Source organism: Anolis carolinensis, chromosome 1 (assembly GCF_035594765.1).
Source record: "Anolis carolinensis isolate JA03-04 chromosome 1, rAnoCar3.1.pri, whole genome shotgun sequence".
In the NCBI taxonomy this organism is placed as follows: Eukaryota; Metazoa; Chordata; class Lepidosauria; order Squamata; family Dactyloidae; genus Anolis; species Anolis carolinensis.
Window position 1 is genome coordinate 27,596,267 of NC_085841.1, and position 144,179 is coordinate 27,740,445.

Consider the following 144,179-nt stretch of genomic DNA (forward strand, 5'->3'; position numbering starts at 1 on the left):
TGCTTGCTCTTAGCAGTCCAAAGTCTCAGAAGAATCTAAAATGGAGTCTGAGCTCTGAGCAGTCTCAGATCAGATTATGTGGTCTGCAGCCCCTCCCACAACCTCTCAGGAAACATAGAGCAAAAAGAAGCTGCATACCAGAACATACATACAAAACAGTAAGCAAACAGAATAATAGATTAACAAATTACTAGAGGAGGCTTGAAGAAGGTTGTAATTTCCAGCTGTGTCCTCCTGGGATCAAAATGCTTACTGAGTGAATCTTCATTCTGATCTCCGTTCTAAGTCCAAGGGTGAAACCGAAGTGGAAATTCTGGTATCTTGAGACCATTATATGGAGGTAGGGAAAAGGAGAAGTTGGTAGTGCTGCACGGAAAGGGGTGTTTTCCTGTTTCCAAAGCCCAGGAGGGTACCTGAACCTCCAACGCTGTTTCGGATAACATAGATATTATTTTGCAAATGTTACACAAGTTCTAGGTCACTTTGACTTCACAAAGATCTGTTCCATGTTTTCAATCTAATCTGTTCACCTGCCAGTCCTATTAGGCTGGCACATAGTATCTGGTTCAAGCTTGCCTGTTGTATTTCACAACAGAGTAGATGCTTGCATCTGGATTTCCTAACTTACAGTCAAATGCTCTACTCTATATCACATTGCATAGCATTTCAAGTATGTCTAATCCCGCATGTACAGAGATCGCAATAGCTTTGTAAGCTGTGATTTAATTTTACTGTAATATAACATACAGTCCAGCAAAGGTTATTTATGACTCTGGCAGCAGGCAAAAGATTGGATTTAGAGAAGTGTCAACTTTATTTTTTCCTGATTTCAGCAGGAATTACAGCATAATTTTATGCACATCTGTTCAAAATCAAGTAACTCCACTGATTCCAAACTGAACAGAACTTACTTGTACACATAGGTGTAGCTCTTCCTCTTTCCTCCCTCATGCATATATCTCAGAATTGTGTACACAGTTTGTTAAAGCATGCAAAAGAACTTGGGAACAGTCCCTGACATCTCGAGGAACGACTGGAAAACACTAGTGTATGAAACCCAAAAAAGCAATTCCATTCATGATAAACCATAACACTCTCCAAACGTTCCCAGTTTATCAGAGACAATTCTGATGTAACTCTCGACCATCCCACCTTTTCAGATGCTATTAAAAATACCCCAGTTTCTCTCTTCCCCTCTCATTTCCCCCTTCAGCCTGGTTTATTTCAATTGATGCAAACAGAATTAAAAGTGCAAAAGTAGTCTGCACTCAATTCACCCAATGGAAGAAAAAGGGATGGAATATTATACCATATTTACTCGAATGTAATGTGCATCTTTTTTTTTGGCTAAATTGCTTAGCCAAAATGAAGGTGTGCATTGCATTCAATGGTACATTACAATTGTGCACCTAATTTCCCTCTGTCAGGCTGAGACTAGTGAACTCCCGAGCCCCGGTTTTTCCTTCTTCTCCTAGCTGGAGAAGAAAGAGAAAGTCCCCTCCCTTCCCAACCCCTGGCTTTTCCTTCTTCTCTCAGCTGAAAGGAAAGGAGAAAGCCCATTTCCCTTCCCAGTCAACTTCTCCGTTGTCAGCTGAGAGGCAAAAGAGAAGCAACACCCCTGTCCCACAAGCCGAGGCTGCAAGCAGAAAGGCATTGGCTTCTGCTTGCAACCCAGATGGAAAAAGATGCAAAATGGATGGAAATTCATTTTTTGGTCATGAGCACCTCAAAATTGAGGTGTGCATTACAATCGATAGTCCACTAGACTCAAGTAAATACTGGTATTTCCTTGTATGCATAGGCCAAAGCAAACTCCTTCAGTCTCTCCTAGTGTTGTGGCTGATAGAAGAGATAACACCAAGAATGACCCTTTGCTGAGGCCGAAAGGTACAGTTTTATTTTCAGCTGAGACTCTGGTGTGGAATTTCCCCCAAAAGTGTTGACATTCCTTTTTATACATTTTCAAACAAAGAAACATGTGCTAACATACATCTCATCATCAGTATGTCACTTCACATGTCTACATACATGGGCATAAATGTGCATGTCTCAGCATTTTGCTATCTAAACACTCTAACCAACCTGTATCAAGTTACAGATAACTAGGGCTCAGCTGATATCAGTCAGGGGCCTACTTTTGACCTGTCAGGGGAGAGAGACCAGGGACTATCCCGCACTGGAATGTATAGATAACAGGCCCCCCTTTTCCTCCCTGTCCTGCCAACTTGTGCATCCATAGAATCTAACACACACAGAGAGTGTTGTCGAAGGCTTTCATGGCCGGGATCACAGGGTTGTTGTATGTCCATACCTCACAACCTCTGAGGATGCTTGCCATAGATGTGGGCGAAACGTCAGGAGAGAATACTTCTGGAACATGGCCACACAGCCCGAAAGACATACAACAACACAGAGAGAGTCTGATTTTTCTACATTTCACTGCTTCTAATGTGTATACAATATATGTGAATATCTATATTTTCCAATACTTCCTCATCACTAGCTTGGACATTCTTCTTCTTTTGCCGTGTTAACCATAATCTGGTGTTGCTTGGCCATCCATGTCCCATTTTACATTTGTGAAATATTAAAAGGCACGGAACAGCCTTCTCTTCTGGGTGTATTAGACTCCAATTTCCACCATCTCCAGTCAGATTGCCACATAAAAGATTGAATCCTATTCCTATCAGCTATCTTGCAATCTGCACAGAGTCTCAATTTCCCTGGAAGTTGGATGTTGTGCTCATTTCCCTTATCTTTTAGACAGGCAGCTCACAGCCTGACAAAGCTACTGTTTGGAATGAACTTTTTCTCTACATTTGACAGCATGATGGAAGACCTGTTAGGCTAGCTGAGGAAGAAATAGGGAATTATTTTAAAATAAATGATACTTTCACATACTTACTTTATGTAATATGCCAAGGGATCTTAAAGCACCTTTGAGACTAACAAGGGAAGCAAGTAGTAGCATAAGCCCTCATACAGTTGGGATTTTTTTTTATGCATGAAGCCACTATTGTAGTTAAACTATCTTTGATAGAGGATACAAAGCAGCTTGGCATCCTTGATATTCCACTTCTCTTCAATCATGCAATTGTGTCAATGCAACACTTCATGGAAAAGATTTGGAAAAATGATGGGGAGAGGGGAAGGGGAGGAGAATCCCACTTCTAATATCACTTAGATGCAGAGATGACCCATCGCATCAAGGTAAGTGACAGCAACATTGCAAGATTGGTGGGTTTTACCTATCAATAGTTAGGAATAGAATAATCACAATGAGTAAATAGACCAGTAACAGGATGTGCACAGCTGCAGCATCTATTTCTTCAGATGCATGGAGCAACTTTATGTAGAAACCTGTTGCTTTTTTAAGGTATATGTTATTACACATTACTGTTCAAGACATGGGTATGAATAAACAGTTGGGGAATGTAGGAGATACTAGTGTATCACATAAGCAAAATAATTGGTATTTCCATGCTTCCATGCTAAGAAGTAGTCAACAAACAATCCCATCCCACCCTTGACATAAAGTGTAGAAGAAAAATAAAATCGGTTTAGGGGTGCTTTTGTTAAAACATATGGATTAGATATATTTACAAAGAACTGCAGACAGAAAAGTATAGCATGAAGAAACTCAGAAATAATAATAACTGATGCAAGAAGAAACACTGTGTGGCTTGAACAACAAGCAGGAAATGCATTAACACAATGGCCCAATTAGCCAGTGTGGTAATTCATGGTGTCGCTGTCACAAACCTCCTCCTTCACCAAACTATACCGTAATATTGTAACTAAAATCCTGGAATCTTTTAAGTATGCGTACTTTCTGCTGTGCCTGAATTCTGTGATTGTGCGTACGTGCATCTGCATGCACACATGTATGTGTACTTGTGCTGCCTGCAGACCACAACCCTTTCAACAACAGAAGCAACAGTACAGCATAGCCAGCCTGCAAAAGAGCTGGGAAAGCAAAAGGGAAAATCCAGAAATTCAGAATGCATGGGAAGTGCAAACAAAGTGGTGGATAAGTTTAGAAATTTCAAAGGTTGCAAACAATATTCACTTTGAACCTACATCCCTGGTAGATTGTCTGCCAGTTAAATGATAGTGACTCTGGCACGAGGATGGATCCCCAATTTTCTTCTTAAACTTGGATAAAAACCAGGATTTTAATCCCTATTTTGGCTGTGAATCTCCATAGTGGTTCAACTAGATTTTAAGGGGAATGTATACACTCTAAGATTAACATGTTTTCCATGCAGCAGCAGGAAATGTGTCTCTCAGCAATCAGAAATGCAAATTAAGTCCACATTTACCTTTACAAAACAAAGCACAACTGCACACAGGAGAGGAAAAGTAAGTACTATGGCCTATAGCCATACATCTGTCATCTCAAAGCCTCCTTCTCTCACATGCATACTTTAGGAAGCCACATATTGTTGGCACACAGCAGGGGAAATGCAAGTTGCTGCTGCTGGAGTCAAAAGTCATTTTACCTGCAAGGGAAGGTGTTGAATGTATGACAGGGAGTGAAAGAGAAAGTGCAGAGAGAATCTAAGGGGGAGGCATTTTTCATATTTGTTGTCAAAGCAAAGGAAGTGAAGTGGAGAAACATTCTGTGTAAATGTGTGGAAAAGAAGGGGAGTGATTCCTGGAAGGGAAGAGCTGAGGGAGCACATCAGAGCACATGTAAGAGTGGTTGTGGCAGGATTTCACTGCAATGAAGGTGGGAATGATGGAGCTCTCCCTTGCTAGCCTGCAGTGAGTTAAAGGAAAAGTTTGTTTTTTTGTCAGGAGTGATTTGAGAAACTGCAAGTCGCTTCTGTTGTGAGAGAATTGGCCGTCTGCAAGGACATTGCCCAGGGGATGCCCGGATGTTTGATGTTTTTACTTTTTTCCCATTTTTTATTAATTAATTTTTATTTACATACATTAACAACTTACAGTGAAACAGAACACAAAACAACGAACATTTTACAAACACATAACCCCACCACCAAGGCCTGAACAAGTATCATTTCCTTTACCAAAAGATTTATAAGTCAACCATTAAGCAAATGTCATATCCAAAATTCCTGACCAACAAGGTTGTATTGTTTTCCTTTTTCATTTTCTAGAACATGTTTAATAAAAACTGACCAGTATAAATCAAAATCAGATCTATTAGTTTCCCCCCTGAATATTCTCATTTCCATTGATAATTTATCATTTAAGGCTACATTCTATACCTCCCCATAACATGCTTCCAGTGTGAGATTGGTTACTATCTTCCAATTCCTTGCAATTATAAGTCTTGCCACTGTGAGTGAAATAATCACCAATTCTTTCTTTTCCATTCTAAATTCAACTTTGTGGCGTCCATTAATAATGCTAACCTAGCATCCGGGGTGATGTTTAATCCTATAATGTTACCGATTTCTATAAATATGTTGTTCCAAAAACTCTTCAACTGGGGGCATAAATGAAAATATATCCCTTTAGGCATGTCACATCTCCAGCAGAGATTACTTTGTTTCTTATCCAACAACAACAACACACTTTATTTATATACCGCTCTATCTCCCATGGGGATTCAGAACGGTTTACACATAGTAAAACATTCAATACACATATATCATACAAGATACAACAAACCAGTATAACAGCAAATAACTTAAACATAATTAAAATTCCAACGATTTAAAAACAATGTAAAAACATTAATAAAAGCAATTGCAGATTACTCCATTGGGTGATTTTACAACCAATTGGTATAATATCTAGATTGGACAAGATGGCAGTATGGGCCAGAGTAGGACTCATGTAGCAAAAATAAACATAAACTAAAAAGAGAGAAGCTTCAAAGCAAAGTTACTGAAATAAGTTTTAGAATAAGATTTGATGGAAGGTTATGCGAATTCAGAGGTGGCTTGGGAAAAGAAGCCGTTTCAATTAGTTTTACATTGACTGAAAATAGTTCTACCTGTTTCTACAGTTATTGAGATGCTGAATTGCTATGCTTATTGATTGTTTTATTGTTGTCAGATTCTACAGCTGTTTTAAAGTATTTTGATATGTCCTGGCTGTTAGCCATGCATTGTGAATTTCATTTTGCATGCTTTCTGCTTGAGGGCATGTTCATATAGAGGCAGTCTTAAAAAAACAAAATTATTTTAAAACATCATGCAGAGGAAACGATGTGTGAATCTACATTGCAGAATTAATACAATTTGACACCACTTTAACTGCCATGGCTCAATGCTATGGACTTCTGAGAATTTGTAAAAGTCTTCCAAAACTACATCTCCAATCATTAATTTTAGAGTGTAGAATTCTACAGTGTAGATGCACTGAATGAGATGTGACTTTTTAGAAAATAAATGTAAGAAGAATGCAGAAAAGAAGTACAATATTAGTGAGTCATATTCAGCACAGAACGGGCAGGAAAGAGAAATTTTAAATATGTATTAATATTTTGCATTATTATTATATATTGAGTTGCTGTGAGTTTTCCGGGCTGTATGGCCATGATCCAGAAGCATTATTTCCTGATGTTTCACCTGCATCTATGGCAGGCATCCTCAGAGGTTGTGAGGTCTGTTGGAAACAAGACTAGTGGGGTTTATATATCTGTGGAAGGTCCAGGGTGAGAGAAAGAACTCTTGTCTGCTTGAGGCAGGTGTGAATGCTTCAATTGGCCACCTTGATTAGCATTGAATAGCCCTTCAGCTTCAAGGTCTGGCTGCTTACTGCCTGGGGGAATCTTTTGTTGGGAGGTGTTAGCTGGCTCTGTTTGATTCATGTCTGGACTTCCTCTGTTTTCTGCATGGTGTTCTTTATTTACTGTCCTGAATGTTTCTGGAACATGGCCATACAGCCCGGAAAAGTTACAGTGACCCAGTGATTCTGGCCATGAGAGCCTTCAACAACACATTATATATTGTTACTTAGATCCATTCTGGACTTGTGTTCTGATTGAGAGTATTTATGTGTCCTTCTTTCCAGAGAACAGTCCTCTATTTGAAGTGCTCCAAAATCGAAGGCTACATAAAAGATCTGTAAGAAGGAGCCAAGGCCTTTGAAGTAATCTGTCAAGACAAAGCAGTTTCCCAGCCCCCACTCCTAGTGAGATGGATTGTTTCTCTATACAAATGATAATCATTTCTCATTTTGCCTCCACATATACAAGTCAGAACATGCAAAATGTATTCAAAGCTGCACCCTCTCTCCCTCTTTATAAAATTATGGGTTTCTTTGCTGTGAATTTGCAGAATGAGTGGAGTTTCTGCCTAGCAATGCTCTGTGCGTGTGTACCTTCAAGTCACCTGTCGATTTAGGAAAATGTGATCGAGGTGACCACCCTCCCCCCCCAGGACTTTGTAAAAGATAGTTCAAAAACCAAGACTTTATGTTCTATATTCCATATATTTATAGTAGAAGGTGATTGAGACTTTTTTACTGGAGTTTACTGTGGATTATCCCTGCACTCTGAGGCAAGAGATAACAACTTCATGAATTGTAAGATCATGCTGCTAAAACTCCACTTTTATGAATTTCCATATTGGGTTCCCCAGATGTTGTGAACTTCGTTCTTATCAAATGTTTTCAATTGTTTATATCATTCATGATTCCCCTTTATGCAATGTAACCCACCTTTATGGATTCTCCCTTATTTCCTCGAAATCTATCTATCTGCCTATATGTGTTTGTACTCTTTAGGATCCCCGGAAAATATGTATTTTTCCCAGCTGGGTTTATGTTCCAACTTTATTTTATTTTTCATTTTATTTCACATAATTGGCAAATCATGAAATCAAATGGGAAATATTTTGACCCCAACATGAACCCTAGCCCCTATGACCCAGGCCTCCCTTCCCAAAAACAAAAGGATAATCTGCTACAGCTTAACCCAATCTAATTCAGATTGCATGGACAATATAAGGCTGAGTCACCAAATTCGGAGTATAGTCCTAAAGGTGATTCAGCCCCCAGGGCAAACATTGTCATATCTCAGGAAATTCCAGGACGCCCCACGTTGAGCGCCCTGTGGAGCCTGTCAATTTTGGCTCATCAACACCCATCACCACTTCCCGTCTGACACCCCAAGGCATATCTAAAATCTGTGAATGTGACAGGACCCTGGACATCCTTGATGGGTGCCATTAATTCCTTTAGAAATCGGCCGGGCAAGGATTAATCTGATATTTCCTGTCCTGTCACTTCATTGTTTCAATAGCTCCCGCCTCCTCCTCTCTGATTGGCCCGAGTGGGGACAAAAAGCGGCTCCCCATTGGGCCAGCAGAGCGAGGCGGGAAACGAAAGCCCGCCTCGTTCAACCTCCCAGCCTATCCGCGATCAGATGGGCGGGGGAGCGGGGCGGGAAATTCAAAGGGCTGTCAGACCGAAACATTGTATAAATATGGCTTTATTTGAAACATATGATACGCTAGTAGACTGAATGATCACTACTAGTGTCCTTTTCAGCTGAATTGCTCAATAAAGACTCCTTGGCGGATTTTCCTTCATCTTTGGCGGACCTTCTTCATTTCGGCTCCAGGTTGTATTGCGGCTCATATTCTCCTTTTGGCTTCGCCAAGGTCCATTCCCTCAGGACCGGGTCGGGTCTCTCCTTAAGGGCCCGATCCCCTAAAACGCGGTCGACAACAGAAACCTTAAGAATTTCATAAGATTTTCTTAGGGAAGGAATTCTTAGAGGTAGCTTTGCCAATTCCTTCCTTTGAAATATAGCCTATAGTCTCCCATTCAAGTACTAACCATAACTAACTCTTCTCAGCTTCCATGATCAGACTAATCTAATGTTTTTGGAGTATTTAGGTGCTTTCTAGTTTGAAATTTCAATCAATGTGAATTGATGCTCTACATAATTACATCTAGGAGCCCCTGGCGGCACAGCGGATTAAACCACTGAGCTGCTGAACTTGCTGACTGAAAGGTCGGTGGTTCGAATCAGGGAAGCAGGGTGAGCTCCCACTGTTAGCCCCAGCTTCTGCCAATCTAGCAGAAGCTCTGGCAGGAAGGTAACAGCGCTCCATACAGTCATGTCTGCCACATGACCTTGGAGGGTCTACGGACAACGCTGGCTCTTTGGCTTAGAAATGGAGATGAGCACCAACCCCCAGAGTTGGACATGACTGGACTTAATGGCAAAGGAAAACCTTTACCTATAATTACATCTGGAGGCCATAGTGTTCTTGATTCTGATCCAGATGAGGCATCCAGAGATAGGTATGTTGTCTAAGGCTTCCTCCCAGACATCTTGTCCCAAGGAAAGCAGTATTTCAACATTCATATGCTTTGAAGTCTTGAATGTGAAATAAAAACGCTGCCAAGGAGCACAAATGCTTTCTGTGAGAATCCTTTTTATGAGAAGAGGTTTAGAATCTTTCCCCTGTTGTTAATGTGAACCATTTCTCTTTTTGTCTTCTGGAATTAGTGCTGAACCGACCAAAAAAAAGGTAGACAAAAGAAAAGACCAAAGGAGGCCAAAAATATTATGGGGAGAATTGATTCTGGCAAGAACGGAATGCACTAAAGATGTAATGTAAAGATGTTTTGGGGTTTTATGGGAACCCAGCCAGCCAGCCAGATGTATCCATGAGCTCAGGATGCATTAAAAAGGAAGGAGAGTGAAAAGGCTAAGTTTGCACAAACAGTTATTTCATTTTAAACAACATACTCCAACTCTCACGTAATGTCTTCTCCCTCATAATTCTACTTAGCCTGACATCACCACTTAAACTAACATAAAGGACTTGCTGAAGGCAAATTCTTATGGGGAGGCTAAGATGCCAACACTTTATCTACAGCCACTCCAGTCCTCTGAAATACCCACTGACCCAAGATGTGTCTGATCCTCCCAACTATCTTTTCAAGGGGGGGGGGGGCTTCCTCTCTTCCATCTGCTTTGATGGTTGAGTGGTTACTACATACTCTCCAACATCTCATAGATAAAAACCAGCATGTGTGTAGCTAAACAACATCACATTATGGTCAATATGGCAACGATTATGAAGCAGAACTCACAAACTAAGAGAAGCTGCAGTTTACTTTTGCCTAAGCCTACTGGGAAGGGCAAGATTCTTTCTTCTCTCTTCTCTTCTCCTGCTGAGTTGAATGCAAATTACTTTTGTATTTGAACTCAATTTGTAGCAACTGAAGTAAACTAAGGACAAGGGTGCAGAATAGAAGAAGAGGAGAGAAACTGGCATATTTGAAAAACAGCTCTATTTTGTATCAGGAACGACTTGAAAAACTGCAAGTCACATCTGGTGTAAGAGAATTGGCCATCTGCAAGGGCGTTGCCCAGGGGACGGCAGGATGTTTTAATGTTTTTACCATCCTTATGGGAGGCTTCTCTCATGTCCCTGCATTGGGAGCTGGAGCCATCAGAGGGAGCTCATCTGTACTCTCCCCGGATTCAAACCGGCAACCTTCAGGTCAGCAACCCAACCTTCAAATCAACAATCCTGCCAGCACAAGGGTTTAACGCTTTGCACCACTGGGAGCTCCTTTGAAAAGCAGCTGCAAAAGTCAGAGAGCAGATGATTAATCAAAGCTATCCCAGCTAAACTGAAATAGTTGGAGGATATATGTTGCTACTTCATGCCTGCTATATTTGTGTTGTTTCATTGTATTATGAATTATGTTTCTACTATACTATCAAGGCAAATTTGTAACAGATAAGAGTACCCAGATCAAGAAAACAATGTGAGAGAATTTGCTGAATATAAAGTGGCAAATTTCAGTATGTTACTTTACACTTCTTACCTCTTAAAATTGTATTATTGTATAACGATACTTACTAGACCTCTTAATTCTCATTGAAATCTAAGGAGATTTATATTGTGTTGGCTATAAACTTAATCATGGTTGGAGCAGAACCACTGAAATCAATGTGACAAATCATTACTAACTTTAGACCAATTTGTTTCAGTGGATCTTCCCTAAGTGTGATGAACTCTCAAATCAACTCCCTGAACAAGAGTATCAGTGTTTTACAAATAAAATGCTGGATCAGTTTTAAACCATTGTTAACTATAATGGTTAGTAAGTATAGTCAATCCTGCATATCCACTGAGTCTGTACCCACAGATTTAACCACCCATGACTTGAAAATATTTCCAAAGAAATTCTAAAAATTAAATCTTGATTTTGTCATTGTATACAAGGAGCACCTTGTTACTACTCCATTGTTTACTTGAAGATACACATACACATCACAAAAGAAAGTGAAAACTTCTGAGTTACGCAGAAGTCATTACAATAAGTGGGCAAGAAAAATACATGGAGAATGAAAGAGGATAAAAAATAGAAACCAAATATAGAGACCATGAGAGTTCTATCCAGAGACTGGGGCTGGATCTACACTGCAATATAACACAGTTAAGGTAAAGGTTTCCCCTTGACTGTGGGGATTGGTGCTCATCTCCATTTCTAAGCCAAAGAGCTGGCATTGTCCATAGACGCCAGCATGACTGCATGGAGCACCACTGCCTTCCTGCCGGAGCGCTAGCTATTGATTTACTCACATTTGCATGTTTTTGAACTGCTAGGTTGGCATAAGCTGGGGCTGACAACGGGAGCTCACCCCACTCTCCAGATTCGAACTGCAGATCTTTCAGTCAGCAAGTTCAGCAGTCAGTGGTTTAACCCGCTGCACCACCACAGGCTCTTGCATTATTTGGCAGTGTAGATTCAGCCTCAGTTTAAACTGCAGACCTCCGTCCTTATGGTTGGGACTTTTCTTCTTCCCCCAATGCTGATTTTTTTTTTTTAAAAAAAGTCATAATTACAGAGCAGAAATATATCTGAATATTAATGTATATCACATTAATTTTATAATGTTTATGATTATTTGTTTTTAGCTATGCTGTAACCTGCCTCGAAACACAAGGAAAGGCAGGTAAGAAATAAAATTATCATCATCATCACAAAGCTCCAGCAGCCGCTTTTTAGAGAGAAGCAACCTCAGGGAGGGAAAACAAATTGGAATGGAAAACCAGTATGGGAACTAATGCTTATGCTTTCTTCATCCACTGTTACATCTTTTTTCATGAAGTCCTTCCCTCAAAAACTGATGAGTGCAGAAAAGAAAAAAGTGTCTTGTAAAGGAACCAGGCAAAAGGAGAGAACAGAAAACAACTATACCTCTGTTGATACTACAATCAAGTTGGGCCTCAGTCATACCCACTTGGCATCAACATGTTGCCATCAACCCAAGGGAGATCCAAGTTAAATTTCACATTCAGTGATGAAATTTGATAATTTTGGGTCATTCCTCACTCCGCCTACCTCAGAAGGATTTCTGATGTTTGTATATGTGTAGGTCAAGAGCCATCCACGGAGACAGGCTAAAAGTGAAATAAAGAATTCCTTATCTTGGAAAGCAATCTTCTCTTTGTGCTTTTACACCCTTCCGCAAGCTGAGAGAGAGGGAGTCAACAACCCATTTTATTGCTAAGATCTTTCCCTTTATGGCAGCATAATATACATTGCAGGATCCCATTTTGTGGTAATAAAAGGAAGAAGGCTTTCTTGCTGTTTCATCTGGTCCCTGTCTTAAGGCATTTGTCTCAATTAGAAACCCTGTGAAGTAACACCATTTGGAATTTGGCTGAAGCTGGTACCATTTCATGCTCTGATCTTGAACACCTCTTTCCTTCTCTTTAGCTTTTTCCACTTGGGAAGAATATGATTGCCATAATCTGTCATCTGAATGGAGTAGTTGCATGGGAAAACATGGTGAAGGGAGTATTACCATACCCACAACAAATGTTGCTCCACTTTGCATTAGAAGAAGAAAGTACACTATAGCAAAAGAACTTCAACTTTCTTTCTCTATTAATATCAAATATATCATTCTCTGTCCAGATATGCTAAAGAACTAGATTTTCAGGGTGCCCAGAGGTACAACTAGGTTTGTTTTTACTCGGGGTGTATCTACATTGAAGAATTAATGCAGTTTGATACTACTTTAGCCTCCTTGGCTCAATGTTATGGAATCCTGGGAATGGTAGGTTTGCAAGATCTTCTGCCTTCTCTGCAAAAGTGTGCTGGTACCTCACCAAACTACAAAACCCAGGATTCTATATCATTGGGCAAAGAGGTGTCAAACTGCATTAATTCCACAGTATAGATGTAGCCCCAGTGTAGTAACTCATGGTGTCACCCTGACTGACCTCCTCCCATACCAGAACATATCACAACATTGTAGCTAAAGTATCAGAAAAAATGACCACAAAAATACTACAAAAATACCATCAGCCACAGAAACAATAGTGTGTGTCAAAGCCAACAAAATTGTATGAAACAAAGAGTCACTGTAATTGGGTAATAATGGCAGCTCTGATCAGAACATAGGCACATAAGAAGATTAAAAAGGTAAATTATCATAAACTTTAGGTATATTTCTAGACAGTCATTTTTGTGTCACCTCTCTGATTATGATACCTGGTGCAGGGTTGTTGTGTGTTTTCTGGGCTGTATGGCCATGTTACAGAAGTATTCTTTCCTGACGTTTCGCCCACATCTATGGCAGGCATCCTCAGATACCTCACAACCTCTGAGGATGCCTGCCATAGATGTGGGCGAAACGTCAGGAGAGAATACTTCTGCAACATGGCCATACAGCCCAGAAAACACACAACAACCCTGTGATTCCGGCCATGAAAGCCTTCGACAACACATACCTGGTGCAGTCTGCACCTCTCCATGCACACTCACCTCTTAAGACATGCTACAAATTGTAGCTTATCCTCACCTTTTCATAAGATTCTGTCCTGAATTCTAGCTGCTAGCTGTGCCCATCTCCAAAATGCATGCATACCTCATTTAACAGAACAATTGTGTTTCTGACTATTACTTCTTAGCAGAACATTTGGTAACAGAGGCAGAAATAATTTCTAAAAAAACAGAGATAAGTCCCTATACTACGAAAAGAGTACACATTTCAACACATTTCAGCAACCAAACCTAACAATATACCTTTGAGAAATGAAATAATCAGGTCAAGTATATCTTGCATGAGTAAACAAGAACTTTGTGAACCTTCTAGAGATCACTTGGGAGCTTCTTCCATAATGCATCCAGTGTTAAGATCTTTCTCTCTCCCCCCTCAATATATCCACTTTTCGTATGATTTCCATTTGATGGGAACATTTTTCAAAAAACATGTTTGTGGGGTAGGAAAAATCAATTTAATTTGCTTTCCTGTTTTGACTTTCTCCAAAGGCAGTGGCTGTCTGCCTCGCCTATTTCACACGGGCACACATGGCTATGGTAGGATCCCATTCGTAGCATTCAACCTTCTTCTGCCAGCAGGCATTTATGGAAAGATAATGGCCAAGTTTTGGGGAGGTTGTGGGTAGTATTGTAGGGGGAAGGACTGTGAGTTTTAAAGGCTATTTTAAGTGTATTTATTGTGGCGCAGGCTGGTAAACAGCTGCTGCAATAAATCACTCTGACCATGAGGTCATGAGTTCGAGGCCAGCCCGTGGCGGGATGAGCACCCGTCAATTAAAAATAAAATATAGCCCCTGCTCGTTGCTGACCTAGCAACCCGAAAGATAGTTGTATCTATCAAGTAGGAAATAAGGTACCACTTATAAAAGTGAGGAGGCAAATTTAACTAATTTACAATGTTGGAATGAGGAAGTGAGGAAGTGCTAACAGAGTGGATGATGAAGCAGCTGCTCCCCCCGGTGGCCAGAATCGAACATCCCCTCAGGAGAAGGTTAAATTGCCTCTGCGTCTGTCTGTCTGTTGTCTCAGTCTCGGTTCGATGTGTTTATGGGCATTGAATGTTTGCCCTATATGTACATAATGTGATCTGCCCTGAGTCCCCTTTGGGGTGAGAAGGACGGAATATAAATACTGTAAATAAATAAATAAATAAATAAATAAATATTTCAATCTGTTTTTACCATCTTGTACTATTTAATCATTTAAAAAATTTTACTGTGCTTTTTAAACTTGACTAAAGTGTGGGACTATTAGCCACCTTGAGTCCCCAAATGGAGAAAGGCAGGTTATAAATAAAATTATTTATTTTTTTATTATTATTATTATTATTAATTCATTCCCAAAGGAAGCTTTATTGCTGTGTTACTATTGGAACATGGGACTAAAAGTCTGTTTCTACAGTCTGCCTTCAGTTCTCAGTGTCGATATCTGTAAAACAAACTTCTATTTGAGGGTAAAAGAAAAGGGAATTTGGTTGAAAGAGGCTTTGTTAAAAAGGAGTTTCTTTGATACAGGCATTATTAACTAAGATACTTGGAGCCCCCAATGGCACAATGGGTTAAACCCTTGTGTGGCAGGAGTGATGACTTGAAGGTTGGGTTGCTGACCTGAAGGTTGCCAGTTCGAATCCAACCTGGGGAGAACATTTATGAGCTCCCTTTATCAGCTCCAGCTTCATGCAGGGACATGAGAGAAGCCTCCCACAAGGATGATAAAAACATCAAAATATCTGGGCATCTCCTGGGCAATGTCCTTGCAGACAGCCAATTCTCTTACACCAGATGTGACTTGCAGTTTATCAAGTCATTTCTGAAAAACAAAACAAAAAAAAAACAAAAAAAAAAACAACCTAAGGTACTGTATGTCTGTACTGATCCCATTTCCCCAAACATTTTCTATTCCAACCAACATTCTCAGTTTTCATTGGACACGTTTTCCCTTTTGTTTTTTTAAAAAAATCTTCCTGTTTTTGAGAATATTGCTCTCATACAACCACCCCAGCAAACATGCCAATAATTCCCTCTTGTCTTCCTGTGGCCCCCTCCCCAGTACACAAGTTTTCTTTTAAGAGTGGTGGATCTTGTTAAGAAGTAGGAACTTTACTTTTCAAAGAGGCACCAATGTTTGCCCATTTCAGCAAAACAAAAAACAAAAATCATATAGCCCTTTTTGGACAAATATCTTTGGGTGGTTTTCAGAGATCGCTAGCTACTGCAATCCAGATGTACTGGTCAGAATATAGGACAGCTTCATGTATCCATTTTATTGTTTATCTAAAGATCTCAGTTTAAAAACAACCAATTTTAAATAAACAACCATATGATGTTAAAAGGCTAAACACCTATTAAACAATATAGCAAGTTAAAGGAAAATAGATTAGAGGTAATTAGAATACTAAAAAATTAAGATGAGTGAATCTGTGTCAAACCAGTTAGACTTTTGTAAAGAACTATGTCCCCATTTGATTTTGGAATGATCCTCCTTTGTGGAGAGAAAAAGTGGGGTATATATAAACATAATAATCATAATCATAAATATAAACATAACAACAACAACAACAACAACAACAACAACAACAACAACAACAGGCTAAATTGGACCTCTAGGAGTGCATGGCATAATTAATGTAGTTTGACACCATGTTAATTGTCATGACTCAAGGTGACTGAATCATGGAAGTTGTAGTTTGGTAAGACACCAGCACTCTGGCAGGGAAGAGGGGTTTTTTTATTGTGTCAGAAGCGAATTGAGACAAGTTGTTTTTGGTGTGAGAGAATCGGCAGTCTACAGAGACGTTGCCCATGAGAAGCACAGATGTGTTACCATCCTGCTGGGAGGCTTCTCTCATGACCCTGCATGGGAAGCTAGGGCTGACAGAAAGGAGCTCGTCAGCAGAGAAGACAGAGAAGAACAAAGGTCTTGTAAATGACATGACACCCCAGCATTGAACCATGGCAGCTTAAGTGATGTCAAACTGCATTAATATACAGTGCAGATGCACCCTAAGTGGAGGTCATAACAACAGAGATGATCCACTCCCATGTCTAATCAAGTGTGGACATTGTTCAGGATTTGAGAGTAGAGCAAAATTGGATGCTGGCAATAGGAAGTGAGACAAGTATGTGTCCCATTAGATGCTGAAAGCCTTTCATAGTTAAATAGCATTACAAGGAATAATCTAAAAAGACTGCAGCTCTATATTAGCATTCTGTCTCTTGTGACATCTGACCATATCACTCAGTTTAATTGATAAGTGGGAAGTAATGCACTTCTTCGTGTCTTCTAACAGTTTTTCTGCCAGTGCTGGAGGAAAAACGTCATTTGAATATTTTTGCTTCACTGAGAAGCAAAGCATATTCTAAATGTCATCTCACTTCAGTCTAATACTCATGGGACATTTCCACTCTTTACTGGACTGATGGCAACGTTGCCTTCTGCTACCAACACTGGAGGGAGCATGTATTTAAATTGAAATTCTCCTACCTGGAGCTTAAAGAATGGTCCTCCACAACTCCTTTGCAAAGAACTATATTCTTTTCCTCAAAGCATATACTGAAGGATGTGAGAGTATCTGTGCCTTCAACAATGCACCTGAAATATACATTTGATTCCAAGGGAAGTGTGCAATGCCTGAAGGAAAAGAGCATCCCTGCCAAGAATCAATTGAAGAGCTTCCTGCACAGGGAACCAAATAAGGGGAGGATTGCTGTGCTAGCCCCTATGATTTATGACTCACTCAAAAATCAGCTAAATGGAACTATCAAGATGAATAGCAGAACATAAAGTTAGAGATAGCTGGATGATCAGCGATCATGAAAAAGCAACTATGATTTACAGCTTTCTGAAAATGAGTGTTAATCTGTGTGGCATTTGTCCCTGAACGTACTAAATACATGAGGGTTACCTTGGGCAAAAGAGAGTGGGCTGAGTTATTGCTCATTAAGAAACAACACACTATGCACGAAAAGTTTTGAAAAGTTGAAATATTATCTTCCCATTAGCTAAGTGACATGAAGTAGGTGAAATTCGTGATCTGTTCAGATTCTGAGAAAATGAATGCAGACATTCTGAGAATGCTTTGGTCTGCTTTGGTCAGACCTCATCTGGAATACTATATCCAGTTTTGAACACCACAGTTCAGGAAAGATACTTTTTATAAATTGTGTCAGAAATGACTTGAGGCAAGTTGCTTCTGGTGTGAGAATTGGCCATCTACAGAGACGTTGCCCAGGGGACGCCCAGATCCTGCTGGGAGGCTTCTCTCATGTCCCCGCAAGCTAGAGATGACAGACAGGAGCTCACCCTGTCTAGCGGATTCGAACTGGCAACCTTCAGGTTAGCAACCCAACCTTCAGATCAGCAGTTCAGCCGGCACAAGGGTTTAACCCAGGAGTGCTACCTTAACTCCTATTGGAAAGATACTGAGGGCAACCAAAATGATGAAAGGTCAAGAAGCAGTTTCATGGAATACACTGCCTCAGAGTATGGGGGAGTCTCCTTCTCTAGAGATTTTTAGAGAGACTGGATGGCCACCTGTTGGGAGTGCTTAGATTGTTTATTCCTGCATGGCAGAATAGGATTGGGGTGGATGGCCTTTGGGATCCTTTTGAACTCAAACTCTATGATTCTAAATACAAAGCTGAACCAAGTTCTTAACCCCGGCTTGGGTCAGACCCACTGAGTCAACAATTTCTGCATCCATGTTAAATGGGTCTATTCTACTTGGGAGTTAAAACTTGGAAGCATGGAACATGAGCAACAGGAAACATGGAGCTAGAAATTCCTTAGAAATCCTTGACTTGGCAAGAGATGTATACTTAAACATCAACATTGGCCAGACTGGTGAAAAAGCCTTTTGGTCTTGCTAATATAGACAGAAAATCATGCCTTCTCCCCTGAGAAACTGATAAGACTTTTTAAGCTAACAAGCGTCTTGTCCTTCGCAAACTCTGTTGAGTAGCCCAATCTCCTATCTAACTGCTCATTAGACTGTGTACCTGGAGTCTCCTCCTCTGAGCTCATCTCTGACCTTGCTTCCATAGTGAACTGCCTCTCTGGAATGTGGCCTTCAGATTCAGACATAGACTGATCATTTTCAGGGCTTGAAAACTCCTGCTGACTTGCAGGCCCAAAATCCCCAATGTCATCAGGCTGGCTTGCAGGCCCAGAATCCCCAGTGTCATCAGGTGTAGGTATAATCAAAGGCTGAACTACAACAAGTGGACTTTTAAGTTCACAGATAAAAATGACTCTCACTATGACCTCTAGTGGACGTAATGCAATGAGGCATGAAGGTGACTGCATAAAGGATGACGTTTTGTGATCTGTGCTCCCTGTTTGGTACCACTGTGGTCTGGAGTAGGGTCTATTTTTGGACCAGAGAAGGATATGTAACATATTTGTAAGTGATGTAGTTTTCTTCAGTTTCACAAGACAGGAGACAAGCAATATTTTTCAAAGGGTGCAGGGCAAAGCTTAGAAAAGATAGTTGCGTGACTAAACCTCCCAGGATTCTTTCAGCCCACAAAATCAGTGGATTTGCTGGCTGCAGGGTTTTGGGAACTCTAAAGTAACTTTCCCAAGCTCTAGTCTGAAAAAGCTAAGACAATCCGGGTCTTGGCAATGCCTGAATAGAACTCCATAGAGGACTAGTCCTACCATTAGGTACATTATATATCCAAAGGGATGGAATACTTTGTTGCTATTGTTGTGCCTCTTCAAGCCATTTCTGACCCTAAGATGAAAATATCACAGGGTTTTCTGGAGAGAATTTGAATGTAGTATGTGCGCTTGCCTTAAGAAGGAGTGACTTGTCAAAGGTTTTGAGTAGGTTTCCATGGTAATTGGGGATTTGAACCTTGGCCTTTCAATGTCCTCGACCAACACCCAAACTGTTATGCCTTGCTGACTCTGGATGGAGCACATTTGAGCAAGAGGCCATCGACATTGTAGAAGTATAGCTTTTTGACACTACTTTAACTCCCATGGCTGCATCCTATGTAATCATAGGAGTTGTAGGCTGGCAAAGCACCAGCATTCTTCATCAAAGAATGATATTTTTTAAAAACTACAGGTCTCAGAATTTCCATAGCATTGAACCATGGCATTTAATGTCATATCAAACTGCTATTATTCTGCAGTGTGGATTTAGCCCAAGTTCCTAATTTACTGTGCAGGAACACTGTGCTGATACCGGCTGCTTTATCACTCTTGCTTTCAGTAAGAACATCTAAACAAACCACAGAGCTTTGTTCCGTGGATTGTTTATTGTGTTCTGAGAACACAAGCAATTCCCATTCTCTGGTTTATTTGTTTCCCAATCAATCAGAGAAGCAAACTAAAGACAAACCTTTCTCTGGTTCGGTGGCAAAGAAACAAACTAGAGATGGGTGGCTGTGCACATTCACACAATATGATCAACAAATCACAGAGAAGTGTGATTTGTTTAGCGGCTTTTTTCTTTAAATGGTGAGCACAGTGAAATGAATGTGTATGCCAGAAACTCTGGCTACTGTTTTTAAATTGCCTTCAGTCCTTAAAAACAAATTACTAGCATCTGTCTTCAGCCAATGCTGGACTATACTGCTATTCCATCTAACATCTAATTTCATGATTTCCCTCTAATCGCTTAGAAGAAGCTGTTTGAATCAGATTCATTTCCAGTAATGTACATTTTTCTGCTTGTGAAATCTTCTCCATACTAAAGAAACACAGAAAGTTTGAATGAGCAAAATAACATAACCAAATAGGTTAATAACAGTACACTTCAGCAAGAATAATACAAATCAGTCCATATATTTTACTTTTCCTATTACATATTAAACATCCCTTATCTGGAATTTCAACATCCAAAAATAAAAATTTACACATGGGTGGTTGAGTTGGTGACACCTCTGCTATCTCATGGTTCAATGTAATTTTGTATTATGTACAAAATTATTTTAAAATATTGTGTATAAAATTACATTCAGGCTCTGTGCAAGTTGCATATGAAAACACAAATGCTTAGATATCTCATTATGGACAAATATGTAACAGAGATATTTCAAAATCCAAAAAAAAAAAAAATCAAAGTGTCAAACACTTTTGGTTCCAAACATTTTGGATAAGGAATATTCAACCTGTATCTATTTTCATTGTGTGTATCAATACATTGTCCACAGTGGTATGGCATCACTTTGGTGAAGTTATCGTAGCTAAGATTTCAAGTCACAGCTATTGGATAATCAAACCCCGTAAGATTACTTTTACAGTATTTTTCCTGCATCCTACATCCTAGGTATGCAGGCTTCCCTTATATTATCCTGCTAATAACCCCTTGAGGGAGGCAAGGTTGAGGGTTACTGCCTGTCCAAGGACATCCAAAAAGATCAGATGCTAGTTCTTTGTCCAGCATTACCAAAATGGATCCCAAAGAGTGATTTATATTAATTCAGTGCCGACATAATAACAACAAACTGGGGGGGGAAACAAAGACTGATCTCAACATAAAACCCCAGTTTTATCAGGAAAAAGATATTATAATTGGCAGCAAGCAATGCTATGCTATCTGATGGTAAAGATGAAACAGGTGAAAGAAGAAGAAAAAAGCCTAAAGCTATCCAGAAAGAGCATGGAGATAAAGTTCAGAAATGATGCTACAAAGCCTGTAAGTAGAAAAACAAGACAGAAAGGAGACTGCTGAACTTTATTCTCTCCCCAGTGTGTGCCCTTTTAAATGAGGCTGAAGATATTGTCTGCTCCATGATATTTTTCAGGAGCACATTGAAAGAAAAGAAAGAGATGCTTGGGAAAATAATGAATGCCAAAGGATGTTCAGTACATGTGATAGGCAGAGGGAAAGTTCCAGTTCCCGTTCAGCCGGATGAACTATCTGCCTCATATGAATAAGGAAACACAGTGTGTACACAAACCCATCTGATTCCCAGATGCTTTAAACAAGCAGGAGGAAAGGTAGTGATCAAATGTTTCTGCTTCACAGCTTTTAAAAGCCCCTTCTAAGATTAATGTCTGCTGGTTGCTTTTTTTATATGACATTTTCTCAGTCTTCGTCATGCATGTATCTTCACATAAGCACTCAAAAAAGTTTTATTTAACATTGTCTCTTTCTCTTTTGTCAGCAGCTGTGCAAAGAATCTGGTGCTTCACTGACATCCCCTCTGCAAGTCACCAACTACTTTTCTTTAAATATTGAGAATTGGATTTCTCTGTTCAGTCTTATCATGGATAGAAAAAAAGCCTCTATTAATGCTATATTCACCAAACCACATGAGTCTGGATGTTGTTATTCTGGGCCTTTAAGTTCATTTTCATCCTATGGTGACCTGAGAGTCAGGGTGGGGAAGTGGTTTGAGTGCTTAACTACAACTCTAGAGACCAGGATCCAAATCCTCTCTTGCTTATGGAAGACCGTTGGGCAAATCACAATTTCTCGGCCTCAAACAAAGACTATGGCAAACCTCTTCTGAACAAGTCTTGCCAAGAAAATCATGTGATAGGTTTGCCATAGGACTTGTGCTTTACAAAAGAAAATTAATTTAGACAATCTAACCCAGGCATTGGCAAACTTTGGCGCTCCAGGTGTTTTGGATTTCAACTCCCACCATTCCTAACAGCCTCAGGCCCTTTCCTTTTCCCCCTCAGCCGAAAAGGAAGGGGCCTGAGGCTGTTAGGAATGATGGGAGTTGGAGTCCAAAACACCTGGATGGCCCAAGTTTGTCCATGCCTGGTATAATTTGTGGGATAGAAATTAGGCCTATTTATAATGGCAACTCCCAAGAACCCAGAAACTGCATTTCTCTGGCAGTTAGCGATCACCAGGAGAGTTACTAGTATGATTCTTACCCTATTTCGATTTTAAGATGTTATTGATTGTAACCCAAGACACACTTTAATTTCAATTCCAACAACAGAATACATAAGATGTACTCATGAGCCTCGCCTCATTTTTACAGGTGTTTACATGGAGGAAAAAAGTGCATCATGATCCACTTCATACTAGAGTTTGGATCCACTTTAGGGAGGGCCCTTTAAACAGCTCAGCCAGACAGGCCCTGGGTCTCACTAAACTACAAATCCCATAATTCTGCAGGAGGCAGAAGCCAGATTTAAAGTGGATAAATGTTGAAGTCTGATGAGACCTAAAGAACTTGAAGAAATATAGTAGAGTCTCACTTATCCAACATTCACTTATCCAACGTTCTGGATTACCAATGCAGTCTGCCTTTTAGTAGTCAATGTTTTCAATACATTGTGATGTTTTGGTGCTAAATTCGTAAATACAGTAATTACTACACAGCATTACTGCATATTGAACTACTTTTTCTGTCAGATTTGTTGTAAAACATGATGTTTTGGTGCTTATTTGTAAAATCATAATTTAATTTGATGTTTAATAGACTTTTCCTTAATTCCTCCTGACATATTCACTTATCTAATGTTCTGCTGGCCCATTTATGTTGGATAAGTGAGACTCTACTGTACATCTTCATCTTCATTATGGCACCAGCCCTACAATTAAGCAGACTGAGAAATAGGCAGATACCACAGCAGGATGGGAGCTGAAATCCAAAACCTGGAGGGCCGAAGTTTGCCCAGGCCTGTACTATGTAGAAAGACAGTAACTAAAAGCAAATGAAGACAAACTTAATGAAAGCCAGTTTTACTATATTATAAAAACAATATTATTTTTTCCTATGGGGCAGGTTGCTTGGGAGTTACGTTTAACTGAGAGCCTCCTGTACTAGTAGCAGTAATAATAATAATAATAATAATAATAATAATAATAGTAATGATAATGCAATTAAGGCGAAGATCGAAAAATCAGCTGATGACCCAAAATGCAGACTGTGCAAGGAAACCGATGAAACCATTGATCATATCCTCAGCTGCTGTAGGAAAATTGCACAGACAGACTACAAACAGAGGCACAACTATGTGGCCCAAATGATTCATTGGAACTTATGCCTCAAGTACCACCTCCCAGCAGTAAAGAACTGGTGGGATCACAAACCTGCAAAAGTATTGGAAAATGAGCATGCAAAGATACTGTGGGACTTCCGAATCCAGACTGACAAAGTTCTGGAACACAACACACCAGACATCACAGTTGTGGAGAAGAAAAAGGTTTGGATCATTGATGTTGCCATCCCAGGTGACAGTCGCATTGACGAAAAACAACAGGAAAAACTCAGCCGCTATCAGGACCTCAAGATTGAATTTCAAAGACTCTGGCAGAAACCAGTACAGGTGGTCCCGGTGGTGATGGGCACACTGGGTGCTGTGCCAAAAGATCTCAGCCGGCATTTGGAAACAATAGACATTGACAAAATTACGATCTGCCAACTGCAAAAGGCCACCCTACTGGGATCTGCGTGCATCATCTGAAAATACATCACACAGTCCTAGACACTTGGGAAGTGTTCGACTTGTGATTTTGTGATACGAAATCCAGCATATCTATCTTGTTTGCTATGTCATAATAAAATAATAATAGTAATGATAATAGTAATTATTATTATTTTATTTAAATACATTAGAACGAGCCAATACACCTCAGGGGTTGGGCGAGTTGGAGAGAACTGAGAAAGAGAAGCGAAGCAGGAGGGCGAGGGAAGAGAGAAGTCTCGTCTCGGGAGTCTCTCTGCGCGGCACGGGCTCCTCCGGGGGCCGGAAGGCGAGCGGGGCTGCTCCCAGGTGCGGCTGGCGGAGAAGTCGGAGGGAAGGCGGGGGAGGCGTGTCCCTTCCCTTCCCTTCCCCGCCGCCCCCGTCCTCCTTGCTCCTTTCCCCTTCCAGCCGCGGAGCCCAAAGCCAGAAGGGAGGCGCGGCGGCACGGCCGGGGAAAGGCAGCCTCGCCTCGTCTGGACGCCCAACTTTCCGGAGCCCCTTCCCCGGACCCTCCTGGAGCTCTGCCCCGCCTGGATCCCTCACTCGGCGCGGGAGGGCGGAGCGCTTTGAGGAGCGCCTCTCCTCTCCTCTGCCCTCCTCTCCTCTCCCAAGAAAGGCGCGTCTAGGGCGCAAGGATTGGCTCGGCGCGGCTCTCCTCTCCGGGGCCCGGGTGGCTCGGGTCTGGAACGGGACCCCGCCAAAGGCAGCCTCCCTTCCTCCGTCCCGCGTCCGGCTTGAATCCTTGTCAAGCGAGCAACGGGTTGGGCTGGATAGAAAGAAGGGACCGAGGAAAAGCGGAGAAGAGAAGAGAGCCAGGAGTCAGAGCGCTTGCTCTTTCCTCTCCCTGCCTTGCCCTTCTCTCCTTCCTCCCTCCTCTTCTCCGGGAATCGCCACGCCAGGCATTTTGCCCCGTCTTCGCCTGTGTTTCCTCCCTCAATCTCACCCACTCCGGAGCTGCTGGACTACAACTCCTTCTCCCTCCCACCCATCTCTCAGCCACGGAGGACGGGAGACACCCAGAAGTTGAGACGCGGTGGGGGAATCTCCTCCGTCTCGGCGTCTCGGGAGGCTTTGAAGCCTGAATGTGCTTTTTGGATTGGAGAGGGTTGGCTTGTCTGGCGCTTGGGGTCTCCTCCAACTCTGTGAGTCTCCTGGAAATATGCTTCCTTCTCGGGAGGTTTTGAAGCAGAGGCTGGGTACTGACAGCGCCTGGCAGGGAGCGGGACTGGATGGCCCTTGGCATGACTTCCATGTGTGAAATTCTCCTCTTCTCCTGGAATAGTGTGGTGGGGTCTCCTCTGGAGTTTTGTCAACAGAGGCTGGATGCCCCTCTGCCAGGAAGGCTTTGATTCCTGCATGGCAAGAGCTCTGACTGGATGGACCTTGGGGTCTCTTCCAAGTGTGTAATTCTCATCTAACCCTGGCCTTCAAGTGCAGTGAGGTTTCTGGAGTTTTGTCCACCGAGGCTGGGTGTCCTTTTTCCAGGAGGGCTTTGATTACTACATGGCAAGGGCTCGGACTGGATGGCCCTCGGGGATCTCTTAATCCTGGAATAGGTTGCCTTCAAGTGTGGTGAGGTCTCCTCTGGAGTTTTGTCAACAGAGGCTGGGTGCCCCCCTACCAGGAAGGCTTTGATTCCTTCATGGCAAGGGCTGGGACTGGATGGACCTTGTAGTCTCTTCCAAGTGTGTAATTCTCCTCTAACCCTGGAATAGGTTGCCTTCAAGTGTGGTGGAGTTTTGTCCACAGAGGCTGGGTGTCCTTCTGCCAGGAGGGCTTGGATTGCTCCATGGCAAGAGCTCGGATTGGATGGCACTTGGGGTTTCTCGCAAGTGTGTAATTCTCCTCCTGGAACAGGCTGCCTTCGAGTGAGGTGGAGTCTCCTCTGGAGTTTTGTCAGCAGAGGCGGAGTGTCCCCCTGCCAGGAGGGCTTTGATTCCGGACTGGGTGCCCTCGGGGTCTCTTCCCACTCTTGGACTCTGCCTCTCCTCTCCTCTCCTCCTGGGCGAGGCCAGAGCCTGGCAGAGTCTGCCCTGGGCGCTGCATGGCCAGGGCTGGGCGTGGGTGTCCCCGGGCGCCCCTCTCGGCGCTCTCCTTGCCCGGTGGTCCCATGCGCGCCCTCCCGGCCGAGCCATGACTTTTGCCCGGGCGCCTCCGTCGGTGGTGGTGCTGAACGTGGGCGGCACCCGCTACTTCTTGTCCCGGGAGGTGCTGAAGGACTTCCCCCTGCGGCGGGTGAGCCGCCTCCACGGCTGCCTCTCGGAGCAGGAGGCGCTGGAGGTGTGCGACGACTACGACCGGGAGCGCAACGAGTTCTTCTTCGACCGCCATGCCGAGGCCTTCGGCTTCATCATGCTCTACGTGCGGCACGGGCGGCTCCGCTTCGCGCCCCACATGTGCGAGCTCTCCTTCTACAACGAGATGCTCTACTGGGGCCTGGAGGGCGCCCACCTGGAGGACTGCTGCCAGCGCCGCCTCGACGACCGCATGTCCGACACGTACACCTTCTACTCGGCCGAGGAGCCGCTCCAGGCCGAGGGCTGGAACAGCAGCGGGAGCAGCAAAAGCAGCTGCCAGCACCAGCCTCCCCCTCCCGCGGGCGGGGAAAGCGACCCCCTCGGGCCCCCTCACCCCGGCCCCGCGGAGAAGAAGTGGCTGGAGAGGATGCGGAGGACGTTCGAGGAGCCCACCTCCTCCCTGGCCGCCCAAATCCTGGCCACCATCTCCATCCTCTTCGTGGTGGTCTCCATGGTGGTGCTGTGCGCCAGCACCATGCCCGAGTGGCGGGCGGCCGAGAACCGAAGCATGGAGGAGAACAGCAGGTACACAGCAGACTCACTCAGGGAGCCTTCAGGGTAGGAGGAAGCGATTAATACTTTCACCCCCGTCCCGTCCAAAGTGTGTCCGGTCTCAGTCTGTGTCCACCTCCACCACCACCGCCGGTGCTCCTTTCTCCGTCCATTCCCCGGTTGCTCCCCGTGCACTCCTTCCCCAGTAGATGTATCCCACATTTCAGAGGCATCCCCAGCCCAAAACGTACAAGGGAGGCGAGGGGGACCATGAGAACATGAGGTGCTTCCTTAAAACACACAGAGAATAAACCAGAAGGGCAATTGTTCTCCAGAACACTGTTTCTTAAACTGTGGGTCCCAACCCTAACTGGGATCCTCTTAAATCAGTAGTTCCCAACCTTTGGTTCTCCAGGTGTTTTGGACTCCAACTCCCAGAAATCTCAGTCATCTGATCATTGTTAGGAATTGTGGGAGCTGGAGTCCAAAACACCTGGAGGACTAAAGGTTAGGAACTACTGCCTTAAGTCAATGTTGGGCTCACCAAAAATTGGCAACAGTAAATCGGTTAGCAACAATGTGTGTGTAGTGTTATTTATTCAATTTATTTATTATTTACCATATTTATACCCCGCCTTTCTCAACCCCAAAGGGGACTCAAGGCAGCTTTGCATGTAGGCAACTATTCAGTGTAACAGCGGACTTTGCAGAAAATGCTTCAGCTGCACTTCAACTGCCTGTTTAGCAAACCTTGCAAATGCTGATTTCTTATCAGTAAATGTTTGGTTCTTATACCTATTTTATATACCTATATACACAAGGTCGCATAAAATTACTTCAGTGGAAAGGAGTCACCAGTGGAGAAAGTTTGGGAAGGGCTGTTCTACACTCTTCATTCATGTAAATATAGATGTAAATGAATATAGTTCCTGGTTGCTTGAGAGTTACTGTTAAAAAGAGGCCTAACTACTCCATAGAATACCATAAATTTTGTTCTGACTTGATATTAATATTGAAATACAGTAAATAAAGAAAAATAGACAAATTTAATTTAACAGTTTTACTGTGTTATAAAACCAGCCTTTTAATTTAAAGTATTATTTCTTCAGTTTTTTGCCAGTTCCTTGTGAGTTCTAGTTGCTTGAGTTCTGCTTAGCTGAGAGTCAATTGTATCATTTTAAAGAACCAGCAACAACTTTTTAGATGCCAGTGTTTTGGCTAATTTGGTATGAGGAGGAAAAACGGATATGCTGAGATCCCAGACTGTAGCAACTCCGGTTGCTCCTGGCACGAAGAAAAAAAGAAAAAAAAAGGATTCAACTTTCTAAAGACTAAAGCAATTCAAAGCCTGGAATATCCCCTCTTCCTTGCCCCACTATTGCACCCCTCAAGGCACACTTTCCTGAGTCTTAGGGCCCTTCCATACAGCCGTATATCCCAGAATATCAAGGCAGACAATCCACAATATCTGTTTTGAACTGAGTTATCTGAGTCCATGCTCCCATATAATCCAGTTCAATGTGGATTTTATACAGCTGTGTGGAAGGGCCTGATTTGAACTAAGTGTGTTTTCTGGATCCGAATAGCTATAGAACCATAACATACTTTTAGGTGGAGAGCTTTAAAGCATGTAGAAGCTGTGAAGATTGTAAAACTTATTTGAGCGATTGGAAGTGTATGCAAATATATAGTTTAAGCCAGTCAGTGAACTCAGGTTTTATTGACCCAAGCAGTGGATTCTCTGAACCAAGAAGCAGTAATAGATCACCACTTTGCCCACCAGGTTTTCTCCTTCCCTGACTCCTCAAAAATATGAATAAGCATCAGTAAAAAGATACTTTAAAACAGTGTTCAGAAGAGCCTTCAAGAGCCGATCAAGGATATGTTCAAAAGCAAACTGAGCAGGCAGTTGAATCAATCTGACAAAGGGATAGTGTCTTTTGAGGGAAGCAGATGGGTTTAAGGAGGACAGGACAGGCTGTGCCTCACATTTTGTGTGCCATAGCTCAACAGGGATGGGATTTTGTGCAAACTGCTACTAAGACCTCCTACCATTTATCACCCAATGGAGGCTCCTTGCTCTGCATAGTTATATGGCTTGTGCTGGATATACCTTAGATAAGTTTTAGGGATGATCAGTCATTTCAGCATGTATGGTAAGCAGGGCATTTTCCAGGCTGCATTGACAGTACATAGGAGGCATTGTTGAGAACTGGTTTAGAGTATACCCTCAGATTCGCTGTAAATGCAATGTGGCAGAACTGTGGAGGGCAGGGGAAAATAATTGCCAGCAGATAGTTGGTTGCTGGAAGACTTTCACATAGATTTTCAGGAAGATACATTTTAAAAATAATAATTGAGATATTATCTCTCCAGGAGTGTTGCCAACACTTGGCCTCCCAGGGCAGATGACAAGATCCTAAGGCTTAGTAGAGTCCATGTATGCTAAAATTCTCCATGTTGTTCAACTGGGTTTGTGAGATGCCATTTTCATTACCCACTGTGCCCTAGTGTTGTGCTCTAGCAAGCATTCCACAACACTGTCACAAATGTAAAAGGGCATCAAATGGAATTTTCCCATGCTTCTTCTTTCACAATAGTAGTCTAGAACTGTCTTTTAAAACGTGGGTTTATTTCGTTCCAACCCAGAAATCCACTGTGCAACTTCCAGTCACCACTTGCAGTTATAACTACAGTAGAGTCTCACTTATCCAAGCCTCGCTTATCCAAGCCTCTGGATAACCCAAGTCATTTTTGTAGTCAACGTTTTCAATATATCGTGATATTTTGGTGCTAAATTCGTAAATACAGTAATTACAACATAACATTACTGCGTATTGAACTACTTTTTCTGTCAAAATTTTTGTATAACATGATGTTTTGGTGCTTAATTTGTAAAATCATAACCTAATTTGATGTTTAATAGGCTTTTCCTTAATCTCTCCTTATTATCCAAGATATTTGCTTATCCAAGCTTCTGCCGGCCCGTTTAGCTTGGATAAGTGAGACTCTACTGTATTTCCAAACTGACTTCTTGATCTGAAGTGATGTTAGCCAGGAGAGTGGAGAAAGAATGGGCAGGAAAGAATATGGCTGCATCATTGACCATTTCATTTAAAGGACACTGGATTTCAGGACTGGAGCCTGTCAACATAGCTTAACACTTTGATTCTGATACATCTGGGCCATCTGTCTGAGCCATTTCCTAAGCCAGGCTTCCATCAACTAATCCCTTCTAGACAACTGTATTGCAGTTACCACCTTATTAGTCCACATAAATAATGGTCAAGGATGGTAGGAGTTGTCAGTCCATATATCTGGAGGGTACCAGATTCAGAAAGGCTGTTCTAAACAAACCTAGTGGTCTTTAATTAGAATGCTCATGGAAAGATCAAATAGATCAGGGGTCCCCAAACTAAGGCCCGGGGGCCGGATGCGGCCCATCGAAGCCATTTATCCGGCCCCCATGGCACAAGGGGTCTCTTCTTCTCTTCCAACCCTTATTATTATTATTATTATTATTATTATTATTATTATTATTATTATTATTATTATTATTATTAACATTGAGGCTGGATGGCCATCTGTCAGGGGTGCTTTGCTTGTGCTTTTGGTGCACAAAGGCAGAAGGGGATTGGACTAAATGGCCCTAGGCTTTTCCAACCCTCTTTATTATTATTATTATTATTATTATTATTATTATTATTATTATTATTATTATTACTAACATTGAGACTGGGTGGCCATCTGTCAGGGGTGCTTTGCTTGTGCTTTCGGTGCACAAAGGCAGGAGGGGATTGGACTCAATGGGCCAAAGGGTCTCTTCCAACCCTCTTTTTTACTGTTGTTGTTGTTATTATTATTGCTCGGTGGCCAACTATAGTCCGGCCCTCCAATGGTCTGAAGGATCGTGAACTGGCCCCCTGTTTTAAAAGTTTGGGGACCCCTGAAATAGATGATATAGACAAACTTCTATTAATGTAAGGATACGCAACATTAGGAGTGATGTAATTTTTTTTTCATTTTGAAGTAAATGTGACTCATTGAAAATCTGATTACCTTTGCTTGACCAGCAAAGGTATTATTTTAATTACAGATGTGTCTCCAACTAGGGAGAAAATAATGACAGATTTTTCTTGTTTCAAATTGTTTCCTATTATACTAGGAAACTGCTACTACTGTATATACAGGATATAAAATACTGTATACTCTTTGAGAGACAGCATGCTATATTGGTTTGAGTGTTGGAGACTAGAGTTCAGATTCCCATTTAGCCAAGGAAATATACTGGATGACCTTGGGCAAGTCACATTTTCTCAGCTTCAATGGAAGATACTGGCAACCCCCTCTGAATAAACCTTGCCAAGAAAACTCAGTGATAGTTCACCTCAGAGTTGCTACAAGTTATAAACAGCTTGAGGACTCACACACATAGCCTTTAAAAAAAAAGAAAAGAAAGAAACCTCTCTTACTTTTTGAATTTTGATCTTACTGCCTTTCAACATGGCTCTGGTTATTGTTCTGCTCTTGTTTCAGAATAAAAATTAAAAGGAGGCATGGGTTTGGGTTCAGCATGATACATTGGTACCTCTGAAGTGTGGTAGACTCCTTGCCAGTTTTCACGTTTTCCTTTCCATCTTGCCAGTTTCCTTTGTTTCAACCCTCCCTGTACTTGGAGACTTTGTGTGTCCCTGTATATAAGAACTACTTGATCTTAAATGATTATTCTACATCAACCAATATTATGTGGTAATTATAAAACTGTGAAGGTAATTACAATGGAAACTTTCTGAAGTCCTGCTGTATCAAAGTAATTTTTCAACAGCCAGTTTCATGTGATTAAAAAATTAAAAGGGGAGGTATTATTTTTGATGTGGTCACACTCTGACTTGGCTATAATCCACTTGGATAGAACATTGCTGAAAAAAGCTATGAAAAGACTGCAAATATTTTCCTCTGCCTTAAATTTGCAGTCTTTACCTTCAAGTGTGGTGTGGTGGTTTGAACTCTGGAGACCAGGGTTCGAATCTCTTGCTTGGCCATGAAACCCACTGAGTGATCCTGGACAAGTCATACTCTCCCAGCCTCAGAGGAAGGCAAGAGAAAACTTCCTCTGAGCAAATATTGCCAAGAAGCCCCTGGCATAGGTTTTAGGGCCACTATAGGCCAGAAACAACTTAAAGGCACAACAACAACAACAACAACAACAACAACAGATTAAATGACTAGCCCTGCTTAATCTAACAAAATTACTAAAATTATTCTGTAAAAAACAGAGTGTGTTAGACAACAAGGTATATTTCAAATTAAGGGACTTCTGACATTGTCAGTCAATATAATTTATGTCTAATAACATCAGTCAAATCCTAATCATATACTTTTATAGGTTCTCTAAACATTTTCCCTTGTTAGCATGATTCTAGATTTGTGCCATATAATTGTGCCATATACTGTCATTCTTAAAATTCCTGATAGAAAGTGGAAATATATTTTAAATCCACACATTTAGGTTTTGGCAAAACAATGTTAAAAATGGACAGGGCCTAGAGATGATATATTTTGTCGGATGTGATAAATGAAACTGAACACAAGTTCTGCAGATACAGGGGTTGTACTGTGAACAACGCTTTCTTACTGTGAGCTCTTCCATACTACACAATTATACCACTATCACTTCAACTGTTATGGTTCAATCCTATGAAATCTGGGATATGTAGCCTGGTGAGACAATAGAGATCTCTAGCTAATACTTTGAAATACACATCCATAGAGTGCAAATCTTAGGATTTTTTAAGATGGAATGATGACAATTTCGGCCCTTCCAAATGAGGTCTCGGGTAAACCTGAATTAACCCGAAGCAAACTGGGAATTCCCAGTTTACTCTGGATTAATTAGACACTTGGAAATATCTGGACCTTAATGTAAGGTCCAGATTTTTCCATGTGTGGGTTCTGTGGAGATTTTATTTATTTATTTATTTATTTATTTACGTCACTTCTATCCTGCCTTTCTCACCCGAGGGGACTCAAGGCGGCTTACACATCTGGCAGAATTCAATGCCAATAAACGATACCCCTGCTTTTGCAATCCCAGGAGTCAATCCCCCATAAATTTACCTGAGGGACCTGGCTGCATGCTCAGGCTTCTCCGTCCAGAGTTTCTGGTAATGATGTGTTGGGAAGTGGAGAAGAAGCAAAAAATCCCCCTCCCCCTCCCAACTTCCTGACGCATCATTTTGATGCACTAGGAGCTCAGGACAGAGGGGCCTGAGCATTTTGCCAGGCCCCTCAGATAAACTTAGGGAGAAATGGGGGATTGGGGGGGGGGCTGGATGCCTTCCTGGGTCAAGCTCTGATTGGAAGGGTATCTAGCCGCCACCCCCGGTAAGCCCAGGGTTTGAGGTGGAGGTGGGACCTGAATCCTGGAAGGAACTGGTATCTCAGTGCCTTCTGGGATTGAGTTATGTGTGGAAGGAGCCTTAAAGTGGATTCACACTGCTGTAAGTGTGCAGCATGAAAAGGGCCTAGAATCATAGTGTGACTGCACAGCATCATGTATTTAGAACAACCTTTGCCAACACAAGAAATCCACTTTTATGGGATATCTAATGAGTGATGATTCAGCTATCACATATGATGTAGCCTTATGGATAACAGGTTAAAAGTGGGAAATTCTTGGTGTAGCATTCTTCTGATATAACATGCAAAATGTTTGTTACCTGAATGGAACAATACAATTACATGTCTTTCAGTGAAAGGAGTTGTCTCTTTGCAATCATGTAGAGCAGGGGTCCTCAAACTAAGGCCCGGGGGCCGGATGCGGCCCTCCAAGGTCATTTACCTGGCCCCCGCTCTCAGTTTTGGACATAGGCTCGCCCAAAGTCAGAAATAACTTGAAGGCACACAACAACAGCAATCCTAATTAACTTGACTATCTCATTGGCCAGAAGCAGGCCCACACTTCCCATTGAAATCCTGGTAGGATTATGTAGGTTAAAATTGTTTTTATTGTTCTTTCATTTACTAATATTGTTCTATGGTAATAATATCATATATTGTGTACCTATATACATATAATATTGACAATATTATAATGTAATACAATATAATACTAATAATAATACAATATAATATTATTAATTATATATTAAATGTAATATTAATATTACAGTATGGTGGTATAGTACAATATAGTAATATATAATGCTAATATTGTGCTATGCTAATAATATAATATATTGTATGTACATACAACTTGTAAACTGCTCTGAGCCCTCTTCGGGATGAGAGTGGGTGGGGTATAAATGTAGTAAACAAACAAACAAACAAATAATTGCTGTTGGGGGTTTTTGCACTACAAATAAGACATGTGCAGTGTGCACAGGAATTTGTGCAGGTTTTTTTTCAAATGATAATTCGGCCCCTCAACAGTCTGAGGGACCATGAACCGGCCCTCCACTTAAAAAGTTTGAGGACCCCTGATGTAGAGTTTAATAATTAGACACCTGGAAAAATCAGGACGTTAATGTAAAGTCCGGATCTTTCCAGGTGTGGGCCCTGTGGGGATTGACCCCTGGGATTGATGTAGCCCTATGATTTGAAAGAAACTGAGCTAAAATTCTGGCCACATTTTAGTAATCCTTTGTTCTTCCATGTAGACATAATTTCCTTTTACTAACAGTTGTGTTTTACTTGATGAATGTCAAGATCAGTCACAGGAAATCACAAACAATTCTGCTTGTGTGAATTAAGTTCCTTCTGTTCATACAAATCTGCAGATTTCATTTACAAGCTATCAACAATCTGTTAATAACCCTGGACCGTTCCAGACAGGCCAAAATCCCAAGAGGAACTGGGATTTCAACTCCCTGTTTCTCTCAGGATTGAAGCCACACATAGGGCCCAAACCCAAGGATTTTACAAGGGGTGGCCACATGCCTAGAGATTGGCCCATGAGGGCATCTAGCCAGCCTCCAGCCTCACACTTTTCTTGTAAATGTGCTGCAGGAGCTTGGCTGTGCCCTCAGGCCTCTCAGAGAAAGCTTCTGATGTATAAAATGAACCCCGCCCCTCCCCTCTCCCAAGCTCATGACATGTCATTCTGATGCATCAGAAGCTGTCTCCGAGCAGGGGCTGGGAGAGGAAGGTGGGGGTGCCATCCAGCTTCTTCTGGCTCTTATCGCTCAAAGAACTGGATAGCAATGGGGATTGGCCTTCGGGATCACGAAAGGTGGTCCTCGGAATCAATCTCCACATGCCCAACACCTCAACAGATCCAGATCTTGCAGTAAGTCTTTTAGTGGAGGGGGGGGGGGGAGCAGGAAAGAGGAGGGAAAGTTTGGAAAGGGGAGGAGGGAAGGGCAGGAGGGAAGATCTCAGTGGAGCACATTTTGGATAATAATAATAATAATAATAATAACAACAACAACAACATTTTATTTATATTCCGCCCTTCTCCCTGAGGGGACTCAGAGAGGATTACAGTATATACAGTATATAACGACACAGGCAAACATTCAATGCCTTGTTACATGACATACAATGTTACACAAACACACAGGCAAAGGCAAAGGCTTCTCCTTTCATTTCCAACTCTGGAGACAGTGCTCACCTTCGGCTCTGGGGGAGGTGCTCTTTCTCCATTTCCAAGCCGAGGAGCCTGTGTCTGTAGAAACTTCCTGGTCATGTGGCCAACATGACTGCTTGGAGCGTCTCTTTGCCTTTTCCTGCCGAAGTGGTATCTATTGATCTACTCATATTTGCATGTTTTCAAACTCCTGGGTTGGCAGAAGCAAGAGCTAACAGCGGGAACTCACCCTGTCCTGTGGATTTGAACTGCCGACCTTCAGGTCAGCAGTTCAGCAGCGCAAGAGTTTAACCCATTGCACAACCTCTGCTTTAGAGAGACTCTCATGTAATACCAAGGGATGGCCATTCATTTAATGGAACTTTATGAAATGTTAGTATTTGTTTGAAAACTGATCAGTTATCACTAACTGAACGAAAGTGTGCAGCCAGTGTACCTTTTCAATAAGATAGTAAATAACTAGGTGGCTGTCTTGTTACACAAAACAAGTCTTCTCCAGATCAGGGTAGATTGGATACTGCCCACAAATGGGCATTTACCCATTTCTCATGTTTCCTTCATGTCTCCAAGCATCATTTTATTTCAAAGGGGCTTCAACCTCTTATGAACTTGGCAGTCCTACCTCAAGCAAATATGGTAAAAGGAAAGTGATATTTAGTAGTTTGCTCTCTGATGTGACCTGCATCATTTATTAGGATATTTGAATGACTTCCTCCGAAGCTGTTTTTGCAGCCCTTGACCTCTCGTGCATCCATGGGAAAGTGATGAATATCTTCTTAGAAGTCTCTGCGATCAGCAAACTCCTTTTAAATAGTGGTGGACTCCCCTGCAGAGTTTTACATCAAATAATACCTGTGGGTTTTTTCCCCAAATCCCAGAAACTTCCATCCTTTCCCTTGTCTTCTTTCTTGTTAATCCTTGCAGAGCTCCCGGAGCATCCCAAGATGCAACTCCACTGTAGAATTAATGCATTTACATGCCACTTTAACGGACATTGCTCAAAGTTATGGAATCATGGGATTTGTAGTTTGATGAGGCACCAACACTCTTTGGCAGAGAAGGCAAAATGCCTTGTAAAATTCCTACTCCCACGATTCCATTGCATTGAGGCATGGCAATGAAAGAAGTGTTAAACTACATTAATTCTACAGTGTAGAATAGACACAACCCAGGAGCACAAAATTGGCAGGCTGGGCCATAGAAGCTACTTATCTTAAAGTCAGGGTAGCATCCCTAGCTTGGTACTGGGATGCATGTTCTATGCATCCCTTTTGAGGATCAGTTTCTGTCACCTCTTATTGAAAGGATCGAGTCGTAGATCACAGAATCATTGAGTTGGAAGAAACCTTCTGTCATGTAGGAATATGCAACTAAGACCATCCTGCAACATGGTTGTCCAGCTTCCCTCTTGTTTAAAAATTCCAAAGAAAGAGGCTCCAACCATGCACCAAAGCAGTCTATTCCACAGCAGAATAGCTCTGTCCATGTTTTCGTTTCTGGAACAGCAAATAGAAAAATGTTCCTGTCTAACACCTTGGAGAGTCACTGGCAGTCACAGCTGGCCGAAATGGATGAATACTCTCACTTGCTGAAAGGCAATTTCCTTAGGTTCACAGTGCAATAAAAATGTGGGCCTCTAATTAAAACCTAGTTGCTGACCAAGGTGTCTTGCTCTTGTACAGAGATCTGTCATTGGGCTATGTTCATAAGCACTCAAGGGCTGTCTTGTAAATAAGTATAAATAGCCCTAAAGTTGACTCTTTGCTTACTCTCCCTTTATTTTGTGACATTCTTGCTTCCTCCTTGCCTGGATCTTGTTTTTTTCACTAGTATGCCTTGACACAAATGCCATAGCCTAGTAGTGGAACTTAGATTATTTATATCAAAGGTCCCAGATTCAGGTCTAGCACAGTCATTGAAAACTTGAAGAGGAAGGTCTGGATATGAACATATTAATTCAAAAGCCATAACTCAGTATAAGGCATACATCCATACTTTATGTGCAAAGCATAAAAATATTTCAACCAGTTATAGCTTGCGAGATATAGGAGGGTTCTTTTTTCTATTACATTATGTGTCTTTCTGAAAGCAAAAGTTACTTTCACTTTCATAGGAATAAGGGGCACAAGACCCCCCCAAAAGAAAACTGAAAAAAAATGTCTCTCAAAAGCTATTACTTCTATTTGAGAAAACACATATCTAGGAATCTCTCGTTCAGTGGTTCTCAACCTTTCTAATGCCACGACCCCCTAATACAGTTTCTCATGTTGTAGTGACCCCCAACCATGAAATTATTTTTGTTGCTACTTCATAACTGTAATTTTGCTACTGTCATGAATTGTAATGTAAATATCTGACATGCAGGATGTATTTTCATTCACTGGACCACATTTGGCACAAATTTCTGATACACCAAAATTTGAATATTGGTGGGGTTGGGTGGGTTGATTTTGTCATGTGGGAGTAGTAGTTGCTGGGATTTATAGTTCACCTACAATCAAAGAGCATTCTGAACTACACCAATGATGGAATTGAACCAAACTTGGCACACAGAACTCCCATGACTAACAGAAAATACTCAAAGGGTTTGGTGGGCATTGACTTTGAGTTTTGGAGTTGTGGTTCACCTACATACAGCCTTTTCTGCCAAAGGGGTTCCCAAGACCATCAGAAATATGTGTTTTCTGATAGTCTTTGATGACCCCTTTGACAACTCCCTTGCATCCTCCCCAGGGGTCTCGACCCCCAGGTTGAGAAATGCTGCTCTGGTTTCTTCCATTTGACACTATGGTCAACTTCATATGCAAAAGTGAATGAACATTCACCCTACAAATGTGAATGGCTGACAATATTACAAATTTATGATTAAAGTTCCTTTGACAGGAAGGATCATAGAGTATAATTGCTGTATATTTAATGGGAGGGGGCAGGATGCACTGCCTTATATCCCAGGATCTTATCCCAATTATATGCGTTTCCCAGATTATCTGGCAGTGTAGACTCATGTAATCCAGTTCAAAGAAGATAATCTGGTACCAGATCCTGGGATATATGGTAGTGTAGATCCAGCCATAATTTCAGACAATTATATGCAGTTGGTTACCCATTTGAAGGGCATGATCTAGGTAGTATTGCTGAAGTTTGGCTTTAGAGAGGGATCCTTAATAATTTGGATTTGTTCTTTTAGTTTTTGAGAAATTATAAAATATTAAAATATCAGAAAGATAAATCAAATAAGTTTTTAATTAAATTACACAATTGTTATTTTTTTAAATGTTCAGAACAGTATTATGCAGAATGCACATTGTCTTCAGAGTGGTAGACTTCATCTATACAGTGATTATATGGATCAGAACAAAGCTTTCCAACCATTTCATGTTGACAACACTCTTTTAAAGCTGGATTTACACTGCCATATAATGCAGTTTCAGAATGTAGATTAAGTGTATTCCAAAATTGCATTATATGGCAGTTTAGATCCAGCCTTAGATGTGCATCATTTTATGATACAATTAATTCAGTTTTACAGGCAAACCGGAGGTTAAACCAACCCTTTAAAAGAGATACACACATACATAAACTGTAATAACAAACTGTATGGAGATACAACATATTTCTTGAAAATCTTTAATTTATATTTTCAAAAAAATATGATCTGTAAGATATGCATGCATACACGGATTTGGCGGAAGGGGAATATACTAGTGTACTATACTAATTGCCATTTTTGCTGTGTAAAAATGCATTCAAGTTCGCATTGCTTATTTCACATAGCCTTAGAGGTTTCTCATTACGCTCACGCAACACACCTACACAATGCAGTCGACACACTAACAAGTAGTTGGAAAGCTCTGGATGCAGTGAATCCCACCTCCACCCACCCCCTGCAAATTATTTGTGAGATTGCTTGTGAAATCAAAAATTCAATACCAGGTAGAATTTCTTTAGATCTTACCTTCTTTCTCCTTCAATCATTCATATATATATATATATATATATATATATATATATATATATATATAAAACAAAACATTGTTACTAAGCAAACAGATCATGCATAGTGTAATAACATTTGCTGGCATTATTCATCAGAAAACAATTTAAACCATTTCCATAACCATAAATTCATCATGAGTTACTAAATAGCTCAGTTTGTTTTGCTGAATGGAAATGCTTGCTGTTCTGTTTCAAGAATTCAAGTATTTAATACACTTGTAGTACATTCTTACTAGTTTGCACAAGTACATAATAATAGCCTCTGGACTGAAGTCAGAATAGCAGACTGCCCAAGCTATGGCAGTAGCCAGCCATGGAAATAGTATTGTATGCTATACACATGCTTATCCAGATAAAGGGGGAGGAAACCTTCCTTCCTTATTATTCGTGGATGTAGCATATCTTGACTTCAGTTAGGCATTTGACAAGATCCCCCATCATCTTATAAAGTTTGCAGATGACACCAAATTAGGAGGGATAACTAATACTCCAGAGAACAGGGTCAGAATTTAAAATGACTTTAACAGATTAGAGAGCTGGGCCAAAACAAACAAAATGTATTTCAACTAGAAATGTAGGATAGTTCACTTAGGCAGAAAAAGTGAAATGGAAAGCTACAGAATGGGTGATGCCGGGCTTGACAACAGTCCATGTGAAAAAGATCTTGGAGTCTTCATGGACAACAAGTTGAACATGGGCCAACAGTGTGATGCAGCAGCTAAAAAAGCCAATGGGATTTTGGACTGCATAAATAGGAGTATAGTGTCTAGATTGAGGGAAGTCATGGTGCCTTTGTATTCTGCTTTGGTTAGACCTCACTTGGAATACTGTGTCCAATTCTTAGCAGCACAGTTTAAAAGAGATATTGGCAAGCTGGAAGGTGTCCAGAGGAGGGCAACGAAAATGATCAAAGGTCTGAAGACGATGCCCTTTGAGGAACAGCTTCAAGAGCTTGGTATGTTTAGCCTTCAGAAGAGAAGGCTGTGAGGAGACATGATGACCATGTTTAAATATCTGAAATGATGTCATAAGAAAGAGGGAGCAGGCTTGTTTTCTATTGCCCTGGAGATTAAGTCTTGGAGCAATGGGTTCAAATTACAGAAAAGGAGATTCCACCTGAGTATAAAAGCTGTTCAATAGTGGAACTATCTGCCTCAGAGTGTGGTGGAAGCTCCTCCTTTGTAGGCTTTTAAACAAAGGCTGGATGATGCTTTGATTGTACTTTTCCTACATGGCAGGGGTTGGACTTGAAGGCCTCTTTCAATTCAATTAGTCTATGATTCTATAATTCTGTTTACTTAATTGATATGCCACCTTTCTCCTGGAGTTGGACCCAAGGCAGCTCACACAAACATCAGCTAAAATCTGACAGTAAAATTTTAAGCACAATTAAAAATCATAACATACAAACAACTGTTCATAAACAGTATAAAATCATTAAAAAATGTTAAAAATAAATCAAAGCTCCTCAAGCTGCATGACAAATTACAGTAAGCTCTCCACTTTTGCAGCACTCGGGCCCCCAAGAATGTGAAACCATGAAATTAAAAATGGTATTTCCCCCCAGAAACCACCTTTCTAGGGATCCAATACATGGATCCAATGCTCCAATACAACTCAGCTGTTAACATCCTCTATTGAATCATGCTGGGGGAACCAAAAAATGTCCAGAGAAGTGTTTTCTCTAGGAATCTCTAGATACTCCAGCATGGCTCTATGGTTAATTTCTGGTGAAAATGGACGATAGAGTTCTGCCAGAGAAGCTTGAAATTCCTAGAGAGAATTATTAATAAAATTCACAAAAGTTAAATGTGCAAATGTGGAGTGCTGACTGAACATGTTAAATGCCTTCTTGAACAAAGAAGGTTTTTGTATGTTTTTCTGTGGCAGAGAGAATGCCTTAAAGTACCAAAAGTACAGATCTGGAAGAATAATATTGAACAGTTATAATTTAAAAGCACCAAAATATAGCAGTTTATCACCTCAGTTACAGGTGTACCTTTACTTTCTAAATTCTCCAAAGTAACTAAAGTTGTTATTTTATATTTCTTTTTTTAAAAATGTATTTTATTTTATATAAGGCTGTATTGTAGGTATAGCCTAGAATAGGTTTTAGGCTACACCTTCAGTACAAGTTTTGACAAAGATTAAAATGCCTTGTTTTGGGGTATTTCTGAAATATTTGAGATTGCTAATCCCCGTAACTCTGCCTTGAACACCATCTCAGATGCGCCCACACTGTAGAATTAATACAGTTTGATACCATTTTAACTGCCAGGGCTCAATGCTATGGAATCCAAGGAGTTGTAATTTTTACAAGGTCTTTAGCCTTCTCTGCCAAAGCATGCTGGTGCCTGACCAATGTACAAAGCCTAGGATTCCATTGTGCCATAGTAATTCAAGTGCTACGAAACTGTATTAATTCTATGTGCAGATGTACCCTTAGTGAGGCTACATTCATGGATTATGCTGCTTACTAATTGCTGCAGGCTGAGGTGCAATTAAAGTTGGCAAAGGTAAAGGTTTTCTCCTGACATTAAGTCTAGTTGTGTCTGACTCTGGGGGTTGGTTCTCATCTCCATTCCTAAGCCGAAGAGCTAGCATTGTCTGTAGACACCTCCAAGGTCATGTGGCTGGCATGACTGCATGGAGCATCGTTACCTTCCCACCGGAGCAATACCTATTGATTTACTCACATTTGCATGTTTTCGAATTGCTAGGTTGGCAGAAGCTGGGGCTAACAGTGGAAGCTTACTGCCGCTCCCCGGATTTGAACCACTGACCTTTTGATCAGCAAGTTCAGCAGCTCAGCGGTTTAACCCGCTGCGCCACCGGGGACTCCCAAAGTTGGCAAGCTTGCCTCTAATTGCACTTTTCATGATTTCACCCAGTATAAAACTGATGTTTTATAATAGCACAGACATGTCCTTTTGAAAACAGGATGGCGGTTACTCAAAATCTACATGCAAATTATATGCATAAAGTGTTTTCCCTTTTCCCTTCCTGCCCCCTCCCTCAAACAGAAGAGGTGTGTTCCAAGACTAAACCTTTCCCTTCTTAAACTTTTTGAAAATTAGGCACACACAATCCTTTAATGCCAATAAAACTGTCTTGTGCATGCTTCTGGATACTTTAGCTCTGTGTTTGTACATTAGCAGCTCATTACCATGTAGAACGCACTGTCCTTTCTTCACTCTAAACTCCATATGCCGGAACTGTGATCTTTAAGTTTGGCAGAACCACCACATATTGAGCATAGAGTCACTTGGTTCTTAAACTGCATCAAAGTCCAAACAGCAGCTGATCATTCATTATTTATGGATAATATGCTTTGTCTGTTCCAGAATGGATTTCTGTAAAGGTTTACCTGATCATATAGCATTCTTAAGAACACCAGTAAATAAGTCAAGAAGTGGTAGGACACCAGCATACCCAAACTGTATATATGTGTCCTTTTAACTGTTCTAGGCTACCAGCCAGTTTGGCAAATCCTAGTCTATAGCACTTTAAAACATTTATCTAAACTCCTTTAAATAGAGTCTGGTGGGTGGATAATGAAAACTGTAGGCATGCTTTTAGACATATGGATATGACTAGTCTTCTGCAATGCATATCTTTCACAATCCTCCTATATACAGATCAGAGATATGAGCAATATATCCTGTCATTTTCACTTCAGTCAGCCCTCCTTAACCAAAGATTCAACCATCCTTGGCTCCATTTTTTTAAAATCTGTGGACACAAGTTTACTACATTACTATATATCATGAACTCAAGTATCCACAGATTTTGGTATCCATGGTTGGTCCTGAAACCAAACCTTTGCAGATGCCAAGAACCCATGTACTTACAGTTCAACGAGAATGTAATCATGTTGATGTCAGTTTCAAGCCACAGTGTTTCAAGCTTTTTGCTTTGCATTAGTTATACTCCAGACAATTCAGATGAATTGAAACATTGTACAGCCAGCCTCACTGGGGTTAGGTGTGCAGAAACCCCATGAAAGTGAAACAGGATGTTCAGTTGCTGACATGTTAAGATGTGAAAGAAAAAGCTAAAGATGCATAACACAACACTAGGACAATCAAATGTAAAAAACATGAATAAGAGGAAATGAGAAAAAATAAAATAAAAATGAAAAGCAAGAACATAGCAATACTAGGAATTAGCTAAAATATGCAGGAATGTGATACTGTCAATCAAATATACACAGCATTTTATTGTGGAAATGACAATGTATTTATTTACAATATTTATATCCCACCTTTCTCAACCCCTGGGTGGACTCAAGGCGGCTTACCAACGGCACTACAACATAAAACCTACAACATAAAACATAAAAAGTTACATTAAAATTAAAATAAGCATACATAAAAACATATTTAAATACAATCCAATGTTAAGACACAGCATCCAAAAACAAGGTCTAAGGCCAATCTAGAATCAATTGCACGATTTCAAGTAAACATTTAAGGTTGGATCTACACTGCCCTATATCCCAGGATCTGATCTCAGATTATCTGTTAATCACAGATTATCCAGCAGTGTAGACTCATATAATCCAGCTCAAAGCAGATAATCTGGGATCAGATCCTGGAATATAGGGCAGTGTAGATCCAGCCTAAGAAAAAAAGGTATGGTAATGTGGCAAGATGCAGAAAAAGCAGTTCGGGGACTATAGTGATAAGTCTAATGGAATAATATTCATGCAAACCCATCAATATACCAACAACCCAGTTTTATAAGATGAACTGGATTATATGGCAGTGTAAACTCATATAACCCAGTTCAAAGCAGATAATGTGCATTATCTTCTTTGATCATCTATATTGTATGGCCAGAGTTAGAAGAGGAAGGAATCAAAAGATTATGTGCTCGTGTTCAGAAAGATATTGATCACACACCAACACAGGATATAGATTATTAGAATGCATAAATTGGAAACAGAACAGAACCAAACATCATTGAAGCATTTTGCATATGATAAAAAATGGAGCAGGGGAGTGACTTTGTAAGGCCAACTGTTTATCAATATACAAACAACTGTGCTTTGCCTCACACAAGTTTTTATTTTGTATATAATAATCAGGAGGAGTCAGGAACAGACACAAATATATGAACACAATTTCTTAAACATTTTCCTAATCATTGTAAAAGAAAATACTTGTTTTTCAAAATTTATTATTCCATGCCCACTCCCCTTCACCATTTAATTTTTTTCCAGGGGGGCAAGGCTGAAAGAAGAAAAAGGGGAGAACATTTCTTTTTGGATTTTTCCATCTTTTTTCTAGGCTTTCGCATCTTAAGCTAGGAGCCTTTCTTTGAATGAACTTGTCCTTTTGCATAATCATATGCTGTCTTCAGCTCACAGTGGTTCTCAACCTGTGGCCCCCAGATGTTTTTGGCCTTCAACTCCCAGAAATTCTAACAGCTGGTAAACTGATTGCTGGGAGCTGTAGGCCAAAAACATCTGGGAAACTCAGGTTGAGAACCACTGAGCTAGTGGCATGCTGTACTTTGGATTATTGTTCTCCAACTTGTTCCTTCTAGGGTCCCTGGATTATTACCTCCATCACCACTGACTTAATGGTGATGACCAGGACAGAGGAAAGTTGTAGCACAAACTGCTGAAGGGCACCAGGTTAGAGGAGTTTCATACAGACTGATCTGTGGAGAAAGAGCTTTGTCATGCTTTGCTACCATGACTTTCCGATTGGCTTTAAATATGATCTTAAAGTTGGATTCAGAAATAATTCAGAACCATGACTTGTGCTAATTATAGTTTGATCTTCATGGTTTTGTCATCTCGATCAGTTTTTTTGTGGACTCCTTTGAGAAAAATACACATAAAATGCACATGCGTGCACACACCTGCTTATTCTGCTTACAGTTTATTTATTTCACCTGCACACATATTTATTTTATTTTAAAAGGATTTTGAAAACTGAAGGTTTTTAAAGACAGAGGTTTTTTGAGGATTCTGTATTATTTTAATTACTTTAACTGATTGTGCATTCAAGTCATTTCCAGTTTATGGCAAATTTAAGGTTAAACTATTATGGAGTTTTCTGAGACTGCAAGAGTATGACTCACTCAACGTAACATAGGCCCCTTCTACACTGTTATATAATCCAGATTATCAAAGCAGATAATCACATTATCTGCATTGAACTGGATGATATGAGTCTACACTGCCATATAATCCAATTCAAAGCAGATAATCTGGATTTTATTTAGCAGTGTAGCTGGGGCCTTAAGTGGGTTTCTGTGACCAAGTGGGGAATCAAACTGATCTATGGAGTTGTAGACCAATGCTCACTCCAGTACACCACACTGCTTCTTACATTTTTAAACCATATATGTAAATTGTTTTTAAATTTTGTTACTGACTTAATTGGTAAGCTACCTTAAGTCTCAGGGATCTTTCACACTACACAATTATTGCATTATGATTCTGTTTTAACTGCAATTGCGACATATTATCAAAAGCTGGGGCTCATAGTTTGGTGACGTATTACAACTGTTTGGCTACGCAGTGGTTCTCAACCTGTGGGTCCTCAGATGTTTTTGGCCTTAAACTCCCAGAAATCCTAACAGCTGGTAAACTGGCCAGGATTTCTGGGAATTGTACACCAAAACACCTGGGGACCCACAGATGAGAACCACCGGACTAGCTAAATGCCCTTTCCTAAACTGTGAATCTCAAAATTTCACAGGGTGGAACCACAGTGGTTAAAATGGAAGAATGTGTTGTTTGCTACTTCAAGTCATTTCTAGCTGTGGCAACCCTAAAGAAAGCGTATCATGGGGTTTTCTTGGCAAGATATGTTTGGAGGTATTTGGAATAATAGTGTACACCCTGAGTCCCCTCAGGTGAGAAGGGTGGGGTATAAATAATTGAAATAAATAATTGTGCAGTGCATTGTACCCCACTTTGGGGGGAAAAGATAGAGTATAAATAAAGTAAATAATATTAATACTAATATTAGATTAGTTTTGAACAAAAGAATACAGTATTTTAGAATTGTGAGAAAAAAAATAAAAGTAATCGGAAGGAAATCAAAGAGGGAAAAATATTTTTTTTAACATTCATGGTTCTTAGAACCATGAAGAACTATGGTTTCAAATTACTTGTGCACTTCTCTTTCCTGGAAACCAAAGGCTAAGGACTTTATCGTACTGGCATTCAAACTCTGCTCGTCCCATTGCCTGTCTGCCTCCTTCCTGTGGTAAATCAATTTCTCACTATTGATGAGAAAATCCATCGATAGCCACAGATTGTGCCCTGTTTCCATCACTTAGGTGGTTTGATGAATCCATTCCACTTCTGTGCCAGCATATTGGCACTGAAGTGACATCAGGGAGTGGAATAACAGCTTTGTGCAAGAATATCCCTAACTTCCATCCCTGCATTCTAGCAGTTTCTTGAATGATTTGTTGCTGGTCCATGGATCCAGACATCACAGTAAATCACTGTTAGTATGAACTGGGGATTGAAAACCAGCTTCAAATTACAGTTTCAGCGAAAGCTACTAGTGTTGCCTCCCTTGCCTGAGGCATCCATCCAAACCCTTTGATGTGGATTGCAAAATACAGGTAGGCTCATAGGGCAAGCTGATCCTGTTACTTTTGAATAGCTGGAGAAAATGCTAGTCGCTGACTAGGTTTTTGCTTTCATAGCAGCTGTAGATATTGTAAGTGGGGCGGGGGGGAGGGGGTTACTGGTGATTTCTAGTGCTGTTTGAGGCAGAAATAAAAGCACTGTCTTGTACAAACTGGTGTTGACAAGTGTAATCACAAGCTGTCTTGTCTACTGTTTTTTCCCTTCATGTTTCTTGTCTTGTATACTATGTTTTATTCAGACATTTAGTGCATGATGAAGCAATCCTTTGGTTTTTCTATTTTTAGTGTTCAAATAAAGTTGCTTAAGATTTTCAGACAATACTAGGAGGGGAGACTGCAATTTGCAACTGAAGGATGTTTTGGCAGTGAAGAATGTAATTACTTTAAGTACAACGAACTCGCCTTATTAGTGAATTTTCAAGAATTCTAAAGCAGCCTAAATCAGTCTGCATGTAAAATAGGTTATTATGTTTGGGTCTTATCAGTCAGAGCAAAAAATTAAGCGAAATGATTGCTTCAAAGTAAGGGAAGGAGGCTGTGCCAGAAAGGTAGGTTTTAAAACAAGCTCCAAAGAGAATTGCATTAAAATAGCTTTCATTAAAAGGATGATAAATATCCTAAATTAGAGAGGTTTGTAGAGGAGAAAGAAATCAGCATTCATCTCAAGTGACACAAATTCAAAAGAAAATTGGATGGCAACATGCGCTGTAATATCTAGTTGCTGATTAGAACCAGCACTTGAGTAATATCACAGATTTTCCTAATTTACTCATAACCTGTGTCCTCTATAGCAGTTTGAAGTCAAATTTTCCTCTCCATCATCAGAGCCAGGCTTTGTGTATCTTTGTTATTGTTAACAGTCCAGCCAAGTTCGATTTATGGTGTCTCCATGAATGAAGGATTTCCATGTCATCTTATGATCAAGAGCCCTGCTGAAGTCTTGCAGATCTAGGGCAATAGCTTTCTTGATTGAGTCTGTAAAAGTCTTTCTCTTTTCTTGCTATATTCTAACATACCAAGAATTATTGTATTTTCTAGTCATGTCTTCTCATGATATGGCCAAAGTACAACAGTCTCAGTTTAGTCATCTTGGCTTCTAGGGAGAATTCAGCCTTGATTGCTCTAGGATCCATTTACTTGGGATTTTTTTGCTGCCCATGGTATGTGAATAACTTTTCTTTAGCACCACATTTCAAATTATTCTATTTTCTTCCTGTCAAGTAAATCCCACCAATGTCTTTTACTTCCAAATAATGGAACTATCATTCATAGTAAAACTAGTCTGCCTTTAAAAGTTATTCATTCATTATCAATATCAATCAAGTTTTCAACCCAGTGGAACATACTTTTCCAATTGTCCTGATTTGGCAGGGACAGTCTCAAATAATCCTATCTTCCCTCTTCTAAAATGTACTCAGTGTGCTTCCCCCTTGTGCTCAGTTCCAGATACAAACTTGAGTTCCAAGTGGAAACATAGTTTGTACTCAATTAACTCAGCAGCAGAGAGAGAGGAAAGAAGGTAACAGGCAGAATCTTGCTTTCCAGTAGGCTCAGGCAAAAGAAAACTGCTACAGCATCTTCTAACTTTGTGTTCTTCCTCATTAATGACATTTGCTGTCTTGATCACACTCATTTGTTGTTTGGGTGGGTGCCTTTGAAATGCTGGAGAGTATGGTGGCATCTCAGTCTATAGAGGCAGAGCAGTGATTCTCAAACTCTAATCCTGAAGATGCTTTTGGACTTCAACTTCCTGAATTCTCAGCTGTCTTGGCCAGTTGTTCAGATTCTGGAAGCTGAAGTCCACAACACCTGGAAGACCAAAGTTTAGGAAATACTGATGTAGAGAAACAAATGCTCTTTCTAGTTTTGTAGAGAATTCTAATGGAATTATGGAGATCACCCACTTCTGCTTTCAATGCTATGCATCACAAATATAGGAGCACTTGATGCATTTTCCTGGTGATTCAATTGCATCATCTTGGGAACAGGGGAGCAGAGACACTGAAATTCTTCTGCAACAAGAAATGAGAGGAGTGAGTGAGAATGCACAACAGAGTGAAGCAAACATGAAATATAGTTAGTAGGTCTCTTCCCCTTTTGCTTTAAGTTTGCCCCATATTGCAGATTGGTGTACTTTTTATGTTGATGGAACAAGTAGGGGTAGGACAGTATAGTAAATTGTAGGACAATCCACTATTATTTGAACACGGCCTTTGCTTTTATTATAGCCCTTGCAATGATGATTGAAAGCCCTGTTTGAGCAGAGCACTCCAGCATAGAACCATCACAGCTATTTTAAGGACTAAATTTCAAGAACTTTTCTGTCACCTGATAATAACTTTCTCTGGAACTGTGATTTAAGGCTGTAGTAACACGTCGTTCTGTTCTGTTCCGTTCAGTGATTTTACACACCTTGGGAGGAATGCTTGGGCTGTTTTACAGCTCCTGGTAATTATTCATCTGGGAAAGAATTTTACAGAGGTTCAGATGGAAAGTCCTCAAGGAGAATAAAACTGCTGTGTAATGGAATCCGAATGCAGGAGCACTGAAGTTAGTCCTACGTGTTTGCGTATAAATAGAAATACAACACTTGCTAAGACATGCAGTTTTATTTTGCACTTGACATGATCTTCTGCTTATTAGCTTTTGGGGGAAGCCTGATGTGTAATGGTTTGAGTGTTGAATTATTACTTTGGAGACCAGAGTTCAAATTCCTACTAAAAACTACTAAGTGACTTTGGGCAGGTCACACACCCTCAGCCCCAGAAAAGCCTGTGAAAACTCCACCTTAGGGTCACCAAAAGTCAAAAATATCTTTAAGGCACACAACAGTAACAAGCAAGAAAGAGGAAATCTGGACCTACCAATTGTCATACTCCAGAGCAGGAACCTTCTGACTGGGAACAGCACACCAGGTTGGTAAAATCAGCAAGCAGTTTATTGTATAATATATGCAGGCAAGGCAATAAAAATAGTAATAAAGTACCAATATTACATATAAGTCCATAATGCATGGCACATGAAAACAAGGAACCAAAACAGTAGAAACTCTCAGGCAAAAACTTAAACTTGATACATGGAACATGGAGCACTTGGAAATGAAACAACAAGGTTAAAAGACATTGATTCAACTGAGATACTAGTCTACCATGAATCATTATAAACCCTTTCCAGAAACCAAAATGGACAGAAAAGCATTCTTTCTCACTTTCCCACTAGATAGCTGGTTGTTATCTTTTCTTTGTTGTAAACATGCAGAGTGCCTGAGATTCTGAAGGTTTTGCCTGTATTTACTAAAACTTTGCTTTCTGTCCAAGGTTTCACTATTGTCAGCACCTGGCAAAGCAATCTCAGAATCACTTTCAAGCTATTGCTCTGTGAAAAGTGATGAAAGGTCTTTCCCAAAAATGTGACCTTGCTCAGGCCTCTCTTCTGAACTTAACATCATCCCCATTCCCATTATGCCTATCAATATGAACATCATTCCCATCATGAACATCAGACACAAACACAGGCTGGACAGGCTGACATACAACACCAATAGCCCTAGATGTCCTCTTTTCCTAGGATTTGGGGTAGATTACTAACTCATCTAAAATGTTCAAACAAATAGTCATATCTCCATATTAGTTGTTTTGAGATTTGTCAATTTGATTATTCACAGATTTGATTTGAAATGTTCTGTCAATGGGCAACTTCTCAGTGTGCTTTCAGGCAATTTCGAAACCCATGCCAAAGCAGGTTAAAAACCCTACTTTGGTGTAGATCCCATCATCACTCCCCCCCCCCAAATACCTGGGTTTTCCTGGGTGGTGATGGTATGCAGCCCCCTCCCGAAGCCCCCCAGTTTACCCCTAAAAATTCAGGAAAACTTACCTGGTTGCAATAGCTTTCCTCCTTGCACCCTCCTGGTGTGAGGAAATGATGCGTCAGGAGACCCGAGGAGGGGGGCGGGAAGGATGAAAATTGTTTAGCTGCCTCTGGGAAAAACAAGGCATGTCCCCATTTTTGTGCCTGTCTGGATGGGCCCTCATCCTGCTGGAGGACCTAGGGTTTTTAAAGAGAATGCCACTCAAGACATTCCTAGGTTCTCTAGGAAATTTCAGCCTCTAGTGGAAGTTGACTGTAGTATTATACTGGTCAACCTAGAAATTCCTAGAGATGTGTTCTCCCTGGTTTTAAAAGTAGCAATTTCTTTATTCAGTGTTTTTAACTTTCACAATGGACCTATGCCCCTAACTCTAGTGAATGTGGAGGGCTGTCTGTACATTCAAATAATTCCACATTCTGTTTACCAAGAGGAAATCCCTTTCCAGAAACATCACTGCAGAAAAAATGAGGCTTGAGTGAAACTTAATCTAGAACAGAAATAAGGTTCCAGTCCATTAGTATCCAGTTAAAGTCATGAGGAAATGTGTATCTATAAACCAGATTCAGAGAACTCTGTAGTTAGTTGGCATGTTTGTCTGTCTACTTCTTGTCTGAGTCTCTGTCATTGTAATAATGTCCAGTTTTTAAAATCTTAACAAACAAACAAAATTCTTGCAATTGAAGGTTTTTGCAGGGACTGAATTGCTTTGCTTATGTTTCTTTTGACAGGATAATTGAAGCAATCTGCATAGGCTGGTTCACTGCAGAGTGCATTGTGCGGTTCATCATCTCCAAAGATAAGTGTGAGTTTGTCAAGAGGCCTTTGAATGTCATTGACTTGATGGCGATCACTCCCTACTACATTTCTGTGCTTATGACAGTGTTTACAGGGGAGAATTCAGAGCTTCAGAGGGCTGGAGTCACCTTGAGGGTCCTGCGGATGATGAGGATTTTTTGGGTGATTAAACTTGCCCGGCACTTCATTGGTCTTCAGACGCTTGGCCTAACTTTAAAGCGATGTTATAGGGAGATGGTGATGCTCCTGGTCTTTGTTTGTGTGGCTATGGCAATCTTCAGTGCACTCGCCCAGCTCCTTGAACACGGGTTAAAAATTGGAAAACCCAACGAAGGTTACTCCAGCATCCCAGCTGCCTGCTGGTGGGTCATTATCTCAATGACTACGGTTGGATACGGCGACGTGTGTCCTGTTACAATACCCGGAAGGATTCTTGGAGGAATTTGTGTGGTCAGCGGGATTGTTTTGCTGGCTTTGCCGATAACATTTATTTATCACAGCTTTGTGCAATGTTATCATGAGCTCAAGTTCCGGTCTGCTAGGTACGGCAGGAGTATTTCAGTGGAATTCTTAAATTAATGAATAATACAATTGCAATTTGCAGTAGCACCTAATATAGTGACTGATCAATTGAGGGTGGGGAAATGCCTTTTGCCCTCTTCACCTTTTGTCCTCTCCACCTCAGGCATGGCCACTTGCTCCTTGCTCCATTGTAGCTGAAAATGACAAGTGTGGAAACAAAGATAAAAGTCTTAATTTTCCTGTTCTCGTCAATCTTTAATGTCTATACTCTGTGGGCATTTCAGGAGTTGCGCACTGTTCAAAGTGAAGTACATATGTTTGTTTTTCACTCCTTGATTTTTTTAACTGTTATTTTTAATTTCAAGTTTTTTTCTGGTAGTTCGCTTGCATTGGACACAAGTTTGTTAACCTAAAAGGCATATCCACTGAAATCAATGGCCATAAATGATTATGGTGGACCTTTGGTTTCTGCTGACATTTGGTTCCAGGACCTGCATGGATACTAACATCCATGGATGTCAAGTTCCATTATATATAATGATACATCAAAATGACAAAATTAAGGTTTGCTTATCTTATGAGCTGGTCATTGACCATAATAAAGTGAACTTGAAGGTTTGCTTTCTCCATTTTTTTTGAATATTTTCAAGCCAAGGGTGGCTGAATCTGTAGATGTAGAATCTATGAATATGGAGAGCAGATTGTACTAAGGTCAAACAACAGCCCTAAGGACTGAGAAGGCTAGATGATTGCATTGGCCTTCAGGAGACTTTCATGGGCTTAAATTGGTGGGGAGGATGACAAAATGTGGTATAAACGCACCCTATGCCCCTCAATGGACATTTTGGAGCATTTCACAGCAATTTGGAGAGAAGAAATTGTGGCTTCAAACATTGTTGAAATGTCATCAATGACGTATGCTGGATCAAAAAAGTTTATCCTTAGGGTCTACAAAAGCTGCCATTTTGCCCACACCTGATTTAAGCATAACCAACCCAGATCCAACCAAGTGACCACCATGTGCTTTCAGAGTGGCTAGATGGAATTTATTTAGTTTCAAATAGTGGCATTTTACATCTTATGAAGGAAAATAAAACTGCTCTTCCAGGATAAAAAAATGAATAATTCAGCTTGCTTTGACCACCTCATTGGGTATGCCAATAAATATTTCTGGAATACATCATTTGTCTGTAAATTGTGATTAATGGGATCTTTGCAAATGTCTTTAGGCAATGCTCTCTTTGGTGTAGAAAACATGGTTGTCCCTCCTCCTCCTCCTTTCCCAAATCAGGTGTAAATCATTCTGTCATGTTAGGACAGACATCAAACTAGACTTAACATCTGACTTAGGGAAAGGTATGCTATTTTGAAATGTTTAAAAGGGGAACAAACTGGTATTAGAACTGAAGGTGATATGAAACATGGCATTGTATGTGTTAATCCATGTTACTGAAATTTGGTGGGGTTCCTGAGAATCTTATCTCAGTGGCAGCAACAGTAACAGTATATAAACAAAGACATTCTGTTAGCCTTTACCAGAAATAATTCCCTGCAACAGATAGCCACAGAGAAATGTGAGATGCATTCTGAGGCACCTTCTTAACTATGACCAGTGCCAGCTCCCAGACCAACTAGGGAATGTTTCTCCCCCAAAATGATGGAGATGGGTCTGGCAAAATCCAACATGGCATCTCAGATACTTTTGTGAGCATACAACCTATGATACTCACCAGCACTGTCAGAATGGAGAGTTTTCTTGGTTAGAAGCCATTGCATTATAAATGCTTGAGTCATTGGCTAAAATAACCTTCCTATATATTTTTTTGTATTTGCATATAACATACTGGTAGATATCTAGTTCTGAGTCTTCTTATTCCCAGTGGAATTGAATTATTGCTACATGCAGTGCTGATCCTCCCTCCCCCCATGACACCATTGCATCAGTACAGTGGAGGATATAATCTCAGTGAAAGCCAAGTAAATCTGTATTAACAAAAGTGGGGTCAACAGAGTCCCTGGATTCCAGATTTACAGCCAAGATGAGAATCAGTCCTTATTTATTTGTGTCAACATATTTTTTCTGATGGGCCTAGGGTTTGGTTTTCTTTTGTGTGCTTTCCCACACACACTTGAAGCTGGATAAATCTCACTGATATGATAAATCCTCTTTCCTGTGTTTGGGATTAGCAACAAATATACCATATGTATTGTGGCATACAGCTACTGTTCAATGGTGAGTCAAGTGTCAAATCATAATGGCCAAGATCCTGTCTGCCAGTTTGACTGTGTTGGCAGAAGAGAAGGTTGGATGGTAGCAGAGGAAAAAGGGCAATGCAGCATGGGATGAACCACAGCAAAACTCATCTTTGTCAGGAAGTAAGATTGCCACATCAGCTTCTGGACTGCTTGAGGGATAGTGCAGCAAATTTCCATGCTGATATAGATGGCTTTTGGTACTGGTATGTGGGTTGAAAAAGTGATTCAACACCACAGTAAGAGAGACACCACTAGTGTAAGTTGACACCAAATTTCCAGTCATTCATCACTTTGGCTGCACATGTAATATATTGCCTGCAATTCCATGTTGCAAGCTAAATTCCATGACTTAATGTTATTTTTTTGTTCTACAGTAGGTGCTTCACATTTGGAGGTAAGACGTACAAGACTCCTGCAAATGTGTAAAAATTATGAATGAAAAACCATGGTTGATTTTTTTACCTAAGAGAACAACTCTCTAGAAATCTCTTTCACCAGGAGTTGATCATAAAATCATGCTGGAGGACCTTCAAATGTCTAGAGAAGTGTTTGTCCTGGGAATCTATAGGTCCTTCTGTGCAATTCTATAGTTGCAATGATGATCATACCGGGGGCTCTAGAGATTCCTAGCCAGAACATATTATTGAATCCATTAATAATTAGATTAGCAAAAAGTTAAACTCACAAATGTGGAAGGCTGACTGTATTCACAATCACATTACAATAGCCAGAGTGATGCTGAAGACAATTAAAAGCAAGTTCCAAATCCTGTCTTGCCATCAAAACAGAGTGGGCAAGTTTCTCTCCCTCAGCCTAACCTCTCTCACACAAGGTGATTCGTCCATAGTTATTAGAGAATAAAATGGAATATATACTCAGCCTTAAACTCCCTGGAGTAAATATATGTGTACTATACGTAAACAGATTTCTGTAAAACTTATTGATATTTGTAGTCTCACAGGACTCTGTTCTTTTTGCTATTGCAAAATTACTCTCTTGGAGATTTCCATGGGGAAATCATGTACGTCTGCAAGTCGAGGTACAGAATAATTTTCCAAAAATATTATGCAGAGCAGAGCAGCAAATCAATGGTGAAAATTAGCAAGCCAGAAATGTTGTTGTCTACTTTTTTTAAAAATTACCAAAATCTCTTTCCAGTTTTTAATCCTGTAACAAAATCTGCCTATATCTCCTTTGATTACTCTATAACCTTGATCATGAAACATTTCTTTTTTTAAAATGGAAAATCTTTGGATTATTTTGAAACTTAGTGCCAGCTGTCTTTTGTAAAACTGGCAATTCTGCAGATGATTTGAATATCTCAGTACAATGGGATTTGTTATCTGTGTCTGATAAAGAACCAGAATGAAGGATGCAATTCTAAACTGATGTACCTTAATATAACTAATTGATTGAACAAAAGGAAATAAAACATAGCTGTATGGTATGGAAAAGGGGCTCTCTAGCTGAATGTAAGCTGTACTATGTAAAAAAAATAGTATGTACTCTCTTGTAAATGTAGGACAAAATAAAAGAATGATTGTTCTTATATATTATTTCTCAATGATACTATTGATATGATATGGGAAAGTAGCCCTATAGATCTATGCTGTTAAACATTGACAATACTTGTAAACCTGACAGTTTTCTGTTTTATCGAATTCTTAAAATCTGCCATAAATGTGAACTTTATAAAAGAAACCATGGTATTTTTTAAAATCACGAATGAGCATTTCTTACTGCTTTTACTAAATTCAATTTAACAGCTCTTAAAAATGTGGTGATTTGTTTAGAATCTGGGAACCATTTTATTTTTGGAAAATAGATTGGTGATGATCACTGTGGAAGGCATCCTCTTGGAGACCTTGGAGGGTGACATCTGCTTCTTCAAAGGGGGGAGGGGTCCCTAAATTCTTCTAAGGATGTGGGGCATTTTCACTGTGTTTGGGGTTTTAAAAATTGGTGGAAAATATGGTAGAAATGCCCCTTATGCTATCTAGTACAGACTAATGGTTCACAATCTTTAAGAGACCATGGACCACTGAGGCAAAACTTGGATACATCATGGATCATCAAGATCAATCAACCCCTCTCCCCACAGAATGCCCACTGCTCCTTCCCCTTCCCTTCCCCTTCCTCTTGCCCTTCCCCTCCTCATGAGGAGCCAGTGATGGAGCTTCCCTCAGCCCTCACCTTCATTGACCTGCTAGCGTTGGATGCCTCCTCATCCTTGCAATCCAGCCTGTGAAAAGGGCTTACTTCCTTGCTTCAAAAGCAAGTAAGGAATGAAGGATCCAATGCCATCATTCCTGCTCCCTCCTATTGTCCAGCATTGGACCCTTCCTTCCTTACCTGCTCTTGAGGAGGCTGCTGTCAGAGCCCCCTTTGCAATCTCCTTGCAACCCAGCTCCTTGCTGCCTAGGCCTGAAAACGGGGCTCTGGCAGCAGCAGCTTCAATCCTAGGCAAGGAAGGAAGGATCTAACACTGCCCTTTGCCCGGTGTTGGATCCTTCCTTCTATACAGGCCCAGGTGGATGGATTGCAAGGAGGACACTCCAAATGGGGCTCTGGCAGGAGCCGCCTCAAGATCAGGTAAGGAAGGAACAGTTCAATGCTGCTGATGGGAATGGAGCCATTGGATCCTTTCTTTCTTGCCTGGGATTGAGAAAGCTGCTGCTGATGATACTGCCAGAGCCCCATTTGCAGGCCCAGGTAACAGGGAGGGGTGGCTGGGTTGAAAGAAGGAAATTGCGAACGGGGATTCAGCAGAGAAACCTCCTTTAGTTGGGTCAATAGCTCTGTTTGGGATGAAGGAGGAGAGGAGGGCAAGCAGGAGAAGAAGGGTGAGTGTGTGTGGTGGGGGATTGTGCGGGGGGGGGGGGGGGGAGACAACTTCCTCAACAGCTATGCTGCATCAACTCAATTTTCTGTGAAAGATCCCCATGGACTGCTTTTCTGTTTTTTTGTGGACCATCTGTGGTCCACAGACCACTGGTTGGGAACCACTGCTTTTGAACATATGAGGGTCAATTATTTTGAAACATTTTGCAAAAAATAAATAAATGTTTTTACGTCTAAGGGGATGTAGGGGGTGACTGGAGTGTCATGAGAGCCACAAAACGGTCTATAGTGTCACATGCAGCCCACCCTTATATTGATGTTGGTCACTGTAATCTTCTATAACCTTCTTCCATCATCACATCCACACCAGTTATAGCAGGAGATGCTCTCTGTTTGTGCAAATTAGTCATCACTTTCTTATTTATGGAATATTAAGAATGCCCTGGGAAGTGCAGAGATTCTGTGATTCCAAACAATTACAGATATAAACTTCTGTGACATAATACCTTTGTGTATTGATTTATATTGAACATCATTTGGAATAAGTGGATGAATAAGCCTGATATTTGAAAAGAAATTACCCATACATGCTTTACATAATGAATGGATAGAAATCGATTGGTTATTTTCACACACATGACGTTTTGACTAGGTTTTAGCAACATTGGTTGGAGCTTGATTGTAGACCCAAACACTGGAAAACACTAGGTTGCCTATGCATTAGATAGAGCATTGTGCTTTATAATAAAAAATCAAGAGAATCAAGACTCACAACTGTCATACAGTTGGGGTTTTTTCTGGATGAAGAAAATGAAGTAATACATGGCATGCTTGGATTTTATAAATCAACTTCTTAATGTAGATTAATTAATTTGCATGACAATCTCAAGCAAACATACTAGGCTTTCAGACCCATAAAATGCAGCCAGACCTACTTTAAGTAAAGATACGACCTCACCACATAGGCCAGGCAAAGTGTCCCACTTCGCTGCCAGTCAGAGGGGGCAGTGGGGTGAATCTGTCACCCTGCAGACCACTTCCTTGCAGCAATGCTTCCTACACCACACATGGGAAGTGTCGCCCTCCCAGCGAGGACCCATGTTGGCTCCATTGAAACCAGGACATCACAGACAGGCTCTTGTGTTATGGGGAAAAGGTAGTTTCCACCCCAATTGGGGGTGGGGACGCCGCTGGAAGTCACACGATGTCATGTGATGGCTGGCATGGGGTTCCGTTCCTAAAACAAGATTATGAAGAGGAAATGAGGCAAATTTAAATGCACCTGGAAGGATACAAACAGCATGCCCTTTCTTACACTTAAAAAAAGATGTCGGAAGCTTATTATTTCCTCTCTTGATATTTTTTTACAGAAGTATTTGCTGTTATTTTGCATCATTGTATATCAGTTTGATATATATTTATTGTAGTTGTAGTTACTTTACTTTTAGCGAGTGTATGTATTTTTCTCCTCAAATATTGTTTTGTACTATAAAAACTTGCTTTTTAATAAATATTTTTTTAAAGGAATTGTCAAATCATACTTTTAGAAAGGGACAAAAATGACAAACAGAGACTGCAGTCAAGAAATTAAAAGAAGGCTAAAACTTGTAAGCATAGCTGTGAAGAAACTAGATAGTTCAAGATACATAATACTGAAGTTAGGATTGACCATACCTTCATATTTCCAATTTCTTTGTATAGTTGTAAAAGTGGAAGAGTGAAGAAAACCAATAGGAAGAAAATCAACTCATCTGAAATGTGCTGGAGAAGAATTCTATGGATACTTTGGATTGCTAATAAGACACACAAATGGATCCTACAGTAAATAAAGTCTTTTCTCTTCCTAGAAGCCAAGATGACTAAACTGAGACTGTCGTACTTTGGTCATATCATATCATGAAAAGGTATGTTTGGTAAGGTGAAAGGCAGCAAGAAAAGAAAAAGACCACATTCCAGATAATATAACAACAACAACTACTACTACTACTACTTTATTTTTCCATCACGCCTCCGCAGGGATTCAGGGCGGCTAACACAGGGCTAAGTCAGAAAACAAATAAAACACAGTAAAACACAGTAAAAAAAATCGCTTCTCGGCCTTTTGGCTAAGATCAAGTGTAGTATCTGTTCTTATCAGTTTAATATCTGATACGTCCTCTATTTGAGGACTATATATTAAATGGATTTTTAGGCCTGGGAGATGGAATATGGGCTTGTTTAAATTTTATTTTATTTTATTTAGGACCGGGCTGTGGCGCAGGCTGGAAAGCAAGCCAGCTGCAACAAATCAACAAATCACTCTGACCAAGAGGTCATGAGTTCGAGGCCAGCCCGGTGCCTGCGTCTTGTCTCTGTCTCTGTTCTGTGTCATGGCATTGAATGTTTGCCTTTATGTGTGCAATGTGATCCGCCCTGAGTCCCCTTTGGGGTGAGAAGGGCGGAATATAAATGCTGTAAATAAATAATAAATAAACAGATAGAAAAACATCTCCAAGTAAATAAAACACATTAAAATAACGATGGAGGGACTTGGGCTGCCATATGAAGATGGCAGATGTTCAGTTATTTTAAACTTACTTTGTCTAACTCTCTTTTATTGCAGAATAATTTCAGTAATCCTACTGGATTAAGCAGGACTACTCATTGAATCTATTGTTGTTTGTTTTAACATAGTTTTTGAACTATAGTGGCCCTAAATGAGCCTATCACAGGGTTTTCTTGGCAAACTTTGTTAGGAGTAGGTTGTCTCTTGCTGTCTTCTGAGACTTAGGAAGAGTGCCTTGTCCAAGATCATCTAGAGGGTTTCGTGGCCAATCTCCAGAGTCTAAGGGCCCTTCCACAGAGGCCCATAACTCATGATGGGTCATAGGTTTACCTGAGGCATTCAAATTAATCAGTTTACTCCGGATTAATTTGACACCTGGACAGATCCAGACCTTAATTCAAGGTTCAGATGTTTCCAGGTGTGAGCCTGTGGAGATTGACTCCCGGGATGACATTCCAAAATCCTTGGGGTAAATCCCCATTGCCATCCTGGTTCTTCTCAGAGTTTCCTCTGTCCAACATTGCAGCCTTTTACAGAGATTTAAATGCCCTTCTCCAAACCTGTTATCCTTCAGATCTTTTGGGACTACCATTTCTGTCACCCCCAGTTAACATGACTAACATAACCTAAAGATCCAGAATTCATCCCAATTTTCCAAAAAGACATACCAGTAAAAGAACATGATTTCTAGCTATCATAATGTAATAATCTCCAGAACTTTTAAATGGCTTCCATCTTTTCAAATTGATATACACTTCTTGCTTCACTGGAAAATCCTATGTAATTTTATTTTGTTACACCCACAACTGAATATGCCATTCTTTTAATGGATATGCTGTCGTTCTTTCTTGCTGTTAGGCATGAACAGAGACGTGCTGCTAATATCATATTTAAAAAGTAATCTTCATTAGGTACTGTATCTTTCGGGCAAGCTAACAAATACATTGTGGGATCTAAAGAAACACTGGGTTGCATAATCTTACTAATATTAAAAGTAATTTCCTGTCAAAGTCTCTCTGCCTCAGAAGAAATCCACCAAGAGTGTATAAAAACTACTCTTCCCTTCTTACATTTCCAGCTAATATCCTCAACAATTATCATTAATCTGAGATACTTTTGAAAGAGTCACATGCAACAAAGTTTTTTTTAAAGACGGTTGCCATCTGAAAACCCCATGAAGTCCATGAGTGCATGAATAATCATCTAAATTATGGAATATAAAACAAGATAGCTTCTACCAGAGGCTACGGAGTGAGACTGTCCAGATGTTTTAGACTTCAACTCCCATCAGTCCTAACTAGTTAACAATAGTCAGAGGTGCTAGTAGTTCCAAACCTCTAAAAGGCTTTTAGTTTTGGAAAGTTTAGTAGTTTAATACCACTACAACTGTCATTATATTAACTCTACAGCGTAGATAATTCTGAAGACCAGGATGTGAATCGCCACTTAGTCAAAAAACACCACAAGTGATTTACATGTGGAAAATCACTTATGACAGTGGTTCTCAACCTGTGGGTCCCCAGATGTTTTGGCCTTCAACTCCCAGACATCCTAACAGATGGTAAAACTGGCTGGGATTTCTGGGAGTTGTAGGCCAAAACATCTGGGGACCTATAGGTTGAGAACCACTGACTTATAATCTCTTTTTCCAAGCAAGCAAGAAAATGGCACAAGAGCAGAAATTCTTAGCTCAATCACTGGGCACAAATAATTAATACTTAAAATTAATTGTAGAACATCAATGGGGCATTATTATGTAAAGGTTTTCCCCGACATTAAGTTCAGTTGTGCCTGACTCTGGGGACTGGTGCTCATCTCCATTTCTAAGCTGAAGAGCCAGCATTGTCTGTAGACACCTCCAAGATCATGTGGTCGGCATGACTGCATGGAGCACCATTACCTTCCCATCAGAGCAGTATCTATTGATCTGCTCACATTTGCATGTTTTTGAACTGTTACCCTGTTTCCCCGAAAATAAGATATCCTCTGAAAATAAGACCTAGTAGAGGTTTTGCTAAATTGCTAAATATAAGGCCTCCAAAAGTAAGACCTAGCAAAGTTTTTGTTTGGAAGCATGTCTGCCAAACAGAACACCAGAGCATGCAGGATTGGTAAATGTACGTACCATAGAGTGTTGTATATGGAAATATTTGTAGTAACAAGAAATTCTTGATAGAAATTCACAGTTTGCCTGGTTATGCTAATTTGTGATGACAACTACTGTACAGTATATAATATATATTCATTTTTTTTTGTTCATCAATAAATGTGATTTCTTCTTCATGGAAAAATAAGACATCCCCTGAAAATAAGACCTAGCGCATCTTTGGGAGCAAAAATTAATATAAGACACTGTCTTATTTTCGGGGAAACATGGTAGGTTGACAGAAGCTGAGGCTAACAGCAAGAGCTTGCCCCACTCCCCAGATTCGAACCACCAACCTTTTGGTTAGCAAGTTCAACAGCTCAGCGGTTTAATCCGCTGCACCACCAGGGGCTCCTGGGGCATTATTAGGTGAATGCAAACCTCCCCCCCCCACACACACACATCCACATTCAAACAGCATATGTAACAATCTGCAACTATGCTTATTATCCGAGGCTCATTGAGATTTCTTGATTGAGAAGAAAATAACTTAATGGATAATGATTTAGTACAGAAATGATCTTTTCTTGGCTGGCAGAAATCTGAAGTCACACACAAGAATATTATTGTGAAAAGAGGGTCCAGCCACCAGCAAGTAATTTGATCTAAATGGGGAAATTGCTTTGTGGAAATTTTTGAAATCTCAGCAAGACGCTTAAGATGCAGACATTTGGGAATGAATATCCCGCTACTACGGTGGTTATTTATTTTGCCAATGCAGGTGGAAAGAAACAGCTGACAAAGAGCTCAGGCAATTGAACAGATGCTAAAAGGAAAATGGTGCAGACTTGTGTTAGAGGTCATTACGCAAAGAAAATGCTAACAATGTTGTTATAGATTTTTAGAGACAGGACTATAGCTTAGAATTTAGAGAATACCATTATTTTTATTCTCTGAGACACAAAGAAAGTGCTTGAAGTGGGACTTTGAGACCTCTTTGTGAAAAAATTTGCATCTGGAAAAAATAGGATTTTGTACAAAAATCAAAATACTTTTGTCAAAACACATTTTTTTAAAGAACAAGTTGCACAAAAGCTTGTTAGAATGTTTTCCAGTGTAGAAAAATGAAATTATTCATCCTTATGTGAAAGAATGAAACAAAACAATGATTTACATCCCTGCTATAGGTCTGTGGCACTTTTTTTGCCCTTCTTTGCGAAGTTCCATTATTTTATTTATTTATTTAAATATCTAATATCTCATACAGGACTGGAATGGGGAGTCTGGTTTGTGGCTATAAAGGTAAGAAAGAATACTATATATCAGTTATATAAATATATTCATTTTCTAAACCAGAAATGAACAGAGCTTTCCACTATTTTCCCTAAAGGAACCCCAGTTTCCATCAACTGCAGCCAGTTCAAAAACATGCCTGGTGGAAGGTCTAGAGGCAAAAGAAACTGCAGAAACAAAAAAAATACAGTATCAGATTTTTTTTCCTCCAGTTTGGTGGGAGGGAGACAAACCATTGATGACAAAGTACTCATATTCTGACAATACAACAAGCATTCAGGCAGCTTGTATTAACTCGATGCTCTTAATCAAATCAAACACATGTGCATTAGCAGATCATGACTTCTCATTTGTTTATTATCTGCAGAGTATTCTTTCTGGACATTCTTTTCTTTTGTTGATAGTAATGAATTTTGGGTGGAAAATAACACATTTTTTTTTCAAGGCAGGCCAATATAAAGCCACGTGGACACATTTGTTCATGCAAAAATATGCCTCTCATTTCTCTGCATCTTTTTCATCACCATCCATCATTTTGGAAGGTAACACAATATTTTACATAATGCTTTCAGTAGATTTCAAGGCTAGGAGAACTTTGTGGCTCGCATACAGATTTAACTGATACAAAGCAGTCCACCTTCACGGGGATACAGAGACTTCAGAAGCGGTAAAGCAGGTTCCACTCGATTCCATGTTAGACTTCACTGGGATCCCTATTCGTAACCAATAAACCCAATCTCCTGTGTTATTTGTATTAGCCTTATTTCTGAGTTACTTCAATATTGGATTCTAATTCTGACCAGTTGAGTTGTCAAATGTAACCAGTCAATGTCAATATATTAGCTATGAGAAACAGCTAACAGTACATCTACACTATTGAATTAGCACAGTTTGGCACCACTTTAACTGCCACAGAATCATGGGAATTGTAGTTTTACAAGATCTTTGTGAAAGAGTGCTGGTGATTCACTGAATGACAGCTCCCATGATTATATAACATTCAGTCATGGCAGTTAAAGTGGTGTGAAACTACATTCATTCGAAAGTGGTGATGCACCCTGAGAGGCAAGTGATTACCTAAAGGCCAGCTAGTATAGAGAACACCTTCTCTCTCACTCACTGCTCTTAAACAGTTGTGTGTGTGTGTGTGTGTGTGTAATGCTTGTAGATCTACAATGGATTCCCCAGAGATCTATCAGTAGATCTGAACTAACCTTCTTTCACAGTTCTAAACAATCTTGCACGAGAATTTGGAGCATTATGAACAATAACAATATTCTGAATAGATCAGTTTAAATTTTGAGAAGAAGCAATGCATACTGTGGTTATGAGAATATTACTTGCCGTTTCTGAGGGGAAAAAAAATCAAGCTTTTTCAATATGAATTCACATTGAGTATCCCTTATTTAAAATGCTTGGGACCAGGAGTTTTTTGCACTTTGGACTTTTTCAGATTTTGAAATCTATATACATAATGAGATATCTTGGAGATGGGAAAGTCTAAACTGAAATTCATTTAGAATCATCTTGGAAGAGACCACATGGGCCATGTACTTGTAGTCCAACCCCCTGCCATGCAGAAAAAGCACCAAGTGCCCATGACAGAAGGCCATTCAGCCTCTGTTTAAAAGCCTCCAAGAAAGGAGCTTCCACCACACTCAGAGGCAGAGAGTTCCACTGTTGATCAGCCCGTACGATCAGGAAGTTGTTCCTAATGTTCAGGTGGAATCTCCTTTCCTGTCATTTGAATGCATTGCTCCGAGTCCTAGTTTCCAGGGCAGCAGAAAACAAGCCTGCTCCCTCTTCCTTATGACACCCTTTCACATACTTATACATGGCTATCATGTCTCCTCTCAACCTTCTTTTCTACAGGCTAAACATACCCAGTTGTTTAAGATGCCCTTCATATGACTTGGTCTCCAGACCTTTGATCCTTTTAATTGCCCTCCTCTGGACACTTTCCAGCTTGTCAATGTCTCTTTTAAACTGTGATGCCCAAAATTTACATGTCATATACACCATGAACCTGAAGGAAAATGTATGCAAACTGTTCTTTTAATATTTTTTTGCACAAAACAAACATCAGGAAGCATGTTTGCACAGCTCAGGCCTTGCCTATCTCTGTAATCACATCTCCCCTACGAACTGAACTGGCGCAGGCCTTAAGATCTGCCAGGGAGGCCCTCCTTTCGCTCCCACCGCCATCCCAAGTGCAGCATCCCTAGAGAAATCAGACAAGCCGCTACTTTGCCCACTTTTCGCAAGGAACTGAAAACCTGGTGGTTCCGGCAGGTCTTTGAACAAGATTAGTTTCAGTGTTCAACAAAGCTGACCCTGCTCTGCACACTACACACCTCTTGGCCCTATGATATGCTATTGTATAAGTTTTTATCTATCCAACATAAACGGGCTGGCAGAATGTTGGATAAGCGAAAATGTTGGATAATAAGGAGGGGTTAAGAAAAAGCCTATTAAACATCAAATTACAGTATGATTTTACAAATTAAGCACCAAAACATTATGTTTTCCAACAAATTGACAGAAAAAGCAGTTCAATACACGGTAACGTTGTGTAGTAATTACTTACAAATTTAGCACCAAAACATCGCAGGGTATTGAAAACATTGATTTAAAAACATTGGCTACTAACAAATTGACTACAAATAAAGATGGAATTGCATAAAATGAATTTACAGTGACAATATTTTCGGAAATTAAATCCCTAAAAAGTTCAATCCTTGCTGCCTAGAGAAACAGCTGTGGAGGCAAACTGTGTTGGATAATCCAGAATGTTGGATAAGTGAAGGTTGGATAAGTGATACTCTACTGTATGTCCATTTTAACTGAACTGATTTAACCTTGTTATATGTTGTTTTATTATGTTTGCTGTGTTCAAGTTATTGTATGATGTTTCTGACAATTGACTTTTTGCACACATGTTGGAAATTGCCCTGAGTCTTCTCGAGGAGATAGAGAGAGGTATATTAATATTTATTATTATTATTATTATTATTATTATTATTATTATTATTATTATTATTATTATTATTATGTTATCACTATCTCATCCACCCATGTGGAAAATTTGGGATTTTGGATTAAATAATTTTAGATGAGGGATGCTCAGGTTATATAATCATAAATCACTACTACCATCATTTTTTAAAATTATGCTCTTATGCATCTGCACACCTTCTTTCCCAGGATACATTGTAGGATATTCAGAACTTTTCAGGACATGAAGCCTTATTGTCACCAGGTGTTGTGCTATGAGTTTGGCTTTCTTGACAACAACCATTCAACTAATAAATGAGATAATTAAGCTTTTAATTTAAAAAAATATTAGTATCCCTCGGTGTGTGAGATCTCTCTTCCTTTTCTTGGGAACCTGACACTCTTACCCAATTGACTAGTGGGAGCATCATAGAAACAGCAGGTTGACAGATTTGAATACAGAGAGTGGAACAAAAAGCTGTGAGCTTTGTGTAGATATCTGGGAACATCAAAGCTACTTGGAAATCTCTAGTGCTCAGTAAGACAGGTGGTTATGTGTTTTGCCGATGCAGAAAGGAAAGAAACAGCTGACAAAGAGCTCAGGGAATCCCAAACGTGTGCTGCAAACCTTGCATGATAATGTCCTGTGCCAAATGGATTAATAGTCTCACTAGTTCAAGTTTAATAGGTTTATTGCATCATCCAAAAGCCATGCCAAAAAGCTTTAAAATATACAGAACATTCACAAGATAAAAAGTACAAAATTCAGTAGCCATTTATTACAAGCTCATATAACATTTCAAGTTATAGACAAATTTCTAAACATGAAAATCAAGCCAACACTTTGAGTCTCCAAGGCAATTTGTGGCAATTTTATCTAACCTTCTCTTTCGGATCTTTTTGCAGCCAAAACAAAAAAGGTTATTTTATGTGTTACATAATCATTGGATTCCCTAAAAAAAAAAAAATGAACTAAGACCAATAGTCTGCTTTTTGTATAAATCAATTGTGTGTGTTCCTATTTGGCCTAAGATGTAAAGTTTACTTTAATGGGCAAGATGGGCTACTATTGAGATCCTTCGACCAACCATTTTATGGAGGCATCTGAAATAGCTTCCAGAACATGACTGCTTTAAGGTCATGGCTCAGGGAGAGATAAGATCCTGTGTGATCATTTATTAGCTCGAAGATAATCATTCTTAGAACAGCTATAATGGATGCAGCTCAGTTTCTCTCTTTTTAAACATTCATGATATGTTTTAAATTGCACCAAGGGGTGAAAAATGAATAGTGATTTCCTGATGTTAGTGACAACTATAAGGCACTGTAGTGTAGCCTAGCCAACAGTCTATTCCCCCTTCAGTCTCATATTTTATTCAGCAGTTTTAAAATGTTGCTTCAAATCAATCATCCAAAATATTAAAGCATTATTTTCAAGAGAGTATTTCTCAGGGTGAAACAACACTGTAGAATTAATGCAGTTTGACACTGCGTTAACTGCCATCGTGCAATACTAGGGGATTGTGGAAGTTGTGATTTCACAAGGTCTTAGCCTTGTTTTTCAAAAAGTGCTGGTTCCAAATAGTGCTTCTCTTCCAAACAGTGTAGATGCATTCTCAGTCTTACATAGTAGTTGAAAGTTAGGTTTGGGGACCACAGCTCTCAGAATCCAGCAGCCAGGGGATCTGGACATTTTAGACTCCAAAAATAACATTTTCATATTATATTTGTAAATTGGACACTTCCCTTTGTGCATGCTGCATAGATGAAAACCTATTTCTGGGATCCCACAAGATAGCTTTATTGAAACATTGATGATGTATGCAATACTTGCCTTTCCTATATTATATTATAGTATATTATTATTATTATTATTATTATTACCCACCTCTCCTCATTGCTCAAGGTGGGTTACAACATAGTTAAAACACATAACCATTGTCAATTTTCTGTAAAATACACATATTAAAATGTATATCTATAAAATTAAAATACACAAAACAAAGACTAATACACAGGTCATGAGTTTTAAATTCATGATTAAAATTGGCTGGTTAGGCCTGCTGAAAGAGAGAGTCTTTGGATGGGTTTTAAATTCTGACAGTTCATTTTGCTGTTGGAGCTCTTCCGGCAGGTTGTTCCACAGTCATGGGGCAGCTGATGAAAAGGTGACTGGGTGATGGTCACCAGGCATGTTCTGGCAGGCTGGAGTAGCTGCCCCTCAGAGGACCTAAGAGTTCAGGTGGCCGGGCTGTGGCGCAGGCTGTTGAGCAGCCTGCTGCAATAAATCGCTCTGACCATGAGGTCATGAGTTCGAGGCCAGCCTGTGGCGGGGTGAGCACCTGTCAATTAAAAATAAAAAATAGCCCCTGCTCGTTGCTGACTTAGCAACCCGAAAGATAGTTGCATCTATCAAGTAGGAAATAAGGTACCACTTATAAAAGTGGGGAGGCAAGTTTAACTAATTTACGACTTGGAATGAGGAAGTGCCGTCAGAGTGGATGATGAAGCAGCTGCTCCCTCCTGTGGCCAGAATCAAACATCCCATCAGGAGAAGGTTAAATTGCCTCTGCGTCTGTCTGTCTGTCTGTCCCTGTCTTTGTCTGATGTGTTTATGGGCATTGAATGTTTGCCCTATGTGTGTATAATGTGATCCGCCCTGAGTCCCCTTCAGGGTGAGAAGGTTGGAATATAAATACTGCAAATAAATAAATAAATAAATAAATAAATAAATAAATAAATAAATAATACAGGAGAAGGCGATCCTGTAGGTAACTGTGATGACTCATGGGCCTTGTAGTCCTGCTCAGGGCATTGTGATGCCTGATGAAGAAGAAAACTTGGGTTTTTTACCATCCCAGTCAGAACTGGAATCTTCTCAGCCAGATCTTTCCCAGGCAGATCTGGGAACCTTGCACCTGCAAGAAAGTTGTGTCCCAGAAGTATGTCAAACAAACCCTGAGCCTACATCTCCTGTGTTCTCTCGCCATGAATTTTGTAAACAACAGAGAGGTTTGGAAGCAGCCTCGCGCAGGAGTGCTAGAATAGCAGCTAAGAATTCAGCCAATTAAGCCTGCTTTTCGTGAGAATCTTTAAGGAGTCAAACATCTGGCCTCAGAGTTTAGCTTTCGTTTCTGGTTCCCAGAGAACTGCTTCGGCGGGAAAGTTAGACTCTATATAGGTGTTTTACCCGCGGAGTAACTTCGCGGAGTCAATTCGTCAGCCTCCGGAGCGAGTTGTGTCTGGACAGCGCGCTCCGTTTCAAGCCTCGTTCCTGCTCAAGCCTTGTCCTGGGTTTCAGCCTTCGCTCCTGTTTCCCAGCCTTTGTTTACCTACGGACCTTGCCTTGTTTCCCAGGACTAAACCTTGCCTTGTTTCACGGATTTTATCAAGTTATTCCACGGACCTTGTTCTTGTTCCTTGCTACCTTGTTCCACGATTCAAGCCTTGTTTCAAGTATCAAGTTATTTCCTAGCCTTGCTCAAGTTCATGGACTAAAGGACCTTGTCATCTCCCCTCACTTTGCTTGGCAAAGTGAGTGTTTCGGTTATTGGATTACAACTTTGGACCTTAATATTCCATATTGGACATTGCCTTTTTGGACTAATTCTGACCTTTCCTGAAAGGTCTAATTCTGGACTATTTTCTACACTTGTTTTTATTAACTTTATATATTCCTTCAATAAAGATATTAGATAGATTCTGGCCTCTGTGTATGGTTATTGGTGCCTTTGCTGTCTGGGTCTTGACAGTAACCTGGACCCAACCTATGTAGAACTTTAAAGGTAAAAAGCAACATGTGTATTTTGGCAGCAGTGGAGTGACTTTAGTATATGTGTAATATGTTCACTCCTGGATGTTCCTGTAACCAATCTGGCTGGCATATTTTAAACAAACTGGAGTTTCCAAATTTGGTACAAAAGTAGCCCAATGTAAAGTGCATTGCAAAAGTCCAACGTTGAGTTTACCAGCGCATGCACTACAGTCTTTAGGTCCTTCAAATTTAGGAAGGCAAGCAGCTGGCATGTCAGCCGAAGCTGGTAGTAAGCACTCCTCACTGTCACATCTACCTGGGCTGACATCTGGAGAGACGTATCCAGGATCACTCCCAAGTTGCGAACACAGCCTTTCAAGGGGAGTGCAACTGGTTGACATACCCCCACTTCCAGATTAGGACATCTCTGTTTTGTCTGGATTCAGTTTCAATTTGTTTTTTCCTTTCTAGCCCATTACCTCATCCAGGCATTCATTCAGAGGAGACACACTATCCTTAGCTGAGGCCGTTTTTGAAGGCATGGAAGAATATATTTGATTATCATTGGCATAATGATAACACCCCCATCCCATGCCTATGGATGCTCTCTCCCAGCAGTTTCATGTAAATATTTAAAAGCATTGGGGATAGAATGGCACCTTGCGGGATGCCATATAACAACTCCTTTTTTTGAGGAGCAGCTTTCACCAAGTACCACCATCTGGAACCTGTCAGAGAGATACAACCAGAACCACTGCAGCACATGCCCCTGATTCCCAGACCCCCCAGGTGTTTCAAAAGGATCCTATGGTCAATGGTATCAAAAGCTGCTGACATATATGATTTAAATAACATCCTACTGGCAAATACCCTCTAGGTAGTTTACAACAATATATTCAATAAGATATACAATAATGCAATCATAAATCTAACAGACCATAAAATAGCAATCATAACAAATAAATCAACTGCTTCCAATATTGAAATTTTAAAATCTGACACTGGCAATAAACTTGAGAATAAGAAGAACAAACTGTAAATTAACTGCCAGACAGAAGAGAAATAGCAGGATGTCTAAATAAATATAATGAGAATACCAAGCAAATCTCCTTAGGGCAGTTGTTCAACAGATGGGGTTCTCTATGGAGAAAGCTCTGAATCTGATGGGCAAGGTCACAGAATCATAGAGTTGGAAGCGACTGTAAGGGCCATCCAGTTCGACCCCCTGCCATACAGGAACAGGCAAGTTGAAAAATAAGTGTAAGGTATGGAAAAGCATTCCTGACTACTGCAGAAATCTGGACCTCCAGACTCAAATCCAGGAGACTCCCAAACTGAAAATCTACATTTTCAAGAGGAATGTAACTCTATTAGTCCCTATTTCCTGGTCTGCCTTCCAAATGATCAGGAGTAGCTCTGCTTCTATTTGTTTGCCCATATCCAGTTCATGACTGGTGCCAAGCACTGATCTAGAAGACGAACAGAGATATGTTCCTACAGGGAAAAGGAAGAGGAGGAGAAGGAACTAAGGTGGTGGTGGTGGTCGAGTTGGAGGTGGAGGAGAACAATTCAACATGTTTCAGCAAGGTTTCTATTCAAAACTAACAAGGTGAACCAGAGGCGGTCCAACCATAAGGCGAAATAGGCATTTCCCTGTGGAACGCGGAATCCGTCTTCCGGCCATGGCGTTGCCAACCAAGTTTACTGGTGAAGCTTCTAAGGTTCATGTTTTCCGTCGCCAATGTCAAGCTTACCTAGAGGCCCGTGCTGCCGAGTTTCCCCAAGAAGACATCAAAGTGGCGTGGGTTTACAGTCTTCTAGACGGGCCAGCGGCCAACTGGGCGACGGCACTGTTCGACCAAGCCTCTCCACACCTAAGATCAGCGCAACGCTTCTTGGACCACCTTAAGGAGACTTGGGGAATCGAGGACAATTTGGAGGCAGCCGGTCACAAACTCCGCCGCCTCTTCCAAGGAGACAGACCCATGTCTCAGTACATAGCCGAGTTCCGAGTGCTGGCCCACAACACCGGCTGGAATGATGTAGCCCTCAGAGGACAATTCCGGGAGGGTCTCAACATCGAAATGCTGGAGGAAATCTCCAAGGTGGATCCTCCCCAGACCCTCGAAGCACTCATTGATCAATATTTACGGGCTGAAGTCATGATTGCCAACAGGAAACAGTGGGTTCGAGGCCAGAGCGGTAGAGCTGGGGCAAAACCCCCCGCTCCCGCCAGCGTTCAGCCACGTCCAGTGTGGAGACCCCCACCACCAACCCCATACCCCAGAGGAAGCGAGGAGGTGCCGATGCAGTTGGGCAACGTGCGTCCCAGACTGGATGCCGCCGAGAAGGCCCGTCGTCAACGCTTAAACCTCTGTTGGTACTGCGGGAACGGGGGCCACTTCGCCAGAGAGTGCCCAGCCAAAGGGAAGCCCGCCGCCCGTCTTGCGGCGGCGTCCTCCACGGAGACGAAGGCGTCCGAGGCGGCTGGCACACAGCCGGCGGGGGAAGCCAACGACCGGGCGTAGAGAGGCTCGCCAACCCGGTCAAAAAACCCATTCAAGAGCCGCCAACCGGGGTCCTGTTCCTTCTAGTAGTCACCTTATGGTCAGCAAAAAAGGGACCCGTCATGATCCACGCCATGATAGACTCCGGAGCCACCAACAATTTCATTGATAGAGAGTATGCCGACTCTCTGGGATTACAATATCATGACTTCAAGAATGCCCGTGTGGTGCAAGCCATAGACGGCCGTCCCCTCAAGACGGGCCCCGTAAGCCAGTGGTCGGAACCCACCAGGATGTGGATAAGAGAACATATGGAAGAGATTTCCTTCTTTGTTACTGAGGTTCCCCATTTCCCTGTGATTTTGGGGATTCCATGGCTGACACTTCACGACCCAAGCATCTCCTGGTCCAACAGGGAGCTGCAGTTCGCTTCAAAGTACTGCCAAAACCATTGCCTCGTAGCCAAGGTCTGCCATACCACAGACACCGAGCCCATTATCACCTTGCCAAAGAAGTACTCCGAGTATTGGGATGTATTCAATGAAAAAGAAGCCGAGAGACTACCCCCACATAGACCTTATGACTGTGCCATTGACTTGGTGGAGGGGGCCCCGATCCCGCGAGGGCATCTCTACTCCCTGACTGAACCGGAGCAAGAAGCTCTCAGGGAGTTCATAGAGACAAACCTTCGCAAGGGATTCATCAGACCCTCTCAATCCCCAGCCGCCTCCCCGGTGATGTTTGTGAAAAAGAAGTCAGGAGACTTACGCTTGGTGGTGGACTATAGAGCATTGAACAATATCACAAAGCGAAACAGCTATCCCCTGCCTTTAATCTCGGACCTTCTAGACCGACTCCGAGGAGCCAAGGTCTACACCAAGCTGGATCTTCGGGGGGCTTATAATCTAGTTCGCATCAGAGAAGGGGACGAGTGGAAGACCGCCTTCCAGACTAAATTCGGATTATTTGAGTCCCGAGTTATGAATTATGGATTATGCGGAGCTCCCGCAACGTTCCAGCATTTTGTCAATGACATCTTTCAGGATTATCTAGATCGGTTCTTGATAATCTACCTCGACGATTTTTTGGTGTTTTCTAGATCACAATCAGAGCATGAGAACCACGTCAAAATGGTGTTACAACGATTGCGGGATCATGGGCTCTATGCCAAGCTGGAAAAATGCGCTTTTGATCTACAAGAGGTAGATTTCCTGGGGTACCGCATCTCGCCTCTAGGGCTCTCCATGGACCCGGCAAAGGTTTCAGCAGTATTGGAATGGCGGGCGCCAACCAACAAGAAAGAGGTGCAGCGTTTCTTGGGGTTCGCGAACTATTACCGCAAGTTCATTCCAGATTTTGCCCGCTGGTCTGACCCAATCACCAGCTGCATCCGTGGGAAACAGCCCTTCCGCTGGACAGATCAAGCAGAGAAAGGGTTCCAGCAACTAAAGAAATTATTCACGTCCCAGCCAATTCTTCAGCACCCAGATCCTGAAACCCTTTTTGTTGTGCAAGCAGACGCCTCTGATGTGGCAATTGGGGCTGTACTCCTACAACCGGTGGGAGATCACCTTCATCCTTGTGCCTTTTACTCCCGTCAACTAACAGCACCAGAGAGAAATTACACCATCTGGGAAAAGGAACTATTGGCCATAAAGGCAGCCTTTGAAACTTGGAGACATTGGCTAGAAGGGGCCAAATTTCCCATTGAAGTCCATACTGATCATCGGAATCTAGAGCATCTAAGAACTGCCCGCAAACTAAATCAGAGGCAACAACGTTGGGCTTTATTCTTTGAACGTTTTAACTTCCAGATTCATTATGTAACCCCAGCTCAAACCAAGCAAGCGGACGCCCTGTCACGTAAACCGGAATACGCTGCAGGACGCAAGGAGACCTTTGAATCCCAACTATTACAACCAGAGAACTTTGCCACGCTCACAGTGGGGAACACCAAATCCACTTTCATTGATTCAACTTCTCCTACTCTTGGACCCCTCTGTGCTCAAGAAATCAGGGCTAGTCAGCAAGCAGATGCCTGGGCGCAGGACCAACTCCGTCAAGGACTGCAATTTCCCTTCTCACTTAAGGATGGACTGCTTTGCTATAGAAATCATGTTTATATCCCACCAGGGCAGGGCAGGGAAAAAGCACTTCGTCTGTGCCATGACTGCAAGCCAGCAGGGCATTTCGGACTATTTAAAACCATGCATTTGATCCTAAGAGATTTCTGGTGGCCCAAGATCCGCAAGGATGTGGAAAAATATGTCAACACCTGCCCAGTATGCCAGCGCTCCAAGACAAGACGGGAGAAGCCCTCAGGGCTTCTGCATCCCCTTCCTACTCCATCTCGCCCATGGGAAATAATCTCTGCGGATTTCATCACTGACCTACCACCTTCCTGTGGATTCACCACGATCCTAGTGGTGGTGGACCTTTTCACCAAGTTAGCCCATTTCATTCCCTGTGAAGGCCTTCCCACGGCCAAAGAGACTGCAGATCTATTCCTCCAACATGTTTTCAGATTACATGGATTACCCAAGAGTTTGGTCTCAGACCGCGGATCCCAATTTACCTCTCGTTTCTGGAAGGCACTACAAAAACTATTGGGCATAGACTCTCGTTTATCTTCAGCTCATCATCCCCAAACAGATGGGCAAACGGAGCGCACCAATGCCACTTTGGAACAGTACCTTCGCTGTTATGTAAACTACCAACAGGACAATTGGGCTTCTCTATTACCACTGTCAGAGTTTGCCTACAACAATGGAGTTCAAGCTTCTACAAAAGAAACGCCGTTCTTTGCAAACTACGGCTTCCATCCACGTTTCTTTCCCCCTGTCATTGAAACTTCAGAAGTCCCCGCAGCAGAGGATTGGCTGCAGGAACTCACAGCGGTGCAACAACTTTTGCTCCAACAACTAGACCAAGCCAAGGAGGACTATAAACGTCACGTGGACAAACATCGCCAACCGGGCCCCGAAATCAAGGTAGGAGATCGGGTTTTTCTGTCCACCCGCTTTTTGCCCTCCCATCGCCCTTGCCGGAAGTTAGATGCCCGTTTCATTGGCCCCTATCCAGTGGTGGCGCAATTAAACCCCGTGACTTTCAAACTTCAACTTCCGCGTTCAATGCGCATTCACCCAGTGTTTCACCGCTCCCTGCTCCTTCCGGCGGATGGTGTGCGTCCTGATACAGACCAACCGGCCCCCCCTCCTGTTTTGATGAATGGGGAGGAGGAGTTCGAGGTTGAGGACATTTTGGATTCTCGCTTTCACCGCCGCCGCCTGCAATATCTCATTGACTGGGTGGGTTTTGGCCCTGAGGAACGCTCTTGGGAAGACGCCTCCACAGTCCATGCTCCTGATCTAACCCGTCGCTTTCATCAGACCTATCCCGCCAAGCCGCGACCTCGCGCCTCGGGGAGAGAGTCCCAGTTTGGGAGGGGGCTTGAGGAGGGGGATAGTGTGATGACTCATGGGCCTTGTAGTCCTGCTCAGGGCATTGTGATGCCTGATGAAGAAGAAAACTTGGGTTTTTTACCATCCCAGTCAGAACTGGAATCTTCTCAGCCAGATCTTTCCCAGGCAGATCTGGGAACCTTGCACCTGCAAGAAAGTTGTGTCCCAGAAGTATGTCAAACAAACCCTGAGCCTACATCTCCTGTGTTCTCTCGCCATGAATTTTGTAAACAACAGAGAGGTTTGGAAGCAGCCTCGCGCAGGAGTGCTAGAATAGCAGCTAAGAATTCAGCCAATTAAGCCTGCTTTTCGTGAGAATCTTTAAGGAGTCAAACATCTGGCCTCAGAGTTTAGCTTTCGTTTCTGGTTCCCAGAGAACTGCTTCGGCGGGAAAGTTAGACTCTATATAGGTGTTTTACCCGCGGAGTAACTTCGCGGAGTCAATTCGTCAGCCTCCGGAGCGAGTTGTGTCTGGACAGCGCGCTCCGTTTCAAGCCTCGTTCCTGCTCAAGCCTTGTCCTGGGTTTCAGCCTTCGCTCCTGTTTCCCAGCCTTTGTTTACCTACGGACCTTGCCTTGTTTCCCAGGACTAAACCTTGCCTTGTTTCACGGATTTTATCAAGTTATTCCACGGACCTTGTTCTTGTTCCTTGCTACCTTGTTCCACGATTCAAGCCTTGTTTCAAGTATCAAGTTATTTCCTAGCCTTGCTCAAGTTCATGGACTAAAGGACCTTGTCATCTCCCCTCACTTTGCTTGGCAAAGTGAGTGTTTCGGTTATTGGATTACAACTTTGGACCTTAATATTCCATATTGGACATTGCCTTTTTGGACTAATTCTGACCTTTCCTGAAAGGTCTAATTCTGGACTATTTTCTACACTTGTTTTTATTAACTTTATATATTCCTTCAATAAAGATATTAGATAGATTCTGGCCTCTGTGTATGGTTATTGGTGCCTTTGCTGTCTGGGTCTTGACAGTAACCTGGACCCAACCTATGTAGAACTTTAAAGGTAAAAAGCAACATGTGTATTTTGGCAGCAGTGGAGTGACTTTAGTATATGTGTAATATGTTCACTCCTGGATGTTCCTGTAACCAATCTGGCTGGCATATTTTAAACAAACTGGAGTTTCCAAATTTGGTACAAAAGTAGCCCAATGTAAAGTGCATTGCAAAAGTCCAACGTTGAGTTTACCAGCGCATGCACTACAGTCTTTAGGTCCTTCAAATTTAGGAAGGCAAGCAGCTGGCATGTCAGCCGAAGCTGGTAGTAAGCACTCCTCACTGTCACATCTACCTGGGCTGACATCTGGAGAGACGTATCCAGGATCACTCCCAAGTTGCGAACACAGCCTTTCAAGGGGAGTGCAACTGGTTGACATACCCCCACTTCCAGATTAGGACATCTCTGTTTTGTCTGGATTCAGTTTCAATTTGTTTTTTCCTTTCTAGCCCATTACCTCATCCAGGCATTCATTCAGAGGAGACACACTATCCTTAGCTGAGGCCGTTTTTGAAGGCATGGAAGAATATATTTGATTATCATTGGCATAATGATAACACCCCCATCCCATGCCTATGGATGCTCTCTCCCAGCAGTTTCATGTAAATATTTAAAAGCATTGGGGATAGAATGGCACCTTGCGGGATGCCATATAACAACTCCTTTTTTTGAGGAGCAGCTTTCACCAAGTACCACCATCTGGAACCTGTCAGAGAGATACAACCAGAACCACTGCAGCACATGCCCCTGATTCCCAGACCCCCCAGGTGTTTCAAAAGGATCCTATGGTCAATGGTATCAAAAGCTGCTGACATATATGATTTAAATAACATCCTACTGGCAAATACCCTCTAGGTAGTTTACAACAATATATTCAATAAGATATACAATAATGCAATCATAAATCTAACAGACCATAAAATAGCAATCATAACAAATAAATCAACTGCTTCCAATATTGAAATTTTAAAATCTGACACTGGCAATAAACTTGAGAATAAGAAGAACAAACTGTAAATTAACTGCCAGACAGAAGAGAAATAGCAGGATGTCTAAATAAATATAATGAGAATACCAAGCAAATCTCCTTAGGGCAGTTGTTCAACAGATGGGGTTCTCTATGGAGAAAGCTCTGAATCTGATGGGCAAGGTCACAGAATCATAGAGTTGGAAGCGACTGTAAGGGCCATCCAGTTCGACCCCCTGCCATACAGGAACAGGCAAGTTGAAAAATAAGTGTAAGGTATGGAAAAGCATTCCTGACTACTGCAGAAATCTGGACCTCCAGACTCAAATCCAGGAGACTCCCAAACTGAAAATCTACATTTTCAAGAGGAATGTAACTCTATTAGTCCCTATTTCCTGGTCTGCCTTCCAAATGATCAGGAGTAGCTCTGCTTCTATTTGTTTGCCCATATCCAGTTCATGACTGGTGCCAAGCACTGATCTAGAAGACGAACAGAGATATGTTCCTACAGGGAAAAGGAAGAGGAGGAGAAGGAACTAAGGTGGTGGTGGTGGTCGAGTTGGAGGTGGAGGAGAACAATTCAACATGTTTCAGCAAGGTTTCTATTCAAAACTAACAAGGTGAACCAGAGGCGGTCCAACCATAAGGCGAAATAGGCATTTCCCTGTGGCGCCATCGTCCCGGGGGCACCATCGTCCTGGGAGGAGGGCACCACTCTCCACCTCCTTCTCTTTCGGGCCTTCCAGCGGCCGCGCTGGGCCTTCCGGCCAGCGCAGACCCACCTTCGCACCACGCAAGCCCACCTTTGGGGCCTTCAGAGATTGTGAGGTCTGTAGGAACTTGGAAGCTAGGTATGTGGGGTTTATATATCTGTAGAAGGTCCAGGGTTGGAGAAAGAACTTTTCTTTGAAGCAGGTGTGAATGTTGTAATTAATCACCTTGATTAGCATTTAATGGCCCTGTGGCTTCAAGGCCTGGCTTCTTCTTGCCTGGGAGAATCTTTTTTTGGGAGGAGTTAGCTGTCCCTGATTGTTTACTGTCTGGATTTCTTCTGTTTTCAGAGTGTTGTTCTTTATTTATTGTCCTGATTTTAGAGGTTTTTTTTTAATACTGAGGGCTATCTGGGTTATCTAAGTCCACACTGCCCTATATCCCTGTTCAATGTTTAGTGCTAAATTTGCAAATATAGTAATTCCTACATAACATTACCATGTATTGAACTGCTTTTTCTATTGATTTGTTGTAAAACATGATGTTTTGGTGCTTAATTTTTAAAATCATAATGTAATTTGATGTTTTATAGGCTTTTCCTTTATACTTCCTTATTATCCAACATTTTCGCTTATCCAACGCTTTTATTTTTCAGTGATTGGTTTGGGGGGGGGGGGGCGCCAAAATTCTGTTCGCCTACACTTGAAAAATACCTAGGGCCGGCTCTGAGGTGAACACGTGAAAAGGGGGACAAACAGCTCAGGTAATCTTTGCATAAATAAGCAGTTTAGCAAAGTAATTTCAGCCTTGAAGATACTACTTGAAGGCTTCTTCAACAATTCAACCAGGTAAGGGTTTTTCTGTTACCAGCTTCTACTTTTTTCATGACTTACATTTTGCTAACAAACATATTAGCAAAATATGTGGTGCGGTGGAGCCTCCGGTGCACAGTGGGTTAAACCGTTGAACTGCTGAACTTTCTGATTGAAAGGTTGGTGGTTTGAATCTGGGGAATGGAGTGAGCTCCAGTTGTTAGCCCCAGCCTTTGCCAACCTAGAAGTTCAAAAACATGCACATGTGAGTAGATCAATAGGTACTGCTCTAACGGGAAGGTAATGTCGCTCCGTGTAGTCATGCTGGCCACATGACCTTGGAGGTCTCTACGGACAATTCTGGCTCTTCCACTTAGAAATGGAGTTGAGTACCAGTCCCCAGAGTTGGAAACGACTACACTTAATGCCAGGGGAAAACCTTTACCTAACAAAGATATAAGATTTTTAAAAAACGTCTTGGGGGGAACTGGTAAAAGCAGATTCATCTGCTTTCCCTTTTTCTCTTTGTTTTGCTGTTCATGTCCGCTCACTAAAAGATTCTTGAGGAAACTGCTGTTTACTTTACCTGTTGTAGCTGAATCCTATTGTGTACTGCATACTGTTGCAATTTGATGCCAAAAGTCTGTGTTTCTTAGATGCTCCAATATGGGAAATCCAGAAATATAATATAGTCCTTCTTACTTAGAATGAAACTTTCTTAAATTGTCTGTTAAGCATCTGAGTACTTTTGGCACTTGACAGACACACACAGGATCAGGGTTGTTGTGTGTTTTCCGGGCTTTATGGCCATGTTCCAGAAGTTTCTTTCCTGACATTTCGCCCACGTCTATAGCAGGCATCCTCAGAGGTTGTGAGGTATATATATTTATATTTGTATTTATGGGGTGGGGCGGGGGGGGGGGGGTCCTGGAAGCAAATCCCAGCAAATACCAAGGGCCCATTGGAGTGCTAAAACTTTATAGTGTGAATGGATCTCTATTTCCCTGCCTTCTGCGAGAAGGCACACATAGTTCTTATTAGAAGTCTGGAGTAAATACTTGCAGAGGGTTTTTCAAACCAAGAGCTGCCCAGTTCTGTCTTACACTATAGGCTATATTCACCCTTCACGTTTAGCCTCACATATCTGTTCCTTCCATGTTTCTGAATGATATCTGTAAGCCTTTTGTCTTCTTCATAACTCTCCCCCCCCCATCCTTTTCTATGTTGTCTTTGTTTTAATGAATGTGTGCTAGAGACCACGTAAAACATACCAATTGAGCTCCGAATAGAGGAAAAACAATTTGATCCTGTCCCATAATATTTCCATTGATACAACCAACTGTAGAATTTGCCCACCGGCATAAGAGTTACACTATACAGCAGAAACTCAGGCCTTTTAATGTCTTTCTTTCCATTCTGCCTTTGTCATGTACTACTAAATTATAGAATATCACTGCTAGTGCTCAAGGCAAATGTAAATTAGGAATAAGGACAGCAAGCTTCTTTTCTAGCAAACCATAGTCTTATTTCCGATAGGCGCAGGGTATGTGTGTATCCCTAACATAGTAGATAAGCTATTTCAGGTTTTCTTAGTCTTAAGTTTGCCTTACCTATAAACAATCTGTTCTTATTACTGTCCAAATTCTGCTCTAACTAGGGGTCCTCAGGCTATGTTATGGCTGGTTGTTTTGGATCAATATGACAAATCCAATCTTCCCCTGCATACTCCTTCCTGTCAATAATACACAGTATGTGTTCTTATTCCACTAAGCTTCCTATAATGGTTTTTCTCCCTATTCTGCTGCTTTGAATTCCTTGTTTTAATTGTCTGTCAAACTTTCCTGGTTTCCATTCTCCAATAAATAAACATGTCTGCTCCAAAGCCATATAATATGTATATGTGTGTAAAAATGCATGCACATGTACAAATATGTGAGGGGAAGTCATAGGGAGGAGGGAGCAAGCTTATTTTCTGCTGCCCTGCAGACTAGGACACGGAACAATGGCTTCAAACTACAGGAAAGGAGATTCCACCTGAACATCAGGAAGAACTTCCTCACTGTGAGGGCTGTTCGGCAGTGGAACTCTCTCCCCCGGAATGTGGTGGAGGCTCCTTCTTTGGAAGCTTTTAAGCAGAGGCTGGATGGCCATCTGTCGGGGGTGCTTTGAATGCGATTTCCTGCTTCTTAGCGGGTGGTTGGACTAGATGGCCCTTGAGGTCTCTTCCAACTCTACTATTCTATGATTCTATGATTCTATGTCCTAATTGCCAAACATCCATGACCATGGCCCCCACATCCTGAAGCAGCACCTAGGCCAGGATCTTTGGTGGAGCTCTCTACCAACCACTAAGATTAAAGGCAGCATGATGCTCTAGTCTACAGGACTGAGGATAAAATAAGTATGTTAAAATAGTAACACAAAAGTAACGTTTGTATTTATTTTACTGTTGAAACTATATGGATTTACATAATAAAAATGATAATAATATCAAAATCATCGAAAGTGTTATATATTTTATATATCTTGCTGACAAGATTTTTCAATAACCAGTAAAATCAACTTACTTAACTAAATCATTTTCGACGCACAAAATTTCTAGATAATTAAGTTGCTCTTGACAAGTTACGCTTTTCTGCCATGATTTCAATGAATTTATCACTCTGCTGAATGATCTTCTAGCTGATGCAATAGTACCTGATATTGCACTATGCAGTTTAAAGGTGAATACTGGCAATTACATCTTGTAGTATTTTGTTGCAAATTGAGTTCAAAAGTCTAATTGGGCTTCTTTCCGTGCCAAACATTGTCTTGTGAATACTTTTAAGGTGAAGGATTTCCTGCAGTAAATCTCCTGACTGGTCTTTTGCTGTACATGTTGTCCATCGGTATTGATATGAGTATAAAAAGTAAGAAATCACAAAGATGAAACAAATAGATGGCATGATCAGAAGATAATGTAATGTGTGTAATAAAATAATTAATTTTAGTTGGATGGACAAAACAAAAGTCAATATTTTGTAAAATCACTTTTTGTTTTCTGTTCCTCTCATCACATTGCCCCCTCCCCCACAAATCCTGGACCCCCAGGCTGCTGCACTGTTAGCCACCCACATTATGGGGGACACATACATAACTGGCTGCTTAATCCAACACCTGTATGGAAAAGAAATGCTCTGGATGGGCTCTGGATGTAGCCACATACACCATCTCCAAACTGATGGTGAGGCAGAGTGTAGCTGAGCAGAGACAAGTTGACCCTGCTAGACTGCCACCTTATCATCTACACTGTCATCATTGTCATAAGCAAAGGTGCTCTGTTGATGTCCACATGGGATACCTATGATTGCCAGGAAAAACTCATGGAGCTCTGCGGCTCTCGGGCAGCAGTAAAAATAGTGACATGGGCTCAATTCATCCCCTTTCCCCTGGATTGATTCAAGTTGGCCTATATGGACAGTGGAGTGGTCCAAATCAGACCCAGTTCTGCTGTCCACACTGTGCCACCAAAGTTCAGAATTGCTCTGAAGGTTCAGCCAACCTCTGGATTATCCTTATTCGAAGTTAGACTGAAACTTTTGGTGCTTCTTGTTGGGTAAACTGGGTTAACTGAATCAGTTCAGCCCAGTTAACGCAGTTTACCCCACAAAAAGCACCAGAAGTTTCAGAATGCCATGAAGATAGCCAGGAGCAACTGCACGTAAGTACAGTATTAAGCCCATGTTTCTTCTTTGTTTCTTCTGTCACAATTATCATTTTATCATTTTATGACAAACACATTTCTTCTGCTGGAATGTTTGTGAGAGATAAAACACAACTTGTTTTAGCTTGTAGCATATTTTTCTATTGATTCCCTTGATACTATGGCCCTGGAGAAAGGGTGCACACTTCCTCAGCCTTGGGGGGGGGGGGGGCAACCCTGCTCTCAACAAATCTTGCCAGGAAAACCTCATGGCTGTCTTAGGGTTGCCATAAGTCAGAAACAATTTGAAGACACAAACCTCCAGAAAATGGAAAAACGCAACTATTATTTAAGAAATTTCTTTGAGAAATTAAAACTTTATACATTTTATCTAAACAGAGAGAAGTAAAGCACTTACATTATTCAGTTAAACACTCACCAATTAACACAATCAAATCATTGAAATAAAAACTACAATAAATTTCTATCAAAAAGGATAGCAAATTATAGTACTATAGTGGATTGGTAAATATGAAATGCTTGCTGAACTGAAATGATTTTTACAAGATAAAGAAAAAAAATCAAGTGGTTGTGTGGATATCTCCTAGGCATTCACTGAAGAAGGTCCCTCTCATAGATGTCTGGATCATTTGTGTCTTTGTTGCCAAAATACAGAACAGAGCCTCCCTACTGGATAAGCATGTTTTGGACTTTATCACATCAACCTGCTATTCTGCGATGGTGTTGTTAATACAGATAATAGATATATACCGGGTGGAGCACGTTTGATACTGTACATCACTTCAGTAGCACAATTCCACAAATTTGCCATTGTGTGGTTCTGTGATCATATGTTCACATGCCTTCATTATCTCACCATCTTACACTATTGCAGTTCCTTTTTTTTAATTATTATTTAATTTTTAGCTTGATCACAAAATTCCAGCATTACAAAGGCAAAAATAAATGTAAAAGGAAAAGCAAAAACAGCCAGTTGGGCAATAATGAGGGGGGATGGAGGAAGAGGAGAAAAGGGTGATAATCCCACTCTCTGACATCATATTATTATTATTTATTTATTTACAGCATTTATATTCCGCCCTTCTCACCCCGAAGGGGACTCAGGGCGGATCACATCACACATACAAGGCAAACATTCAATGCCTCAACATAGAACAAAGACAGAGACAAACGCAGCTCCGAGCCGGCCTCGAACTCATGACCTCCCGGTCAGAGTGATATATTGCAGCTGACTGCTTTATCAGCCTGCGCCACAGCCCGGGCGCAGAAGTGTTATTGCTGACACGCTGGCGCAGAAGTGGACGAACCTGTCCCATTCAGGTAGGTGATGGGAACATAGCAGGATTGGAAGCTATTGCTGAATTTTATCTGCCAATAATTAGGGTTGGATGAATCATGGTGGAGAAACAAACCATTAGCAGGATGCACATGACATTTTGTGATAGGGACCATCACTAAAGGTGACAACCCAGCTGCAATGTCAGTTTGTCTGCCTTGTGTGATAAATTCCTTAGATGGGAAGAAGCAGCCTTATAGATAGCTTGGTTTTACACTGTTTGGGGCTTTAAAGACAGTAAGCAGAATGTTGAATTGAGCCTGGCAGTGTGGAAACCAGTTAAGAAGAAGCTGAGGCAATGAGGTAGTCATGTGTTCCAGGTAACTGGATCTGCTCATTTTTTCCCCATGTTTTAGACCAGCTCAAGTTTGCAAACAACCTTAAAAGGCAGCCTACATAGAGCAATTTGCAGTGTCCCCAGTCTTGATGTAACTAGGACAAGTGCCACTATTAATCTAATAAGTGAAACAGTCAGTTTCAACAGACATTTATAACACATACAGATGCATTCTCATCCATTGTACTGCCTGCAGGCAGTGTGCGTTGTACTGAATTGTAAAATTGAGGGAGTGGTGTTTTATTACTTTTCTATCACATTTTGTATTCAAGGATCTTTGTGAACACGGAGGAGTTCTGTCTTCTTCAGGCAGCTGTCTGACTGCGCTCAATTGTCCATTTGCTTTCCATGGAACTTTCAGACCAAAATCTCTGTGGTGATAATAATCTGGATTTCTTCTTGCCTATTAGCTTGTCTTTGATTCCAGCCTATAATCTTTGCACAAACCTGCTCCTGTTCAGATGAATGCCTCAACTTCAACCCTGGCCAATTGCTCTGCATAGTTCCTCTCTAAATAACATGGTGAATCTCACTCTCAAGGCTACTACTTCCCCCGAAAGTCCTTCAAGGTCAAGCCAGTCACTTCAAGGATAACATCCATCCATCTTGCCCTTGATTGGCCCCTCTTCCTTTTCCCTTCCATTTTCCTCAGCATCATTCTCTTCTCTAAGCTTTCCTGTCTTCTCATTATGTGGCCAAAGTACTTCATATTTGCCTTTAATATCCTTCCCTCCAGTGAGCAGCTGGACATTATTTCCTGGAGTATGGATTGGTGAGATCTTCTTGTGGTCTAAGGCACTCTCAAAATTTTTAAGATTCCAACAGATCATTTAGCTGTTGGATCTCTTCTGGCAGCTGCTGCCCCCCCCCCCCCCCCCCCGAGGACCTAAGTATTAAGGGTGGTTTGTATGGGAGAAGGCAATCCTGTAGGTAACCTGGATCCAAACCATGCAGGGCTTTAAAGGTCAAAACCAACACTTTGTGCTTTTCCCAGAAACTAATTGGCAACCAGTGAAGTGACCTTTGGATAAACATGATATGTTCACTCCTAGATGTTTCTGTAGCCAATCTGACTGCCTTATTTTGAGTCAACTGGAGTTTTTGAACTTGGCACAAAGGTAGCCCAGCCTTGAGGTTACCAACACCTGCACTGCTGTCTTTAGATCTTCCAAATCTAGGAAGTAGCACAGTTGGCATATCAGTCAAAGCTGGTAATAAGCACTCCTGACTGTCGCATCTACCTGGGCTGACATTTGGAGAGTCCGATCCAGGAGCACTCCCAAGCTGTGAACAGTCTTTCCCCATCCAGGACTGGTTGACACACCTCCATCTCCAGATTAGGACCCCTGATGGCAAGCACCTCTGTTTTGTCTGGATTCAGTTTCAATTTGTTTTTTTCTCATCTAGCCCATTACCTGCTCCAGGCATTCATTCAGAGAAGACATGTTATCCTTAACTAAGGCTGTTTTTGAAAGCATGGAGAAATATAGTTGTGTGTTATCAGCATCCATGCATATGGATGATCTCTCATAGTGGTTTCATGTAAAAGTTAATAAGCATCGGGGATAGAATGGCAGCTTGTGGGATGCTATATAACCGCTCCTTTTTTGAGGAGCCGCTATCCCCAAGCACCACCATCTGGAACCTGCTTGAATGGTATGACCAGAATCACTGCAGCACAGTGCCTCCAATTCCCAACTCCCACAGGTGTTCTATAAGGATACCATGATTGATAGTATTGAAAGCAGCGGAGGGGTCTGGAAACACCAACAGAGACCCACACGCCTTGTCAGCATTGGATTCAAATTGCATGTAAAAAGATTCCATCTAAACATCAAGAACTTCCTGATGGTAAGAGCTATCAGCAATGGAATATGCTGCCTGGGAGTGTGAAGGAGCCTACTTTTCTGGAGGTTTTTAAGCAAAGGCTGGATGGTCATCTGTTGGGTGTGTGTGTATGTTTCTACATGGCAGGAGATTGGACTGGATAGCCTTTGTGGTCTTTGATTCTATTATTCATCTATGAAAAGTTAGAAATAATGCAACACCAGTTCTCTGATCCTACAGGTACTCCAACAGGTTTGCCTGGTTACCATTAGTTGGGAATGACTTGAATGCACACAATAGGTATAGGTATAGGGGTGTTTGTGTGTATATTTGTGTGTCTGTGTGTGAGGCACATCCACAGAAAAACAGAGCCAGTATGTACTGGGGGGGTGGGGGCACTATTACAATGCTATCAGAGACCCAGAATTGACATGGAAAAATATATCCCAGGAATATATTTTTCATCTTCAATGAAGATGGAGGAAATACAACCTTGGCACAGAGCATGTGGGTAATGTATGACTTCTGGGGAAGAAGTGCATCTTGCAGCAATGGATTAATCCTGTTCTTTTTTCTGAATTATTGAGGCACTCAGGCAGAACATTTCCATCTCCTTTGAAACCTCCGTAATGCTTGAGACATTTTCCTCTTCCTTTTTTAAGACTAACATTTCCTGCCCAAACAGCTTGTGCTTATTCACCCATCTGCACATTCAGGTGGTATGGTTTATTTGCATCTTGCTCATGCAGTTTTGAGTGACACTTTCTCCAACTACATTTCTTATATATCTTGCTTTGAATTTATTAATTTACTTTTTATTATTTATACCCTACCTCACTCCCAAGTTGGAACCAATGCTGTTCACTTTTTTAAAAAAAGATCTATGTATTATGAACATGATTGCACAAGAAAAGCTGTTCCCTTCAAGATTTTTTGTGGTTCTTTAGTCATTTGTCAGCGTCTCCTCTTTGCACTGCTATCTTGCCCTATTTTACAGGCTAGGGACAGGCTATGTTATAATATTCAGAGCCATAAAGATTTTGTTCTCTTTTGATTTGCTTCTACGCAGTGATCTATGGTTGTACTTGCGTTGGATTTGATTTCATTGTCTACTGCACAAATGCATGTACATGTCTTGTGTCATGTTAACTGTAGTAGCATTAGGAATAACTGGAGCATGATTTCAGGATGTCCTCATATAGCAGCTACCCTATTATAAACTGTGCAGATATTATGCGTACATCAGCTGATGATGAAAATGAAAAATGCCGCTCTTTACAATTTTCATGGAGAAAATTCCTTTTGAGGCATGAAGTCACTCACCACTGATGACTATGTGGACATAAAACTTTTTACTAATTCCTTATAGACACCAACAGCAAAGAAACAATTGATTCCACTGGAAGAAGATAAACAGCCTGATAAAATTCCATTCCATAAGACCTCCATAACCATGGAACTCACATCCACAGTTTCACTACCACATCTAGGAAAAATGGCCTCTTCAGGAATTTACTGGGATCTCTAGGCGAGTTCTCTTTCTTGCTGGTACAGGCAATCTCAATTTATTTGGTGGTTGATTCTTCTCACGGTCTTTACCCAAATCTTGGTCACAGGGTTTTACATAAGGATCCATATCATAGGAGTTTATTGGCCAGAACTCCTATGAAAATGAAAAAGCTGAGGATAAATAATTACTAAAAATAAATAATTGCTAAAATCTAAAGCTTCTAAAATCATAGATATGGTAGCCAGTGATTCCTCTGATTGAAATAAGATTGAACACTGTGAAAAACATCCACTGCATGGCTATCAACCTCCTCCCAGTAGACTCAAATCAAGGAAAGGCTTTGTGAGAACCACCACTCTGCTTAATGTTCCCCCAGCAACAGCAAGAGTATCCCTCTGGGCAGCTAAACCAGGAAATCCCAACTGGATGCCCCCCCCCCCCACGAGGGTCTTCCTTCAAGGGCAAACCAAGAATGGACAACTTGGAAGTCCCCAAACAGACTCAGAAGCGTAGTGCGCAGATCAAAAGCTAAATTGGCAAAATGGCACTACCCAGAAGAATCTTCCACCTTGTGTGACTGTGGAACAGGACAAACAACTCAGCATCTGCATTTTTGCCCACAATGCCCTGCCTCATGTACAGAAGAATTGTTTAAAGCTACAGACAGTGCAATCGCTGTTGCCTGCTTTTGGTCTAAAACTATTTAGCTGCTTGTGATCCTTTTATTTTATCAGTTTTAAACTTATTAAATATGGCTTCTTGAAAAGGGGAGCAATAATCAGATGGGAGAAAGTCACTCTCAAATAGCTTTCCTAAATGGGCATCAGACTTGACAAGAAAAATTCACAGAGAAAATCCTACATTTGCAATGAACAACTATGAAATACAATGGTTAATATTCAACATCATGTTACTATTCAATCATTACAGTGATGGAAATGACTTCATTTCCCATCCACACCACTCAACAATTGCTATAAAGGATTTGGAGGTAGAGAAGAAGCAGGCACAGCTCCACAATGCCTAGGCCCAGAAGCAGATGTTTTTTCTCTTTAGAAATCTCTAGATCCTGCAAGGCAACTCTATGGTAAACATCTGGTGGAATCTGACCATAGAGTTGTTCTGGAGAACCTAGATATTCCCAGAGAAAACATATTATTAAATCTATGCATGTTCAAATTGCAAAAGATAAACCTGAAAATGTGAAAAACTGACTGTATGAACTGCGCAAAAACTGCAAATGGTAAGTGAATCCTGGAATTTTTCCTGCTCATTTTCTAAATAGGTTATTTTGTTGTTGTTGTGTCTCCAAATCCTTTTTGATTCATGGTGCCTCTATCACACTAGTCATTGAAAATTGGACCTCCGTATGTAAGGCATGGCCCTCCCCACTCCTTTTAAAACAGTGTTAGGAATTGCTATCTGGATTCCCTACTATTTTTGACCATATGGTTCCCAGAAATTTTCTTGACTTGGTCAACTGTTTTATCCCTGTCCTCTCGATTATGGCTGGTTTGTAATTGTTATTGTCTATTTTAATTGTATAGTTGTATCTGTTTTAATATTGTCTCTCAATTGCTGACTATGTAATGTATGTTGTTATTTTGATTGGAAACCGCCCTGAGTCCCCTCGGGGAGATAAGGTGATATATAAAGATGATGATGATGATGATTATTATTAATAATTATCTTCCTCCTCTCTGATGTATTGTCAGAATCCTTTTTATGGATCCGTTTCCCTTGGTATCATGATGGCTTTTACCATCCCTTGGTATCATGATGGCTCCATCTTTGGAGACTTTTAAACAGAGGCTGGATGGCCATCTGTCAGGGGTGCTTTGAATTAGATTTTCCTGCTTCTTGCAGGTGATTGGACTGGATGGCCTGTGAGGTCTCTTCCAACTCTATGATTCTATGATTCTACATGCTGTGTACATTGGTTCTTCTGCTTAATGTGTATGGAAAAGTGAGTTTGATCAAAATGAGTTTGATGAGGTGACTCTGAAATATTAAATTTGAATAATTTCAATCCATAACAATCAAACATTCATTCAAAACACTCACACTTGGGTACAGAAAAACAAGTATAACTGTAATAGTACTTTATTCCAAAATTAATATGAATTATACCTCACACAGTTACAATTACATACTATTTATTCCTTGTCTATGTAATTACAGAGAAAAATGATTTTTAAAGCATACTGTTCATTATTCAGGAGGCATTATTGGATTGTAAAGCACATAATAATGAAATGAAATGATCACTTTCTTTTATTAATTTTCATCCTCACATTCATCTTAACTAATTGGAAAAGTTCAGGATTTCCCCCAAGCAGAACTCTTATATGACATTTCTCCATTTAAAAACACCACAATCCCTATGATATTTCTGCCTTGTAGAACTTTGCTGTTCTTGATAAGAATGATAATAAATCAGCATTAAGTGCACACCAAGGGGGAAGTCACTATAAATGTCAAGGACAGAACGCCACAAGATTCAAAGTAACAGAGTTTATTAGATTACAGAACTCAAAAATGCCCGTAAAACACAAGGGCCAGGCAGTTTTTGCCTTTAGGAGCAAAAAGGGGCAAAAGTAAATGTTCAAAAGATAAACCGGATTAAACCGGAGTTTAATCCGGGTAAAAACAAACTGCTTGCTTCAGCCTGGGTATAAACGAAACGAAAGCCAAGGAACAAAAGATACAAAGAATGCAACTAATTGGCAGCAGATTCCTCTCTGCTGCCAACACTGTGCTTAGAGTAACTTGCGTCGCTCCCCCACACACACAGCAGACAGGATCTCCGACACGAGTAAATCAGCCAAGGATTGTAGCAGTTGAGTAGACCAGTTCCGTTCCGTAGATCAAAGCCAGAAGCAGACGTTTGTAGTTTTTCCAAGTCCAAGAAGGGGGGGAAGACAAGCCGTGGTCAGTTCAGTCCGAGTTCTCAAAGCAGGAGATGGCGTCCGTCAAGAAGACGACGGAAGGTCAAGCTAATAAGAGTAAGCACAGGTTTGCACAAACAAATGCCCACACAATCCCTCCCGCCGTCTGACCCTGGATTCCAATCAACTTACGTCACAGCACAGGAAAGCACACAAGTCTTCAGGGAAGCGTCCCACACACACACGGATCCCAAGCGTTTGCCCAGATTACCTTGCCCAACGCAATTTGCAATTGCTCTCAAGCCCCATTTTATGCCAGTTACAAATCTTCATCACTGTCAGCTGTCCTCCTTAACCCGGGCGTTTCCTCATCACTTTCCTCGTCAGAGCTGGAACACCTCTGACTACGCCCAACAGCATCTCCAGCTGTGGATCCCGTCCCATCCCTCCAGCTAAACCATGGGTCTAATCCTGAAGGTCCCCATTCATCTTCTGTCCCATCATGGCCAGTGGCACCCACTTCCTCCCTTACCCGAGTCCAATCCATCTCATCCTCCTCTGAGCTAACCAGCCCCTCCTCCATTCTCTCCGTAAACCCTTCGAAAGACTCCTCGTCAGATGGTGCTGCAAATATGTCTCGCAGTCTTTTTCTCTCTCGCTCCTCGAGAGTATCTGACTCTCGAGGAGTCTTACGCCCACGTCTGTCAGTAACAGAGCCATGAGGCTCAATCATAACACTATCCCCTCTCACAAAGGCCTCCTCCCCCGATGGCGGAGAAGTGGCAGTGATACCCTCCGCTATAGCACCACGACGACTAGAGGTATCAAGTTTCAACAGCGAACGATGAAAGACTGGATGGACCTTTAAACTAGACGGTAAACGCAAACGAAACGCAACAGAAGAAATCTTTTTAACGATAGGAAAGGGACCCAAATACCGAGGCGCAAACTTTCCCCCAGCCTGTTTAATATGTTTGGAAGATAACCACACCAAATCCCCTTCTTCCAACTCCTCCCCTGCCTGCCTGTGGCGGTCAGCCTGAGTCTTCTGCGTTGCCTTAGCTTCCAACAGTAAGCGACGGGCAACATCATGCAATGCAGCCATTTCCGAAGAGCGGTACACAGGGTCCGAAGAGACCACATTGGTCGACGGCGCCACACCTCCCCGTGGGTGAAAACCATAAGTTAGCTCAAATGGCGTATGCTGACTAGACGTGTGCACCGCATTGTTGTAAGCAAATTCCGCCACCGGTAACCACTTTACCCAAGCCGTGGGTTGATCTAAACAAAAACAACGCAGATACTGCTCTAAGAGCCCATTAACCCGTTCCGACTGTCCATCCGTTTGCGGATGGAAAGCTGAAGACACGTTTAACTTAGTCCCCAAACACTCATGGAAATGTTTCCAAAAGCGTGACACAAATTGCGGAGCCCTATCTGAAATAATCACCTCGGGTGCTCCGTGCAAACGATAGATGTGCTTTGTAAATAGTAAGGCCAACGTAGGGGCCGCCGGAATGGTTGAACAAGGAATAAAATGAGCCAGTTTACTAAATAAATCCACCACCACCCAAATACAAGTATAACCCCCAGACTTAGGCAAATCTGAAATAAAATCCATGGAAATGATTTGCCATGGCCTCTCCGGAACAGGTAAAGACGATAACAACCCTCTAGGGCGCCCAACAGGCGTCTTACTCTGCTGACAAACGGCGCAGCTGTCACAAAAGCGCAGAATGTCTTGCCGCATCTTTGGCCACCAGTAGCTCCTGGTGATAAGCTGTACGGTCTTGAACCTGCCAAAGTGCCCAGCCATGGGTTCGTCATGGTGGGCTCTAATCACCTCCAACCTGAGGGTCCCTACTGGTACGTAAACCTGCCCCCTACGCACCAATACCCCGTCTTGATCCTGGAGATGCGGCAGTATGGTACGGTTACCTGCAGAGAGCAGCATCAGTTGCTCCTGAGTCCACACATCATCCTTCTGAGCCTCAAGGATCTGGTCATGTAACTGTCACGACCCAGGCTACAGAGCACCAATAACCATACGCAGAAGCCAGAATCTATCTAATATCTTTATTAAGGAAATATATAAAGTTAGTAAAAGCAAATGTAAAAAATAGTCCAGAAGCAGACCTTTCAGGAAAGGTCAAAATTAGTCCAAGGAAATAATGTCCAATATGAAATATTAAGGTCCAAAGTTGTAATCCAATAACCGAAACACTCACTTTGCCAAGCAAAGTGAGGGGAGATGACAAGGTCCTTTAGTCCATAAAACTTGAGCGTGGCTAGGAAATAACTTGATACTTGAAACAAGGCTTGAACGTGGAACAAGGTAACTAAGAACAAGAACAAGGTCCGTGGAATAACTTGGTAAAATCCGTGAAACAAGGCAAGGATTAGTCCTGGGAAACAAGGCAAGGTCCGCAGGTAAACAAGGCTGGGAAGCAAGGCGAAGGCTGGATAGCAAGGCAAGGCTTGAGCAAGAGCGAGGCTTGAATCGGAACGCGCTGTCCAGACACGACTCGCTCCGTAGGCTGACGAATTGACTCCGCGAAGTTGCTACGCGGGCAAAACACCTATATAGAGTCCAACTTTCTCACCAAAGCGGTTCTCTGGGAATCAGAAACGAAAGCTAAACTCTGAGACCAGATGTTAAACTCCTTAAAGATTCTCACGAGAACCAGTGTTAATTGGCAACATTCTTAGCTGCTATCCTCGCACTCCTGCGCGAAGCTGAATCCAAACTTCTCTGTTGTTTACAAAACTCCCGGCGCAAGAACACGGGAGAAGTAGGCTCTGGGGTTGTTTGACATACTTCTGGGGCACAACTTTCTTGCAGGTGCAAGGTTCCCAGATCTGCCTGGGAAAGATCTGGCTGAGAGGAATCCAGTTCAGACTGGGAAGGTAAAAAACCCAAGTTTTCATCTTCATCAGGAATTACAATGTCCTGAGCAGGACTACAAGGCCCATGGTTCATCACACTATCCCCCTCCTCAGGGCCCCTCCCAAACTGGGATCCTCTCCCCGAGGCGCGAGGTCGCGGTTTGGTGGGATAGGTCAGATGAAAGCGACGGGTTAGATCAGGAGCATGGACTGTGGAGGCGTCTTCCCAAGAGCGTTCCTCAGGCCCAAAACCCACCCAGTCAATGAGATATTGTAGGCGGCGGCGATGAAAGCGAGAATCCAAAATGTCCTCAACCTCGAACTCCTCCTCCCCATTCATCAAAACAGGAGGGGGGGCCGGTTGGTCTGTATCAGAACGCACACCATCCGCCGGAAGGAGCAGGGAACGGTGAAACACTGGGTGGATGCGCATTGAACGCGGAAGTTGGAGTTTGAAAGTCACGGGGTTTAATTGCGCCACCACTGGATAGGGGCCGATGAAACGGGCATCTAACTTCCGGCAAGGGCGGTGGGAGGGCAGAAAGCGAGTGGACAGAAAAACCCGATCTCCTACCTTGATTTCAGGGCCCGGCTGGCGGTGTTTGTCAGCGTGGCGTTTATAGTCCTCTTTGGCTTGGTCCAGTTGCTGGAGCAAAAGTTGTTGCACCGCTGTGAGTTCCTGCAGCCAATCCTCTGCTGCGGGAACTTCTGAAGTTTCAATGACAGGGGGAAAGAAACGTGGATGGAAGCCGTAGTTTGCAAAGAACGGCGTTTCTTTTGTAGAAGCTTGAACTCCATTATTGTAGGCAAACTCAGACAGTGGTAACAGAGAAGCCCAATTGTCCTGTTGGTAGTTTACATAACAGCGAAGATACTGCTCCAAAGTGGCATTGGTGCGCTCCGTTTGCCCATCTGTTTGGGGATGATGAGCTGAAGATAAGCGAGAGTCTATGCCCAGTAGTTTTTGTAGTGCCTTCCAAAAACGAGAGGTGAATTGAGATCCACGGTCTGTGACTAAACTCTTGGGCAATCCATGTAGTCTGAAAACATGCTGAAGAAATAGATCCGCAGTTTCTTTGGCCGTGGGGAGGCCTTCGCAGGGAATGAAATGGGCTAACTTGGTGAAAAGGTCCACCACCACTAAGATCGTGGTGAATCCACAGGAAGGTGGTAGGTCAGTGATGAAATCCGCGGAAATTATTTCCCATGGGCGAGATGGGGTAGGAAGGGGGTGTAAAAGCCCTGAGGGCTTTTCCCTTCGTATCTTGGAGCGCTGGCATACTGGGCAGGTGTTGACATATTTTTCTACATCCTTGCGGATCTTGGGCCACCAAAAATCCCTTAGGATCAAATGCATAGTTTTAAATAGTCCGAAGTGTCCTGCTGGTTTGCAGTCATGACACAGGCGAAGCGCTTTTTCCCTGCCCGGTCCGGGTGGGATATAAACATGATTTCTATAGCAGAGCAGCCCATCTTTAAGCGAAAAGGGAAAATGCAGACCTTGGCGAAGTTGGTCCTGCGCCCAGGCATCTGCTTGCTGACTAGCCCTGATTTCTTGAGCACAGATGGGTCCTGGAGTAGGGGAAGTTGAACCAATGGGAATGGATTTGGTGTTCCCCACCGTGAGCGTGGCAAAGTTCTCGGGTTGTAGCAGTTGGGATTCAAAGGTCTCCTTGCGTCCTGCAGCGTATTCCGGTTTACGTGACAGGGCGTCTGCTTGCTTGGTTTGGGCTGGGGTCACATAATGGATCTGGAAGTTGAAACGTTCAAAGAATAAAGCCCAACGTTGCTGCCTCTGGTTTAGTTTGCGGGCAGTTCTTAGGTGTTCTAGATTACGATGATCAGTGTGGACTTCAATGGGAAATTTGGCCCCTTCTAGCCAATGTCTCCAAGTTTCAAAAGCTGCCTTTATGGCCAGTAGTTCTTTTTCCCAAATGGTATAATTTTTTTCTGGTGTGGTTAGTTGACGGGAGTAAAAGGCACAGGGATGAAGGTGGTCTCCCACCGGTTGTAAGAGTACAGCCCCAATTGCCACATCCGAGGCGTCCGCTTGCACAACAAAAGGGGTTCCAGGATCTGGGTGCTGTAGAATTGGCTGGGACGTGAATAATTTCTTTAGTTGCTGGAACCCTTTCTCTGCTTGATCAGTCCAGCGGAAGGGCTGTTTTCCACGGATGCAGCTAGTGATTGGGTCAGACCAGTGGGCAAAATCTGGAATGAACTTGCGGTAATAATTCGCGAACCCCAAGAAACGCTGCACCTCTTTCTTGTTAGTTGGCGCCCGCCATTCCAATACTGCTGAAACCTTGGCTGGATCCATGGAGAGCCCTAAAGGCGAGATGCGGTAACCAAGGAAATCTACCTCTTGTAGATCAAAGGCGCATTTTTCCAGTTTGGCATAAAGTCCATGATCCCGCAATCGTTGTAACACCATTTTGACGTGGTTCTCATGTTCTGATTGTGATCTAGAAAACACCAAAAAATCGTCCAGGTAGATTATCAAGAACCTGTCCAGATAGTCCTGAAAAATGTCATTGACAAAATGCTGGAACGTTGCGGGGGCTCCGCATAAACCGAAATTCATAACTCGGGATTCGAATAATCCGAATTTGGTCTGGAAGGCGGTCTTCCACTCGTCCCCTTCCCTGATGCGAACTAAGTTGTAAGCCCCCCGAAGATCCAGCTTGGTGTAAACCTTGGCTCCTCGAAGCCGATCCAGTAGATCCGAGATTAAGGGCAGGGGATAGCTGTTCCGCTTGGTGATATTGTTCAATGCTCTGTAGTCCACCACCAATCGTAGTTCCCCTGACTTCTTCTTCACAAACATCACTGGAGAGGCGGCTGGGGATTGAGAGGGTCTGATGAATCCCTTGCGAAGGTTTGTCTCTAGGAATTCCCTGAGAGCTTCTTGCTCTGGTTCAGTCAGGGGGTAGAGATGCCCTCGCGGGATCGGGGCCCCCTCCACCAAGTCAATGGCACAGTCATAAGGTCTATGTGGGGGTAATTTCTCGGCTTCTTTCTCATTGAATACATCCCAATACTCGGAGTACTTCTTTGGCAAGGTGATGATGGGCTCGGTGTCTGTGGCATGGCATACCTTGGCTACGAGGCAATGGTTTTGGCAGTACGGTGAAGCAAACTGCAGTTCTCTGTTGGACCAGGAGATGTTAGGGTCGTGGAGAGTCAGCCATGGAATTCCCAAAATCACAGGGAAATGGGGAACCTCGGTAACAAAGAAGGAAATCTCTTCCATATGTTCTCTTATCCACATCCTGGTGGGTTCCGACCATTGACTTACGGGGCCCGTCTTGAGGGGGCGGCCGTCTATGGCTTGCACCACACGGGCATTCTTGAAATCATGATATTGTAATCCCAGAGAGTCGGCATACTCTCTATCAATGAAGTTGTTGGTAGCTCCAGAGTCTATCATGGCGTGGATCATGACGGGTCCCCTTTTTGCTGACCATAATGTGACCACGAGAAGGAACAGGACCCCGGTTGGCGGCTCTTGAATGGATTTTTTGACCGGGTTGGCGAGCCTCTCTACACCCGGTCGTTGGCTTCCCCCGCCGGCTGTGTGCCAGTCGGCTCAGACGTCTTCGTCTCCGTGGAGGACGCCGCCGCAAGCCGGGCGGCAGGCTTCCCCTTGGCTGGGCACTCTCTGGCGAAGTGGCCCCCGTTCCCGCAGTACCAACAGAGGTTTAAGCGTTGACGACGGGCCTTCTCGGCGGCATCTAGTCTGGGACGCACATTGCCCAACTGCATCGGCACCTCCTCGCCTCCTCTGGGGTATGGGGTTGGCGGTGGGGGTCTCCACACTGGACGTGGCTGAACGCTGGCGGGAGCGGGGGGTTTTGCCCCGGCTCTACTGCCCTGGCCTCGAACCCACTGTTTCCTGTTGGCAATCATGACTTCAGCCCGTAAACATTGATCAATGAGTGCCTCGAGGGTCTGGGGAGGATCCACCTTGGAGATTTCTTCCAGCATTTCAATGTTGAGACCCTCCCGGAATTGTCCTCTGAGGGCTACATCGTTCCAGCCGGTGTTGTGGGCCAGCACTCGGAACTCGGCTATATACTGAGACATAGGTCTGTCTCCTTGGAAAAGGCGACGGAGTTTGTGGCCGGCTGCCTCCAAATTGTCCTCGATTCCCCAAGTCTCCTTGAGGTGGTCCAAGAAATGTTGCGCTGATCTTAGGTGTGGAGAGGCTTGGTCGAACAGTGCCGTCGCCCAGTTGGCCGCTGGCCCGTCTAGAAGACTGTAAACCCATGCCACTTTGATGTCTTCTTGGGGAAACTCGGCATCACGGGCCTCTAGATAAGCTTGACATTGGCGACGGAAAACATGAACCTTGGAAGCTTCTCCAGTAAACTTGGTAGGCAACGCCATGGCCGGGAGGCGGATTCCGCGCTCCCGCAAGCCCTTTATTTCTCCATCCTGGGCGTTGAGTCTGTCGCGGATGCGATCCACTTCGTCCTTGCTGATGGTGTAGCTCAGTGGCTGCCCACCGGGTACGGTTCCGGTAGACATTCTGGCCAAGGTTAATTGGTGCTTAGGGTGGCGGAGTCAAACTGTCACGACCCAGGCTACAGAGCACCAATAACCATACGCAGAAGCCAGAATCTATCTAATATCTTTATTAAGGAAATATATAAAGTTAGTAAAAGCAAATGTAAAAAATAGTCCAGAAGCAGACCTTTCAGGAAAGGTCAAAATTAGTCCAAGGAAATAATGTCCAATATGAAATATTAAGGTCCAAAGTTGTAATCCAATAACCGAAACACTCACTTTGCCAAGCAAAGTGAGGGGAGATGACAAGGTCCTTTAGTCCATAAAACTTGAGCGTGGCTAGGAAATAACTTGATACTTGAAACAAGGCTTGAACGTGGAACAAGGTAACTAAGAACAAGAACAAGGTCCGTGGAATAACTTGGTAAAATCCGTGAAACAAGGCAAGGATTAGTCCTGGGAAACAAGGCAAGGTCCGCAGGTAAACAAGGCTGGGAAGCAAGGCGAAGGCTGGATAGCAAGGCAAGGCTTGAGCAAGAGCGAGGCTTGAATCGGAACGCGCTGTCCAGACACGACTCGCTCCGTAGGCTGACGAATTGACTCCGCGAAGTTGCTACGCGGGCAAAACACCTATATAGAGTCCAACTTTCTCACCAAAGCGGTTCTCTGGGAATCAGAAACGAAAGCTAAACTCTGAGACCAGATGTTAAACTCCTTAAAGATTCTCACGAAAACCAGTGTTAATTGGCAACATTCTTAGCTGCTATCCTCGCACTCCTGCGCGAAGCTGAATCCAAACTTCTCTGTTGTTTACAAAACTCCCGGCGCAAGAACACGGGAGAAGTAGGCTCTGGGGTTGTTTGACATACTTCTGGGGCACAACTTTCTTGCAGGTGCAAGGTTCCCAGATCTGCCTGGGAAAGATCTGGCTGAGAGGAATCCAGTTCAGACTGGGAAGGTAAAAAACCCAAGTTTTCATCTTCATCAGGAATTACAATGTCCTGAGCAGGACTACAAGGCCCATGGTTCATCACAGTAACCCAAGCTCATTATCTACAACACACAGAGAGGCAGTAGGCAAGATGGTCTGACATACTACCTGCTCATTGGTCTTAAATTCCGGCTTGCGGGATAAAGCATCGGCCCGCAAGTTTGCCTTCCCCTCCACGAACTGCACCTTGAAGTTAAACCTGGAGAAAAACAAAGCCCAGCGGATTTGACGCTGGTTTAACTTCTTTGCTGTTTGCAAGTGCTCTAAGTTCTTGTGATCAGATCTGACCACGATCTGGTGCCGTGCCCCTTCAAGCCAGTGCCGCCACACCTCAAACGCCACCTTAATCGCCAACAACTCCTTCTCCCATATGGTATAGTTCTGCTCGAAGGGTGTTAGTTGCCGCGAGTAAAATCCACAGGGACGCAAGGTCCCTGAGGAATCCTTCTGAGACAATACAGCCCCCAACGCGTAGCTAGAAGCGTCCGCTTCTACCACGAACGGTCTGTCAACATCAGGATGGGTTAGTATGTTGTCCGATTGAAAACTAGACTTTAGTTGTAGAAACGCCTCGTGAGCTTCCCGCCCCCACACAAATGGCTGTTTCTTGCGCAGAAGCTGCGTCAAAGGTACCGTGAGCTTTGCAAAATTCGGAATAAACTCCCGGTAGTAATTAGCGAAACCCAAGAACCTTTGTACATCCTTCTTAGTCTTCAGCTCCTGCCATGAGTTGACGGCGTCAACCTTATGTGGGTCCATTTTAAGTTCCCTACCTGACACTACATGACCTAGGAACTCCACTTCAGGCACATGAAAGACGCACTTGGAAGCCTTGGCGAAAAGCCCATTAGCCCGCAGTCGGTGCAGAACCTGCTTGACATGTTGACGATGTTCTTTCTCGTCCTTAGAAAAAATCAAGACATCATCCAAATAAATCACTAAAAATTGGTCAATTAGGTCCCTGAACACATCGTTCATGAACCTCTGGAATACCGCAGGAGCATTACAAAGCCCAAAAGGCATGACTCGGAACTCGTGGCATCCGAAACACGTGTTAAATGCCGTCTTCCATTCATCCCCTTCCCGTATACGGATTAAGTTATAGGCCCCCCGCAGGTCAAGCTTGGTAAAGACCTTAGCCCCTTGCACCCTTGATAACAGTTCCGAGATTAAAGGGAGCGGGTACCTATCCCGAATGGTGTATTTGTTTAGGATCCGATAGTCACAGACCAGCCTAAGTTCCCCAGTCTTTTTGGCTACAAAGAATACTGGTGCCGCAGTTGGAGAACTAGATGGGCGAATAAACCCCTTGGCTAAATTTTCATCTAGAAACTCCCGCAAAGCTTGCCTTTCCGGTACAGTCAAGGCATACAGCCTCCCTGCTGGCAGTTTCGCACCTTCTGCCAACTTGATGGCGCAATCATATGGCCTGTGCGGTGGTAATTTGTCCGCTTCTCTTTTACAAAATACATCAGAGAACTCCCCATACTCAGCAGGCACTCCCTCCATATCAGAATGAGTAACATTTAGAGTGCAACAATCCTGCCTCTTTAAGATCACTTTACGTGTTGCCCAATCTACTTGTGGGTTTACTACAGCTAGCCAATCCATCCCCAGGATCACATCATATCTAGGCAAGCTCGTAATATCCCACACAAACGTTCCCGTTACTCCCTGCACCTCCCACGTTACTGCTGAGGTTTCATGGTTAACCACCCCAGTCTCCAGCAGTCTCCCATCTGCTCCTTCCACCCACACGTCGCATGCCTTGCGCACTCTAGGAATGCCATGCTTCTTAGCAAACTCAATATCTACATAGGAGACCGTAGCCCCTGAGTCCAGCAGTGCCAAAGTAGAAACAAGTTCCCTTCCCCCAACAGATAATGTAATGGGTACGAAAACATGCTTCCTCCCCTCAGTTGACTGCTTGAGGAGCCCTAGTGCGTTGGACTCACGTCGCACTAGGGCTGGCCTTTTCCCGAAAGCTGGGAAGGTTTCACATTACAATTTTTGGCAAAATGCCCAGCATTCCCACAGTACAAACACAAGCCCAGCTGCCTCCTACGGCTCTTTTCCTCTGTAGACAGCTTTTTAAAGACCCCAAGCTCCATGGGCTCTTCCCCCATCACCACAGGTGCCCTGGTTACATGCATGGGTGGCGCACACATTGCTTTTGAGTGTTTACGAGCCTCGAACCTTGCGTCTAAACGCAGCACCTTAGCTACTAAGGCGTCCCAGCTTTCAGCCGGCTCCAAGCGTGCTAATTCATCCTGGAGCATATCACTTAACCCGGCAGTAAATAAAAGCATGAATGCATTTTCCCCCCAATCCAGCTGGTGGCGATACAGGTTAAACTTATTTAAGTAATCCAAAACAGTCCCCTTTCCCTGTTTCAACCGATACAGAGCCCACCCAGCGTTCTCCGTGCGGAGAGGATCCCCAAAAGTATCAGTTAACAACTTTTTGAAATTATTCAAATTGTCCTTGACTGGGTCATTTCCCAAAATTAAATTAGTGGCCCATTGTCCTGCGGGACCGGTCAACAAACTCAAAATAAAGGCCACCTTGCTAGTGTCTGTAGGAAAAGCATGAGCACTGAGCTGAGAAAAATAAAGCTCCACTTGTGCCAAAAAGGTTGGCAACTTGCACCTGGTTCCGTCAAAGCGTTCAGGAGTCAAAACATGTCCTTTCACAGCCTGAGCTGTTTGGCTAACGGTAAAAGCCGTTTGCAATTGGTCTACTTTGGCCCTTAACTCATCCATCGTCTTCCTGACGGGTTTATTGCTGCAATAAACTTTTTATGGGCGTTGGGCAATCTGTCAAGGACAGAACGCCACAAGATTCAAAGTAACAGAGTTTATTAGATTACAGAACTCAAAAATGCCCGTAAAACACAAGGGCCAGGCAGTTTTTGCCTTTAGGAGCAAAAAGGGGCAAAAGTAAATGTTCAAAAGATAAACCGGATTAAACCGGAGTTTAATCCGGGTAAAAACAAACTGCTTGCTTCAGCCTGGGTATAAACGAAACGAAAGCCAAGGAACAAAAGATACAAAGAATGCAACTAATTGGCAGCAGATTCCTCTCTGCTGCCAACACTGTGCTTAGAGTAACTTGCGTCGCTCCCCCACACACACAGCAGACAGGATCTCCGACACGAGTAAATCAGCCAAGGATTGTAGCAGTTGAGTAGACCAGTTCCGTTCCGTAGATCAAAGCCAGAAGCAGACGTTTGTAGTTTTTCCAAGTCCAAGAAGGGGGGGAAGACAAGCCGTGGTCAGTTCAGTCCGAGTTCTCAAAGCAGGAGATGGCGTCCGTCAAGAAGACGACGGAAGGTCAAGCTAATAAGAGTAAGCACAGGTTTGCACAAACAAATGCCCACACAATCCCTCCCGCCGTCTGACCCTGGATTCCAATCAACTTACGTCACAGCACAGGAAAGCACACAAGTCTTCAGGGAAGCGTCCCACACACACACGGATCCCAAGCGTTTGCCCAGATTACCTTGCCCAACGCAATTTGCAATTGCTCTCAAGCCCCATTTTATGCCAGTTACAAATCTTCATCACTGTCAGCTGTCCTCCTTAACCCGGGCGTTTCCTCATCACTTTCCTCGTCAGAGCTGGAACACCTCTGACTACGCCCAACAGCATCTCCAGCTGTGGATCCCGTCCCATCCCTCCAGCTAAACCATGGGTCTAATCCTGAAGGTCCCCATTCATCTTCTGTCCCATCATGGCCAGTGGCACCCACTTCCTCCCTTACCCGAGTCCAATCCATCTCATCCTCCTCTGAGCTAACCAGCCCCTCCTCCATTCTCTCCGTAAACCCTTCGAAAGACTCCTCGTCAGATGGTGCTGCAAATATGTCTCGCAGTCTTTTTCTCTCTCGCTCCTCGAGAGTATCTGACTCTCGAGGAGTCTTACGCCCACGTCTGTCAGTAACAGAGCCATGAGGCTCAATCATAACAATAAACATGAGCAGAAGTGGAGAATATGAGCTCCTGCAATTACAAAAGATTTCTAGAGGAAAAAAAATGGAAGAAAAAACCTAAATGTACAAGGAAATATAAAGTGAAATATTTTCCCACTTATCCCACTGTTCCTCCACCCCTTTCCTCTCATGCTTTTATACAAGCTACAAATGCTTGCATGATTAACAATTGGCTGTAAAATAAATCACAGGTCTTAACAAGATTGAGTGGAACACATTCTTAATGCATTGCTAAAAGGTTAGATTGACCACTTATTTGTGCCTCCAGGAAGCACTCCATATTTGTGTTTGCTTGGAGGCTACTTTCACAGTCAAAGATCCAACAGGTAGCAGAGAACTGTATTGATTTGTAGTGAAACAATCTGCAACATACATCCTTAACCTGTCTCTCTCCAGAATGTTATAGCAGACTGTAAATCCTCTAATTGGGGATTGACTTTCGTTAATGGATCATAGGAGCTATAGTCCAACACATCTGAGAAGCACTAAGGCTCCATCTACACCGCAATATCATTCAGTTTCTGAATCCAGATTATCTGCTTTGAACTGGATTAAATGGCAGATAATCTGGATTCAGAAACTGGATTATATGGCAGTGTAGATCTTTCATAAATTCTGAGCCCCTGATCCACAGGAATGGCCAACCTTCATATTTCCAATATGATAATGTGGCTGTATGAAAGCACAGAAATTCAATTAGTTTGAGGATTTTGTGGGTCTGGAGGGGGCTGAACATGACCACATCACTTAAAGAATTTCCTCAGGGCTTTTTCCAAAGGTTCAGTAGGATGATGTTGCCTTCCTTCAGCCCTTTGCTGAAACATTGCCAGCTGCTATCTGATCATCTCCTGGATCTCTGGAGGATATTGAGAGGATCCAGGAAAGATGTCTGCGGTAAACAGCTGAAACAAAATCAGTAATTTCCCAGCTACTAATGGCTAGGACGGGAGGGTGGTGGACTCTGGTTTTAGCTCAGAAACTTAAGAGCGCTTCATTTCTAACAACCATCAAAAGATGGGAGATGGCTGCCTTCAGGTTGTTTCAGATTTATGGTTACCTTAAGGCAATCCTATCACAAGGTTTTTGTTTGTAAGATTTGCTCACAGCTGATTTGCCTTCACCTTCCTTTGAGGCTGAGACAGTATCTTGCCCAAGGTCATCCTGTGCGCTTCCATGACTGCACAGGGATTCAAACTCTGGTGTCCAGAGTCGTAGTCCAACACTCCAACCATTACACCATGCTAGCTCTAAAAGACATTAAATGACATGCATAAGCATAATTTGATATTACATCTGGTAATGTTACCACCAAGAAATCTGACCATAGCATCTCCCAGGATATTTGAGGAGAAAGAGTGATTGATCAATAACCTAAAGTTTGTGATTCAGATACATCTTGCCAAACTGTAGGGCCAGTCGTCACCTGGGATTGGCTTATAATATCTCTGACTCTTCAGCTTAAAAGTGGTATAACATGTATTTCAACCTGGTGAGAACTGGTTGTACAGTTAGGCAGAGTAACATCTTCACTTCCAGTAGATAGCCTTTTGTGTCATGTAAGTGATTGACTTTGTTAATGTATGTTTATGCGAGTGATTGGGAGATGTGTTTGGAGGGTTTTCTGTCTCCTCTGTCAAAAGAAACCCGGTTTAATTTTGGTATATGAATATAAAACTGGTTGGAGGCAGGCCTGTAGCCAGGATTTTGATTCTGGGGGGGGGGGGGGGGCTGAGTCTGAGTGAGAGAGGATCTACCCTAGCAAACCTTTTGTTTCATTATCCCAATACCCCCATGCATATGGGATATATTGAGCATTTGGGGGGGGGGGTGTGAAGCCCCTCAAGCCCCCCCCCCCCCCCCCGGCTACATGCCTGGCTGGAGAGGTGCATTTGCTGCTATGCCTCAGGCAGCAAAATATCCTGGACCACTGCTGTCCTAGCGAGAACACCACAGAATATGATTTGAACAAGCCACAATAATCATAGCTGGCCAAGCATATGCATATAAACATCCCAAGAATCTTAATTCCCCACAATCAACAAAGGTTGAATTGGAGATATAAGGGGTCCATAGGTTTTGCATATTTCTTATTTAAGTATAAATCTTCCCAAAACACATTTCCTTATCTTTTATTCAGAGCAAACATGTGAATTGATGAACTCAACTCATTGCCTGTTTAACTTGTGCTTTATTCTGAATACCAATGTGTATTTTTCTATTCTATAATACCGAGCTTTAAATAGAAGGGTGGTTTACAGAATCAACATTATTTCAGTGTATAACCTGTAGATTTTGAAAGCAACTAGTTGATCAACTAGTTAAATTAGCAGCTATTTGGAATTTTGCTCAATCCAATTAACACTAAATTAAAAGATGCTGTATTTCATTAGAATTTGTTGAAATTTGAGAAACTAGTGCCTTTTCCTTTCTGAGATTCAGTAAAGTAGGAGTATCTGCTAACTCAGGAGAAGTACAGGAAGTTCCCAAGTTACAAATATACAACCTTCAAACAACTCAGGGGGTGAGACAATAGGAAGTTTAAGAAATCCAACCCTTGGAAGGAAAATTCGTTGCAGCAAATTGTTGGGGTTCTTTGTTCGGTAACAAGCCAACACCCTTCTTCAGCAGAAACACTGTCCCTCTGGTTAAGGAGAAGACAAGCACAACTTGAATCTTTAAGTAGAAAACTTTATACAGCAGTATTTACATATATCTAGCAGATGTTCTTGACTCTTCTCTAGCCCTTTTTTCTAACACTCCCATACAGTTCATACCTTCTCCATAGTATTAGCTTCTCTCTGGTTTTCTTCATTAATCCTTCAAACTTTGAATCTCCATCTCCAACAACTCAACACTCTGACAACAACTCTAACAGAGAAGCTTGTGCTTTTTATTACTCTTTCAGCTACCCCACCCTGACTGTAAATTACTCAGTGTTAGCCAGGTGATTAAATCCTTAATGCTTGCTGCTGGTGTGGTCCTGATCCTTAAAATTACTTCTTGTCACTTTAGAAATGATGGAATGTTGAAAAACTCTGACAAAATTCACTCCTGAAAGAATTATGGGAAAAGGTATCTCAATTGAAGCTTTATCACCAATCCTTATTTCCACAACAAGCCACATTTTTCAAACTCCAATTATCATAGGGACAGAAAGTGAGGTGAAATCGTCTGAACAGAGGGACAGACAGCAAAACACCACAGGGGTGTTAACCCTTCCCTATTGTATCCAAAACTAAAAGAACTAAGCTGGAGTTATACTTGAAATATGTACCTGTTCCAATGTACAACCAAACAAACATTTAATTTAAAACAAACCTACAGAATTGACTATCTTGTTTGTAACTTGGGGACTGCCTGTATTAGAACTGGAAGAAATATTTCAAATGACTCTTCTTGTTTGGCAAGCTAATCTGGAGAAGGGGAAGGAAACAAGAGGGAGAAGGGGAGGGAGATAATGAAAAAGGGCATCTTTTGGAGCATAACATCAATCAAAGAATAGAAAGGAAGGAAAAAAAGAGTCTTGTAAAGAAATGAAGCATGAGAAGAATGACCTGAGTTCAAGACACTCAAGGAGCCAAGACTTTTTCAAAATGTCAACCCTACAAGGGAGATATTCAATACCCAGGTCTGTCCAGAGGGGATGTATGCCTCTTTAGTAACACCTCTTCCACTTTTGAAATATTCTTGACTAGTTGCTATTGTATGTCATTGAATAATTCACAATCTTGTTAAATATTATTTGGAGTGACCTACAGTGAGTTCCTTAGTATTTTTTGTTGCTCACACAGTGCTATGCACTTGGACAATAATGGAAACATTTTTCTCACCCCATGACTTCTTCTTCATTTTCTTCTCCTTTTAACCCACTCCCTTTACTTATACAATTACAGTATGAACCCATATCCAAAGTTTCACCTACCTGCATCTGATAAAATGTGTCCTCTAAGAATTTTCTAGGTCCATCAGGAGGATACCTCTTTAGGAATTTCTGTAGAAATTATCTAGGTTCTTCTGGATGACTCTATGGTGACCTTTAACAGAAGTTTTTTTTATTTCAATAGTGTTCACTATTTTCCATAGTTTCCAGTTTCTACAGTACTTTGAGGGATGCAGTGTACAGCAAATACAGAAGTTGTTCTGTATGGTCAGGTGGCAGCAGACAATAGAGGGATTATTCTATAAATGATAATTTTAAATGACAGAATCCGAATCCCTGTCCACTGTGGAGACCTAGTGAGTCATCTTGGGCAAGCCATACTCTGTCAGCCTCAGAGGTTTGTTCAACCCCCCTTTGAACAAATCTTGCTAAGAAACCTCCATGATAGGTTTTGCCTTAGGCTGGCCACAAGTTGGAAACAATATGAAGGCACATATCAAAAATACCTAGACCTAAATACATGCAAATCTCAATGTTGTTTGCTAGGAGTACCAACAGGCAGCTAGAATTATTCATTGCAACAGAAGACAACTATCCCAAAACTCTTCTGAAAATGGAACTCCTGGTGCAGTTTCAAACTATTCATCTTGCTGTATTGATTGGGCTATGGCTATATTGTTCCTTTTCGACTTAAGAAACAACACTAATGGAATATTTGTTACCTTTGTTGTTTTCCTCTGCATATCAACAGTAAATGCAATTTTGTCAATTCCCTTCCCCCGTGCCAATCTTACAAATGATTGCTGCATAAACAACCCATGAGTGCACACAGTAATTTTCTTATTCTAAATCCACCCACTCAGTTGTTCTCTGCGATAGAGAGCTAGAGCTGTATTAAGGGTACATTCACAAGGCTCTGCAATAGCAAGAATACCCTACATGGTGAGCTTTTTAGTATTGGGAATTCCCTTCCACAATACAAGATAAAGCTCTTTTACCTGTCAACCACACAAGCAGAAAAAAAATCCCATAATTCTGAAAAAAAAAGTTCAATTGAAAAGAAGAATATCCCGGAGAGCTTTGTGCTGCTATCTCAATATCATTTTCGTAAAGTGACTGCAAACACAGTATTGTATCACTGATTATTTTCACTAATATGCCTAGATGAAGCACTGCAGGCATTAAAGGCTAGATTGCATTGTGGTTGCCCCAGGAAATGTCTGTGTTTATTAATACAGATTAGCTATCCCTTACCCTAAATACTTGTGACCAGAGATATTTCAGATTATATATTTTTTAAAAGGAACAGGCTATTCTTAGGAACGAGGCATGTGGTATATGTAGTAATAGCAGTCCAGAGACATTTCACCTAACTGGTCTAGCATCATTTATCAAGCCGCTTCTTATCAATACATCCATCAACAGGTGTTGGTAACTGTCATTTTGATTAGCCTCCGATTCCCAGTCTCCCTAGACATTCCAGAAGGATACCATGGATGATGGAATTGAAAGCTGCTGAGAGATCTTGAAGCACCAACAGGGACATACATGTGATTTAAAAATGTGACGTGTGGATTGAATGAAAAGTATATGACTGGGGTCTGGCAAAGACTGAAGGCACCATTCTAAGAAGATTGAAGCCTGGAAAATTGCAAAAGGAGGTTAATAACTGATGAACTGATGAGCTTTGATTAAAAAGTTGCTGCTGAACTGCTGACATGACCAGAGACAACGATTAACTCTAGTCTTGGTTGAAAACAACATGTTTACATAGTCACAGACAATAATTCTTTACGTTAAGGAAGTCAACACAATGGTCCTTGCTTAAGGAAAAAAAAACATCTGTCAGGAACTGATGGAGTCAGCAAGTTTTAGCTGGAAAACAACTTATCAGTCATTTACAAAGACAACAACACCAGAAAGAAATTTGCTACATAAAGATGCACTTGGAAAAGTGTGTTAGATCTGCAGGAATGCAGAGTCTGGTCATTTGCCTCTTTCTCCAAGGGATGGAGAAGGGTAATATATCTACAGAATGGCAGATTTGTGGGGAACATGATCCGGCCCACGTGTGGGTCTCTTCTCCAGGAAAAGGAAGAAGGGATGGTAATGTATGCATGAAGAGTGAATGTTTATGTGTGAGCGAATGCTGAGAAAAATGTAATATCCCCTTTGTTGGTAAAACCATTGTAGCTATAGTCTGTGTGTCTACATGCTTTCTCTATAAAGTGCCTGATATATTCTGTCTCAATGAAAACTGAATAAAAGAATATTTTTAAGGTTTGAAAAAGGATTCATGACATATATTCCTTATCAATTTTAAGACAGAGATCATCCACTGAGGCCCCTTCTACACTGCTATATAAAATTCAATTATCTGCTTTGAACCAGATTATATGGCAGTATAGACTTATATAATCCAGTTCAAAGCAGATAATGTGGATTACCTGCTTTGATAACCTGGATTATATGACAAAGTAAAAGGAGCCTAGGGCGGCCATAGCAGTCTCAACTCTATATCCTGCTCTGATATACAGTTTGAAATGGATCAAGGAAGTGTGTGTCATCCAAGACTGCCTGGAGTTGGAGGGCAACTGCTCCCTTGATCACCTCCCCCCCCCCCCCAAAAAAAGGAAGATTAGACATTGATCTCTAATTATTAAGATTCAGGGGATTCAGGGAGGACTCATTGAATTTTGTGAGACCAACATTTTATTCATCACTAACACATTCTCCAGGCAATTAGACCCTGGACTAAAGCTGATATAAACAGATAAATATGATTAATTACAAATAGATATCTGCACTGTGATATGAGCATTGCCTCATGAATGGGAATAGGGGGAAATCTGGATGATTTACATGTATAACTTGGATTCGGTTCTCAGTACCTTTTAAAAAAGACAACTAGACAACTGCACAAGGAGTAAATTCCCAAGTAGTATCTATAATATGCCACTTCCTTTAGAGCGAAGGCTGCGGATGAGTTATATTGTTAGATCTAAGCTATAATCCCACATATTAGTGGGAATACACAGGTTTATGCTTCTAACCCTTTTTTGTTCCTTAGATTATGTTAGGTTTTGTAATATTCTATACTTATCCCACTCACTTGACAGGATATTACATAATGCATGCTTAGAATGAGCTGCTTATCCTACTGTGTCAATGCTATGCTGACAGCATTTGGTTTCTCACCAGTGACTGCAGCAGTATGCAACAGTTAGGAAAGGGATGTTAATTTGTTTCGATAACTGGAGATGCTAATCACGTAGGACCCTTCCACACTGGCCTTTATCCCAGATTATCTGCTTTAAACTGGAATATGTGTCCCCACTGCCAGATAACCTGGGATAAACATATAATCTGGGATCAGATCCTGGGGTATAGGAACAGTGTGGAAGGTTCTTTAAGACAAAATCTTCCAGACCAAGAAACAATTAACTTTAATTTCTTCTGTCTTATAAAATGTTGTACTACCCATTGGCTTCATTTTGTGCTGCCGTTTTAACAAATATAGTTATTTGACTGTCATTTCTGCATAATTTTTATTTCCTGTGTCCTTCTGCACTCAAAAGTTTTACGCACGTTACCAGGGAAATGTTATATTTGCAAAAACAAAAACCTCACCTTCCGTGGACAGCATGTTCAATCTCTAGTTTTTGATCTTCAGGTGCCAGTTTTTATTTATTTATGACATTTATATCCCGCCCTTCTCACCCTGAAGGGGGTTCAGAGCAGCTTACAAGTTATATGTACATACAATGTATTAGATTATTAGCATAGCATACTATTAGTATTATATATGACTATATTGTACTATATCACTATATTGCAATATTATTAATAATAACTAGACATTATTATTACTTTTTTACTTCTGTATTGGGTGTACCCACTATAGAATTATAGCAATTTGACACTTTAAGTGTCATGGCTCAATGCTATAAAATTCTGGGATTTGTAGTTTGTTGTGGCAGCAAAGCTCTCTGAAACAAAAAGCTAAATATTGCAAAAATGATGAATCTCTAAATTCAGGGAGGACTCATTGTATTTTGTGAAACCAACATTATTCATCACTAATACATTCTCCAGGCAATTAGACTCTGGACTAAAGCTGATATACACACATAAATAAGATGAATTACAAATAGATACCTGCACTGTGATATGAGCATTGCCTTATGAATGGGAAAAGGGGGATATTTGGATGATTTACATGTATAACTTGGATTCAGTTCTCAGTACCTTTTAAAAAGACAGTTAGACAATTGCACAGAGGACCTTTTCATTGTCTGCCCCAAGACTGTAGAACGACCTGCCGGAAGAACTCCACCAGCTAAATGAGCTGTCGGAATTTTAAAACCATCTAAAGAGATCTATCTCTTCCGGCACGCCTATCCAGTCTAAACATGAATTTTAAGTGTCCTTTGTTTGATCTCTGTTTTGTGTGTTTTAGTATGTATTTTGCAGATAGACCTTTTGGTGTGAAACTTTCATGGAAGTACGTTTTAGTGTGTGTATTTGTAGTGTTTTGCTGTGCTTATGTATTGTAATTTTTTTGTAACCCACCTTGAGCCATAAGGAGAGGTGAGTAAGAAATAAAATTATTGGGCCATAACAGTTAAAAGTGGCATTAAATTGCATTAACTGACAGTGTAGGTTCACCCTGAGTGACCTTGAGAAAGTCCTACCTCAGAGGAAGAGAATGTTCAGCACTCTTTGTAGTGTGGCTACATCAAAATGAATCATAGGAGAGTATCATCCAACGGGTATCTGGACTATGTGTTGTTGAAGGCTTTCATGGCCAGAATCACTGGGTTGCTGTGAGCTGTTGTGAGCCCTGATTGTTTCTTGTCTAGAATTCCTCTTTTTTTTGAGTGTTGCTCTTTATCTACTATCCTGATTGTAGAGTTTTTCAGTACTGGTGTCCAGATTTTGTTCATTTTCATGGTTATTTATTTATTTATTTATTTGCAGCATTTATATTCCGCCCTTCTCACCCCGAAGGGGACTCAGGGCAGATCACATTACACATATAGGCAAACATTCAATGCCTTTTAACATAGAACAAAGACAAACAAACATAGGCTCCGAGTGGGGCTTGAACTCATAGTCAGAGTGATTCATTGCAGTTAATTGCACTGGCTTGCTCTCCCGCCTGCGCCACAGCCCGGGCCCTCCTTTCTCCTTTCTGGTTACCTCCTTTCTGTTGAAATTGTCCATATGCTTGTGAATTTCAGTAGCTTCTCTGTGTAGTCTGACATTGTGGTTGTTAGAGTGGTCCAGCATTTCTGCGTTCTCAAATAATATGCTGTGTCCAGGTTGGTTCATCAACAGAAAGGAGGAAACCATGAAAATGAACAAAATCTGGCTACCAGTATTAAAAAAAACTCTTAAAATCAGGACAGTAAATAAAGAACAACATTCAGAAAACGGGAATTCCAGACAAGAAACAATCAGGGCCAGTTAACACCTACCAACAAAAGATTCCACCAGGCAGGAAGCAGCCAGGCTTTGAAGCTGCAAGACTATTCAATGCTAATCAAGGTGGCCAATTGTAACATTCACACTTGCCTCCAACAGACAAGAGTTCTTTCTCCCATCCTGGACCTTCCACAGATATATAAATCTCAATTGTCTATTCTCCAATATACCTCACAACCTCTGAGGATGCTTGCCATAGATGTGGGCGAAACGTCAGGAGAGAATGCTTCTGGAACATGGCTATACAGCCTGGAAAACCCACAGCAACCCAGCGGTTCCAACAATGAAAGCCTTCAACTAGTTTGTAAACTCTTGTTTCCTATCTCTATGCCCATAGAGAGACCAGAAAGCACGCAGGCGCAGTAAGTTTCTTCGGGACTGACTAACTTAATGCCTGAATAAAACTGTATTCATTTTTCCCGAAGTCGGCAGAGAAAAGTACCATACAAAATGCACAAACAATGAATGTTGGCTTTTTAAGCTTCGGAGTCAATGTTTTGAGCGCCTTTTTGATTTTATTGAGGAGCTCTAATCTCTCAGGCCCTTCCTAGACGCCTTACAGGTCCTTTTCCCGAAGAAGGGTCCCTTTTCACCCAAAGAGGTGCCACCGGCTTCCTTCTCGCTGGCGAGGCTGCGTGCGCGGAGGGCGCCGTCATGTATTACAGGTTCAACGGCTTCACGCAGAGGCTGGTCGGGGCCGGTGCTTCCGCGGCCTACACCCCGCAGGTAACTCCCAGCCTCTCTACGAGGGCTTGACCTTCATACATATTGGGGAGGGCGGGGAGCTCCATACGGGTCCTCACGGGGCCCAATTCTCTCAGAGGAACCCCAGAACGAGAAAGCGCACGAAGCGCGTGGCCGGTGTGGATGATTCTGCATGAGTCTTGTCAGTGTCTGGAGTGGAAAGACTTGACCTAGACAGGTTGACCTTCAGGTAGAGTAGTAAATGAGATGGAGTAGGCCTTTTTAATCTTTCCCTTTTTGAGGCTAACTATCCACTGGTTTGAGAGGTAAACTACAACGCTGGACACCAGGCTTGGGATCCCCATTCAGCCATGGAAACCCATTGGGAAGGGCCACACATTCTCAGCCTCAGAGGAAGGCAAAGGCATATCCCTTCTGAACAAATCTGGCCAAGAAAACCCTGTGATTATCGATCAGGCATGGGCAAACTTGGGCCCTCCAAGTGTTATGGACTTCAACTCCCACAATTCCTAACACCCTGTTAGGAATTGTGGGAGTTGAAGTCCAAAACACTTGGAGGGCCCAAGTTTGCCCATGCCTCTTATAGGTCATTTGATTTGAGAGCCTGTATGTTTGAGTGTTGCATTATGGTTCTGGGTGTCATGGTTTGGTGACGATGATTTATGTATTGAAATATGAATTTGTATTTTTTAAATTATTTACCATATTTTTATCCCGCCTTTCTCATCCCGGAGGGGACTCAAGGCGATCTTACAACAGGCAGTAATTTAATGCCATACAAACTATGAACAATTACAATTAAAACCAAACAATTAAAACATGAATTATTAAAGACAACAATTAAAATCATGCCAACCAAAACATAATCCAGGGCCGTTCCATTTGTCAATCACATTGTTTCACAGTCACTTGTTGTACTGCTCCTAGTATTTATTTATTTCCAGCATTTATACCCCGCCCTTCTCACCCGGGGGGACTCGGGGTGGCTTACAGCTGTTGGCAGCATTTAATGCCAAGAACATAATAATAAAACAAAAACAGTACATATCATAAATTAAAACTATAAAAATACATCACTAAAACACATTATAACATACGTGACAAAAACTTGGTCCCAAAACCATTTTCCGTTTTTTTCCTGAAGTTAAGAGAGAAGGGGCTGATTTGATCTCACTGAGGAGGGAGTTCCATAGCTGAGGGCTACTGCTGAGAAGGCCCTGTCTCTCATCCCCACCAATTGTGCTTTCAAAGGAGGTGGGACCGAGTGCAGGGTCACCCCAGACATTCTTAATCTCCGAGATGGTTCATAGTGGGAGATACGTTCAGACAGGTAAGCTGGGCCGGAACCATTTAGGGCTTTATAGGCCAAAGCCAGCACTTTGAATTGTGCTCGGTAGCAGACTGGCAGCCAGTGAAGCTGGCATAACGGGGGTTGTGTGCTCCCTCTATGCCTTTCCAATGAGCATTCTGGCTGCTGCCCGTTGGACCATTTGAACCTTCTGAACAGTCTTCAAAGGCAATCCTGCGTAGATTGTGGTGCAGTAGTCTGGGATGTAACAAGAGCATGTGCTACCGTGACCAAATCTGACTTCCCAAGGTACGGGCACAACTGACACACATTTGTGAAACACAGAAAGCAGTTAAAACATTGATGTAAAAGAACATACATTAAATCAATACATATTAAAACAACCGGTACATACCATGTATGCTCATGTATAAATCAAGGCCTCAAAATATGGATTTTAATATGACCCTTGGATAAATCAAGGATCATTCTATGGAGACGGGAAAGTACCAGCACCAATTTGGGGGACCAGCTGCCTTTGGCCACCGCCACCATTTCCTTGTCTACATATTCTAAAAGACCAAAAGTAGCACCATGGCGAAGAGAGTAGAGGGAGTCAGGTTGAATTTACACTGCCATGTAATCCAGTTTCTGAATTCAGATTATCCAGATTATCTGTTTTGAATTGGATTATATACTATGTAATTGAGCTCAAAGCAGATAATTTGGATGCAGAAACTGGATTATATGGTAGTGTAGATAGATGGGGTCTCAGTCCTTTTTTTTTAAGGTTTTCCCAGGATGGATTGATACGCTAGCCTTTTGCCTCTCTACTCAGAGAAAGGGATGCTTCCCACTTTTAATAAGAATTTAGGTACAGTATTAACACTGACCTGTGGATAAGTTGATGCAGGTTCTAAAGTTGATCCCCCCCCCTTAAATTGCTCATAGCTACCAATTGCTCCTCCTGCTCCATCTTTGCATGCTACAAAAAAAATCCCCATTCTTTTTCACATTGATGTGATGGTGGCAGAGAAATAAGTTTCCATTGCTATCCTCACCACAGTAGTGGAAGCTAACTTATTCTCAATCTGATTTGTCTGAAATTTTTTTTCTATTGGTACACTAGCTAATGTGAAGGGGAAAACCTTACACTAGCTATTATCCCTCCCCTTTTTATTAAAGTCAGTTCCTTGTGAAATTGAGTAGCTGATCTAGATCTACCCACAATTGGAGGCTGATTAGGATTACTGTTCTAACTTCTTCCTTATTCTATAGATTAGAGAAAGATCCATAGTAGTGTCTGAAAGTGAAGAAGAAACATCCCCAGGCACATTCATTAAACTATAAGAGGTTTCAAAATGATGGACCCAATTTTCCCCTTTTGCTGATTTATTTATTAGATTTGTTTCTTGAACTTGTCGAATTTTATAACTTCTTAAACAGTTTGTAACATGCTACCATCATGAAATGTAGTTTTGAAATTGTCTTTGATAAAAGAGGAGGAACAATAGCTAAGGTGAAATTGCAAAAAACTTCAGATAACTCAGATTGAGCATATAGAATCATAGAGTTGGAAGAGACCATCCAGTCCAACCCCCTGCCGAGAAGCAGGAAATCACATTCAAAGCACCTCCGACAGATTGCCATCCAGCTTCTACTTAAAAGCCTCCAAAGAAGGAGACTCCACCACACTCCAGGGCAGAGAGTTCCAGTGCCAAATTGCTCTCACAGTGAGGAAGTTCTTTCTAATATTCAGGTGGAATCTCCTTTCTTGTAGTTTAAAGCCATTGTTCCACATCCTAGTCTCCAGGGCAGCAGAAAACAAGCTTGCTCCCTCCTCCCTATGACTTCCCCTCTCATATTTATACATGGCTATCATGTCTCCTCTCAGCCTTCTCTTCTGCAGGTTAAACATGCCCAGCTCTTTCAGCCGTTCCTCATAGAGTTTGTTCTCCAGGCCCTTGATAATTTTGGTCGCCCTTCTCTGGACACCTTCCAGCTTGTCAACATCTCCTTTCAGTTGCGGTGCCCAGAATTGGACACAGTGTGGATTCCAGGTGTGGTCAGCTCAAGGCGGAATAGAGGGGTAGCATGACTTCCCTGGATCTAGACTGCTGCTGCTCAGTTGTTTAGTTGTCTCCGACTCTTTGTGACCTCATGGACCAGTCCACGCCAGAGCTCCCTGTCGGCCGTCACCACCCCCAGTTCCTTCAAGGCCAATCCAAGACTAATCCAGTAATGATCTAACCATGACAGTCACACAGATGCAGACAGGAAAGCTTCAGCTTTCAGGACTGAGAGGATTAAAAATCTTGGTCTCAATCCAGGATTGATCATGATTCATTCAGGGTGGTATATTAATACCACTAACATTAAATGCAGTGTTCATTTTCTTCTGGCAGGAAGAAGGTGTTTTCTGAAGTTTACATTATTGAGTTGTCCTCAACCATAATACAGAAGGTAGTTAAGCTGAGATGACCTCTGATCTGCCTATTGCTATAGCTTTTTGTTACTTGTAGTCATAGGGATAATAAATAAATGAGCTAGCCTAGAGGCGATATGGTCCTAAATGTATTGATTTCATGGGGCAAGCCATAGGTAGGGAAAGTATGAGCTGCATCCAGCTCATGCTACTTTTGTTTACCTAGCATTTTCAAAAAACCCTTCTGTTTTTGATTTGCTCAAGGGCCCCCATGCTGTACAATAGATTTTGGATTGGGCATTTTTGCCATGTTGTTGACTTCTTAAGTTGATTTTTTAAGTGAACTGGAATTGCTGTCCTTTTAGGTTAAAACAAAACTTTGAGGCTGTGGCACACGAGGGCCCCTGTACATTGCAAAATTGCCCTTCATGTCATTTGTGTCCAATTTCTTTAAATTCTGAAGTGGGGAGCATAGCAGTCTTGTGTTGCCAGTGCAGTCGTGATATAAGCAGATATTCACACAGAGATTCAGGATTTGAAAAACATCTTGGCCTACATCAAGAAATGGCTTTTTGAAGGCTATCATAAAGATTGCATCCAATTACACAGCAAAAGTCAGTACATTCTAATTAACCAGAAAGTAAAAGCCAAACTTCTGTGTTCATTCTGACAATTGGCAAATATTAAATGCAGGTAGTAGATTCTCTCTTTTAAAACAGACCTTTAACAATGAAAAATTTAAATCAGGCTTATGTATGTATGTAAATATACTGCAAAGTCTGATAATATAGTAAAATGTGCTATTTTTGTAAACTGTTTTGGACTGTTGTGGTTAGAAAGGTTCTTAATGTAATCCTAAGAATATGAGATTTCCTGGCTGTCTGTCACATTAGAAACAGAGTGAATGACAATTCAAAGTCCATATTAATTTTCTTCAAACATCTGTATGAAACCTCTAAGTGAGATTATCTGGATCTTTGGATTGTGCATAAATAATTGAATTTCATTACCAGGGAGCAATCATCTCAGTCTAAACTACTTTTCAGAGGATATGTTCAAGCAGATGAGAGTAAATAGGTTAAATCCAGAGAAAAAGGAGGCTGTGTTGTTGGATAATTGTAGACCATAAAGGAAATCTGAGCATTAGAAGTCCTCTGAGCATTAGAAAAAGAGGTATAAATCTTTACACAAATTCCGGTAGTTCTGATAGAGAAGTTACATTGTATTCTCCTTTTTTTTGCGTGGACCACATCTCCTTTACCATCTCTTCTTGCTAGCAATCTGCAACTTTTTGAGTTCCTTTTTTGTATGTAAATATGTCCACAGTTGCCATTTGTCTCACAAATGTTTTCTTCTGACTTGTTTTTTTCCTATTTCCTTTACCTATCATTTCCCCACATAATTGCTTCTAAGTCCATTCCTTTGCTTTGATCTCCTTGTTTGTTCTTTTTCTTCTTCTTTGGTTATTTTGTTACATTCCCTCTTGTCATCTTCCTCTGTGTTCTTCCTCTCTTCATACATGGTACCACCAAGATTGCAAAGCACATCTCATCTGGATTGGCTTCTCACCTCCCTCATGGAAACTCCGTGCTTCCTTCCTATTTTCTTGTAATGCAAGTGCTTCATACTATGCAGAATATATATGATTATTCTATTCGATGATTTCATAGCACCTCATGGAATAGCCATAAGGAAGTAACAAATGACTGAATTTAATGTAATCTTTGTGTATGTACAGAATGTATCTACAAAGTACTTCTTATCACATGCTCCTTTTTAAAAATTCTGTATATGTGAACATAGAAAGTTACTAATTTGGTAAAAATGTTGATACATAAAACTGAACAAATTCCATGTTGTTATTTTTAAAAACAAAACGGAACATGAATAGTTTCAGATAAAGTTACCCTGACATATAAAACTGTTTTCAGAAGTCATTGATTGGCAGGCAGTTTGCTAGATGAACAAACAAAAAGTAATTAATAGACATTCATTCTAAGCATGCACTTATTAGCCTTGTTAGAATGCAAATTTAATATAAAACATATTGTGTTCACACTTGCTGTCTGGCATAATAAGACAGAGACTTCGTAAGTAAGTCTGTATGCAGTCAGCAGCCATTTTACTTCAGCAAAGACCCATTAAATCCAGTGGAACTGCTCAGGAGTAAGTGGGTTGTGAATTCCCTGTCTGTGAAACAAAGCCATCCAGAATTAACTACTAGTCTTGTGCATTTGTATAAAATTGCTACCCATTTGGGCTAGACAAAACTACGGTTAGGTGGATCTGTAATTGGCTAAGCGAACGAACCCAAAGGGTGCTCACCAATGCGTCGTCTTCATCATGGAAAGAAGTGACAAGTGGAGTGCCGCAGGGCTCCGTCCTGGGCCCGGTTCTGTTCAACATCTTTATTAACGACTTAGACGAAGGGTTAGAAGGCACGATCAGCAAGTTTGCAGACGACACAAAACTGGGAGGGATAGCTAACACTCCAGAAGACAGGAGCAGAATTCAAAACGATCTTGACAGACTAGAGAGATGGGCCAAAACTAACAAAATGAAGTTCAACAGGGACAAATGCAAGATACTTCACTTCGGCAGAAAAAATGGAAATCAAAGATACAGAATGGGGGACGATGCCTGGCTTGACAGCAGTGTGTGCGAAAAAGACCTTGGAGTCCTCGTGGACAACAAGTTAAACATGAGCCAACAATGTGATGCGGCTGCTAAAAAAGCCAATGGGATTCTGGCCTGCATCAATAGGGGAATAGCGTCTAGATCCAGGGAAGTTATGCTCCCCCTCTATTCTGCCTTGGTCAGACCACACCTGGAATACTGTGTCCAATTTTGGGCACCACAGTTGAAGGGAGATGTTGACAAGCTGGAAAGCGTCCAGAGGAGGGCGACTAAAATGATTAAGGGTCTGGAGAACAAGCCCTATGAGGAGCGGCTTAAAGAGCTGGGCATGTTTAGCCTGCAGAAGAGAAGGCTGAGAGGAGACATGATAGCCATGTACAAATACGTGAAGGGAAGTCATAGGGAGGAGGGAGCAAGCTTGTTTTCTGCTGCCCTGCAGACTAGGACACGGAACAATGGCTTCAAACTACAGGAAAGGAGATTCCACCTGAACATCAGGAAGAACTTCCTCACTGTGAGAGCTGTTCGACAGTGGAACTCTCTCCCCGGGGCCGTGGTGGAGGCTCCTTCCTTGGAGGCTTTTAAGCAGAGGCTGGATGGCCATCTGTCGGGGGTGCTTTGAATGCGATTTCCTGCTTCTTAGCAGGGGGTTGGACTAGATGGCCCATGTGGTCTCTTCCAACTCTACTATTCTATGATTCTATGATTCTATTTTTGTTTGTTCCATTTGTATGACCCCGTATTCATGTCCGTCAGCCACTTCCAAATGAGCTCTTTCATTTCACCATCTGAATATACAAATGCATTCGTCCCATTGGCGGCAATGAACAGGCTGCCCAGGCCCCCCTTCCGCTCAGATTTAGGGCTAGAGGGGTGAAAATCACCACACATGGAGGGCATATCTACCACTTTTAGTCCTCCAACACTTACAAGGTTTGCATCATCCTCCGAATTTTAGGGATTTTTTTTCTTTCTATAAATAAAATCTTAAAAACGTTCCCTCTTTCCCCGCTGGTCCCACCCTCTAACCTAAGGGCTTAAGATACCAATGATTCTGAGAGGTCTCCTTCTTGATATGCAGAGGAGAACTGATCTTAAAGAATAAGCAGGCTGCAAGGGAGGCACTGAGGCAGGTAAGAGGCAATAAGTGTGGCAGGCAGAGCAGTAGCTGCAGCAGCTAAGAAGGACGTGCTGCAATAACTCCCAGGGAGCACCACGTGGAACGAACAGCAGCAAAGCAAACAATTTTGTGCTGCTTTCACTTTCGTTCTACTGCTTCATCTGTGTGGGGAGGGGTCTTCCATACTGTGCAATAAGAATGAACGGTATGGTACAATAGCACGAATGAAACATAGGAAACAAATACCCAGCCCTACTCTATTAACTACATCTTTGCTTTCCATCAGCAATGCTTGAATGCATGAATGGAGGTACACTGCATTGCAAAAAAGTGCTTTCAATTCTTAATTGAACTCTTTCTGTGTGTTCAAAACTTGTGGGGATAAGAGCTAAATGCTAGGGAAACCACGATTGCCATAAAGAAAAAATGTGCATTCCAGTGTGCTTTTAGAGTGAGTCAGGTTACAATCTTTACCTTTTTTTTTACCCACCTCTCTTCACGGCTTGTAAAAGAAATATTTGCATTTCTTTTAATAACTGGTTCCTGACTTTGGTGATAGCTCATGAAAACAGTACTAAACTTGGCTCTTTGCTTTTAAAACTACGCAGATTTCTTAAGTATTTTTCTGTTCATTAGATGGGATTCTGGATGCTTCATAACAGATTTTGTTTTAAAGATTCAGATAAAATTCTCGAGAAATACAATATATTGTCATCTATTGACTTGTCACTTGTTTGCAAAGAACACAGTTGCCATAGATGTTGCATAATGTGGTTTCAGTTGTACAAAAAGATTTGTTTGTTTATGTAGGGACTCAAGCCAGTTCTCTCTGTGGAATCACCACCTCTCATCTTTGGAACACCAACAAAAGTAGCTTCAGAAGCACCACCAACGGTTGAGTTTTTCTGGAAAAACAAGGTGCCAGAACTACAGAAGCTCTTTCAGGTGAGAAAAAAACTAATTTTTTAAAGGCCCTTAAGGTTTAGGCACTATTTTTACAGTGCAGTCACTTTTAAAAGTTCTGCATCTTAAGTGTGTATGACATAATTCTACAGTAAAATTTTGTGGGTACGTACTGATAAAACAGGAAAAGCATGTGGAGTTTCAATGTGTTGTCGAAGGCTTTCATGGCCGGGATCACAGGGTTGTTGTATGTCTTTCGGGCTGTGTGGCCATGTTCCAGAAGTATTCTCTCCTGACGTTTCGCCCACATCTATGGCAGGCATCCTCAGAGGTTGTGAGGTATGGATAAACTAAGTAAGGAAAGGAAAGAATATATATCTACATTCCAACCAACCAAGGAAGCCATACCAAACACAGCTACACCTGGGTTCTGCCCCCAATTTGTTGAAAAATAAATTGAACTGAATTTTTCAGAATATTGAATCTATGCAGAATATCAGATTTGCTCATTACAAAGCATTACATAGAGTTCTCCAGATGATGTTGGACTGTACATCTAAGCAATTTCCCTGAAGTCATTCAGTGACTTGTATTCAGTGACCAATACAAGTTAACACACATAACTGTCATTGGCTCCACCAATTGGATTTAAGCCAGAAGTGAGAATTCAAGGTGCATGCATACATTAGATATAACAGACATTGCTAGACTCCAAATCCCATTAGCCATGACCAGTATAAGAAATGATAAGGATTGATAAGAGTTGTATTCCAACAAATCTGGAAGGTTGAGTAATGTATTGGGCAGCTTCTGAGATTTACAAAAGGCAAATGAAAAGTATTGGATAGGTTTTGATCCTTAGTTTTTGGTGAATGCCACGCCCACATGTCAGATATCACGTCATTACTACGAATCTAGCAAATTTTATACAACTTACATGAGATACGATTAGCATGCACAGCCTACTAGCTAGCTTTCATTCCTACTGTCACAGTTGTTGAGCAAATAGATTAATATTTCTGTTTTATCTACAGAAACCTGATGGTGTGCCAGTGCATCTGAAACGGGGCCTTCCTGATCAGCTTCTTTACCGGACCACAATGGCACTAACAATAGGAGGGACCATCTACTGTCTAATAGCACTCTACATGGCTGCCCAGCCAAAAAGACAGAATTGAATTTCTGAGCCTATCTTCCAGAAGGGGGGTTGGCATTTAACCTCCCACTGTTCCACTTCCATTATGTGACTGTAGCAAATTCTTGAGATTCCATATTGAGACTAAGGAAGATTTCAGGAAAGCAATGGTCTTCTAATCCATAGGAAGATAAGGACAAAATTAGTACTGGATGGTGGGGAAAACTCAGTTTCCAGCTCTGTTCTTTGTTTTTTGCACCCTTAACTAGAATTATGATTTACTGAGAATGGCCAGTCCACTCAGAAACTTCAATTTCAAAGAGTGAGGCATAACAAGTTGATGAAGGGAACTGAAAATGACGTTATGTTGATTCATGCCTTGATGTCACTCCCCAGCCCACCAGGAGCAAGGGCAAAGAGATGACAGTGAAGCAAAACAAGAATCCTGGCTAAATCCAAAATGGAAAACAAATAATTTCTCTTGACACATTTCAAAAGAATCAGTGGTTGGGCTCCTTTGCAAATTCTGTTGAATGTTTTTGTAGAATATTTTTCTTCTTGCCAATAAGTGGATAACATTCTTGCTCTTGAAATATGCTCACTTTGTTAATGATGGATAACATTCTTGCTCTTGAAATATGCTTGCTTCTCTGAGCACATGTCTTGGGAGTACCGTGTTGCAGTGAAGACAGGTATTATGCGGCAGTACTAAATTCAGCTTCTTTCCCTGATCCAGTCTCTCTGTTATGAAGTTTATTTTGTCTGAAGATCGAAATAAATATTGGGCTGTTTCAGATTTGTCTTGTCTTTTTTTGCAAAGTATTAAATACGATTTGCTTTCCAGTTTCAATAACATGTAAGCTGAGAGGTTTTTATGTGGATATTCTGTTTGTTTTAAACATATGATTGTTTTTTAAATGTATTTAGACTGTTTTATATGGTTTTAATTATTTTAAAATTTTGTGACTATTTTAAAAATTGTTTTGAAGCTGCATTGGGTTCTACTCTAAGAGAAAAGTGACATACAAATACAATAAATATAAATAATAGTAATCATAGCAATAAGAATATACACAACGTGAATATTACAAATGACCCAGTGTCTTCTAGATTTATGACAGCTACATGATAGTAAATAAATTACGAGGGTTGAATGAAAAGTAATGCCTCCACCTTCGTTACTTGGGTTTGGATGGGAATATTTTAATAAATCAAATGCAGAAATAATCTTTAGAATGTGCTCTTTAACTACCATTATTCACTTTTCCCATAATCACCAGACAATTAGATACATTTCTGCCAACAATTAACAACTTTTCTGAAGCCACCACATAAGAAGTCGACACTCTGTTTCCACAACCAGCGTCTCACAGTACCCATCGTGCACAGATCTTCTGATAGCCAAGCAAAGCAATAATGTAACCCACACGTTCTTGTGAAATGCCGTTTATGCTTGAAATTTCTCTCTGAGTGATATGATGATCGTCCTGAATCAATCTGTCAACCTTTTGCTTGTGAAACTCAGTGGTTTCTGTCATAGGACGTTCAAACTCTTTGTTTGTCACGCAAGTCAGATGTTCCCATCTCAATATCTTTAAACTTACCCAACAATGCATAGTACTCACATCAACACAATCACCATGAACAGCTTGCATTCTCTGTTGAATCTCCTTTGGGGCAACACCTTCTGCTGTCAATAATTCAGTTGCTTAAGTCGCATTGATCAACCGTCTGCGCACTTTAACAACACAACCATACAATGCTAAGGCTTCTCGCCAAATGGAACTGTAGAGAAGAGTCTACTGAACAAGCCAGTACCTGCCACATACCAGTACTGCCATCTGTTGAGGAGTTACGAAGGTGGAGGTATTACTTTTCATTCAACCCTCGTTTGATTTTCATCAGACTGGCTTCTGTGAGTTAGTGTTGACTAGAAACGATCAGATCAAGACAAAATCAGTAAAATAGATTTGAATGTGGTTTAATTATATATAAAAACATCTGTATTCTATTTTTGTGGTTGAAAGTCTATTCTAATTCAGTCCTTCACAAATCTCAAATATACCTGTTTTATTTTCAAACTCCTCCATTGCTATTTTATCTACATTCATTTTTTTCACCTTTTTCTGTTCCATATAGTGGGTGAGTGTTCTTCAGTTTTGCTGAAGCTCTGTCTCTTAGATTTCTGATTTGATAACTATATAAATCTGCCAAAGCACATTTTATTTTCTTGATTGCTTCAAATGAAAATTTATTCTGGGATTTCTGCTGCTGTTTCACTGCATGGTATTCAATTTGGCTATCACAGTTCTGCATTCGGTTCTCTGAACAGATGTGGAACTATCACATCACTGCAGGTACCGTCCAACTAAGTCATAATGATATTGGAAAGCAAATAAAGAAGAAATGAAAAACTGTCTTATTTTAATCTTCTCTTAGTAAAATCTACTTTCTAGTGAATAAATAGGAACAGAATCTATAAGCTGTGTCATCACCTATGTAATATGCTTGCATCACCCCATTGCCTTAAACTAATTTAACATACATCAATTTTGCTCTGTCTCTCGAAACACTCTATTTTAGCACATAATTCAAATTTAGGCTTCCAAATTTTCAAAAGGGAACTGATTATTAAGACTGGAAGTAGACACTCTTGGTATTGAACTGCAAATCCAGTCAGTCCTAACTTGCACTGTCAGTGCTGAAAGAGTAGGGAAGCTAATCTTATAAACCCAACAATAATCTTTCTCAACCATAAACTGTCAGTGCTGAAAGAGTAGGGAAGCTAATCTTATAAACCCAACAATAATCTTTCTCAACCATAAACCACAATTTAGTTAAAGGAAATAGAAGATTGTGTAGGCCAGCTGTGGTTCTCCTATTTCTGCATTAAAACATGGAAGTGAAATGATCTAGAGTGAAATGGTAGGCAGTAGTGGCGAAGTGCGTTAAAGCACTGAGCTCGAGACTGAAAGGTCCCAGGTTCAAACCCCGGGAGCGGCGTGAGCGGCCGCTGTTAGCTCCAGCTCCTGCCAACCTAGTAGTTTGAAAACATGCCAATGTGAGTAAATCAATAGGTACCGCTCTGGCGGGAAGGTAACGGCGCTCCATGCAGTCATGCCGGCCACATGAACTTGGAGGTGTCTACGGACAACGCCAGCTCTTCAGCTTAGAAATGGAGATGAGCACCAACCCCCAGAGTCAGACATGACTGGACTTAACGTCAGGGGAAACCTTTACCTTTTATATTTTACTATACCTTAATTAAAACTGGAGAAGGCAACTGCAGACCAAATAAAATATTTTGCTAACAAGGTAATCCACAAGCTTGTCTCTGACTCAAGAAAAAAAATCTAAAATATTCATTGTGCCTAAAATACAGAGTATTTTGGAGTGCACATTCTGTCCTGCAGAATATCAAATAGAGTATTTTGCATTGGTCACTAAAAACAAAATACTAGCATGGTTATTCAAGAATACATATTCTGTTTGACATAGAATTACGTTGGTCAACATATTTTGGTGCATCAAATGTTAGAACTGTTTCTAGATATATTTGTTCTGATTCCAAAATTGACGCCTGTTCAATCCTATCAGGTCTAGCTTTTGAAACACAGAACATATTCCATATACCAGTCTTCATCTGCTCACCCATAGAAAATCACTACCATATCTAAAAAAACCTAGTGTTGATGTCTATCCAATGCAAAACCCCAGAAACAGGCCAAACAACAATACAATTTTGTTGTTCTTGGGCTGCATTAACAATGCATTATATTTGTGGTGCATTGGATACTCAATACTGTAGTAGAACACATTATTTGGAATCAAGTGTATTCACTTATCTGGATGGTTTCATAGACTTTATTGCAGCCAAACAAGGAAACTAAAATGTGTACATATAGAAAAAGGATTAATGAAGGCTACTGGGTTGCACAGTTATGCCCTGTTCATTGCATGTCCGAATGCAAGGTACTAAAAGATGCATTGTGGATGCAATAAGTCTAGTGTGTATCGCCTCTGTGCATACAGTGGGCCTTCAGTATTTGCTGTGGTTTGGTTCCAGCATTTAAGGTGGGGGTTCCAAGTAGATCAAACCCTTTCCTTATGCAAGGAAGCTCTATGGCTCTTCTGGAATACTTCAAATGCATACCATGCTTCAAATGGAGGGGAGAAGAATTCTGGATTCAACTGTTTATCCCAACTAGAATGGGCCTCTTGAAACAGTGGGATTTATTTATGTGTTGACTTAACATTCAGCAGCTGATTTAGTGGATTTGCTCTAGATGGAAGTGGCAAATTGATTTAATCCTCTGGCCTTGAAATCTTTGTATTATTCAACATATAGGGAGGTTGAATTTCATATGTGGGTCTGGCAATTATTTTTCCCCACTGGACTGATGACTGGCGCTGTATTTGAATCCACTGATTATTTTTGTCTTGGAAACTCAGGAGAGACAAGCAGGTAATAGTGTGTGGATAACCCCAATTCAGCTATGACCACTTTCAGATGCATTGGCCTTGGCCACCTCATGGGAGATGTCTTTCTTCCTATATTAATAGACTCTATTGGGGGCAACATAGACTTATGTGTCAAAGTGAAAAGAAATCTCTACTATGTGCTTCTGCCCCAACCCATAGTTTTGTTTTGTTGTTAAGTGGGCAAGAAAGATAGGGGAGGGTGGTGAATGAATTGTGACCAAATTCATAAAAGGCTGAATAACATGCACCTGAAATAAAAATAGACAGAGGCATTAGAGAAAGGTGGCCACAAACAGAAAAAGTTGGAGAACAACATGCACAACCTAGAGTTTTTTAATGTTAGTTGGTAGAAAAGAATCAGACAAAAAAAGAAAAGAAAAAAGGCTGCACTCAGTGCTGGATGACAGCAGAACAGAGGTCAGAATGGAAACTCAAGTTTCTATTTTTACAGAAGACATTGAACTAACCAGGTGAAATCTGACTACATATTATAGTAATTATTTATGGCAGTTCAGTGAAGAAATTGAACCTGGGTTATAATGTACAGACCTTGCTTTTGCTGGAGTCAAAAGTAGCATTAATGTATTTTAACTATTGTAATGAGCAGCTACAAGTCAAGGAATGTGCAGGAGAACAGATAGCATCAATATTTTACATTCTTTTAAAGAGTAATCACATTTTGGGACAGAATAATTTTTTAACCCCCATGGCACATAAGACATTTTAATGGCATGCAATTTTTGCAATTCACAAAGAATTAGATCTGTAATGTAGGCATTCTGTGGTGTTGTTTATGTACTTGTGTGTGTCATCAAATTCCCTTTTGACTTGCCACTACCCCATTAATTTCATAGGATTTTCTTAGGCAAGAATATTCTGAGGGAGTTTTGCCGGTTTCTTTCTCTAAAAAATAGTTTACAGGACCTAGTGTTCAATGGTGATTCCCATCCCAATACTACCCTGTTCCCCAAAAATAAGACCTATCATGATTTTTCAGCATTTCTGGGGATGCTTGAAATATAAGCCCTATTTCAAAAATAAGCCCCAGATATAGTTCATTTAAAAAGTCAATTTGGAAAAATAAGACTGCCCTTGAAAACAAGCTCTAAAGCATCTTTTTGAGCAAAAATGAATATAAGGCCCTGTCTTATTTTGGGGGAAACAGGGTAATCAGAACAGGGTAATTAGCTTCCAAGATCAGATAGGATCTGCTGCCTTTTGGATATTTAGGCATGTGTAAATGATTATTCCAATTATTCCAATTTTTGCCATTTCCTCTTTCCAGGTCAAACCAATTAGGACAAAAAGTCACTTGTTTCTCTGTTGGAATGCTACTTGTCCCAGTCAGTATATTGGTACCAGAAATGTCTTCTTCATAATGCAGCATTGTTTCTGTTTACTGCCATCAAGATGATTTTGAGTTGAAGCAACCCTATGAATAAGAGACCTCCAGGAGCTCAATTTGTCAATAGCCTTGCTGAGGATTTGTAGTTATGGATGTGCCTTACTTTATTGAGCCAACCCACCTGTGATATCCCCTTTATTCCTGCTGCCTTCCACTTTACTAAACATCCAATGAATCAAGTGATCTCATTATGTATTCAAAGTGCAATAGCCTTGAATTTGTGTATCTTGATGTCCAGTGACAATTCAGGCTTAAATTGCTTTCGGACCCATTCATTTGTTTTTGAGCAGCCACAATATCCACAGAGCTCTCTTCAGACCCACATTTTAAATGGGTTGATTCAATTCCCTTCAGCTTTCTTCACTGAACAAATTATGCCAAGAAGGCCCATGGTCTTAGGGTCTCCATAAGTGTGAAATTACTTGAAGAAACACTACAAATGGTCATAGCTATCTCCTGATACCCCCAATCTTGCCTTTTAACCTCTCCCATGCTCTGAGCTTTGTATATCTATGCTACATAAGAGAAGTGGAAAAACATAGGCAAATAGTGCCAGTGAAGTGGAGCTACCTAGTTATTACTTGAAATATCAGATTGTGTTTGGTTGAGAACAAACAAGATAAATATTGAGAACATTTATTTTTAGATTTCTTCCACCCACCATTACCTAAGATTACAGCTATTACAGAATATCAGATTTTCTAGAATGCTTATGACCTGGGTATTTAATGGGGAATAATGGCCCGTGAGAAACCACAATTTGACAAAATGCATTACATACCTCTTATCGACTGTTCCTTTAGTTAAAAGACTGCATAACTCCCAACATTGCACAGATGAAAACTGGAACATGTAAAGGCAATCTATGGAAGTAAACTGAAGACGGCAAAAATTGTCAAGGAAGAACATATAAACATATAAACTGAGGGAGGCTGTAACAGTTTGCTCTTTTCTTAGCCTACTGGGAAACAAACGATTCTGCCGCCTCCTATTCTCCCTCATTAAATGAGTTAATGGAATGCATAATGTTGTATCTTGAACTCAGCAGGATAGATTCAGGGATGTAGTTCAGGTAGCCTGGAGCAGACACTTTTGTCTACCACTTTTGTCTGCTATCACTGCCTACATTTCTCACTCCTTCCACACATGCACTCTTCTGCCTGAGGCACCTGCTTTCCTCTGCCTAATAACAGGTCTGGGTCTGGAGAAGATATTTTGACAGGAAAGCTGGTTAGAATCAGAGAATCAAAAGAGATGGAAGTGACCAGAGGGGCCATCCAGTTCAATCCCTGCCATGCAGGAACACAAAAGCAAAGCCCTCCCATCAGATGACCATCCAGCCTCTGCTTAAATGCCTTCAGAGAAGGAGACTCCACCACACTCCAAAGCAGCACATTTCAACCTTCGAACAATCTTACTAAGTTCATCCTAATGTTCATTGCTTTGTGTCCTAGTCTCCATAGTAGCAGAAAACAAGCCTGCTTCATCTTCAAAACCTTCTAATCTTTAAGTTCAAAACTCTCAAAACACATTATCTAAAATAATCTTGCAAAGTAAGTGGTCATACTTCTGGTGGATAGGCAAAAATTAAGGGTACGTCTGCAATTACCCAGATCTTCCAGGGTAAATGGTTTTACGCCTGCCCCAATGCAGCAAGGAGCATCCCCAGAACCCTAATAGCCAGCTGGTCTAAGGGCACATTGGGGTCACCAATACTGCTATGTCACTAGTCAGAAGAGTCTCCCTCGCAGAGGTTTGCTGGCATTGTCCCCTATCCTTATCATTTGTCCCGTGTATCCTGTTGTGACCTCATAAGAAGCGATCTCATCAGTAAGATTTGCAGAAAAGTCGTTTGTGACCGACATCACAGTAATGGGTCTGTTGAATGTATGGAAACCAGATTGGGCTGAGATCCACCTGTCCACCTTTCCAAAATACTGGGATCACGCAGTATTCTGGGATCAGATCTGCCTTGTGCTGGATTAACAGCTGGATGTAGCATTTCTTAAATCTTGTTTTATTGCCTTATTGTGTTTTATCTTTTGTATATTGTGCAATGTATTTACGCTGTTGCTTTTGTAAATTATACTGCTCGGGCTTTGCCCCATGTGAGCCGCCCCGAGTCCCCACGGGGAGATGGTGGCGGGGTATAAATAAAGTTTATTATTATTATTATTATTATTATTATTATTATTATTATTATTATTATCATCATCATCAACACAACGACGTTGTATGGCATAGCAAACAAGATAGACATGCTGGATTTCGTTTCGCAAAACCACAAGTCGAACACTTCCAAAGTGTCTAGGACTGTGTGATGTATTTTCTGATGATGTGTGCAGATCCCAGTAGGGTGGCCTTTTGCAGTTGGCAGATGGTGATTTTGTCAATGTCTATTGTTTCCAAATGCCGGCTAAGATCTTTTGGCACGGCACCCAGTGTGCCCATCACCACCGGGACCACCTGCACTGGTTTCTGCTAGAGTCTTTGAAGTTCAATCTTGAGGTCCTGATAGCGGCTGAGTTTTTCCTGTTGTTTTTCATCTATGCGACTGTCACCTGGGATGGCAACATCAATGATCCAAATCTTTTTCTTTTCCACAACTGTGATGTCTGGTGTGTTGTGTTCCAGAACTTTGTCAGTCTGGATTCGGAAGTCCCACAGTATCTTTGCATGCTCATTTTCCAATACTTTTGCAGGTTTGTGATCCCACCAGTTCTTTGCTGCTGAGAGGTGGTACTTGAGGCATACGTTCCAATGAATCATTTGGGCCACATAGTTGTGCCTCTGTTTGTAGTCTGTCTGTGCGATTTTCTTACAGCAGCTGAGGATATGATCAATGGTTTCGTCGGTTTCCTTGCACAGTCTGCATTTTGGGTCATCAGCTGATTTTTCAATCTTGGCCTTAATTGCATTTGTTCTGATGGCTTGCTCCTGGGCTGCAAGGATCAGGCCTTCTGTCTCCTTCTTCAGGGTCCCATTCGTGAGCCAGAGCCAGGTCTTCTCCTTATCAGCTTTTCCTTCAATTTTGTCAAGGAACTTTCCATGCAGTGTTTTGTTGTGCCAGCTGTCAGCTCTAGTTTGTAGTGCGGTTTTCTTGTACTGGTTTTTTGTCTGCTGTGTTTTGAGGAGTTTCTGATTTTTGACTTCAATCAAAGCAGGTTCTTCACTTTGCTTGACATATTCTGCCAGGGCATGTTCTTCTTCTTTGACTGCTTGTTTTACTTGTAAGAGTCCTCTGCCCCCTGATCTTCTAGGCAGATATAGCCGGTCAACATCACTGCGAGGGTGCAGGGAATGATGAATGGTCATGAGTTTTCTTGTTTTTCTGTCCAAATTGTCCAGTTCCACCTGTGTCCAATTTATAATGCCAGCAGTATATCTTATGACAGGTATGGCCCAGGTGTTTATGGCCTTGATGGTGTTGCCTCCATTGAGCTTGCTTTTGAGAATTGTTCTGACCCTTTGTGTGTATTCTTTGCTGACCACAGTTTTCACATGTTCATGCTTGATGTTGTCCAGCTGTATTATTATTATTATTATTATTATTATTATTATTATTATTATTATTATTATTATTATTTCTACAGCAAATACAGCTGTATATTATGTGGACTCCCTACAGCAGCTGAGAGGTGAATCCACAATATTTGTTCTGTGCAAACATGGCCCAAGACTGCCTAGTGAGCAGAATCCAGGGTAAACCGATTCAGCCTTGCTGATTTTCTGTTTCACTGATCACAGCTTCAGTCATTATTCTACAGCAATTCTTCAAGCAAAAGAAGTTATTATCTGCTCTAATGGCCCATTTTACTATTGGGTCCTTTCTTTAAGTCCCCAGTATGCCCAAGCCCTTATGTGACAAGAGTTCCAGCAAGATGAATTTGGATTTTGGATTCATGGCAAGCCAAAGGATCATTATTGTCTTAGAGGCAGTAGCAAAGGCCTTTCACAGATGAAACACAATTTCCAATAATGTAACAGACATAGATCTTTTGAATTTATCACACAACTATTTTATTCCCATTTGATTTAGTGCTATCAAGCATTGGAACATTACAGGCAGCTAAGCCTTCTCAGCTACTATTATGGAATTGTTAAAATATAATCCTGCATATATATATATATATATATATATATATATATATATATATATATATGAGCATATTGTCCCTTAAAGAACATATTACCTCTTTGCTTCTTTAATGAACTTTGTGCTGTAGGAAAAACAGGGTTCTCTTTCTTTTTTGGATGACCCATACTTGCTGCTTCAATCTGAGCATGATATGTTTTGTATTCAGTTTAAAGCAGAGCTGAAAGAGCTTCATTTGAATTTCATAAATACCTGACGTTAATTTAATACAAATTAAATTGATACTGGCACATATACTAGAGAGAGTATTTTCTACTTCAAAAGCAAGGGCAGGGGAGAGAAACTTTATGAATACCCAAAGGAGATATGAAAGATGATCCAAAACTAGAATGGGGGAATACTACATTCAGAGAAAACACATTAGTATTTGGAGATGAGGAGCAGCTATATTCAATAGTTTCCTTTTCATGGAATCCAGTGGAAACACTTCTTACCTATCATTTTTTAAAAACCCGGTATCTATAGAAGTTGGGGGATATATAGGCAGCAGGTTTTGCACCAGAAAACATCTTGGAGAATTATTGTACCCGCTTTACCACCTGCTACCAGAATAAAAACGATATGGGATGAAGACGAAATTGCCCTTCTCAAAACGTTCCAAAAGCTAAATAAAGAAGAGCAAACAGTAATAACTGAATGTGTAGGTGACATACTTAACACGCTAAACAGTCCTTCAAATTTACCAACACCCTCAGTTCCTGCACTACAAGTCCCAACACACACCCAGGGAAAATCAAGAGCAACCAAATCTGCCAATGATCCTAGTGAAAGCTGCCATACATTTCAAAAGAATTATTGTACCAATTTCACTGCATATTTACAAACTTGGTTCCAAGTGGATTGTTGGGGACTTTGAAGAAAGAGAAGCAATGGATTCAAACTGTGCAATGGATTTCCAACCTCATCTTCTCCTCAGTTGTTCCAAGCTTGAGTATCCACCACCACTGTAGCTCTATGCCTAGCCAGTCCTTATCAGGAGATGACTTCCTAGAGGACCTCTTCCCACCTCACCATCCCATGACAAACTGGGAAGACATACCCCGAGCTGGCTCATGATGCATATGAATCACACTTATGACAGTGGAGTACCACCAAAAGTTAAGGAGGATGAAAAGCATATTCCTTTCAAGATACTATCAAACAAATTGAACTTCTAAAAGAAAGGTGGAGAATGCAATCTGGAAGTTTTTAGACTGCAGTCCTCATCAGTCCTAGCCAACAAACCATTGTGGGGAACCGTGGGAGCTATTTTATACTGAACTTTCACTTTATAGGCTCTATCCAAAGGCCTTTGGTATTCTGTGGCAGTCTTTCATCCAAGTGCTCACAAGGCCCAACCCTCTTTGCCTCCTGAAATCCCATGAGATCGAAGGGGCTCAGGATAGTATACTTTAATCCAACAACATCTGCAGTGCAGAAATATGGACAGAAAGGTGGGGGGCTAGCTTCAAGAATCTACTTGTACATGGAAGAAGGAAGCAAAAGTTGTGAACAAAGGATGAAAAAGTGGATTAAAATTTCTAGCAGAAGATCGGCATTGCTTTATGACTAGGGGGTCTCCTCAGCTTCTCTGAAGTAAATAAGTCAATCCTTGTCTTTCATTTTGGTGCCATATCTCTGTGAAGTGTGACCCTCTGGAAGGCCATTTAATCTGTCTGCTAAAAGCCTACACTTCCTATCTTTATGAACACACACACACAGAGAAAGAACATTTGCTCTCTGTGATCCTGACAAGAGATTATGCATTTAATTAAAATGGGCACACTCAGACAACAGTTTGTTTCAATTAGTTGATGGAATTTGATGGAAGAAACGCAGACTCCTTTGGTAGATAGTTTGTCCATCTGGGAGATTTCATCTTAATTATGCAGAACATTTGAATGTGCCCACTGCTCTCCCTCAGTTTTTCAGAAACAATTGATGTTAGGTGGGTACAGAAGTATAAAACGGAGTGCTAAAATAGACACCGTCTCAGCTCCTACAGATGAGTTCAAAGACTTTTTTTTACACTTAGTGACAATGGTTTTTCCAGTAACCCTTTTCTCCTCATCCTATTGTCTTCCCCACTCTTGTCTAATTTTAGCTTATAACTCTGAGGAATGGGGATCAATTATGTAAGCCGCAATGCATGTTAATCGTACTGTATAAATAAGTAATAATAGAATTGTTCTCTGCACAGTTCTGAAGATGGCAATTGTTCTTGCAAGCATTTCCTGGAATATTCTGGTGATTCGGAGACTAGAATATCTTTAGACTAGCTCTAATTTCAAGGGATTGCCTTTGCTTTAAATTAAATAGATCTTTTTGTCATCAGTGCAGTTTTTCCTGATTCTCCTTGTCTTTTGAATTGTTGCGGTACAGAGAATAACTCAGAACTGCTGAAAACTGTAGAGTACACGTGGGAAATTGATGGCATACCAGCATTTCACGAGGGATGGGGGGGGGGGGCGCGTAGAGGAGATGTGTGACCAAGTAACAGAGTGTAGTCAAAATGAATACAATTAGAACCTTTTCACACAGCCCATGGGGACCGTGCCATTGTGTTGGCAGTCACCGGCGAAAGGGAAGGCATTTGAGGTATGTCATGGTACCCACATGTCCTCCCTCATTCTCACATTACATGGTGGGGATGGGATATCCAATGGGAGAAACGTGTGTTGCTCTGCTGCCCGTTTCCCCATCATATGAGGAAAAGGGGAGGAAAGTGTGGGTAGCTCTGTTGGAGGAGCCTAAAAAACACTTCCCTCCCCGTGGTGGTGAAGAAAGCGCCTTCTGATGCTTCCCCTCCACCAAGCGTTGTCTGATGGCACTCGGGAAGCCCAGTCAAGCCCCGGCCAAAAGCACTAAAAGGGGGCTATTTGGCTCCATGTGAACAGGTTCTTAGTAAAGAGGAAGAGAACTCAAGCCTTCTTTTCTCTCCTCGCCTGACTTCTCACTCTGCTGAATTCATTGAGTGCAAACTACTTGAAGCTTCCCTTTGAGATATATGTTTGGTATCAAATATTTTCCTGAGATTTCTTTAGCTCTGTCAGTTTCATTACTATACCACCATCAACTACTAAAGAAGCTGTTGGTAGTATAGCCATGAAGAAAATTTCTTGGGTCTGCAAAATACCTTATATGCTTCACTTAAGGATTATCTACACTTGCATTAAAACCTGAACTCATCCTGAGTTGGCACCTTACTGTTTGTTTGGTTCCAATGAGTATCATGGCTGCAAACCAGCTTTGCTCCACTTCAGCAAAAATCAAGTGATACTTTGGAGTTTGCTTCAAGTTGTATTCTATGGCTTTGGAACAATGTGGATAGCAAGATCAGGTATGATTCACACTGCTCTGCTGACCACACCATGCACCTCCACCATAACCTTTTCTCTGCATTCATCAGAATAGGAGAAATACAGATTGTGCTTACGTCACTGCTGTTGTTGCTCCATGGTCCATTAATACTAATGTAGTCATATCCTGGCTAGACTGTGAAGACCCTAACCCATATCACTACAACAGGCTAGGGAGGGTACATGAGCCCATCATTTCTGCGCCAGACTGGTCCCAGATTTACCAGTCAGTGTAGACATACCTTAAACAAAGCCTTCTGTATCCTCTAAATTTAGAGTCACTTCTCTTCTCTAGTCAGCAGACAGTAACATCTTTCCAATTAACAGATATCCCAGCCTTCAAGGCTCATTATTCTAAATTTATCTCCAAATTGAATGACCTCTACTCCATCATTAATTAAGCAAAGTACCAGGAAGCCCTCTTTGGGACTACATTATTTTTCATTAATTGACTCTTTTAAGGTCATTGTTTTATTATCATCAGGGAATTTGCCACTAAATTCCATGCTTCCGAACACATGAAGGCCACTGTGTCTCTGCTTCCACTCTACACAATGCTGGTGCACTTCTTTCTGGGAGACCATCCTGGATCAGACAAGTGGAAATAAATGGTAACAGCATAACAAAACATACCTATGATTGTACTAGTTCTACAGGAGATTTTGTTTACGGCTGAGGAACCTCTGATAGCACTAAAAGGTAAAGGCTTCCCCTGACATTAAGTCCAGTTGTATCCGACTCTGAGGGTTGGTGCTCATCTCAATTTCTAAGCTGAAGAGCCAGCGTTGTCTGTAGACACCTCCAAGGTCATGTGGCTGGCATGACTGCATGGAGCATTGTTACCTTCCCGCTGAAGCGGTACCTATTGATCTACTCACGTTTGCATGTTTTAAAACTGCTAGGTTGGCAGAAACTGGGGCTAACAGCAGGAGCTCACCACACTCCCCGGGTTTGAACCACTGACCTTTCAGTCAGCAAGTTCAGAAGCTCAGTGGTTTAAGCCTCTGCGCCACCAGAGGGCACTAGACCTTTTCATTTCCTGTGGGACAGATCAAGCTTGTATTATCAAAGATTTTAATGCATTTGTTAATTCATTTATCTGTTGCACTTCTAAGAGGGCAACACAGACTGCTTGCAAGTGCTCTCGTGACAATGCATCCCCTGCTAGAGCTTAATAAAGTTACTTCTTGAAACATTCACTTCCACCTCAACCAGCATGGATAATGTACAAGTTGTAGTAAAAAACAAAAAACAAAGCAACTTTGCCAATTTCTTCCTTTGCGATAGCTGTCATGATACTAGTCAATATGTTAGGAGCTCACCCCCCTCGATGGATTGTCACCTTGCCGTGGTGAGGGGGCTTGCGTGTTCCGATGAACCTGTGGGCACAACCACTGGAGTGATGCACTCCCAGGAGTGGCCGCAGGGGAGGTTCCAGACCAAGCACAATCCGAAGACCCAAAGACCTCAACGGCGGAGCAGGCGGAGGATAACATGGCACATGTTACAACGGCTGTGAAGGCGGAAGAAGGCTGCAAAAGACTGAGAAGCCACTGTCGTTGTGTTAACCACACCACTGCTGGAACCTCACTCTGTGAAGACTGTGTGTTGACCAGCCGTGCACCGACCTCCACACATTAAAAAAAATCACGCACAGGCATCTTCCAACAAAAATAAAAACAAACCTACAAAAGTCCCATGGCGATCAGCGAGTGGCAACGGGGGCAGGACTGTGAATTCTGGAAGCCCCTAGTCACAGACTGGCACATGGGCGGTGGATATGGACTCAGTCGTTCTACCTCAAGGACCGAGGCAGTTGAGTAGTCCGGCAGCTGTATCCATGACTGAGCAGCCCTTTTTAGGATCCGCTCTGCTCACCCCACACGGGGAAGGGGCTAGAAAAGGTGCCCTAAACATAGTCTGTCTCTCCTACCCTGACTGGACTGCCGCGTCCAGAAGGGTCACCACTCTGCGGCCAAAAAAGAAAAATGAACTTTGGAACATGGAACGTACGGACATTGTTAGATAACACTGACAGCGAACGCCCCGAACGCAGGACAGCTCTCATTGCAAGGGAGCTGGGATGCTTTAAGATCGACATAGCAGCCTTTCAGGAGACCCGGAGAGCAGGAGAGGGACAGCTGAAGGAAGAAAAGGGAGGCTACATCTTCTTCTGGAAGGGACTGCCTGAAGAAGAGCGAAGAATACACGGAGTTGGCTTTGCGATCAGAAACGACCTGGTGAAGCACCTGACTGAAGCACCCACTGGCATCAACGAACGACTTTCAACCCTCCGAATTAACCTTGCCAAAAACCAACAGGCAACCATCATACGCGCCTATGCACCAACTCTAGATGCTGACGAAGACATCAAGGAAAATTTTTACTGTCAGCTGGATACATCCTATCGGAGATACCTAAGGAGGACAAAATCATCCTCCTGGGGGACTTTAATGCAAGAGTCGGAAGGGACTCTGACCTGTGGCCAGGGATCATAGGAAAAGACGGGGTCGGAAACAGCAACTCGAATGGCATCTTGCTTCTCACCAAATGCGGAGAGCACAACCTTGTCATCACCAATACGCTCTTCCGCCAGAAAAACAAGCTCAAGACATCATGGAAGCACCCTCGGTCAAAGCATTGGCACCTCCTGGACTATGTTAACACATGCCAGAGACCGCCGCGATGTGCTTCTCACAAGAGCCATGACAGGTACTGATGACTGCTGGACAGACCACAGGCTAATCCGATCCACGATGGGTATCAAGATCGTCCCCAAACACAGACTCCAAGGAAGAAAAACAAGGCGCAAAATGAACACCCAAGCCCTTCAGGAGCCCTCCAAACGAGCCCTTCTCCAAACAACACTCAAAGATCATCTACCCACAGAACACCCCGAAAATGTTGAGGAACATTGGAACAAACTGAAGACCTCCATCATCACAGCCTGCGAAGAAAGCATTGGATACCTAACTAAGAAACATCAAGACTGGTTTGATGATAACGACAAAGAGATCCAACAGCTGATTGATAACAAAAGGAAAGCCTTCCAAACATGGCAGAGAGACACCAACTGTGCTGCCAAGAAAAAGATCTATGCCAATGCAAAAGCTGAGGTCCAAAGAAGGACCAGAGAACTCAAGAACATCTGGTGGACAAAGAAGGCTGAAGAAATCCAACACCTTGCAGATACCCATGACGCTCAGGGATTTTTCAAAGCCACAAAGATCATTTACGGACCAAGAAACCATGGCATACAGCCCCTACGCTCATCGGATGGAACCAAAATTCTGAAGGACAAAACATCAATTGCACTACGTTGGAAAGAGCACTACCAGAACCTGCTGAATCGCAGCTCCAATGTGGCCGAAGAGACCCTCTCACAAATCCCGCAACAACAAACCAGGGATGAGCTTGCAGCACTGCCTAGTTTGGAAGAAGTCAGCAATGCCATCAGCCAACAAAAAAACAAGAAAGCCAGCGGTCCTGATGGGATTCCTGCTGAAATCTTCAAAGAGGGTGGACCTGAGCTGATGCAACAACTCCACCAGCTCATTAAAAAGGTGTGGATGACCGAGAAAATCCCAGCTGACTTCAAGGATGCCACCATCATCACCCTTTTCAAGAAAGGGGACAGAACAGACTGCGGGAACTATCGTGGTATCTCCCTTCTAACCTCGGCCGGGAAAATCCTTGCAAGAATCCTTGCAAACCGCCTTCTCCCTGTCTCAGAAGACACCCTCCCAGAATCCCAGAATGGCTTCCGTCCCTCCAGAGGAACAGTGGACATGATCTTCACTGCTCGACAGCTCCAAGAAAAATGCAGGGAACAAAACCAACCTCTGTACATGGCATTCATTGACCTTGCAAAGGCATTCGACACAGTGAATCGCAGCGCTCTCTGGACCATCCTCCAAAAAATCGGGTGCCCTGACAAATTTGTGAACATCCTGCAGCTCCTCCATGATGACATGATGGCAACAGTCTTGAACAGCAACGGCTCCCAAAGTGACCCATTTAAGGTGGAATCAGGCGTCAAGCAGGGATGTGTTATTGCCCCCACCTTATTTTCCATCTTCATCGCTATGATACTTCACCTTGTTGATGGGAAGCTTCCCACCGGAGTGGAAATCATCTATCGGACAGATGGCAAGCTATTTAACCTCAGCAGACTGAGAGCCAAAACCAAGGTCACCACAAAATCTGTTATAGAACTCCAATATGCTGATGACAACGTAATCTGTGCGCATTCAGAAGAAGACCTACAAGCCACTCTAAACACCTTCGCAGAAGCATACGAGAAGCTCGGCCTCTCACTGAACATCGAGAAAACCAAAGTGCTCTTCCAACAGGCACCAGCTAATCCCTCTGCAAAGCCAGGAATACAGCTTAACGGTGTAACATTAGAAAACGTTGACCATTTCCGCTACCTTGGCAACCACCTCTCCACAAAAGTCAACATCGACACTGAAATACAACACCGCCTGAGCTCTGCGAGTGCAGCATTTTTCCGTATGAAGCAGAGAGTGTTTGATGACCGGGACATCCGTAGAGAGACCAAGATGCTTGTTTATAAAGCCATTGTCCTCCCAACCCTGCTCTACGCCTGCGAAACGTGGACTGTGTACAGACGTCACACCAAACTCCTGGAGCGTTTCCATCAGCGTTGCCTCAGGAAAATCCTGCAAATCTCTTGGGAAGACAGGTGGACAAATGTCAGCGTGCTTGAGGAAGCAAAGACCACCAGCATTGAAGCGATGCTCCTACGCCATCAACTCCGCTGGACTGGCCACGTTGTCCGAATGCTCGATCACCGTCTCCCAAAGCAGCTCCTCTACTCCGAACTCAAGAATGGGAAACGGAATGTTGGTGGGCAGGAAAAGAGATTTAAAGATGGGCTCAAAGCCAACCTTAAAAACTGTGGCATAGACACTGAGAACTGGGAAGCCCTGGCCCTTGAGCGCTCTGATTGGAGGTCAGCTGTGACCAGCAGTGCTGCGGAGTTCGAAGAGGCACGAACGGAGGGCTTAAGGGAGAAACGTGCCAAGAGGAAGGAACGTCAAGCTAACCCCGACCGGGACCACCTTCCACCTGGAAACCGATGTCCTCACTGCGGGAGAATATGCGGGTCAAGAATCGGTCTCTTCAGTCACCTAAGAACACACGCCCAAGATACCAAGGTTGGAAGACTATCGTCCTCGAACGTCGAGGGATCGCCTAAGTAAGTAAGTAAAGCAATATGTTAGCATGCAAGATCTAGTGCCCTTCTACATTGTACATCTGTCATGCTGTGTTAACACTTTAACACAGCATTATAAATGCTATGGAATCCTTTCAGTTGTAGTTTAGGGAGGGCTAGCTCTTGTCTTGTGCTTTGACAAACTACAAAATTTCAGATTTCATGGGATGCAACTGAGAAGAATCATAGTGTGATAGTTGTGTAATTGGAAAGGGCCCTTGGTAAGCAAAACAAGAAATAAACTTATATTTTTCAAACTTGCCATTCCTGTATCTATAAAAATAGAAGAAAAGCTTTTTGAGGATATTAAGTGTAGGCGGAAAAATCCACAAACATCAAATATCTCCCAAAAGCCCTGCTTATATATTTATTTTATGATCAGCACTTATATACCACCTACCTACTATAATTTTCAAGGGTAGTTTACAACATTGGAAATAAAAACACTAAAACACAAACATCAAACATCCTATTACAACCCACTGGAAAAATTCAATCTGGAGGAAGAAAAATAAGTGCAGCCTGAATATTGACCTGACTTATGGTTTCGTTAAATAAGGGCAACCAATGAAGGTCAAAGGTCTTCATAAAGGTCTTCTTTTGGAGACCTTCAATGGTCATACACCTCCACTGCACCTTCTCCTAGCCAAAAACACAATGTTTACTCCAAATGCTCTCTTGCCACTTTGTCACATGCGCCGTTGGAATCAGCCAGTCTTGTCGCGTTACGGCGACATTTGGGGCAGAAGACTGTTTAAGGCAACTGGACCCATCTTTCCACAGGGTTTTTTTCCCCAGTTTGGCCATGGAGCTGCCTCGGAAATATTTTCCAGAGTGTGATAGGAATCATTGGTCTCCGTGGCTGAACTGAAAAAACCCTGTTGCCGCTGTTGAAATTAAGCTCCTATGAAGAGGTCCTTGGGCACATAAAAGGCATTTTCACCATGGCATGGGGTCTTCCTGAGCCGTTTTAAGCATGGGAAGATTATTGTTTTGACCAGAAGAAATGAGCAGAAAGCCATTTCTATTTACTGTTTGTTTTTTTTAAATCCCCCCCAGTGTGTGCTTGTGGGTGAGAGGGATAGGGGTGGTGGAAATGCAACCCAACCCCCTAGAAAATTTTGGGGGCTTGGAGGACAAAATCTTCTTTGGAAATTTTTGCAAAAATTGTTTGTGATGCTTAGGGTCCATGGGGAAGCCCAGTAGAAATGCCCCCAAATCACCCTGGAATGCATTGGGGCATTTTGGAGCAAATTGTTTTTACACACACCACCACTACCCCCCCCCCCAACACACACACACATATATACCTCTGCGATCCACAACAATGGTCCCAGGGGGTCACATTCCCTAGATCTAGATCCAGGATTGCTTTGGCCACCAAATGAGATTACAGTCAGTTCTGTACAATCTTTAAGTTTAGGGGCACAGGACCACAGTGATAGTGAGAAATTGTGAATAAAGAAATTGCTGTTTTTATTTACCTGAAGGAACATTTCTCTAGGAATTTCTAGGTTATCTAACTTGACTCTGTGATCAACTGGAAGCTGACCATAGAATTGCATTAGTAAAGGTCAAGGTTTTCCCCTGACATCCTGTATCAGACAAGTGGTAATAAATGGTAACAGCCTAAGAAAGCAAACCTATAATTGTTCTATAGAAGATTTTGTTTATGGCTGAGAAGCCTCTGATAGCACTAAGGGTAAAGGTTTCCCCTGACATTAAGTCTAGTCGTGTCCATCTCTGTAGGTTGGTGCTCATTTCCATTTCTAAGCCGAAGAGCCAGCGTTGTTCATAGACGTCTCCAAGGTCATGTGGCTGGCATGACTGCATGGAGCATTGTTACCTTTCCTCCAGAGCAATACCTATTGATCTACTCACATTTGCATGTTTTCAAACTGCTAGGTTGGCAGAAGCTTGGTCTAACAACAGGAGCTCACCCTCACTACCTGGATTTGAACCACCGACCTTTCGGTCAGTAAGTTCAGCAGCTCAGCAGTTTAATTACATTAAGAGGACCTAAAGATTCATAGAGAGAGTTTATCTCCAGAAATCTTTATGACCTCTGACCCAGGGATTCCTAATCAAATCTATCAACAAATCTGAAAAAGTCAAAACAGCAACTGTGGAGAGACAACTATGTAGTGAACAAGCTAATCTGTAAAATCATGATCTGGAAAACAGTAGTCAAAGATTCATGCAGACAGATAGTTGCTCATATGAAAATTGATGTGCATTTCCACCCACTTCAGCTACGCGCTCAAGGATGCTTTTGTGTGCATGTCTAGATGGGGAGAACTGGGGAGAAAAAGAGGGATTTGGTTGTCTTCAGATGTTTCCAACTAAAAATATCACATCTAAGATCTTAAAAAGATACAGATCATTCCCTGCAAACACAAATTGCTCATGGTTTTCAAAAATTATTGCTTTCTGTTGCAATCTATGAGTGGTGTTC

The 144,179-nt window shown here is 41.8% G+C and overlaps 2 protein-coding genes and 1 non-coding gene across 4 annotated transcripts; all 3 read left to right on the top strand.

The window, feature by feature from the left end:
- The first annotated feature begins 24,938 nt into the window (after nt 1–24,938).
- kcng3 (potassium voltage-gated channel modifier subfamily G member 3) lies at nt 24,939–57,634 on the top strand. 2 transcript variants are annotated; one of them, XM_008115699.3, is made up of 2 exons: nt 24,939–26,987; nt 51,727–57,634. In XM_008115699.3, the coding sequence occupies exons 1-2, from the start codon at nt 26,266–26,268 to the stop codon at nt 52,370–52,372; spliced, it is 1,368 nt and encodes a 455-aa protein (XP_008113906.2). In that variant the 5' UTR covers nt 24,939–26,265; the 3' UTR covers nt 52,373–57,634. The 2 variants fall into 2 exon arrangements, with proteins under 2 accessions (XP_008113906.2, XP_008113907.2); XM_008115700.3 differs by having other exon boundaries at nt 24,939–26,954.
- A 1,863-nt stretch (nt 57,635–59,497) lies between these two features.
- On the top strand, nt 59,498–59,686 carry LOC134295736 (U2 spliceosomal RNA). Its single transcript, XR_010002373.1, has one exon. It is a non-coding gene; the product is annotated as a U2 spliceosomal RNA (small nuclear RNA).
- Nucleotides 59,687–113,455: 53,769 nt separating this feature from the next.
- On the top strand, nt 113,456–123,900 carry LOC100568258 (cytochrome c oxidase subunit 7A-related protein, mitochondrial). The gene is made up of 3 exons (XM_003224037.4): nt 113,456–113,617; nt 121,877–122,011; nt 123,004–123,900. The coding sequence occupies exons 1-3, from the start codon at nt 113,546–113,548 to the stop codon at nt 123,145–123,147; spliced, it is 351 nt and encodes a 116-aa protein (XP_003224085.1). The 5' UTR covers nt 113,456–113,545; the 3' UTR covers nt 123,148–123,900.
- The last annotated feature ends 20,279 nt before the right edge of the window (nt 123,901–144,179 follow it).

Bases quoted from the DNA above. Each gene is read 5' to 3' on its own strand.
- LOC100568258 (XM_003224037.4), top strand. From the start codon at position 113,546: ATGTATTACAGGTTCAACGGCTTCACGCAGAGGCTGGTCGGGGCCGGT. The intron at 113,618-121,876 runs GTAACTCCCAGC...TTGTTTATGTAG, and splicing joins CCGCGGCCTACACCCCGCAG to GGACTCAAGCCAGTTCTCTC. The intron at 122,012-123,003 runs GTGAGAAAAAAA...TTTTATCTACAG, and splicing joins AACTACAGAAGCTCTTTCAG to AAACCTGATGGTGTGCCAGT.
- kcng3 (XM_008115699.3), top strand. From the start codon at position 26,266: ATGACTTTTGCCCGGGCGCCTCCGTCGGTGGTGGTGCTGAACGTGGGC. The intron at 26,988-51,726 runs GTAGGAGGAAGC...TTCTTTTGACAG, and splicing joins TCACTCAGGGAGCCTTCAGG to GATAATTGAAGCAATCTGCA.